The sequence below is a fragment of the Cheilinus undulatus genome, linkage group 20, assembly GCF_018320785.1.
Source record: "Cheilinus undulatus linkage group 20, ASM1832078v1, whole genome shotgun sequence".
Classification (NCBI taxonomy): Eukaryota; Metazoa; Chordata; class Actinopteri; order Labriformes; family Labridae; genus Cheilinus; species Cheilinus undulatus.
Window position 1 is genome coordinate 29,560,362 of NC_054884.1, and position 144,179 is coordinate 29,704,540.

Here is a 144,179-nt window from a genome sequence, read left to right on the forward strand (position 1 = left end):
TGTCCCCATCTTTCAATAATCTTTATTTGTCCTGTTTTATTATTTCCACTGTTCTTTTTTACTTATTTCTCTCTTTACTTTTTGGTTTTCAATTATAATTTGACAATTCATCATGCAGGTTTAAGATCACAACCTGCTACACTATGTGGACAAAAATATTCAGCCACACCTTCTAATTATTGAATTCAGGTGTTTCGATCAGACCCGTTGCCACAGGTGTATAAAATCAAGCACCTAGAGATACAGTCTCCATTTGCAAACCTTTGTGATACAAAACGTGTCGTTCTGAAGAGCTCAGTGGCTACAAGTGTGGTACTGTCATGGATGCCTCCTTTGCAATAAGATGATTCATGAGATTTCATCCCTACTAATATTCCACTGTCAACTGTAAGTGATATTATTAGAAAGTGGAGGCATTTAGGAACAACCACAACTCAGCCACAGGTGACATAAAATCACAGTGCGGGGTCAACAACTGCGAAGGCGCATGGTGTGTAAAAATTGCCAACATTGCTGATTACAAAGTTGAAGAGTTCCATACTTCCACTGGAATTAATGCAAGCACAAAAACGGTGCAGTGGGAGCTTCATGGAATGGGTTTTCATTGTCGGGCAGCTGCATGCAAGCCTCACATCACCAAGTCCAATGTCAGATGGAGTGACATAAAGCACCACGACACTGGACTGTGGAGCAGTGGGAACGTATTTTGTTGAGTGACAAATCATGCATCTCTATTTGGCAGTCTGATGGACGAGTCTGGGTTTGGCGGATGCTGGAAGAACATTACTGTGCCAACTGTGCAGTTTGGTGGAGGAGGAATAATGGTATGGGGCTGTTTTTCAGGGTTGGGCTGGGCCCCTTATCTCCAGTTAAGGGCAGTCTTAATGCTTCAGCAGACCAAGACACTTTGGACAATGCTATGCTCCCAACTGTGTGGCAACAGTTTGGGAAAAGCGATTTTCTATTCCAACATGACTGTACCTCAGTGCACATAGCAAGGACTATAAGACAGTTTGGTGAGTTTGGTGTGGAAGAACTTAACTGGCCCACAAAGAGCCCTGACCTCAACCCCACTGAGCACTTTTGAGATGAACTGGAATAGAGCTTGTGAGCTAGGCCTTCTTGTCCAGCATCAGTGCCTGACTTCATAAATGCGTTACAGATAATTGGACACAAATTTCCACAACATTTCAAAATCTTGTGGATTGAGGAGAGGCAACTCCATATTAAAGTATATGTATTTGTATGCAATGAGATTACAGTCCCTTATAGCGTAATGGTCAGGTGGCTGAATACTTTTGTCCACATGGTGTATTTCAGGCCCCCAACAAACCTTTTTTTGTTATTTTGGGAAGTTTGTGTGACTTAATATTCAGTGTTTAAAATCTTAGGAATACTTAGACATTTTGGGAAATAATGGAGGTAAATGCAAAGGTTTGGGTATGCAACAGTTGGCCTACCTCTTCTTCCAAAAGCAACCAAGGCAACCTAACATCAACTCCAAATCTAAAAAAACCCCCTAATTTTTTAAATGTGGAAAGATAAGACAAACTGAATGTGCATTTCAGAAATGTAGCCGGCTATAACTGCTCTATAAGATGCAAAATACTACAGTCAACTGGCCCATGAGCCTGGCTCTGTTACCAAATTCTACTTAATCTTAAGGGCAGCCTTTCGAAGATGAGATGTGCATATAACCTTAAACACTGCGCAACCCCTGGCTCACTAAAAAAGGTGCCAGCTTATGGGAGGATTAACCAAACATGCAAAGACTTCTATACACATTGCCCATCTTAAGTCCTTGTTGCAATGAGGAGCGCTGTCCATGGTGCTGAAACCACTGATTCAATGGTAGCAGAGGGCAGCAACAGAAGTTGATTGTCAAAGCTAGGTAATGTGTTGGTGTATGTTTGCAGAATATAAAGTTCATGATATCATCAACAACAGAATTTCCTTTGAGTTAATAAGGATTTAGCAGTGACTGTAGGCATGCATGTCACTGAGGCTTTAATGGTGACTGGTTGAGGTAACTGTGAGGTAAAATCTTTAGACTGGATCTGGAGCCTCTTAGTAGCATTTTAACAGAGAGAATATAAATCAAACCCTTATGAAATTTGAGAACTAGTCTTCTTAAGAGAATGTATTATTTCTCAGCTGTATTGATGTTTCATATTACTTGGGATGGAAGCCTGAATATGCCAAAAATAGTGGAAAAAAAAAAGTTACTTTTCATTATCCCAAAGAAAACACAGGCATGCAGTGGGTTTTTTCCAGTCGATATAATGCAATACAGAAAAAAGAAAAGATGAATAAATGGCACAAATTAAGAAGTATTGTTTCATCTTTTGGCTTGCAATGTAAAAAATGTTCTTTCTTTTAGCTACAACTGATCCATTACTAGCTGTGGCATTCTCAGATGTAAATGCAGTGTTTCTGAGCTGCAGATGTTCCTGCCAGGATCTGCACATGTATTGTGATGGATTTGTCGCCAATCTCAAAGAACCAACCCTGTATTGAAACACTGTATTGGTTTGCAACAAATCCACATCTTACAAGTCATATATTAAACATAAATCCTGCTTGACAACACTCAAAATTGTAGATTTAATTATTTGCCTGTCAGCCAGCAAGCCCTTCCCAGTGAACATAATGTTGTTTCTCACTGAATCAATCAGAGTTAATCTGTGGATGTGATCGAGCTGCTGGCCAGAGAACATATGTTCTACGCGGGCTGACCAGCTGCTGAGAGAGAGAGAACACTTAAAACATCTGTCCTCTATTGTCTGTTTCCATTCTTCAGAGGTAGCTACTATACGCACCTTGTACTGATAAAGACGCCTCAGTCACACGTCTCAAATCTCAAACGCTCTATTTTAACACCCGTCTGTATTTATAGCACTGTGTTAAAAGGCCTGTCACCTGACCGAGAAAAAGGAAGAGAACAGCTTTTATTAGGAGTGACGCTAACCTGCGAGAGACAGCTCTCTTTAAAACGATCAAACGCCTGTCCCACAATGTGAGTGAAAGCAAAATAGTTTGTTTCTTCCCTGCGAAGTAACTGTCACAAGTAAGCCAAGAAGAGATGAAAAATGTGTGAGGTAATCAGATATTTCCTCTCTCACACACTCAGCATTACTCACTATTTCTTCCTTTCTCAGATTCTTTTGAGTCAACATCATCCGAAGAATCTTGTGTTTACTTTCTGTTGACTGAAAAAATATGAAAAGTGCTACTTTCTCTCAGTCAGATTGCCTTAACAAAGAGCACTTTGATCCATGAATGAGACAGACAGCACTCAATAGCCTACTGAGAAACACATTTATCTCTGCAGCTCTTCCAGGTTCATTGTCATATTTGTTTTGTCTCTTTGGTTTTACCGGCTGGTGTGTTTACCCTGTCGATAATCCAAGGTAAATGTGCCGTTTGTAGGTTTGTATTTGTAGACAATGATCTTTTTTTCTTTAACGATTCTGTTCAGAAAAACCTGCTGCAAATGTACATAACATGGAAAGATGGACATGTTTCAAGAACACATAAAAATCAATAAACATTCTATGAAATGATTTGAAGTTAATGCTCAACTTGCAGTGTATAATTCATATATCACCATTTATATCAGGACAATACAATCAGAGTTCTAAAACTGGCACATGCTTCAACCACCCTCAGGGATGTTTGGGGCCCTGGTCTCTGGTGCTGTTATTAGGTGGGTCATGGGGTGAAAAGTTTGGGAACCAATGAACTAGGCCAGTGGTTTTCAACCTGTGTTTTTGCCAAGGGCCCACCTAAGATCAAGACAAAATCTCAAAGCACACCAAATCCACATTCATGTAAAATAGCCTCTTGAAACCTATTACAGTGACCTAAGTTTTTGTATAGTTGTAGTAAAACCGTGTAGTTGTACTGATTCCCAGGGCACACCTAGACTTGCCTCCTGGCACTTGCCACACTATTTGAGAACCACTGAATTAGGCTACAAGTGCCCCAATTTCTAATGAGCAATTTCTAATTTATCTTAGAAATTCCTTTTTGTATTAGCTGTTTATATTTGTTATGCTTTATTAACTTTACCTGGTATTTTTGCATATAGCAACCATTTTAAAGTTTTTGCTACTTTGTCAAGGATGAAATATCTTAGTCAAATCTTCATAAAAAGTCAACATGTTAAAAAGGGTAAAATTACATTTTCTTTTGTGATAAACAAATCTGCTTTTTTTTTCAAATGAATTTGCTTAATTTAAAGGAAATCAATGCCATTAGGCCTAGTACAGACCCTTAAATTTGATAATGACATAGGAAGACACTGGCAACGACTGAAGCACATTTTAGCAAATAGTTATCAAACTGTTAATTTAATGTCTTACAATTTAAAAAAGTGTGTTTTTTAATCAGTTTGGCCTGTCTTTAGAGCTCAGGTGGTTCCTACATTAAGAATACTACATTTCCCATGATGCAGTAGTCAGCAGAAAGATGTGTTCAGGCAAAATCTGAAGCGTTTTTTTTTTTTTTTTTTTAACAGGCAAAGTAAATATTAAGGCTTAAAAACGCAGGGCACATGGCATTTTTTTATTTGAGACAAAGGAATGTTTTTTTTACAGTAAAAATGAACGCCTTTGGCCGTTCTCACAGGCTCCGTAGACAGAAGAGAGGTGAGTTTTGAAACCGTTTGGCTACGTGCTACCACATAAAACAACAGGTGCAAATTTAGCTAGCTAACGGTCGCAAATGACAACTTTAATGGAAAGCTCCTTAACAGCCAAGCTCTACCTGCCTCGCTGTCTCAGCAGTAATTTTAAGTAATAGTATTTATGAAACAAGTGATAGTAGTAGCAGTTTAAGTAAAAATAAAAAATAATTTGAACTAATTTGAGAGTTTATCAGTGACTTCAGTGATAACGGCCCTTACGCTTCGACGTTATTACGCAGTTAATTAAGTTAGTCCACATGTCTGCAAATTCGATTTAAAGATAGAGAAAACAGCCTTAAAGGTTCCTGTCATGGAGCCACAACAATTGTCTAAACTTACTGTTAAAAACACTAGGTTTGTGCATTTTAAGGCTCATTTAAGATCTTTTTATGTACATTAACAGATTCCATACATCCATCCAAATCTCTAGCTGTGCCCAGGTAAGCTAATGTGTTTGTCTTTGGAGCAACTCTCACAATATTCCGCAGTATAACCTCAGAAAGTCCCTTCTTATATGACTTTCTCCAAAGTCCTGCCACTTTTCCACATAATTTTTTTTCATTGCGTTTTGCTGCTCTGACTTAATATTTTTGCTATATCCTGATACACGATATATATCACAATATTTTGAAGTGTCCTCTCAGCAGCTATATAATGTTTAATTCAGCCCCAAATGACACTAGTTTGGTGATTAAAATAGACTGTTCTATTGGATTTTTAATAAAATTGTATGCAGAAAGGGTTAAAATCAATTTTAAGTCAGATTAAGCAGTTTTATTTTGAAAAGGACTTCATTCAATCTTTTATTAATAAATTAGCTCAATGCTGTAGATCCAGCGCTGTTTCTCGTTGTCCGTCTCTGAACACAGCTAACTCTCTGCTAACTCGCCATGCTGCTCTGTTTACCTTCTTCTTCATTGCTTCTCTTGCTGCTGATAGAAAAACGGCATGTGCTTTAAGGGATGCATTCAGGGACAATAGAAAGAAGCGAAACTCCAGTGAGAAATTCACGCTGACGGCTCAAAAATTCCACATAATTTATACTTGATGTTCGTGAAATAGTCATTTTACACATAGTGCGTGACAAAAGCTGCGATACATTGAGTATACTCAATATATCACCCACTTAGAGTACTTAGAGTACTCCATCCATATCTACATGTGTTTTGAACTTAAAGCACAAGTTAGTTTAGATTGTTAACTAGCTAAAACTGTAATGCTTTACTCATGTTGTGACTCCAAGAGAAGGAAAAAATTTGTGGTGTAGTTTATAGCCATTAAGAAATATAAATGCTAGCAGCTAAATTGGCAAAGGGCAGCATAATGCCAATGAGCAAGGATAATGAAGAATTTGAAGAAAATGGTTTGCTTTTAATACTAAAAGCAAGCTAGACTTAAGCTAAAGAAGCAAAATGTTAAAGAAGAGGGAAAAGTTAAAGCTAAACTACACTTTTGTCATGTATTGTGTGCCTTCAGGTTGCAAATGCTACAGTAAATAGGCAGCTGCAAGCCAGCATGAGTTGCACGTTGCTTTTCCAGTTGTAATTTGAGGAAACGTACATTCAACTGGAAGACTGAGGAGAAATTTGTGGTGTCTGTCCGTGGCTACCCCAAGCTATATGACACAACATGCCTGTTCTAATGGTAGCTCAGCCATGTTTGTTGACAACTGACTGAAATGTTGGATATTGCAGAAGTAAGCCCCTTGTCTCGTGTCTTTTGGGCACTCACGTAAAACATTCAAACTCCCTACATAAGCATGTTTAGATATGCACGAATTTGCTATTGTTGGCGTCTGTTGTGAACACAACATCTACATGAAAAAGAGATCTGGTTAACTGTAAAGTGCATTACATATGTTTTTAAAAGCTGCCATCATTTTTTCTTTTTTTTTTTTTTGTTTAATTTGGGGCTTTTTTGACTTTATTAGAGGGAGACAGGACAGTGGATAGCGCCAGAAACAGGGATGAGAAAGTGGGGAATGACATGCGGGGGAAGGGCCACACCGCTGACTTAAACCTGGGCCACCGTACACGGGGCGCAGCCTAACCACTAGGCTAACTGTGCTGCATCATTTTCTTTAAGACAGGTAAATTTGAAGGTCATCTGCATAGCTATGGTATGATACACCATGGGTTTAAGATCAACCCAAGAGGGATAACATTGAGTAAAGAGGACAGGTCTAAGAATGGAACCTTGAGGAACTCCACAGGGTAGGGGCACAAGAGTATGCACAGTTATCAAACCTCACATGGAAACATCTGTCAGACAAGTGCAATGTAAAACACAGATGCTTTTTATGTATCCTGGGAATTTAGACTCCTTATCCAAAGCTAGTGGGGCTATTTTTTGAGTAATTGTACAATGATGACGCTTGGGTTAATGTGTGAAACTGGTGAAATTCCCCTTTAATAGACAAATTTGTTTCCACATTATTAAGTTCAATGCCATATTTGCCTTGTGTTTTGGTTATGCTGCCTTGTGTGTTTCCTGTCAACAATCCAAGATAAACGGGATGTTTGTTGAGTTATTGACTTTGCAGAAATGTATTCACACTGATAAACACTGGACAGAGCCTGAGGGACCCAGACTGGAAAAGCAATAATATTAATGGGATTCATTTCTGAACAGAGAAGAAAAAAAAAAAAGGCAGAGATAGAGAGTTAAACAGTCGAGCCGTAAAGTGAGGTGGTTTAAGGAAAAGTAGGCAGGATATGTGACAAGAAGAAGGTGAATAATAACTAGAAAACAGGAGCAAAAGTGGGCTGGGATGAGGAGGAGGAGGAGGAGGGGTCGCACTGAAGTGAGCGAGAGGGAGGAGAGGGAGAGGAGGGGAGGCAGGCTAAATCCTCACACCATTATTATCGGGACGCACATGCAGCCCCTCCTGTGATGGAGTGAGAGGAGATAGAAAGAGATAAAGAAAAGATGGAGTTAAAGAGGAAATGGAAAGCAGGATTACTGGTGTGACAGAGCGGTGAGGGAGAGAGAGAGAGCGAGAGAGAGAGAAACTGTTAGGAGAAAAAATCAGAGCAACAGGATGAGGACCTGCTAGTGCACAGTCTGCCGACCCCACAGACCTGCCATCTGTCCTGCTCTGTTTCCATACGCTCTGACCATCCACAAACATCTGGATCACTTGCATCCATTTGGAAAAAAAGGGTCAAGGGGACGAGAGAACCCAATTTTTCCCACTTATTTTATCCTTTCTCTTCACACAGGAGATCATCACCATCACCGGGGATCCCTTCCTGTGGAGTATCATCATCACTTATAACTGGACCAAAAGAAGGGGAAAACTTTTGCTCCAAACATGCAGAAGCATCCATGAGATGTTTCCAACTTCCCATGGATCTGTTGTGTCTATCACCCTCAAGCAGGAGCAGGGAAAAGGAGGCAGAGGAGGTGGAGAGGGGGAGAAAGGAGGAGACGGCGGGGAAGCGTCAGAGCCGCCGCCGTCACCACCGCTGCCTCCGCTGCTGCTGAAGTGTTACCGGCGTTAGTGCTCCTCCGCTGAAGAGGCATTTTATCACTATCCCCCCCACCCCACCCCCACCCCCCTCCTTCACTCCTCTCCTCATCTGAGCAGCGGGGAGCCAGAGAGACAGAGAGCTACACATCGCCTGGATGCTCATCTTCTGTCACCCTCCTTTTTCCCAGCACTTTCCTCTCTTCTTCACTCCCTTTTTGATGTCCCGTCTTCACCTCCAGGACCACTTGTAAATTTCTTCACCTTGGCAAATGCAGAAAAAGAGAAAGTGAGGAGCTGGATTTTTTTTGGGAGAGATCACATATGCTCGCTGTCACGTTGTGAAGTCCTTCAGGGAAGTGTGCAGACATCCAAAAGCTGCCACAGAGTCACTGATAACTCACACACAGAGACTCGGTCTAAATGCATACTCCTACAGGTGCTGCGAGGGGAAGGAAGCAGGTGAAAAGTGGTTAAAAAAGGACGAAAGAGACACATTTGGAGAAATGATGGAGCAGCAGGAGTTCAAGTTGGATGACGGCAGAAAGCACAGGTAGGTCTACAGCACTCGCACACAGACGCTCACACTGCTTTTTTGTCACTTAATCTGTCAGGAATTATGTAGAAGTGAGCGCGACAGATTTGGAGAAATGGAGACAGAATAGATACCAGGCTAAGAAGCTCAGGGGGAATGTGAGTGAAGCCACACAGTATGAGAGCAGTCATTCTTTCAGTTTTTATAAGTGAAGAGTTTCCTCGAGAGAAAGATCCCATCTGCTGCTGTCGCTGACACAAACAGAGCAGCCAGTTGTTTCTAAAACTGGAACCACTGTAACACAGCGTATTAGCATCTTCACTCTCAGGTCTGGAGTGAGTGCATGCATGTGAGCGCACCTCACACTTTTATTTATGGATGTTGAACTTGGCATGTTTTAATGTTGTATCAGTTATCTGGTGATGCTCATTGATTTGTCCCATAAACTGAATCTAGCAGAGCTCATTTTTCTCCATTAGTGACAAAAGCTTTCAGCTTCAGTTTACACAGATAAGGTTGCAGCTTCATGGACAGATTCCTTTAGTCGTGCAATTCAGTTTCATTGTCCAGAGGTTCTCAGTATCAGGTTAGTGGCCCTCTTAGGGATCCCATGATATGACAAAGCAGGTTAAAATGGGTTAGAAGAGCAAAAAGGGGAAAAACATATATTTATGTGAAATCCTGCATCTGATTTCACTTTAGACTTTTGAAAAGTCCAATTGAAGCTACAAATTACTACTTTAGACAAAAAAACAAGGTTTCTTCATCATGCCCTGTAGGTTTGTTTAGCATCACATTTTTATGTACAGAGATTAGCTACTCTTATCACGAGGTTGCTTGCCCAAAGATAAAGCAACAAAGCTTTAAAGAAGTAATTATAGAGGGAAAAAAATTTGGACACATTTATAGATAATGTTTTTTTTTTACAAACTTTAGTGAAGTCTTCTTTTTTGGGGAAAAAAATGTTCACTTCTTCTCCCTCTAATGGTTTTTGGAAATCCTCAATGAGTCTACAGATGTCTTGTATTAATATACAATGCACAGCAACATCATACGCTCGATTTTTTTTTATACAACACAGTTTCAAAATAGACCACTGGCTCTGAACCTTGTTTTTATTTAACATTCTTTACTTTATTCTTTTTTTGTGAAATTTTGACTATAATACACTAGACCCCCCCCTCCCTCCCTGCAATTCATCTGTAATCTGTGGCAGTGTCCTCATCGGACCCTCATGTTGGTTCTAATGACCTTATAAACACATTGAGATTAATGCAGCATAATGAATTATTTTTAAGGGCATTATGACTACAGAAATAACAACTATCTCAGAGAGTAGCAGAGTGCGCCTGATTATTCATATATCCATGGTCACAACACCATAACCACTTAAATTTATATAAAAATAAATTCAGATAAATGGCTTTTCTGTTCTAACTATAAACAGGACCCACTTGTTCCAGCCTGTGCTGTTAATTTATTAACATGTAGGAGCGTATATTCACAGAGATGAAATGAAATCAAGTCCGCAGGTCAGGATGTAACAAAAACTTTTTAGGGACCAGGAGACGTTGCTGGAAATTTGCATTTTCAGACAATGATAAAGGGACTAAATAAATGTATTTTCAAACTAGTGAATACAACAGGCTATGACAGAGGGTGAAGCAGTGCACTCAGTGCCACTTAAATACAACCGAAATCCTGCATCAGTTTGTCTAGGTTGGAGATGTGGTTTCTTTTTTCAAGTTCTTTAGAATGTAACTGCTGTGAAACAATTAGAATTGAATTGGATTGAAATAAAAAAAAAAATAGGAATTGAAAAATTGAAGTTGAAAATAACATTCTCCATCACTGCTGTGTTTGTGCCCCTTTCCCTACCTCTATTTCCCAGAGCTGTGTGCTGTGTCATTGCCTCTGCTGCTCCCTATGGAATGAGATTTATGTTAAAAAGATTCAAACATACTTTTTCATTATCAAACAAAAATTGGCATTTGAAAACAAAAAAATGTGATCCAAGCAAAAAAAAATGTTCACATCAAGAGAACAAATTTGAAATAGCAACCACATTATTAGTCTTTGAATTTTGAACATCTATCTTTTTGTTTACAGTCCCTGTTTTTCTCTCTCAGTGATCAGACTTTTGCTCTCGCTTCGCAGTTTAGCATTTGTGCTGCCTGTTGCTTTGTTTGCGTTTCTTGAGTTTTTGGTCTCAGTTTTGACACAAATGTCACGTGTGGGCGGGCTTTTCTGGGGCGTATCCCTATTGGCCCACGAGTTTTTGAGTGATGGCTCGGTCACTCCAGATGCTCCGGAAGTTGTTGTTAAGCTCACATCTGGGAAATTTAAGGAAACCATCGTTTCTGCATCAGTTTGACTGAATCATTGATGCTTTATTAAATCTAACTATTCATTAAACAGGTTTATTTGTCAGTGCAGTAGTAGATGTTGTATTGTTTCGTACACATACATGTGTCGCTGTCAGCTAGCAGTTTAGTGGTTACCATTTAGGATTTAGTATAATGTAAACAAACAAGTTATATGCCATGTAGTCAGCAGAAAACTTCTCACTCTCAAATATCTATTTATGAAATACATAAAGAAAAAAGCCAACTAGTTATTGCAAAAACAATGGCTCTAATTCAAAAGGAATATGAACTTCTAATTTTTAATTTTGATTTTTTTTTTTTTTTTTGAACAGAGTATTTGATCAACATGTTTGGGGTGCAGATGGTGTGGTGGTTAGTAGTGTAGTGTAGTAGTGTAGTGTAGTTAGTACATATGCACTCTGTCACTGCATGTCATTCCCCAATCTCTGTTCCTTGTTTCCAGCTCTTTCCACTCTCCTATCTTTCTATAAGGGCAAAACCCGAAAAAATAAATCTTAAAGAATTCAGAACTAGAGAATATTTAAATTTCTGTAGAAGGTTTCTGTGAATTTATACATTAAATTATCAAAAATGAATGCAAAATTATCCTGATAATTGTGAAACCAAGATTATTTCTCTGACTGTAAATGTGTTGTTAAAATCCATAATTGTTTTATCCCTAGGTAATCCCAGCAGCGACTTCATGTTCTTTAAAATAACAAAAACTTCTTGTAATTTAAGTATTGTTTTCCGCTAAAATGAGTGCAAATATCGACATACTGGACTGCTAATCTGCTAAAATCCAAAAACTAGAATGAATTTCAAATTTAATCTAGTTTTTTCTTTGAGGCAAGACACAAAACAAATGTAATCTATTTCCTGATACCTTAAAACTCACAAATTAGGATTTTTTTGAATGGAAAGAAAGAGGTTCAAATTATCTGTTCAGAGCTCATGTATACGATACAGCAAGTTCAAAATTGCAGTGATTTGTGTCAAATGTAAGTTGTACAAAGTAATAACACAATAAGGAATATGTGAAAAATTGGGTGTGCTCAAAGTGAATGTATGTGTAGTTTCACAGTTTCATGTATGACTCTGCAGGGGCCTCATATCTGTTTTAGCAGGTGTGGCAGCAGATCGGGTGTCACCGACATTTTGATTGCTTTACGTTTGATTGGCAGGGGGCCAAGCCGGTGTAAAAACGCCCCCGTCCCGTCACCGTCACTCATCTCGGCTGGTGCGTTCAGCCTGCAACGATTTCCTGTAAAGCTGTCAAATCTTTATGTGTGGGAGCAGGAGCCCACAGAGAGACTGGACGGCAACTGTTGGTGGTTAAAACCCTAATTATGATAAATTTATGAGGCAGACGTTGTGTGATATGTTTCATAATAAGCATGACACGCTCATTTATTCATATCCAGAGTTTAATTTGTATGTTTATTAGCTGCATGCTTGAGCTTGTGAGAGCTGCATGTGTAACCCTCACGTATCAACTTGTCTCACAATTCATTCAGAAGGTAGAGGGATGGAGGGATGGAGTGGACTTCACTCGTTTACGCTCTCTGGAATGTATAAGTAACTGGTGACTTCAGGAAAGTGTGTCACTAATGCTTCATTACATGGAGTGTCCTCAATCTTGAGGTCAGGAGTTTTCACATGGAATCTCATAGGTGTGGGAATCACGGGTGGCCCCATGATAGATACGATATTATCATGATACTTGGGTCACGATTTGATATTATTGTGATTTTAAAAATTTTGCAGTACAGTGAGTATTGCGATACCATATATTGCGATATATTGTGTTCTATACCATTTTTTCAACCATTTAGCTGATTTAGCATTAGGTTGCCCTCATGTTTGTCTTATTTCTGCAGTATATTATTTTCATGTAGCACTTATTGCAAACCTCATGTGTACTAATGTCCTTTCCCTGGTGCTGCCATGTTTGTTGAACTAACTTTCTCCTGCTCTATGACCATCACATCCGCCGACTTCACTGGACAAACAATTGAGTTTATTCTTCATTATCATAGACTTCACCTCATATTAGCAATTAATTTGAAGAAATCGATACTTGGTGGATGAGACAATACGATGTATCACTAGACAAAATATTGTGATACTATGCTGTATCGAATTTTTCCCCCATTTCTAGTATATCAGGATGTTTAAAGTTTCAAATGAATTGGTCAGAGTTTTGACATCATAGACAGGTTTATGTAGCTCTTATGGATGCGTGTGGTGGCACTAGAGTGCAGAAACCATCTATTTCTGATTTTTTTGATACCCAAAAAGTTTTGAGTTGAAGAAGTTTAAAACTTTATTCACCAATGGTAAGTCATTAAGGGTTGTCAAAACTTGCATAAATTCAAATCTGTTTCCATAGGTTTTTTTTTTTTTTTTCGTTTTTTTTTTCTTGAAACAGTGTGATTTTAATGTAAAATCTCCATTACATTCATGATTGGTTGTATGGAAAACTACCAAAACTTAAAGAAAGATCTTAACTTGTTTTTTAACCAAAAACTGCTGTGACCTAACTTGAACAGAGCATTTGCTGAAACATTGCTAGGGTATTTGTTCAGTTTGAGCTACTTTTTGGTATGTTTGGTGTTTGGCTACATTAACATTTAAAATCATAATTTTATGATGGACCTATAGCCTCATAATCAAGCACATTCTCTTCCATATTGTGTCATCTCTACATGCTGGCCTCTAGTAGTTGTCTTGATGTGGTACCAAAAACTAGGAGACATTTGATAAGAATCAAAGGTCTTCCGTCTAAGAGATCAGTGTTGAATTCACTGGTGAAACCAATCTTTTGATCAATCACGGTTCACTTTTTTAAAGGTCTTCTGACTTGGGTTGCACAGGATTAGCCAGCTAAATGCCCAGACCCTTGGTAGATGGCACCAGAATTACTAGGTTCTAAATATTTGTATCATTTCAGACCCACAATCTGAGTCAAATACTGTGTTTTCTACTGCCATAATTCTCTTTAACTAGGGATGCCACAACTAGATTGTGGCTAATAAGCCGATATTTACAAACATTTACAGTGTTTACATGAAAATTCAGACCTAAAACACAAAATTTAAAGTTTGAAGATGAACAAATTCACACATTACAGTCCTCAAAATAAACTTTAAAGTGTAAGGAAGGATGATAGATAAAGAAAAAGACTTCAGCTAAAGTAGGTCTGTTGGTTCATCCTAAAACTCCACTAACTTGTTTGTCTGTACGGCCAAAGTTTACAGTAGATATAGGCAGATTTTTATAGCCAAAATAACAGTTGTAAATAAAATAATAATGTAAATAAAACTGTTGTAAATTAAATTTTCTCACGCCGGTTCAGGTAATCCCCTTTTGATACCAATATCTGCTATAATCGTGCTGATAATATCATGCATCCTTTTCTTTAACCCTAAAGTAAACAACAACAAACTGATAGCACTGATAGCACGTAGTTCCAAACATTTATTTTCCTGCATTCTGATCTATTCTGTCTTCTGGAACCAATTTCTAAATTTTCTGCTGCACTTTAGAATTATTATATGTGTCTTCGTCTGTGTTTTAAAATCTACTTTACTGTTTATTAAGCCCATTTTGACTCTGATTTGCATTTTAAAGTATATGGTCCTTAAAAAGAATTCCTGCAGCTGAAGCTTTAAACAACTAGCCTGTTCATACAGTATGCAATTTAACATCACATTTACTTCAGCCTTGTTTACAGACTGCCAAATAAAGAAAATATAAATATGACACACATTTGATGAATTTTTGAGACATGTGGTTATGCAGTTAAGTAGTGACTGTGTGTTATTTTAACGCACTTTTGATTTTTATTTAAGAAAGGTTTTGTATACGTTGATTTACTGCTCTGAATAAGGCTGTGATAAGCAGTGACATAAACATGTCACACTGGCACCTGTCTGCTGCTTACAATGAAGGAGAGAAGAGGAGGAAAGGAAGGGTTAGGTGCTGCAGCAGTATAAATGCAGGCCAGAGAAATGCATGTAAATCAATGATTTTACTGTTTAAAACATTTTCTAATAATAATCCATGTCTGGATGTCGCGGACATCACTGCTTTCCTTCGTAAAAAGACGCTGATGTTATAACGTTTAACCCGTGACTGCGTTAAACTGATGTTTACTTGCCAGGTGGAAAGGCTTGTAAATAACTCTGAAAATAATAATTGAAAGCAAAACAATGTCGGCTGTAACAGTTACATAGGCTACCTGCCATAGACGCACTTTACCCCGCTGACCACAGTTTGCTTCATCTCTCTTCCCTGTTTGAACCTCGGCAGACCAGAGGACACTGTCTTCAGAGCTCATCAAAAAAACTTTGATAAGCTTTGTGCAGATTGTGCAAATAAATATTTTTTTGCACACTGATGGTTCAGAAAACCAAGACGAAGCTTCGTATAAGAGTTAGAAAGCGTCATGAGAACTAAATCTTAAGTTTCACTTTCACTCGCAGCGTGAGTCTCCGCTGCATCAGGGAGCAGAAAGGGAGCAAAGAGCGAGAAGTAGTAGGGCTGATCCTACAATAAAACAGATTAAGCAGATCGCCAGTACATTCTATTTCTTCACGATCTCAGATCGTCTTATCGCGCATCCCTAGGTTAAATTATTTTAGCTAATGTAGGTCTGTTTGGCCTTCCTAAAACCCCTCAAACTTAAACGTACATATGATAAATATTAGAAGACATTTTTTTTGTTTGCTGATGTGGAAAATAACTTTAAGGCAAATATCTACTGATATCAATATCATGCCAGTAATATTGTGCAGCTTTCCTGATTCTGAAGCCAGATAAAGCCAGACTGAGAGTTTTCAGCTTTAATCATATGATACTTGTTGTATGTACTCAAAGCTGAACATATAAAATGTTTTTTTTTTTTTCCAAGCAGCTTAATTCAAAAAATCTTTGTGATTTGTTAATGCTTTCTAGACTGCTTTAATTTCAATGTCAAGCCAGAGATTCCATGCTGATTGTTACACTATTTGCTGACAACCATATTGCATGTTATACTGATGCATGGGCAGTAGATAGACTGTCAGATCAGTCCATTAAACATGCTGCTGTATTTATACCTTTCACCTCACTTTCAACATTTAACTCATTACATTTTCTACCCTTTTTTGCATTATGCTCAGTGCTGCCACTGGTGGCTTAAGGCTGTAATACAGATCATTCCTCTTTCAGCAGTATGGCTATAGTGTAGTCTGTAGTGACTATATATATTTACTCAGGATCTGTTCTGTACTACTTTAGGCACTTGAGTTTGAGCATTTTTATTAGTTCTCTACTAAAGACGATGTTGTGCCTTTAACTTCACTTATAATTGACTTTGCTGATTCCAATGAATAATACATAGTTTAATGAACAATAATGATGATGTTTTACATTAGGTTAGGACAATTTTTAAACTCTTCCCAGGGGAAACTCGATGGCTACAAAGCCATTAAGTAATTAAAATTTGATCAGCCTTAATCAGCTGTTAAATTAACAGTATCCTACATGAATGCCCTAATAATTTCAGTGAAACAGAATTATTACATTATTATAAAATGGACCATAATTTCTCTGCCTCTATTTTTGGTACTTTCAGTTTAAAAACAGAATAGATTTAAGGATATTTTATAGCTGATAAGGTCTAGATACCTCTTACATCACTGGCTTTATCCTACAGCCATCAAAGTGTTGCATCTTGATGATGAAAGGCTTACAGTCAGGCATTTCCACTATCAGTTAGAAATAGTTAAAATACCAGTATCCTAAAATAAAGTAATTGCTGCAGAATAAATTTTCATGCTGTAATTTCTCGGACTGATCTCAAGTCTGCATAAATGAGGCTCTAGAGGATCCTGATGTTTTATACAGCTGTCAGAGCGCTGTGCCTGCAGTATGTTGATGAGAGGAAGGCCGTCTCCTACATTAATACTGGCCCACTAATTCAGGCATCCTAATTAATGCAATCAAATCAGTTTCAAAGGTGCAGCAAAAAAAAACAAGGTTCGAGGCAGACATGTTGATAAGTCTCTGGTGATGATGCTCATCCCATCAACTAGATCCTCTCTGCTCATTTCCTCTCCACCCCCTGGGGACTCAGTGTAGCAACTCCGTCATAGCCAAGCTAAGTCGATAAATGACTGAAAGTTCCCCACTGTAAATATACTCTATTTCCCAGGAGATTTGTGGATCTTTACCAAGGGACAGGTTTGAGCATCAGCTGAACATGTGGGCCAACAAGTTATCCCCTGATATACATAATTATACTGTTTATTCTGAGCTCATATGTGCAGCAGAAATAAAACATCATTGTCCTTTCAGAAATTATACTTCAAAACAAGGTTTACTGCTCAGGTATGGGTGTAAATATCATCACACACAGCATACAATTTGGCCTGAAAACATTCACTTCCATTCATTCAAAATACTACTATACTATAATAGCTGCATTGCTGTCAAAAAATGTGAGGGTAGATAGAGCTACAGACGTGGCTTGCAGTGCCCATTTTAACAACTTTTCTCCCTCATCAGGTCGCAACCCTGCATTTAAAGGAAACAGCGGTAGACTTAAATAAATGAACCCTTGGGGAGCGCTGGTATAATTGTGATTAAGGCAACAAGTGAACAGTTACAGTGTGCTGTGTGACTTGTGTGCTGTGGGTCTGTACTTCACAACTATCAATGCCACTGTAGGGTGAAGCTGAAATCCCACACAGGTAGCTAGCAGCATTACAAACTCTACATGAAGACAAAAGATGGTACTAGAAATAGAGGAACACAGAAAAAGCACACTGTAGACTTCTTTGAATGCAGAACTGAAAATGAATACACAACCCTCCAAAACAGACAGTGTTTTGTGTATCACTGTGCCTTGTATTATTATGGTAACTCAAGCTTTAACACATGAAATAGTATGTGCTTTAGTTTAAGATTTCCTATTAGAAAGCAGAGTAGCAAAGGTTTTCGGGCTGTTTTATTTGATACATTTTCAATCTAAACCTGGGCTGAAAATATTAACAGCTTCTCAGTGTCAGGTGTTCCTGGGCCAATGCAATGAATTCCTTAGAATCATGCCTGTTTTTAACGCAGTGAGGACCTGAAGATCATGAGCATCCAATATTGACCTTTGGCCTTGACCCTTTTGCACAGAGATTTCTTAAGATTCTCTAAATGTTTTGATGGTATCATGTAGACGGCAGAATTATCAAAGTCTTCACAATTTTAGGTTGAGGAACACTTTCCGGTAATTGTTCCACAATTTTTAGACTAAGTTTTCCAGATTGATGCACCTTTGCCCGTCTTTACTTCTGAATGATTTTCCTTTCTAAAATGCTCATTTATACGTAGTCATGTCACTGACTTGTCAGTTAACCTAACAAGTTGCAAAATGCACCATCGGCTGTCAGCTTTTTTTTAGTACAACTTGCCTTTCTAGCTTTTTGTTGCCCTGTCCCTACTTTTTTAGATGTAGTGCAGCCTTCGCCCCAACTTTTTTGGAATTTGGGTTTTAATTTCTGTCACTGGGCATAGTTGAAGGTTGTAGTGTTGATGCTGATGCCTCACAGTAAGGTAGTTCCTGGTACAACAAGACAGGAGCTTTTGTCATGGAGTTTGCATGTTTGTCTTTTGAATGAACAGGTTCCCGTCAGCTTTCTCACTCAGCCCAAAGCCATGTCTGCTAGGTTGATTGAAGACTCTGAAAAATGGTTTTGTCTCCATTTGTCAGCTCTGTGATTGACTGGCTACCAGTGCAGAGTGTATCCTGCCTCTCTTATGTTGACAGCTTTGGTTGCCTCTAGACCCATCTGACCCCTGTGGATAAGCAGTATAGATAATGGATGGATGGATGGATGGATGGATGGGATTAGGTGAGGTGACACAGCACACAACAAGTAGCAGCCACCTGTCACTTGAAGGGACCATTCTTCTAATTTTGCCTTTTTAAGCCCCAACATCATATAAAGGGTTTAAAGGTGAAACAACATGCATTTCCTGGAGTGTCCACTTGAGGCTTGAGTGGAAAAAAAAAAACATGTTTACAGTCTGGTTCAGAACAGGATTGTTGTATGACTAGCTCAATTCTTTGTTTGTACACTCTGTATGGAGGGCATTTTTTTCCTCCAAACTCTTCCTTTTGAATATGCATTATTTAGCATCAACAGCAGCTTTATAACAGCTATGGTAACTCTTAAGGGTCACATGACTCAAAAGGCAAATGAGCAGTTGTCCTTTCAGCACAGGTGTTTGTGATGATTCCAGAATGGAAAATAATAGCTGGTAGAGCTGGGCAATTAATCAAAAAGATAATCAAAACCGACATTTAGAGCCTATAACCAACAAAAACTTGCCATGTCAATTATTTCAAATTTTTTTCCCTTGTAATCTCTTGCTCTACAAATGAACCACCCCCTTAAAAACAAACTACTAGCTGTGTAGACACGTGATAGGCAGCCAGGTAGTTTCACATCAGCTGTGTATTTTGTTTTCAGTTGTCTCAATAAGTAATGAATTTTTAATCTCTGCATGTTCCTCTCAGTTATTTGTTTTAAAATTTATACAAATATTTACAGAACAAACAGAGCCGGAGGTCGGGGGTAGAATAATCGTTCATTAATCGTAATCGAGGTAAAAAGGCCAATTAATCGTGGTTTTGATTTTTGCCATAATCGCCCAGCCCTTATAGCTGGCATATAATGAAACTGGGGACTTGAAATATTCCCACATTCAGTTTTGTGAAAAGAGAAGGCTTTACTGAGTTCATGGTGTTTATTATGCCACAGTGAAAGCCACTAACATGACCAGTGTTGGGGTAGTTACTCAGAAAAAGTAATCCGTTACACATCATTAGTTACACTGCTAGTTACATTACTTTTGCATTTCGCCTTGTCACCTGAGATCTTCAGTAACTTAACTGCCAATTAAAAATACAATCCTAAACCTTACAAATTCCTACAGTGGTGTAATCTAATATAATAGAACTATGTCATGCAGTAAACGTGGTAAGGATGGCATGAGTAGTTAGGACATGTTAGTGATATCAACACAAGAAGTAATGTTACCAGACTGGACTTAGTGTCTATGTGCTCCATGAGAAGTTAGTCATCAGCCAAGTATGTCTGTCATGTGTCATGTTCACTCAAGTTGTGTTGATAAAGGCAACAAAAGACAGTCGCAGCCTCTTGATAATTCTACATAACACTACAATTAGCAAAAGATTCCCCTTCTTATAAGGACGACAGACATAATAACTCTCCTTTCTGGTCTTAAATTACAAAAAAACAAAAAGATGACAGCAAAGTTGTGAAGATCATACCAAAAACAGCACCTCACAAAACAATGTCAAAAACAAAGCCGCAGGAGGTTGCATCTCCTACTGCAACAAGCCTATTTATCTCAGCTTTTCTGGTTGCCTGTGGCTAATGTTGAAAGTTGAGCTCTGGCTGCATGGTAGGCATCAGCATCATGCTGTTATCTTGAGCATCACTTGGGCTGGCAGGGCCTTTACTAGCGTTGCGTTAGCATACTGCTTTTGCAGGTGCTCAAAAAGATTTGACGCAGGCTTCATGGCAGTGGAGAGGTGCTTTTGAACTGGTCACAGTTTAAACGTCATTGACACATTCTTGTATTAAGCAACAAATTCAAGGTAGCGTGCATATATCCATTGATAAGCATGCCTGTATTTGAACTGCTTCTCTATTTCTCTCTCCTTCCTCCATGCACTCGAGCTAAACGTGTTCGTCACCTGGATCAGTGAGTGCTGCACGAGCGCACATTAATGGGTAGCTTCATTTGTTTTCTCTGTGCTACCCTTAGGTGGAGGATTTACAGTAATGCAAGTAACAAGATAATTATTTTATAGTAAAGATTATGTGATAACCAAGTTAGAATCAGTAGCATGTTACACTTCTGTGTTACTGACAAATGTAAAGAGATTACAGCAACACATTACTTTGTACCTCGTTACACTCAACACTAGGGATGGGTACCTTTCACATTTAAACTGGTACGGTACCTGTGAACCGGTACTGGTACACAGCGGTACCCATTTTCAGTACTTTTGAGTATGAATATGCTATAATATGCTATAATAAATGTTCTATAACCTCAAAACTTCTGAATTTTCTATATCAAAACACTATCAAATATCAAATATATCAAAATAACATCAAACACCATTTGTAATGTAACATCACATGTTTTAAAAAAATTAATCCAACATGGAAAACCTAAACTACTATAGCTACCCAGAGTGTTTTCTTTATATTGCATGAATGAAAACCCAGCCCACTACCTCCTATTCCTCCAATTCCCCCTGTTGGAAAAATGTGCGTTGGGGTCCATGGAGGGAGAATAACTTTAAAACAAATGATCAATAGCGTATTGAATCAAATTAACTAAATTAATAAATTAAGGTATACAGTTTTACCAATTAAAGTATTACAAATGAAAGTAAACAAACTACTTCCTCTTCCATGAACTACGTGTACTGCATATCTTCTTTCCTCGTGCAGTTCTTTTTCCAACAGAACTAAGATGTCATCTTTCTCTGGTAAGGCAGAGTCTGCTCCTCACTCATCAATCAATCATGTGACCATCCACGCAGAAGCATAAACGTCGCACACAGGGTCTGTTATGTTATATTTGTATTCACTGTAAAAAGTTAACAGAAAGTGGCAAACTGTTTCATTCTGTGATGAAAATAAGCAGTGAGGATGAGCCTGTGGCTCTGTTACTCCTTCAAAATCACTCTGAATCCATCCATCCTGACAGAGAGCTTCTTACGGCACCAGCTGCGCCAAGTTGGAGAGATGGAGAGCAAATTTTAGGATGCACTCACACTGCACTCACATGATAAACAGGCAAATCATGGTGTTTAAAGTAAGGATACGGTATGAGAGCAAGAGCGAGAGATGGCTGAACGAGCAGGAGGCAGTGGGAACCGATCATCAATCTGAATCATAAACCGTCACACTGCATCCTCAGGTTAGAAGTTTTGCCGTGGTAAACCTTGAACTTCACGTCACAAATATTGCAGCGTAACCTGCATGGTATTTTGAAAAGTGGAGGGCTTCCTATCAGCCATGCTTGTTTCGTTGATTCAGTTAGCTGCTACCGACGTCATTACACATGTGCATGCAATGCTGCGTTTGTGTCTGGCATAGAAAATTGACTACTCTTCCACTCTCTTGCAGTCAGGAAGGACTGCAAGGAACCATGTTATTGTTCGCCTTTTGTCTCAGAGTACCGAGCTTTGGTCTGTGGGTGATGTCACACAGACTGTATCACTATTTATACAGTCTGTGGCTGAATTATTTTAGTGTTCTCTACCTGTGCAATTGTCCTGTTTAGAGAAATTATCTTCACTTACCAAAATAGTCACATCAGGTTGTAAACATGTTAAATAATGCTGTTAAGTTGAGCATTTTAACATGAGACCTAATAGGGGTCGACTTAATCTTGGAGCCAGCCTGAGGTGGCCACATCAAGAACTGCAAGTTTTAGCCCACACATGCTGGCATTCAGTCTTTTGAGAGAATAGGCCTTCTTTTCTCTTCTTGCTCATTTTGTATCAGTTTAGGAGGGCTTTCATGCAGTTTTTGTTGTGTTTTTCACCCTTGCCCTCTGAAATTTAACTCTGTTGGTGCACAGGTAGCTTACATAAAAGTAAGATTAATTTGAATGGATGCAGCCAGTCTGATGTATGTGCAGGTGAAGTCCTGTGTTGGTCCCAATCAGTTTATCACACACAGCAGAGCTGCACTCCACCAAGCAATCTCCATAATAATAGAAAAGCTGCTTGCATGCATAGCGTAATTTTGGGAAAATAAGTGCACAAACAAAACAGGATTTAGGGATGATAAGGACAGATGTTATCCTATTAATCTCTCTCTGTCTGCAACAATCATCTGTTTCCATTTATTTAAAGATAAGAAGACAGTCAGCTGATTGTTGCTTTGAGCTGCTCGGTGTTTGTGTGTGATTGAAATTCAGATGCCTCACATTGTTGTCAAACCCTTGTTGTTCTCATCCTTTCTCTGGCGTAATGACATGCTGTTGTATTGCTGCTAATCTGGAGCAGACACACCCACCCTCTCAACTTCCCTACCACCACCCCCACCACACACACACACATCCACACACACACACTGCTAATCTGAAACCCCATTATCCTGCCTTTACCCAGAGATTACACAGTTAAATGAACACTTGACCGGCTCTCCAGTCAGAAGCTTGAACAAGTCAGGACCCACTTACTGTTTCTGTGTTTTGCAGCCTTCATCCTGTTTCTGCGCCAGTCTGGATGTTTTAGATGATTGTTGTTGTCAAATATATATCTGTAGCATCATCTGCCAACTTTGTAAGTCACCAGTTCTTAAAACAATAATAATAAGAAGAATGTGTCACAGAAATGTTATAAAAACTGAACTTTGCGGTGGAGACCATACTGCAGTGTAGTGGTTTAGTGAACAAGCTGCTGACTAGCTTACAGGCTGTGGCTACTACGAGTTAGGGGTGGGTGATATATCCAGTATATATCGAGTACGTATTGCTGCTTCTGCCAGGTTAGATGCATAAAATGACTATATTGCCACAATCAGTATAGATTATGCTGAAGTTATAAGCAGTTCTTGCTGCAGTTTTGCTTCTCCCACTGTCTCCAAATGCCTCTCTCATGAAGCAGACAGCACGCTCCCCTGCCCATCCAACAACTTTCCTCCATGCATGTGGATTTTTGTATCTGTGTGATGTGCAGAGAGAGCAGATAAACAGCCAGAGTGAGTTAGTTACAAGAGTGTCCTTGCCAAGACAGGCAGCAGCACAATGAACTGAGTTACAGACAATGAACTGAGAAATGATTAAAAACACAAATCAAATAAGCCACAAGATGACAACGGCAGTAACACAACACATGGCCAAAGACATGGTCCCAGTGAGTGTCGTTGAAAAGTCATGATTAAAAAAATCTCAATAAAACACTCCACCTACAGTATGATTTGCCTTGGCATTGTTTGTTTGTTTGTTTTTTGCTGAAGACTCCCTGCCAGCTAACAAATGGGACCCACTTCTTTACAAGTAGGGATCTACGATCCAGCAGAACTCTACATTACACCCACAACTGGGAGTTATAAAGTTTGTGCCTCCAAACAAGTTTTATTTTCTCGATGATCACAAAGGAGAGCTCCTTGCTCAAGGTCTGCAAGACGCTCTCATGTCAGAGAACTTGTCAGAAACTCGTCCAGTGTGCATCAGCAAAGATAGCAGGACTAATGTAATCAAAGCTGTGAGCCTGAATGGGTGAACAAGACTACAGTGTTGCATCTTGTGATTGGTGAGTTTTGTGTAGGTGTCACCCTTAACGAGTAAATAATCTTTTATTTTAATCAACAACAGTGAATAACAGAGGAAATACGTAAAATTTTCATTCACAATTTAAGACTGTAGAGAAGCTCTAGATGGGTCTGCTTTAATCATCACACTGGTGTCGTTCTATGCATCATGTGGCTGAATTTAACACACAGTAGTTTAGAGGAGATATCAAAACATCGCAATGCATATCCTATAGTCTAATATCTATAGTGTTAATATCTCCATATTAATTTTTGGCCATATCGAGCCCAAAATTACTAGCTCTACTATAAGTCATTTATTTATCAGCTTGATGTGAGGATTTATCAGTCAATATGAAATGTAAGATAGTCTTGGCTTTTGGAAATATAATGATAGATTTTATTGAAAAGGTAGAAGTCATACTTAGATTGGAAACAGGTTTGTTAACATACAAACCAAAGACTGGCTAAACTAGTTAGCTTAGCTCAGCTGGTTCAAACATTCATAGAACATTCGTGCATAATTATGTGGGTTTAACCCTCCTCCAGAGTGAGTTTGGTTTTACTTTTTTTTTAGAGTCATTACTCCAAAGATATAAGGGATCTTTATAAATGTTTGCCATATTTTATTCAGAACGTCACCTTTTTTATTTGTCTTTAATTCTACATATTTTATAAATACTACTAGATGATCTTCGTCTTATGTCTTCCACTTGGAACCCTTATAAAGTTCTTCTGTGTGGGGGTTTGTTTATTTTAATCTTTGCCAAGCACAAGTGGGTGGTGGGTTAACAGCTGCTCGGTGCTTACATCCAGATTTAATGATACATTTGAGCTAAATAATATTAGTGTGTCAAAACAAGCAATAAAAGGATTAACATAAGAAAAAAATCCAAGACAGCTGGCTTCAGTGTATGAAATCTGCATATATATTCTCTGGGGGATCTGCATAAATCAGATGTTAAGATGTGCTTTTACTTTACAATAAATCATTTTTTCATATGGATTTGAATTCAAAACTAACAGGGCCAGATGTCTAAAATGTGACTATACGCTGACGACACCACTCAATGCATAAATTATTTGTAAGAAGGTTAACTGTAAAACATAATTCGGGATTAACAAATCTGAACATGGAGAAAACAATCAATACCACCTGTATGACATAAATAAATAAATAAAAAAAAAAACCAAAGAGATATCTGTGAAGTAACCCTTAATAATAACAGGCGCTCCATTTCCATCATTCTTTGACCTGCATTGACCAAGGTTGATCAACAGCATCTAATAATAAGGATTTATTGTCTTTTAAAGGTTTCAAATGTATTTTTATTGCTATAGGCATATAAAACCCAGGAGCTTTAAACCTTATGAAGACAAATGATTGACACGCCTGAAGCATGAACATTGAAAAGGGGAGGGACACAGTGAACCTCATATTTCTTTGAAAGGAGCTTTGAATCAAAGCTTGGAGGTGCTGTTAATTACCAGGGCGTCTCTGATGGCTACAGATGAAACTGACACTTCATATAAAACCTCCCATCGAATGCATGCGTGTATGTGGGGATCTTTATTCATTATAAGAAAGCTCACCTGGCTTTATTAAAGGTTCAAAGGTACTGATTAAATAAGATGACATCTTCAAACAGCCAAGGCTTGATCAAAGATGTTTGGTTCAGATGGAAATGTTGGTTTACTCACTGATTTAAGATGAATGTTGTTTGTACACCAATAGTGACCGTACTATTCAGAATATAAGTTGCACTAGTGAGTAAAACTGTCAGTTTTTGGGGGTTTGCCAGAGGGGGGAAATATTCAAATGTCTTATGCATACGATTTCCATTGCTTCAAGCAACATCCACAACATGCGGCTTCTGTGCAGCTGTGTAGCTCCTTTAGTACCATCTGTTTTCAGTATGTGGAGTTTGCTGCAAGCTACCAGTATGGTGGTTGAGATCTCAGCCTACAGTGATAGTTTCTGAAGTATGGTTGAGCAGTCCACCTCCGCTTGTCACTACTGCTCACCAGTAGCTTCTGTTCTACTTCAAGGTCTGCTACTACTCAACACTATATCGCAAGAAACATTTTGGCTGTGAGGTGGGTTACCAACCACTGCACCATCCAGCCACTGGTGATGTGACCAGGGCTGTAGTCAACCAAAGAACAACTTGGACATCTAAAATTGCACTGACCAACTGATTGCTCAGCAAACAAAGAAAATCCTTTTTATATTAAGAGCAGTTAAATCAGTCACAGTGCCTTTCTTGTGTTCTCCTAGTAGTCTAAAAAACAAAACAAGCATTTATAGAAAATATAGGCTCTATAAACTGTAGCTTTGCTAAAGGAACTGGTGATCACGGCACAATAGCTTTATAAAATTGCATAATTACTTGTAGTATCTGTTGTTATCCTACATTGATAATAAAGACTTTCAGGCTGAAATGTGTAATTTATGGACATAAATACTTTAACAGTCAGCATGCAGAGTATTTTTACTGAACAGGACTGTAAGTTTGCAGACTGGGACATAAACAAAACATTCAAGGGACACTCAAGGGTGGCAGTTGTTTTTCCAACCTATGCTTTCTATCTGTCTGTGACAAGCATTAATGTTAACGTGCTTTTTAATGAGACCGCTTAGTGACACAATAAAACGTATTTGCCAACAGTTAAGGAGGAAGAAGCTATGAAAAGGTGTGGAGCAGCTTTCCCATCGCTATGTCAGCAGCTTTATCAGACTTAATCTTGTTCCTCCCTGCACATTTTGTGAACGTGTTTTTAAGTTTGTCAGAGCGTTACCGCTGTAAAACAGTCATAATGCCTGATGTATCCGCATACACTGCTTTGTCTACCAGCTTTCATTTTTTCTTGATCCTTCACTGCTACTCACCTTTCTCTCTCTACCTCTGCTGCACCAGTGTCTGACCAATAAGATTTTGGGTAGACAATAGGGGTGGGAGAAAAAAATCGATACAGCATAGTATCGTGATATTTTGTCTGCTGATATATCATATCATCTCGTCCACCAAGTATTGATTTTTTTCAAATTTTTTGCTAATATGAATTGAAGTCTGTGGTAATGGAAAAATAAAATCATTTGCTTGGACAATTGTTTGTCCAGTTAGGCCAGCAGAGGTGACGTTATAGAGCAGGAGAAAGTTAGTAAAGAAAACATGTTAGCACCAGGGGAAAGTTTGCAATAAGTGCTACATGGAAATAAAATGCTAAAATGCTGCAGAAATACGATAATCATGAGGGCAAGACTTGTGCTAAATCAGCTAAACAGCTGAAGAAAATGGTATGGATTGCAATATATCGCAATATGTGGTATTGCAATATTTACTGTATTGCAAAATGTTTAAAATCGCATTAAAATCTAATCGTGCCCCAAGTATCATGATATATTGTATCATGGGGCCACCCCTAGTAGACAAGAGCTTATCGACCAACTACTGACCAACCTGCTAGAGGGTGTCATCTGACAAAACAAATACAAATGGAGAAACAACAAAATGTAAACTTAAGTGACAAAGCTCTCCAGCAGTGAAAGAGAATAAAGTAAGCCACAGAGTCCACATAAAGAGGAGATTATGTTGGATGGATGGGACAACAGAACATCAGACTTGAACATTGACATTGGCCACATCTGTTTGTTTATGGCTTTCAGCTGACATCCAACCTGATTTTTTTATTTATTTATTTTTTCTAACAAGGCTTCTGTAGTGACTGAACCTTAATGGAGATCACAGTTGAGTTATATGTGCTGTTCTGGAGGGCAGGGGCAAACGATGATTAAAGCTTGATTTAAGGGTCTGTTGATCACCCCTTGCAAAGTTTCACTGTCTGCACATTGATAAAGTTAGACAGAATATTAAAGTTTCACAACACAAAAACAATCAATGCATTCATTCTGATTTACTGTTTCAAATGAAGTATTGATCCCGTGTGAAGTTGAGCAAGCTACCACTCCTTAGATTAAATAGAAAAGTAAGATCCAACTTTGTAAGATCAAGATTAAATTGTTGTACACTCATATCAGCAGTCACTGTAATTCAAAACTTTAACGAGTATGGTTGTTTTTAATGGCAAAATAATTTCTCCTTTTACTTTTTGTTCTTCTTTTTTAGTGTTAATTTTGGCAGGTATTTTTATTTTAGTCTTAGTTTTAGTCTTCAAATGAAATGCATTTTAGTTTTAGTCACATTTCAGTCATTTCTGTCCTTTTCAGTTTTAGTCTAGTTTTAGTCGACGAAAACTTAAAACATTTTAGTCTAGTTTTAGTCCATAAAAGTGCTCACATTTTAGTCTTTACTTTTAATCCAAGAATTTATTCTCTGCAGGCTTTACTCTCTAATAATCCTTGTAATATCATGGTTTATGATGACCAACAAAGAAAATGTGGATGATGTTATAATTAACTGATACCATCAATAGGGCTGAACACTTTTGGAGAAAAACAGACTTTTTCATATCTTTTTAAATTTTATTGCAATGTGAAAAATTGAAATTCTAACCAGGAAAATGAAGTGCATTTGAATTCACATTTACATAGTTAAATTTTGGATTATGCAGTTATGTTTGAATGATTTAAGAATCTGAAGTTTATCTTCTAGATGCACAATTCAATTTGACATCGGTTTTCAATTAATCAGTTCCCGATTCCTGTTTTTCTGTTTGTTATGAAGGGGAGCTTATTTTATGATCTGCTACAGTCTGCTGTGAACAATAGAGCTTTATAACATTATTTGACATTTTAAAGCTTGTTAAAATGTGTTCAAGATAATGCAGCTCTTGGCCTACATTTGTTGATTTGCTGATTTAAGCAGTGTAGATACACAGAGGAAAACCACAAAACAAAGATAAGATTTATTTGTACTTAATTTGCAAAATATTTTGATATAAAAAGATGTGTGAGCTATGCCAGACAACTTAATATATATATCAGAAAATTTTGCATAAAAAAATATACTGAACAGTTGATCTTACCTCCAATTTCCACTGCTCAGCAGTGCACCACAATCTGCCCACAAAGTCCACTGCAGAGCAAATTGCTCCCCTTCTAGTCAATTGTAACTATTTCACTTCCTGCGCTTTGGTCCAGCTCTGATGTGTCCCAGAAGCTAGTTCCAGTAGATGCCACTGCCGTACTGAGTCCACCTATCCAGAGCAGATCAATCCAAACAGCAGGACAAACGTACAAAGTATCCTGTCAACTTCAAAATACAACACAATGCATGGACTCATGTTTGTAAGTCAACACTATATCAACATTACATCTCTTCTTGTGGCACAAGCAAAAGGTCATTCAGAGGTCAGAATAACTACAGTGCCATTGATAAGGGAAAGTTAACTTTAGCTGGAAAACCATAGAATTTTATATGAATCCACTGATTCTTTGTGCTAAACATAAACCTTTTAACTTCATAATGTACTTGCCCATTGTGGAAGCAATAAAATCATGGAATCATGTCAAATTGAAAGGCAAATTAACCCCATAAAGGCAAAAGAATCCACTACTGGCATAATATTCCTGTGTGAATTTGTAACTCTCCTGAGACTTTGTGCCTTCAAGCTGCTCAGGGCTGCGCTGCATTAAGCAGCGCTCTTAATCAAATCAAATCAAATCAAATCAAATCAAACTTTATTTATATAGCACTTTTCATACAATAAAATGTAGCACAAAGTGCTTTACAAACAGACAGTTGAATTAAGACACATGCTCTTGACACATGTCCAGTCTGTAAGTTGCCAGCCTTTAACAAGAGCAGAACCGCTGTGCGCTGGATTATGGTGCAGTTGGTGTATGTGGAAATTAGAGATTATTAGATGAAAATGATGATGGTTTGTGCTATTTTGTTGTTCTTGCAGTATCAGGAGATAGATCCCTAAAATGATGCTCAGCAGTTCGTGGCTGTTGTGCTTATTTTAACTCTTGGTGTTGACTTATGATGTGAGTTCAGGCTTTTGACTCTTTCCTAAAGTACTTCACTTTTATTCAGCTGTGTCCCACAGCTGCAGGCATCATTGCTAAGTCAGTATATCATGGCTATGTAAACATTAGTAACGCTGAGAGCTAGCATTGCTAAAACTAACAGCGCAGCTAACGAGCAACACTCCTCCTGCAGCAGCTATCAACATCAGTGCACAAAACTCCTGTTTCAGGTGCCACTTCATACATGACCACATACTGACCTCTTCACTTTTAATAGTTTATGCTGTGCTGTAGACCCACAGCATGATTTAAGTTGATAAAATATTTCAAAATTAGATAAAGTAATAATAATTAAACGAAAAAGCTGCATATTTTACAGAAAAATAAGCAGAGCTATCTAAAATAACATGAGTAAAAAATGCTGTAAAAAAGTTTTCCTTTAGTTGTTTTTTTGGACAGCTGCAGAGAGCCAATGGAGAGGGGAATGTGACTCAAGGTTCCCAACCCCACTCTAGGTGCCTCACCGCATGTGATTTTCGTGTCCCTACAACATGTATAAGCTGCAGGTATATTCTCTGAAAGTTACAACTTTGCAGTATGTCTGTCACATTAATAGTCTGCATGTGTGGCAGTATTGGCCTGTTAACCAGCACTCTCTTGTGCAACTCATATTCTGCCCCAGCTATATGCCAGTGTTTCTGTGACAACAGCAGCGTTGCATTGTGTTTACATTTTAGTCATATGACACACAGGCTCTGCAGCTCAGTGGTCAGTTCCCTCTGTGCTCTGATAAAAAGCTGCACTAATGTGATATCAGATGGTCTTTTTCCTGCAGATTAGTTATGGAAAAGAGCAAATGGTGAGTTCTAGTTTTGCAACAAGCAACAGAAAGATACAGCATTATGTGTTTCAGGTTTAATGTTTGGTATTTCTTATCCTTAAATGAGAAGATTGCACATGTGCCCATTACCATACAACTCCTGAGAAGTTTTGATGGGAGGGTTAAAAAATTGAGGGGAAACTTTAAATCTCTGGCTTTTCTACTGGTCAGTGACATTACTGACCATCAGTGAAAAGGCTGTCTTAAGTAATAAAGTATAATTTCTCTTTTAATAGAGTAGGATCTGTGTGAAAGTTTGGGCTTCCTTGTCTCTATTCTGTGTGCTTGTGTGTTAAACCGTAGTTGTGCAGAGATGGAGAGGTGATTACACTCATCACACTGGGGGGTTGGATTATAGAGGATTACATGCATGCACGCTTGCACACACTGACATACACACACAGTTTGCCTCATGACACAAGAGGCTAAAAGCAGGGCTAATACTCTAAACAAAAGAGCCACACAGAAAACACACTGATAAGGGATGAATTTACAAACAGATTATGATAAATTATGTCAAAAACATCATAAAGACAAGCGAACTGTATTTTTGACTTCTGCCCTCTTTCTTTCTCCCTTCATCCTCTGCCCCCTTTCCATCCATCTTTTCCAGGCCGTAGGTTGCCAACATGGCCATTCCCAGGGGACATCCTCCTCCCTCCCCTTGGCCTCCTCTCCTCTTCCTCCTCCTCTTCCTCCTCCTGCTCATCTCCTCCCCGCTGCCTCTGCAGGCCCGACCGCTCCTCCTCCACCCGTCCATCAACGTGGCGGTGGTGTTCAGCGGTTCCAGCTACCGGAATGAGGTCCGAGGTCGTCTCAGCGGGGAAAACTTTGTCGACCTGCCCATAGTGGTCAGCCCGGTGACCGTGCTAGTAAATGACACCAACCCCCGTGACCTGCTTACACACCTCTGTGATACCATGGCAACAGAGAAGCTGCATGGCGTGGTGTTTGAGGATGATGTGGGCTCCGGCGCTGGTGCACAGGTAAAAAATCAACCATGCATTGTTTTATTTCATTTATTTTTTTCTGAGACCTCCACTGAAGTGTCATGCTGCTCAATCACCTACATCTTTGTTTGCTAAAAGCAGCACATGGTTACATTTTGTGTGAAACAAGCCACCGTCAATTTGCCTTAGTCACAAAGTGGGCCTGTAAAAGGCAAGAAGAACTGATGAAGATGGAAGGCATGTCCTGTCTCTGCTCAAATTAAATTAGGATGCTTGATTATACAGGGAGCACAACACACATCAAATTATGAAAAGTAAATAAATAGCACTGGAAGCATTGCTTCTACCAGAGGAAGGAGTTCTCACATAGACTTTACTTAAAGCTACATTTAGAAGGTTTTTAGTTGTAATCAAACAGCTCCAGGTGAAACTTCAGTTTCCTTACAACCTACCAAAGCAAACCAAGCTACTACGGGGTGGATAGATGATGAAGACACCCTTTTTTACTTCAAATAAAACACAAAAACACACCCATAAACAGTATTCACTAGTGGAAAGATATCAGACACCCCATTTAGAAAGTATATTAACAGGGATTTATAAGTGTTTGGGGCATTCAGACCCTGAGTGATAATCCTAATGCTTTGTGTGGATGCCCCTACATGGTTTGATATGCAATAGCTAAGACGGCATATGAAGGTGGTCTGGGATGCCTTCATCCAAATTGGATTAATTTTGTTGATGCAACACGTACTGGCACACAGTTAAAATGATGCGTGGACTGGGACTGGGAATGGGCATTGGAATAATGGCCCCTTTTAGAGATCCAGATGTTTGCCTCTGCTCATTAATAATGTCTTTAAATCAACAACAAACAGAGAAAAAATGAATACCTCTTCTCAAATAGGGGCTGGTCCCCATCGTTCACAAAAAGAGCCAACTCTTGAAAGTGCTTTGTCAGCGAACAATGCATCATAACTTCCTTGTAACTAAGGATGCACGGTAATCTCAGTCTAGTATTGGTATCGCCAGATATTAGCTTAAAAAGGTAAATATCGGCAGATATCAAAATTTCTGCCGTTATTCACATTCAGTGTTTTCCCTGTCTATTTCAGCATATATGGACTGAAAACTTTGTCTATATACACTGATAAATTAGTTGAGTTTTAGTCTGAACCAGCAAACCTATGTCAGTTGAGGTCTTTTTCTTTATTTATTCTCATTCTTTAAACTTAAAAGTGTTTTTAAGGACAAAAGTTTGTTTCCTTGGTCATCCTCAAACCTTAAAGTGTGTCCTGAGGACTGAAATTTTTTGTCCCAAAAGCATATTTAAATATTGGTATTGATATCGGTATTGGCTAAAATGAATCTTTAAATATTGGCATATCGGATATTGGCAAAAATCCAACATTGTGCATCCCTACTCGTAACAGAGTTGTTATTTCAGTATGGTTGGTTGTTGCATCAGAGACAAACAATCAAGTAAATGTGTCAGTCAGTGTGACTGTGTCCTTGTTAGGTAGACAAACAGAGCAGAGGCATATTTCTGGACAGCAAAACAATCAAAAGCAGTCCATGTTCCGCTGTAGTAAAACAAGTCCAAATAAATCACATGCCATATTTCTGGCCTTTTATTTGGAGTGGCAGCTGGTTGTGTTGGGTGTGCTGGGATAGCAAAATAAAATACAGAAATCTGTGATGTAATGCGGCACAGCTGGTATTGGATGCGTTGGTACCAGTTCCAGATTTTGATACCCACCCCATTCCAATCTAGGTAGTACCCCACAAGATTTATTTTCCACATAGAATATAACCATGTCCTTTAAAAGAATGTTTTCTGATAAAATGAGGGAGAAAAGCTGTTAAAGAGGCACCGCTAGCTCTTAGCTTGTGGCTCATTTGCCCCCCTTCCTTTATATTGCCCACAGCATCACTGCACACAGCCTGTAGGGATACCAAGCCACAGCCAGAGAGCTACAAAAATGATGTTGGACTGTTCACTGCATAACAAGGTGGCCAAGTGAGCTTGATTGTCAGCTTGTCACTGAAGATGTTTTCTCAATGCATAGTGTGGATGCATGTACTAAAGTGCAATCACTTGGTATCCAAATGCTGAAAGCTTTTATGCAAAATGTAAATGGGGCCAGGATGAAGGGGCTGCATGCAGAAAGAGCCTTAGCTGTTGGGAGTTGAGTGCATTGCTCAACTGAACCTCAGCTGGTAGTATCCAGAAAGTGTTATGGCATGCTCCCTGCAACCAGGCCCAAATTACATACTTTGACTTCAGCCAAAGACCCTAGATTCTCAATCCAAATCCCTACAGACTTAGTAACTGCCATCCATTTTTATTCTGTTTTTTTTTAGAACACAAGAAGAAGAATCATTTCTCTTAAATTAACTTTTCATTTATCATCTATCACTTATCATTTTATTCTGCTTCTTAAATGTGTCTTTTTAAGCTATTTACAGCACCCAGGCTTAAAGTGCCCGCTATAAACTTTACCCCGGCAAAGTTTGGCATTGAGCAATTGATTTGACAAAGACAGTAATTACTTTGCAAGAAAAAACATGGCAGAGCATAAAAATAAACTGAAATAAAAATAAGCTTTAGCATCTTGTTAATGTTTGTTCATTTGACTGCAAAGAAGAGTTTTTGGTTTAAATGGTGTAAAACCTGTCTAAAATCTTCCCTGCTTCTGTTGGAGAAAGTAAGATGGTTAAATCCAATATCCAATGTCTAGTGGCTCATCTCAGTTATCAAAAACACTTTTAGAACGTTTGAGGTTGGGTCAAATACACTCACAAATGATAGACATACGAGGCAGACCAGACCCTCTTAATGAGGCACACAAATGATCAAGTATGACGGCAGAAAACATGGTAGCCTTTAAGATAAATAAAATCATCGATAATTGAAGTCAAAGCCCCATCAGTGACACCCTTTTATTAAGCTGGATCAAACCTCGGGGGCTGTAATAGCAGTGTTGGTTAAAAGGTTTTGTATTTGTGTGTGACCCTTCAATCCAAACATTTGTCATTATTCTGGCTCTTCGCACTCAGTCATGTAACTTTCTTTTGGGCTTTTTTTCACCCATACTTCCTAAACATGTCCCCTCTACCTCCAGCCAACTCAGAGGCAAATTAATACCTCAAATAATGCTCCAGATGATAAAAATAATTCTATATTTTTAATGAGATTATAGAATTAATGAAAAATCTCATCCTTGATTCTGAGGTATGAGCATGAATAATCAAGATGAACATTTTCCATTTTGATGTTTATTAGCAGAAAATGTATCACCTTGCTAAAGCCTGATTTATGCATCTGTGTTGAAGCTCATATAGCTGATTTAGTAGGTCCACATAACTCTGAATCCTATGCAGAGGTCTACACATGCAGCTGACATCCTGTGCCATCCTTGGCTGGTTGATTGAGCTGATGGCCAGTGCTAGCTTGGACAGCGTTAATTCTGGACCCAATCTGGTCCTGACCTGGCACCTTTCATTTTACGAGCCCGAAAAGGGCCACTTTACCTCCACCACATAGGCTTTCTTTGAATGCCTGGCGAATTGGGCCTTCAGTAGCTGGAACAATTAGTTCATTTTTATTAGCCAAGCTCCCATAACTGTGCCTTTCTGGCATCCAGTGACCGATAGAGCCTTGTTTTTTCTTTTATCATGGTGGAGAGGGTGAGTGTTAGGGTGGAGCTCCCCTGTGTAGCTACGTGTACTGCAGACATGTATGTCCCATTAAATGCTGTAGCAAAGAAATTCTGACAACTCATTTTGAGCCCCACAAAAAAGACACACAAATATTTGCCGATGTCTGAAAATATCAGATGTACATTTCCTCATCCATGTCTCTGAATGGCTGAACAAACATAAAAAATTCCCTTGTCATCCGCCTCAGCTGATTCAGCAGCCGCACTCTCAATCCCCTCTAGCGTCTCTTCATTCTTCTTTGATAGAACTGTAGTTTATCAACTTGTACCAACAATTAATTCGCTCCAACTCAAACATAACATACTCAGTCTCAGTTGCAGTGGTTTCCAGTACACAAACAAGCAGGAAATGTGGTGACGGGACTAGGAACTGGCATAAAAATGGCACATTTGAGTATTGCAGTGAGACGTGGATACACCAAGGCAGAAGTATGGGGTGCTCAGAATGGTGTAGACTCACAGTAGAAGCAGAAATCAGGCTTAATGTGGATTGATACAGTTGGCAAGACTTTCATGCTTTTATACTCCATATCAGCATTCATGGATCAAGAGTGTGCTAGGTTAGAGTAAATCTGACTTGTTTTGTTATTTCTTTTATGCAAGGGCTTATATTCACTTAAATTCAAGTGTAAGTGATGTTGCAACAAATATCAATTTTACTTTACTGGGGTCAAAAATTAATGTTTCTTTTCAAGGCAGTCAGTTTCATTTTTTAAGTAAGGTCAGCTAATTGGATTGTACTTTGCAGTTGCTTGGTAAGAACCAACTGCTGTACGGCAGGATTAAATCTGAGTTCAACTTTCTGGGCAGCTAAAATGTTCCTCCTGATCAAAACTGTCATATTTAACTTGTGAAAGTTCTTCCATGCGTACACTGATTCTGTCTGTTTCATCTTCTCATCTTCAGGTGGCAGAAGTGGCACAGATTCTGGACTTCCTCTCCACTCAGACAGCGCTGCCCATCGTAGGCATCAGTGGCGGCTCTGCAGTTGTCATACCATTCAAGGTACTGTCAAAATAATGAGCGCAGACCCCTCTCTATCTCTGTAACATTGACTAGGACTGGAGTTATCTGCCTTCTTGCTTTTCCATAGTCATGATGCACAAGTATGTTTCATATGTGTTGATATATTATTTCCTATGTGGGTTTTAATAAATAAAGAAGCAAAAGAAAACAGTGTAGTAATAAGATGAACTTGTAATGTAAACCCTGTCAGCAGCAGCAGCTCCTCTTCTCAGTCTCCTGTCTTAGTCAGAACTCTTCCTCACCGGCGTCATTCAGCTTAAAACAACTTAAGTAGGTCAGAGCGGTGAAACCTACTCCGGCAAGCAACTCTGCATGCAAATATTTGGAAATGAGCCATGCAGATGGGTGAATTATCAGCCATCGACCCTAATCAGCTCCCCTAATCCTGGGCTGGGAAAAGTCAGCGTTACGAGGAGGAAAACTCTGCTACAGGCGATCTGCATCTTAATCAATCATCCCCTGAGCACTTAAAGCTGCAGGTTTTTCCTGCTATGATTTAGCATGTATCTCATTGATGAATCGAGATGAAGAGCAGTGAGCTGTGTGGTTAGATTGTAAAGAGATTGATGACAGCAGTGGGATTCTTAATCTATAATTTTTCTCCACTTAGTTGCAAAATGGCTCCATCCTTTTTTCCCCTTACGCTCTGTGCTCGTCTTCTCCTTTTTCTTTTAATAGCTTATCTGCCATCATCAACACCTTATATTTATAGAAGCAACTCTCACACATAGAAACACACATGCAAATGAACACTCTCACACATTACAGAATACACATTGCTACCCATTCCCCACTACAAGAAGCATCCAAAGCATGCAGAAAAGTATGTCTGTGAGTTGCACATTTCTCCTACAAGGAATGTTTTTTAAACCATAGCATGTTGTATTTATCAGCTCCCTGCTAATCAAAAGATATCTACAGATGTCTCGTCATAGATGAGTTTTTTAACTGAAGGAGTTGTAGCTGCAGGAGGGTGATTGATTTGCTGTGTTTTGAAAAAGGCAGAGTGAGTTAGTGAGAGACAGAGAGGAGAAAAGATGCTTCCATGAGGCTCGGCTGACAGCTGCCTGAAGGCGATGTTTTACTGTTTCCTTTCCTTCCTTTAAAGCAAGATAGTTATTCTTGTTTTCTCACTTCTTTCTTTTCATTTCCATTTCAATTTTGCTTCTTTTTGACTTTCCCTCATCTTCTCATCTCGTCTTGTTTCCCCTTCCATCGTTGCCTCTTTCACCTTTATTCTTTGACACATTTGAATCCAGTTTTTTGGGCCTTGTGCTCCAGCTGAATCCATTAAAGGTTGTGGCTTGAAGCGAGAGGCCTGCACTCCTTTCTGCTCTCCCAGAGCTCCAGGACCCCATTAAACTGTTAATTAGATCCTTCAGGAGTCTGACACCCCCCACAGCTCTTATCTTTCATCCTGAAATCAAAACCTCTCACTCTTTTTCTCACTCTATTTCAGTGCCTCTACCTTTTATAACCTTCTTCTTTTCTTTACCAGTTTCTTTTTCACCTCAGATTAATAAGAAAGAGCTCCTATTTACTCCAGATGTGCTTTTTCATAATCCTTTCAGGTACTTTTCTGACTGGTGATGCAGAAGCTATTGCAGCCAGTTTACAGGAAGCTATGGCGGATATTTTGTGGGGTGTGCTCATGATTTTGAACACTACGACTATGGCAAATTTCACTTCTGAAATATAGCATTGCAGTATCCGGGATATATCTAACATGAACTGCAAGCACAAGTCATATGCTTTCTATATTCTGAAACAAAATATATACAACAAGGTTTGTCAAATTACCCCAAAATGCAGTACTTTCAACTATTGTTTCGAAGAAAAACTGTTTTTCTTCATCTTCTCAGATCAGAGCTGAAAAGTTCTCCCAAACTTCGTAGCAAGTCCCATTTGTAAAAATTAATAATCCGATGTTGAAACGCTGTGCTAAAACTAACAGGACAAAAGTCATCTAGTAGAGAGATAGTAGTGATGGTTTATTTGACTAAAATTTGACCTGGGGGTTCATAACACAGTGACCTGTCATACAACAAAACTAAATACAGATTTATTTTCATTTTACAGGGTCTTTAAGGGTAACTGATGTCCTGTGTGGATACAGAGCTGCTTTATTTTGAAATGAAATCAGAATCTTTGGGGAGATTTAACATTGTGGCATGAACTCAACCACAGAAAAAAAGGAACTTGTTATGGATTAAAAAGGACATAAGGCAGTAGTAAAAAGGTAAATATTTGATAACACAAGGTTCAGGTGAATTGACTTTTTCAGAGCTGTTTGTGATTTTTTTTTTTTTGTGAAATAAGAAATTAAGACATAGTGGTGGTCTAACTTCACATCACTAGAGCTGCAAGGAGATGCTGCAGTGGCTTGACCAATGGGCATACAATTAATTTGGTTTAGACTGGTGCACTTATTGTGGAATTTTATTGCAATTAATGCTGACAGCCCTGTTTCTCATCAGTCACTAGTTTGTGAGTTGCAGACCAGATCAGGACCTGTTTAAAGTTCTTTAACCTTTCTGCCTGACAGCAAAATGCACAGATCAGTGGTTACCTATCACAAAATGTGACTGCTTGTTTTACGAGCCCAAAGCATTGATTGACAGTTCTCTGTATTATATAAAGAGTGAAGCACTCCCCTCAGAGGTCTGCCTGTCGAAGGCCTCACTCAGCCCTCCTCTTCACACTCCCCCTTGGCCTCTTCCTCGCTCATGCCCTCTTTGTTGTCAGCCAGGAGAAAAAAAAGCTTGTCAGAGGTGCCTGGCACAATGGGACAGGTGGATTGGATGGAAAAAAAGATATATGTGTAATTCTTTTAGGGGATAAAAGAGCTCAATAGTGCTTGATTATCAATAGCCTGATGATGAGAATCTTTGATGGCGGGTTTTTAAAAAGAAGCAGCACCCGCCTGGGCCGCCTATTTCTGGTTCCTGTCTCAGTGATCTCTCAGTGGCAAACAACACGGAAGGAGGGAACGAGACAAAGATGAAAAGACCGAAGGGAGGAGAGAAAGTGTGTCTTTTGTCAGGCAGAACACACATCAAGCGAAGGCGACGAGAAGGAAATGAGAGAGAGAGAGAGAACGGTGGAGACAAAAAGGCATAAAGACTGTTCAATAGGGCCTGCGAGGGAAAAAGGAAAAATATTGCAGTGTCTCTCAGAGGAGCTGGAAATCAGAGGTTCAGTGTGTTTTGTCTTAATGTTTAAGTGTGCCGATCTGTGTGTGTGTTCTTGGCTGGCTGGTTGTGAGTCACTGCAGTGTGCTGGGTGATCATTAGAGGGTGCTGCATCCAGATGTTGAGTCATGGGAGTAGTAGAGCAGGAGGAAGAAGGCAGAGGAGGAAGAGAGGAGGCAAGGGAGGGAGGGAGCTCTCCACAGAAACAACAAGAAGCTTTACTGATAACAGAACTTTAAATTATGCTGCACAATATTTTACTATCTGATGAATGACTTTCCCTGCAGTGATAACAAGAAATGATTATGTTTGTAATTTCTTACACATGCAGAAACTTCACAAGGCCTGAAGCTGTGGTTCTCAACTAAAGGGTATGGACCCAAAAGTGGGCCAAGGAGCTGTTTTCAGTCAGTTTTGAATGTGTGACCAGAGAAAATATTGTGAGGTTATCCTGAGATATGTTTCATTCATTCTGTTTCTATTCTGTCATCTCTGTCTGAGGTCCACACTGCCCTATTTTTCATTAACTATACATGTTAAATATATCTAATTGGTTCACTTGCTGTGTTGAAGAGTCTGATTACTGCATTATAGCATGTGTTGTAGCATGAAGCATGGCTAAATGAAGCCAAATATAAAGTTAAACAAAACTCTCATGCTGCTCCTCTGCAGTACCTGGCCCCATACTCCGGCTTCTCCATGGATGCTCTGATCATCTGTGTTGATCTGCACTGGTTTATGCACTTGGATCGAAACTAAGCTGGGCTATTAATCGCAAATTAGATTAAATCCCGATATGGACTGCTGCAATTTTCAAATCGCAGAATATGCAATATTTCTTTAACTTCAAATTTGTGTCAAAATACAAGTTTAAAACTTTTTTTTGCATCCAATAAGTCAAGTGCCTTTTTTTTTTAGAATACTCTACAAAAATTGTACTTCCTAAAGCAAATGTCCGGTCGTTGTTCTAAATGGCCTTGAGGACTGCTGGTCATTTTGACTGGGGACAGAAAAAGTCTAGCGGAAAAGCTGTTCGACGATTAGTCGACTAAAGGCAAAATCTGACTAATCAGATTTGACTATGAAAATCCTTAGTCGAAGACACCTCTAGTGTTTAAATTCAAAAGCTGTTAGGGGAATTGTTTATTAAAACTCAGAGTCTTATGTCAAAGTGTTTTTTGTTTGTAATGTGTATTTAAAGCTGCTGTATAGATGAAGAGCCCAAGACTAATTTGTGGGACAATAAAGTTTGTCTTATCTTAACTGAAAGAAAGACGGACAGAGAGCCTGTGATCTGGCCCTCTGTGTTGTCACTGTTATTTTTAAATTTAACCATAAAGAATGTCTGTCCAGGTGGTAAACACTGGAATTGGATTGTCTACTTGGTAGCTGTCGGTACTAAGTACCCTGGTATTGAAATCAGTATCAGGAAGGAAAAAATGGTAACATCTCTACTAGGGGTGTAAAGGTATGGGAAAAGTTCTGTTTGATACGTACATTGGTTTTGAAGTCACGGTTCGGTAGGTTTTTGGTACAGTAATTAAAGCTAATAGATAACAGATTTTTTTTAAATTAAATGATGTTAAAATATATAGGCTGAATAAATTACATTTAAATTATTAATAATGCTGCAACCTCTTTCCAAAAGGTGTTCAATGAATAAAAATATTGATAAGTAAATACATTTTTTAATTACTAGATTACACTGTAAAAAAAGATACACCATAACTAATCAATAAAATTGAGGCAACAGATTGCACACAATATGTTTATCTAGATCTAGATATTTTTTTGTGTTGACTGAACTTAACATTTTTAAGTAAACGCAGATGAATAATACAGATAAGTGTAACTTAATAATTTTGTGTAGAAGGTGCTCATTTTTTTTTTCTGGATTACTTTTTTCACCAGTGTGACCTACTACAAAGTTTGGGAGAAATTTTCACAGCCCATCTTGGCAGATACAGAGGTTAGAGCCGTGTGAAATCTGAGGATAACTATACCTTTGACACAGCTGCAGACATGACAGAGTCCCCTCTTCCCCTCTCTTGATTCACAAAACCAGAGCACCATTGTTATAACAAAAAGATCTCAAATCATGGGAAATTCATAACCAGCTGGTGAGACTTTTTGTTGTTCCTCCTCATTACAGTGACGTTCTTGTTTGAGTGGTGCCTTTTCAAATGCTTTGATTGATCTGCTGGACCACATGCTGTCAGTGACACACCTGCTGAATAATGTCAGCGCTACTGTTGTTGTCTTTGTCCACTGTTGTATTTTACTGGGAAACAAAGTGTTCCTAAATAGGACACTTTTATCTGGGAGTATTCAGGCTGTTGCTGTCGTTTGCTGTGGTTGTGTGACAGTGTGACAGTGAGTTGTTCTCTGGTTTCCATCTGTGTGTGAGCTTCGTTCAACATGTATCTGTTCGGTACATGTCTGTACCGTACCGAGAGGCCCATACTGAATACACGTACCTTTACACCCATAATCTCTACCCAGAATGGGCATGTGCACTGAAATTAATGCTAGAATGCATGCACATCTTGCTATTATTTGATCATTAATGAATTATCTTTTCTACTGACAAGATGCACTTGCCAATAGACTAGTGGTTCCCAACCTTTTCCATCTCAGGGCCCACTTTAAGGTCCCAAAACTTTTCGCGGCCCACCTCCGACCCCATAAATATGGAGGCCATATAATGTGTTCTTAGAGCATTTTTTTTTTTTTGGAAGATTGAACATAAAAGACTGAACTGAATCCAGAAGAAACATGTTGGAAGCTCCACGGTTGCTAACACAGCATCTGTAACATGTTGCAACACCTTCAGTATTACAGTTTTCAAGGAGCTGTCCCCACAATAACCTTTAGATAACAACAAAAGTTCCTATCTCTCATTTGCTTGTCACATGTCTGTGTTTCCCACAGGACCGGAATCTATTTGTGGTGGTGGGTTGCGGGGGGTGGGGGGTTGGTATATATATTTTTGCTATATCCTGATACACGATATATATCGCGATATTTTGAAATGGCCTCTCAGCAGCTGTATTTAATTCAACCCCAAATGGCACAAGTTTGGTGATAAAAATAGACTGTTCTATTGGATTTTTAATAAAATTGTATCCAGAAATTAAAAATCAATATAAAGTCAAATTTAGCAGTTTTATTTTGAAGGGACTTCATTCAATCTTTTTCTAATAAATCAAAAATGCATAAATTATGGAACACTCGGTCTTTTACAGTGTATGGAAAGTCCTGAAATGTGTTATAAGTTATGTTTACTATTGCTGATTATAAAATGATTATTTTCATCATTAAGGGTGAAGCAAACCTAGACAAAACTCACCAATTATGCATGAAGACCAAAACCCTGCAGTCTAGTCCACTATTCAGGCTCACAGCTGTGATTATATTAGTCTGCTATTTGTGCTGATGAACGCTGGACCAGTTTCTGACAAGTTCATGAGACGAGAGCGTCTTTAGACCTTATTCAAGAAACTGTCCTGCGTGATCATGGGGGAAAAAGCTTGTCTGGAGGCAGGAACATTTTAACCTCTCGTTGTCACTGTTTTGAACTGTTAGGCTGAGATAAGTCTCCATTGTTGTGGAGATGTGGATCACATTTGTCCGCTGCTGAGCCGACTTCTCTCTGACATGTACGACTCTGGCAGGGAGTTTTCAGCAAAATGTTTGCATCCATGGCAAATCTTGTATTCTGGGTTAAGTGTCTTTATGAAGTTTTTTAAATTCTTGCTTTTCAACAACACTGGGCTCATGTCTTTAGTGACGTGTTGTGTTACTGCCGCCATGATCTCGGAGTCATCTTGCGGCGTATTTTAACGAATACCGCGTGAGTTAGACCTCTTCCTTTTCAAAGTTGAAAGACTGCTCAACGCTGCAGATCCAGCGCTGTTTCTTGCTGTCTCAAAAGCCAGCTAGCTCCCCTCTAACTAGCCACGCTGCTGTGTTTACCTTCCTCTCCCTTGCTTCTCGCCACTGATGCGTATGTGCAGAGGAGTTTTCTGGACGGACGGAGGCGCAGGAGAGAGAGTGAGTGCTCTGCTGTGAGAGATGCATTCAGGGACAATGGGAGAAGCGAAACTCCGGTGAGAAATGCACGCTGGCGGTTCAAAACTTCCACATCATTTATACTCCAAAATTCGCGATATAGTCATTATAACGACATGCTACATACAAAGAGCGAGGGCGACCAGGTAGCACCAGTATCTATTTGTGGCGGGCCTAATTTATTTGTGGTGGTCCGCCCCAAATAAATGAATGTATGGGAAACACTGCATGTCTAATACTTGAAGGAAAAACAAAACAAAATAATGAAGAGAATCTTTGAACATTTTTAATATCCTTTTAAACATAACTGAGTTTTAACATTTAAAACACTATTCTGTATATTTTTATTTTTATGTAATTACACTCCCCCCCAACACAGACAAAAATCATACTATTTTGGAAATGATTTGGCGGCCCACTTCGGCCCACGGGTTGGGAATCACTGCAGCACCCTGCTTTAAAAGCCATCGCTTATTGATGATCTCTCCCTCCCTTCACTTTGAATACAAACCAATATTGACTCATCCAGATCATCAAAAAGAGTGAATTTTCTGAAACATCGTCAAATTGATTGACACCATCGAGGTTTTTGCACAATTTTTGCACTGCCTTTCATTTGGAGTGGCAGGGGGTTGCGTTTGGGTTGACAGTTGCTCTTCACACCTCTTGGAAACCAGCCTTCTTTCTTTTTCAAAAGGCCTCTCACAGCTCTTAGTGCCCCTTCTTTTGAGCTAAAACCTGAAAATTGAACTCACTGTGTTCAGTCTGAAAGGAGTCCAGTAATAACTTTGTGTGACTCTGTCTTGAGAGAAGTGGCGAAGATCGTTGAAAGTGGCACCAGTGACTATATAGTGCTGTGAAAATTCACAGACCCCCAAGCTTTCAAAAAGCATTTCGAAACACACTTCTCTTCTTGAGTTATAATGTCACCAAGTTAGAAACATGGCTGAGTGTTTAACAGATGGCAGTTTGGAGAGGAATAAACTCAACATGACATTTTAAAGTACATAATTGTATTCTGACAACACAAAGCAAAAATAATGAAGGCTAAAAAATCCCCCCAATGATTAAGTACAGATGCAAATCTACTATTGAAACTGTCCCTTTGATGTAATATGTGTTTAATGGTCACTCATGCGCCTGTTTCAACTCATTACAGTTGCAAACACTGAATAATGAGTGGCTGTGATTGTAGATGATGGTAAAGTCTGGAATAAACAAAGCTGACAGATTTACGTGTTTACAAGAAAAAAAGGAGCAAAAGAGTAACTTTTTAAATGTGCACATGATGGATTTCTGAAGCATAGAAAATGAGAGCCTTGAATATTCAAGCACACAACATCATTTATTACAATTTTATGCTGTCAGAGGAAGATTTTGTTTCAGGAGTTACAGTCAGACTTAATGAAATTTTTGATGCAACAAGCCAGACGTGTCTTTACATAAACTCAGTGCAGGTTTCTTTTCTTGGCTTTTATTCTCCATCTGTCTGACCTGATTTCTCAGTTTGTCCTTCTGTACTTGTGTCTGTTCTCTTACGTCCCCCTTACGTCTGTCGAGTGCATGGCCTCGTGATCCAGAAACTTCATAAACAGGTCATGATCACTGGGAATGGAGGCACGTTTATGGCCTCACAGTCTCACAGCCTCACAGTATGGCCAAATAATTAAGGCAGCTGGTCAAAATACTAAACACTTTGTCATTAATGTGACAATTTATGTTAAAATAAGAAAGAGTAAATACCTGTAGCCTGAAGTTGGAGAGGCTGGAAGGTTCTCCTCCAGGGCTGAAAATTAATCAGTGTAATAGTTCTGCCAACATAATGAGGACACAAACGTTCCTGAAGGAGTCAGGTGAAAACCTCACTTTTCAAAGAGACATTTTTACTCAACATTCATCTTTACTCATCAAATACACCTGAAAGTCCCTCTTTTAAAAGAATGCGTCCTCTCTTTTTTTTTTTTTTTTTTTTTTTTATGAGTGCATTTCTATAAGTACTTGAATAGTAATTTCCCATCCTGTTATCTCCAGGGTTGTAATTTGCTTCAGTGCAGTGATTCTTACAAACTTCCTTCTCCTGACAAAATCGTCCCATTCAGGGCTGCAGCCTACACTGAGGACAGCAATGTGTATGGGTGACATAGTTGTGAATATAGTGTGTTAACTAAGAGGTCCCAAACTTTGCAATGCCAAGGATCACTGTACAGCATTAGCCACTGTTGGGAGCCCCATCTTGCAAAAATTTCTTAAATTCATTGTGGACAATGGACAGCAAGTATAATAAGGTTGGAAGGAGTAATGCAGGATATTGGATTTTTACCTACAGTGCCTATGAAAGGTGTTCACCCCCTTGGATTATTTACCCTTTTATTGTTTTTATAAATAAATCATGGTCAACAAAATGTGGCTTTTTTGACAAATATCTTTAAAGTCAAAGTGAAAACAGATTTCTTAAAAGTAATGTCAATTCGATAAAAAATATGTAATGTATAAATTTTCACCCCCTTTAAAGTGGCTGATTTAATTCAACAGAGGTCCAGCTAATTCATGCTAGTAGTCTCACAGTTACTAAAAATGGAATCCCCTGCAGTGCAGTGAATGTGTCTCAAATGACTGTAGTATAAAGTCTCCTGTGTCTGGAAGGTCTAGTAACTGGTTAATCAGTATTCCTGGCTACCATTACATCATGAGGACAAAAGAACACTCCAACTCAGAGAAAAGGTTATTGAAAAGTATAAGTCAGGGGATGGATACAAAAACAATCCAAGGCACTGAACATCACCCTGACGTCAATTCAAGAAATGGAAGGAATATAGTACATGTGTAAATCTGCCTGGATCAGGCTGTCCTCACAGAGTGCAAGAAGGAGACTAGTGAGAGAGGCCACCAAGACACCTATGACTACTACTATGATTACTACTGAAAAGTTGTAGGAATGAGGATCAGCGAAGAAAAAGTCTTCAGCTGATGTCGATCTGTTGGTTCTGTCCTAAATGACGGACTTATTTTGAATTAAAATTTCAATATTTTCAGCCAACAGAGGCTAATACACAGCAGATATAATGGATGTAAATATATGCAGGAATGTTCATATCTGCCCATGATGATAATTAACCTTTATAAGTTAATATATTCCCCACTGTGTCTTACCTGTCTGTCACATTTTAAGCTGGAGAAATGTGAGATGCGTGCTGCACGCACAGGGTGAGGGAAGGTAATTTTTTTTGTGTGTTTTTGTGTCCATCAGTGAATGGGGACTGATGCAACAACAAGCATTAGGGTGCTAACAATAACTTAGCCACAGTGAGTAACAAAGCTCTGTAAAGCGGGGTACACACATAAGGATTTTCTAAATCTTAAGAGATTTTTTTATCTGTCAGAGACCCCACACATGAAGATAAAAAATCAGGCATTGAACAGTTTTGATCGCACTGTGTGTGGTGTGCTCCAATAATGTCAACACAGCACACCACACACACCATGATTCTGTCCCACCACCGATCTAGAATCTCGTCCTCCAAGCCAGAAATCCTGCATGATCACATGTGATCTAACAAAAACGAAAAGGAAAAGGAAACAGCAACAACCGGAAAACACAACATGCGACATTGAAGAGGACATACAAGAAGAGGAAATGATGGTGTTCTTGGGACTATTTTTAACAGAAAAATCCCAAACTATTCTTCAGTAGGTCAGTCATGCTTGTTTTTATTTACGCCTGCTTCCTTGTTCCTCAGTCAGCTCGCTTCTTGATTGGCTACATTCCATTCCACGTCACAATTCACGGAGTCGTGACTCGGGAGTCGTCGGCTTTCCCACACACATTAAGATTTTTGGTAGTAAATATTGAACAGAGTTTAATATTTACGATTGTCAGCCCCGACCATTTTCGGCGCCAATTATCGGGACAAATTCACTCTTAACACACCTCAGACCACAGGATAATCTTATAGGATAATCTTATAAAACATAAGATGATCGGGCATTTGCCGTCCTTGGTCAGGAAGGTGGACCCCGCTTTAGGTATCATAACTTCAATAACCTTTGACAGCTGAGGCTTACCTTCATGACTGTGTGAAAAAAAGCTGTTTGGTTTAATCCGTTGCTTTTCTGTGATTAAATGTTTGCCAGGTGTAGCAATAAAAGCATTAATACACTTGGTTAGTATGTCATTATGAGTTAAGTCTTTTATCTAAAGCATATCAGTAGGCACCTGTATGGTTTGACATACGTAAAGTATGTGTGTGGGTAAGGAGAGGGGAGGTAAAAATGAATGTTGTTACACATTATTAAGTATAAAATTATACTTTTGTGTGTTGTTCTGTGGCCTGTTAAAACTATTTGATGTTGCAAAGCCCATCATATGAACTTTTTTCTTTTAGTTTTTGAAAAAGATGTCTGTTCTGTTTTTAATAAAGTGATCGAATTTTAAAAAATATGAGATATTTCAATGAATTAAGAAAATAATTGGCTGTTAAATTGGTTATTAAATTGTCAGTTGCAGGCCTATATTAGATATTGTTATAGGCCTGTGTCAACTTATTAATAAATATGATGTGCAGTAGCATTGTACAAGATTGCAGTAACGATATAAAGTGTATAAAAAAACCCAAAAACCATTAAATGCATTGTGGCTGAAGCCTACAGTTTGACAAAGGTGTCAAAGCAAGATCATTACATACAAACTGTTTACAGTATCCAGGCTTCAATCCAGCAGATAAATGTACTCATTCTGAAGGAGACAGTATTGGTTTTATTGCAATAAATTACAATTTTGCAGGAAATCACAATGCAATTGTGATTAATTGTGCAGCGCTAGTGTAGTGGGGTTTGTTGTTTTGTTTTGTCCAAAGTCAAACCATCACTAATGTACAACTCTCACGCAAAGACTCACACAGTCATGTCTGCATAATACAGATTAAACCCTCTTTATGTTACTGAAACCCTGAAACCTTCTATAGTGATTTAAAAACAGAAACATCTGTGTCTGTATTTTTATGTCGGCATGTTAACCCCTCGTGTTTTGCTCAGCCACTTTTCTTTTTAAAGATGCCTCTATTGCTTTGTTACAAACCTCAGCATCCAGAGACACAAGACACGCTTTAGTACCCACTGTGTCCAGAGACCCACTGGGTCAACGGTCTCCATTGTAAATCCATGCAAAGAACTATTACATGTCAGAGCATCTGCCCTTATTGACATGGTTTAAAGAGCAATAGAGTCCCTTAGGATGGCAGTCCAGTTGATTTATGGGTGAAATGGTGCAGGACTTTCACCCAGGAGACCAAGGTTGAACGCTGTGTGAAACAAAATCAAAAAGAAGTGGATCATTTATGTAGATATCTACATCTTGATGGAGATCCAGAAAGTGTTTATCACCATCAAATTTAGCAGTTGCTGAAAATGTGAAAAAATACAAAATGGAAGAAAATGAGTTAAAATACTTTTACCATTTAATTAGAGAAGAGTTAGAACTTTTATTTCACCGTACTATAGTCTGTGAAATCCTTTGAAATCCTCATTTACAGTGGTGTTTGATTACCAAAGTGAACAGTTAAAACAAACCAAGACTAACACATTTCTTCATACATTATACTCTACAAATACACCTTTTGCTTGCTGATGTGTTGCCTCCACAAGTGTAACTTGTAATTTAAAAAACAGGTTACCATTTTTGATCTGCCTGCTGTGACTCTCAAACACTACAGTAGATTGGTTTGAGCTTTTGTAGTGTGTTTACACTGAAGGTCACATTTACACATTCACACACTGGTGAAAGTTACTATGTGAAGATCAGTTTTAGCTTACTTGTTCATACGCAGCCAGACACATTTACATGCCACTCTCAATTGTATATAATAAATGGTATACAGAAGTAAATCCTTCCCAGCGAGCTTTGTTAGCAAAGAGAGCTGGATTACAGAAGCAAAAGCTGTTTTAAGGCAGCTACTGTAACGCTACTGTAACTGTAATAATAACAACAGCCATGAGTGCTGGTTGGCATGATACCAGAGTGAAGAGGATTAACCTGCTAATAACAAAACTGGTGACTGGAGATATGCCCACATCAAGTTTTGTGGAAGGAGGAGGCTTCAGCAAGTCTTTTGCATTTGTTGGGCCAAAGAAAAAGCCACTGTCATGGCTATAAACAGCTACAAAATGAAACAAATGTATGAGGAAAGAGCAGCGCATCGCTAGAGTGACAGGTACAACAGACTCATTGACAGTGTCAGATGTCACTGTTAGCTATTTTCTCTCTGAGTAGCATGTTTTGGTCTGTGAAGGAGTTGACAGCAATGGCAGGATGATGTTTGGTCCGTCTCGTTCGTACTACAGGGATGTTCTTCATATATAATTATACACTTAATGGTCCTCTGTGACATGATCATGTCTGTGCTGAGCTGTGATTTAAAGCGCTGATGGGCAGAAGTGGAGAATAATAACATAACGGGCCACCCCCTAGCCCCATGTAAGATCTTTTTAAAGGTAATTATGATTTGCAAGTACTCGTTTTTTAGGCCTTGCAATAATGAGCGTTGAAAATACTATCAAATCACATCCCTACTGACTATTGCACATGCTCACATTGCAATTACAATTATCAGTACTGTATCCTTCAGCCCTAGCATCTAGTAGAACTAACTGTTGAATAAATGAAGGCTTTTATCCAAGATTATATCTGTTTTATCTTTTAGCGATTTTGAACGCTTTTATTTCTACATGATTGGACTATTGCAATGCACATTATATTGGCTTAAACCAAGCTTCCATTGCACGTTTACAGTTGGTCCAAAATGCAGCAGCTCGTCTTTTAACACGAACACATCACCCCCATTCTCGCTTCCCTTCACTGGCTCCCTGTTAATTTTAGAATTCATTTTAAAATTTTGTTTTTAAGTCATTAAATGGATCTGCTCCCGAATACATCTCTGACCTTTTAGAGGTTTACACCCCATCTAGGTCTCTGCGATCAGCTGATGTGTCTGTCTTGTTGTTCCAAAGTCTAGATTAAAAACCCGTGGTGATCGAGCTTTCTCTGTTGTCGCACCTAAATTGTGGAATGAGCTACCTCTTGAAATCAGAACGTCCCCCACCTTACCTACTTTTAAATCACGTCTTAAAACTTATTTTTATTTCTTGGCTTTTAACTCAGCATGAGAGTTGTGTGATCTACTGTGTGTTTTTTATGTGTTTTTATTTGCCCTACTATGTGTGTTTCTTTTTAAGCTTGTTTTTAGTCCCTGGGAAGTTTTTATGTATTTTATGATGTTTTTTATGTTCACCGTGTTTTTTTGTGTGTTTTTTTTTTTTTTTTTTACTTGTTTTACTCACTGTGCAGCACTTTGGTAAACGTAATGTTTTTTAAAATGTGCTATATACATAAAGTGGATTGGATTAGATCAGAAGGCATTTTTTACTAAGCAGAAGAAATGACCTGCTTGGCCAACTTTGATTTGTTTTCTAATCAAATGAGAGAAAATACTTCTTCAATGGGAGACTTATATCAAAAGAAGATCAAAAAACATCAGTGTTTTTGTCCATAAATTGATATTTTTAACTCAGAAATCAGTATTGGCTCTAATTTTTCCCAAACAGTGCATTTCTGATTCCAATCATTCACTCCACCAGTTTGACAGGATGAAGGCACTTAACTTGCCACTCAGCATGTGAAAACAGTTTTGCTAAGAAATGTTTGTGACATCTCTTCAGTACCCACGACCTGGATTGGGAAAAGAAAAAAAAAAAAACATTTTTACTTGAACATTGGGTTGTCTGACAGGCAGAACAGATCTTTTGAGTTGCATCATTGAAGTGAAAAATGCATTGTGAACACAGTCTACTGATCTGAAATTTTATCGTTGCACTGTGGAGAAATAGTGATACACAAAACATCAACATTCTTTATTAAAAGTACCAAAGGATAGAGAAGGGTAAAATTAATCAGCTCATTGTGAAGGACGTGCTGTACATTATTTATCTTTTTCTATTATCTCTGATTAATTAACTTGCAAACAGTATTTTGATGTTGTTGTCCTTGGAGGCAAAAATAGGTGTTTATACATTGGTGAGTGGTGGCTTTGCATGCAGATCTTAATGTCACAGCAACATTAACTAAAGCCTTTAGAAATCTCTAGGTTAATTAAATGTGCAATACAGTGACTGATATGTAATGGGGTTGAAGTATTAAGTAGCAGAAAGTGGTAATAATTAAATAGAAACCCTTTAAAATGGTGCTCAAGGGTAATTTACCTTCCTCCACATGAGACCGGGCTCCTATTTGTCGACTTAAAATGACACGCTCTGTACATGAAGATAAATTTGATTCCATTTGTGAGTGAGCATCTGTGTGTGCGACCTGCTTCCTGTTTGACCCACACTTTCTCTCTGCACCGAGGGGGGGGGGGGGGGGGTGCAGTACGGTTCTCCCCCCGTGGGAGCAAAGGAGTGTGCGAGCAACCAGCGTGTCCATCGCCTCGCTGTCACATTACCATACGCTCCTGCAGCAGGACTGCTAATTACGTCTGTGTGTGACAGACGCACTGCCAAGGTGGTGCGAACTCGACAATCGGGAAGGGAAAGGACGGGGGAGGGGTTAAGTCTGTCTTCTCTTATGTAATTGTAGCGCAAGTCATGCTCGATTTGACTGTAGAAATATACATCTTTCATAATCTGTTATCCTGATTCGGTATGATTTTTCACAAGTTAAGCAGCTGCTAATTGACTTTTAAAAAATCTGGATCATGATTTCATTATTTCAGCTTCTTTTCAGGTTGTTTATTGCAATTAAATCACTGAAATGTTTATTTTGGGGTTGGGACTCTGTAGTAAACCAGATTTCAGCTTGAGCTTCAACAAAACAATATCAGACAAAGTACAACAATATACCCAGCCAGTGCTGCCAATCCAGAGCCATATTTTATTTATTCAGTGTCAGCCTGACATGCTTTTGTACTGCTATTTTTATAGCTATTCTGGTGCACAGCCCAGTCAGTGGTCTATTAGAGTTTGAGCCTGCGGAGGTGAGTCTCTCTCAAACAGGCTCCGACGAAGATAAAGCTGGTTAAAATGAGTGCAGGAGAGAACTAGCTGTGATATTCCTGTGGTACTCCGCGGGCTGATCGTCTCTCTGGGGCTTTGCAGAGAGTCTGAGCAACAGGAAGGAGGGATGACAGTCAGTCACCTCAGAGACAAGAGGATCCGAGACCTAGTCCCAAGTGGCTCCTGACAGTTTAACACTATCTCCTTTCCTCTCTCACACACTCTCATCTATCTTGCATGACTCCTCCATGTTCATACATGTGTGGTTATCAAGATTTCACACATTTTCTGACTCCACTTAGTGAAAAATGCTTTAAAAAGCTCCTCTTGCCCTGATCTTCAACCTCTTGCACCAGCTTATGTCCATTATCGATGGAATTAAAATATTTCTTCATCTGTTGGAAGCCCTCATGGTCTTGCATCAGCTTACATCACTCATCCAGGAATACAGACTCTTTACATTTCCCATCCACACATACATTATTACACAATTCCATCTTTAAAGGTCTGGGACTTGAAATCCTGATGGCAACAGTTTTTGCTGACTCTTTAAAATAGTTTTCTGGTTTTGCTGTTGGAAACATCTCAATATAGCCTATGATGTTTTTATTATCTGTAAAAAAGATGTAAAGTGCATTCAAAATGTATTCAGACCCCCTTTTAAATTGTCTTATGTTGCAGGATGATGTTAGAATCATTCTAATTCCCTTTTTTCTCGTATTAGTCTCATTAAAAACTGAAATATCAAATTGACATTAGTCTTTAGACCCTTTGCAACAACACTGGAAATGATCCTGTTGAAAACCTTAGAGCTGACAATGCATATCAGAGTAAAATCCAAGCCATGAGGTCAAAGGAACTGCCTGCAGAGCTCAAAGACAGGATTGTTGCAAGGCACAGATCTGGGGAAGGCCACAAAAATTTCTGCTGCAATGAAGGTTTCCAGGAGCACGGTGGCCTCCATATTTCTCAAATGGAAGACGTTTTTGCACAACCAGGACTCTTCCAAGAGCTGGTTGCCTGTCCAAACTGAGCAGTTGGAGAGAAAGGTCTTTGTAAGAGAGGGGACCAGGAACCCAGTTGTCACTCTAGCTGAGCTCCAGAGATCCTGTGTGGAGGTGGGACATAGTTCCAGAAGAACAACCCACACTGCAGCCCTCCACCAGTCAGGGTTTTATGTCAGAGTGGCTAGATGGAAAGCCTCTCCTCAGTATAAAAACACATGAAAGCCTGCTTGGAGTTCACAGAGAAAGCACCTGAAGGAATCTCAGACTGTGAGAAACAGAATTGTCTGGTTTGATGAAACCAAGATTGAACTGTTAGGCCTCAATTCTAAACATTATGGCTGGAGGAAACCAGGCGCTGCTCATCGCCTGCCCACTACCATCCCAACAGTGAAGCATGGTGGTGGCAACATCATGCTGTGGGGTGTTATTTCCAACAGCAGGAGCTGGGAGACAAGGTCAAGGTTGAGGGGAAGAATGGAAGGAAGTAGGAGTGCGCGATAAGACAATCTCAGATCATGAAGAAATAGAATGTACTGGCGATCTGCTTAATCTGTTTTATTGTAGGATCAGCTCTACTACTTCTCGCTCTTTGCTCCCTCTCCCCCTCCCTTTCTGCTCCCTGATGCAGCGGAGACTCACGCTGCAAGTGAAAGTGAAAGTTCTTTCTAACTGTCTTATACAAAGCTGTGTCTTGGTTTTCTGAACCATTAATGTGCAAAAAATCTTTATTTGCACAATCAGTACAAAGCTTATAATGTTTTTTGATGAGCTCTAAAGACGGCGTCCTCTGTCTGCCGGGGTTCGAACAGGGAAGAGAGATGAAGCATACCGCAGTCAGCAGAGTAAAGCATGGCAGAGGCAGATAGCCTACTGTTTTTGTAACAGTTACAGCATACGTTGTTTTGCTTTCCATTGTTTTCCCATTTTATTTACAACCCTTTCCACCTGACAGGTAACTGAATCATGAGTGAAACTTTATAATATCAACGTCAGAGAGGGAGGCGGCGATGTCCACGAGGTCCAGACATTGATCATTATTAGAAAATGTTTTAAACAGTAAAAACACTGATTTACATGCATTTCTTCAGCCTATATTTATGAAGGCTGCAGCACTTAATCTTGCCTTTTCTCCTTCTGTCTCGTTCATTGTGAGCAGCAGGCAGGTACGTGTGACACGTATACGTCACTGCTCATCACAGCCCAATTCACCGCTGTGAATTAATGTATGCGCGAGCATTTTTCAAATAAAAATCAAGATTGTGTTAAAAAAGCATACAGTCACTACTTTACAGCATAACCACGTGCCTCAGATATTGACCAAATTCTTTGTTACATTTATATTTTCTTTCTTTGGCAGTCTGAAAACAAGGCTGAAGTAAATATGATATTAAATTGCATATGAACACTCTGCTTGTTTAAAGCTTCAGCTGTAGAGATTCTATTTAAAGTCCACATGCTTTAAAATGAAAATTGAAGTGTTAACCCCTTAAAGCCTGTTGTATCATGTTTGATACATACTTCTGTGATACCTCTATCTAATCAATATGATCAATAAATTACTAAAACTAATTCTAAATACAATCTGATAAAAGATAAAAATGCCCTCAGGTGGATTATCAGTTACCAAAAACACCTAATGTATCAAATGAGATACAAAAAATATAAATGTTAAATTTTATGGAAATTTGGATTTTTTTGGATTTCAGTAGAAAGTGAAATAAACATTTCAGTTTCAAAAAATGAGAAATTTCTGGCTATAATTTGTGTATTCAGGCTTTAAAGGGTTAAAATGTGCCTAATAAACACTAAAGTGGATTTAAAAACACAGAAGAGGACACACATTATAATTCTAAAGTGGAGCAGAACATGCAGAAATTAGTTCCAGAAAATAGATCAGAAAGCAGAAAAATGAATGTTTGGAACTTAAATATATTGTGAGATAAGACCTCCATATTCAGGGGGTATATTTTAATTTTATATAAATATATTTAGAGTTAATGCATCGGCCAACAGGTTGTTGCAGAAGAGAAAGAGAAAAACCTGACTTGAGAAAAAGGTTGTTTTTCTGGTCAATTACTTACAGATTTGTCTTAAACATTTAATGAAAAAGTCATGATAAAATCGAGATCGTGATCTGGCTGTAAAAAAATAGTGATATGATTTTTTTTTTTTTTTCCATATCACCCACCCCTAGAAGAAAGTACAGATATCCTCACTGAAAATCTATTCCACAGCCCTCATAACCCCAGATTGGGCCGAATGTTCCCCTCCCAACATGACAATGACACTAAGCACACAGCCAAGACAACACAGGAGTGGCTAAGGGCCAACTCTATGAATGTCCTAGAGTGGCCCAGCCACTCATGCTCCACATGTCGATACGTGTGTGTCCCTCAGCAGCATGATGGCATCTATTTTGTCTGGGCTTTTTCACCCCTGATAATACGCCCGGAGACTACCAGTGGTTTTCAAGCCCTTGGGACATCTACATCCACCCCTTACTCTGCCTTAAAGGTGTGATGAGTTATTTCTATAACTGATTATTTTCCCATAACCCTGGTGATATACAAGGATATCCAGAGCACAGCTGGGGTTGTGTTACTTGTCCTGCACGATATTACCCTCAGGCAGCTTACATCTACACCTTAATTCAACCTCAGTTTTTGACCCAAACATGCCAGTTCTGCACAGTACTGTATTTCCCCTGGCCAAATATGTAGCCAAATGTTTGGTGCATTTAACATCTTTGCAGTAGAAAATGTTAAAAATGCTGTTTTGATGGCGTCAAGTTATTCACTTTGTCTGACAGCTACTGAGTGGCAGCAAATTCAGGCATCTAAAATGACTATATAGCAATGATTTGTCATGTCCCTGATGGTCTGTTTTGCTTTTGGAAGTTATATAAAGGCACCAGAATTAATTTTAGCTGGTTTCATAACATGCTACTCATAACAGGACCTTGTTTGCCTTGTAAATCACTCAGCCATTGCTTGGAGTACCTGTTACTCTTGATGCAAATTACTTCTAATGCCTGCTGACTTCTCAATTAAGGTTGATGGTTACGGCTAAATCACTAAAAAGATTTTTCTTTCTTTAATATTTCCTCAAAGCATCTCCTTCTGGCCCCCCTCTCTCTTTCTCAGGCAGCCCCCCTCCTTTCCTCCTTGTAGCCTACTTTTTTGAATGCTATTTGAAGGACACGGGTTCAGCAGGCTGTGATAACTTCCATCTTATCTGTCAACACAAGAACACACACAGAGACAGTATGCAAATATATTCTAACACACACACATGCAACATTGGACCTCCCCCTTTTGACAGAAAGAGAGCAGTAGGAGTGAGTGTCTGCAGTTTGAAGACACTGGTACCAGACCAAGGATGAATGTGGACAATCAGAGCCATAATGTGAGATGTGAGTGACAGTAAAGGTGATATCTGTGGTATTAATCTTCACAGGAAACGTGTGCTTTTGTGGTAAACATTGTGTCAGTTATTAACTTTCTACACTTTTAGAGACAATGCAGATATTCAGAAGGATCTTTGAAGATTTCTTATAACCAATTTAGCTGCCATTGTCCAAGCAGAGTTCACTACAGTTTCATCCTTTGCTTTTTCCCTGAGTCACTTCTCATCAATTTAATTGGCGACTGTTCCGCTGCGTTGCCTCACGACTTCTAACAGTAATGTTTTTACAAGTGAAAATATACTTACTGAACAAGAGGACAAATGACTAAAGTATGCTGTCCTAGTTGTGACAAAGTTTTTTTCATATTCAAATGTTACGTACAACAATGTTAAAGGTGCAGCATAATTTGAATCCTTTGTGTCTCTAGGCTTTGATTGTGGCAGAAAGATCTGATTTATGCATGATATTTTATGTGACTTTTCTCTGCAAAAGGGGCCTGAGTGCCGGTGAAACCTAACCAGAACCCATGATGTATTTTTAGAAATGCATATTTGAAAGTTATTTAATGAGACTAGTCATTTTCATATGTTTTAAGCAAAAATGAACAGGCAAGAAGGCAAAATCATGTAACATAAACGCTGAAATGTCAAGTATCTACTTCAAAAGTCTGTGACTACAAACATTCACCCTGTTGAATCAGTTCTGCCAATGTTTTTCATCATCCATCTTTCACCTCATTAAGTTTTTCCTCACATGAATCCCTAAATATGGCTCTCTTTCTCTTTATAGGCTGAAGGATCGTCCTTCCTACAGATGGGAGCATCTCTAGAGCAGCAGGTCATTTGCATGTTCAAGGTAAAGAAATATGCTTAGATTATCATCGAAGAGTTGCATTAAAACAGTATTTTATGGTCAGTCATGATAACAGGGACTTCACAGGCAGACTGACACCATATAGGGCAATCCAGCCCATGAATGCAATACCTGATCTGAAGATTTGGCCAAATTCACAAAAAAAACACAAAAGTTTTTTCTTATGGTACCAATACCCATGTTATTAGAGGGTTTTTCATGAGTGATGTTTTAGGAGTCTTGTCGTGCCAGTGCATCTCAGTGGTGTGATTACAAGTCCCATAAACAGAGATTATAGACAAAAAAATCATCTCAGAAAAGGGGGTTTGATATATAATACTCCAACTTTACTTCATTTTCTATTGTAAGTAAGTATGGAAACTACCAGTGTGAAATGTCATGCTTCTTTTTTAGGTGTTTTTAAAGACACATTACCAGAAAGGTTGACAAAATTCTCCATATCTCAGTACCAAAAATTATAAACTGGAAAAAGATATGCAGTGCTATTTTCAACACTTTAAAGGTGGTAGTCACTTCACTAATATGAAGTACAAACAGCAAGTAGCAGTGATGACAACAAACTATTGATAAAAGAACAAATTAGATTATCAAAGCATTTATGCTCTTAAGAACTCAAACATGTTGACACCTCTGCACAAACATGCAGAAAGTTGCAAGATTTCAAGTGAATGCCGCTGAAGTCACACTCCTTCCTGCCCATATCTTTGTGTCTCTGTTCTGCTCTCCACCACCGTCACTCTATGGCTGTTCTGATGTTTGGAAATAGAAAACTTTCTTCTTGAATACCCAGTGCAGTGTTCATAGAAATAGTTCAGGTATTCAGTATTACTCCAAGAAGATTTTAATTACTGTCATGCTATAATGCTCCAGCAGGAGGTTTACCTTTCATAAGGGATAATGTTAGTCTTATCATCTTCAATACTTTTTGACAAATTTTATTACATTATTACCTTGTATACTTATCACTTCAACTTTGTATCCTGTTTCAGCTCATGGAGGAGTACGATTGGGGCGAGTTTGCAGTGATCACCAGTTTGCTTCCAGGCTACGACACTTTTGTGGATATCGTTGAGTCCTACACAGATACCTCATATTTCATGTGGAATTTTCAGGATGTTTTGTCTCTGGAAATGTCAGTTGGGGCGAATGACGTAAAAACAAGGAGGTTGCTGCAGCAGGTACAGTGCTCTTAAGAGACAGCTTTCTCCAGTCTATTGATTAGTTTGTACACAATCACTGTGATAGCTGGTTTAAAACCAGCTCTTCATTTTAATGTGCTTGACTGTTAAAATGTTCATAATTTCATTGCTGTGATTTTTAAGCTACAGGGAAACATCTGTTGTGCTTTCAAACTTTGGAATCAGAATTGTAACACTGATAACTTTGTAACTGCTAAAGGTGAAACATACTGAATCTTAAACTCATTTTATTCTAAATCAATAGTAGCCAGATTGTTTTGTAATTTTTATAGCCATCTATTTGTGTATATGTTTGGCTTTGTAGGTAGTTATTTGACTTTTTTTTTTTTTTTTTTTTAACAAATAAGTTGAGACAAACTCACCGAGGTGAGTGAACACCACATTCCACGTCTTGCAAACTGTACTATAAAAAAGAAATAGTAGTGAAAATAGATAAATAGTACTCACCTGTCCAACAGCAACATAGCCAGGTCTACAACAGACTTCAGTCATGTGTTCAGAGTGGCTCCCACCAACTTGTTTGAGCCTTTCAAATATATATACTAGTCTGGCACAGTGTTAATTTTGGCAGTGAAGTGCCGTTGGAGATCTCAGACAGGAAGGCAGTGACTATTTAGTGAAGCTACAGCAGCTTCCAGTGACAGGAGGGTAATCACAGTCATCAAGCTTAGCACAGCTCATCAAACCTGTTTATAAAAAATGATAGGTAATTAGTTTAACCGACTCGTATATCTCCTGACGGCTAATTTGATAAACGAGTTTAACCGTTAAACCATGTGCATCCCTAATAAAACTCATTACATTTCAGTCTTTATTCATCTATATTAATGCACTATCAATGCTTTAATTGATTTAACACTGATGAAAAAACTGACACACCTTATAGGCACAGCAGAAAAGTATCTTTAATATCCAACAGTCCAGTACTAACATGAAAGTCTTGCTTTAGCCTCCTTGGTGAAATCTAAACTTAATTTTTGTCAGTTTTCATCACCAAAGATCTATTTTTAGCTAGTCTTAGTCTAGTCTCCCTTTTGAAAAAAGGGTGGTCTATGAACATTATTCATAATTTCAGTCAACAAAATTTACTGGTCTGGTTTCTTGCTCAGCCACTCTCTCTTTTTCTCTTCTAGCATCAGCATCAGTCTCTTTTCCATCTCTCAGCTTCAGTATGGTATGGTACTAAGATGAGCTAAATGGCTTGTTTTTGCTAATCGTAACATAAAGCACATGAGAGAACCATGGCTAGCTCTCAAAGTTTTATAGTGCTCAAACCAGTTGATGGGGCACTTTGTGGAAATGGGATTGACACCATCCCCCCTGCAGAAAGTTACTTTCCTGTTTGATTAACTTTGGATCTACTATTTTAAGGAGGGAAGTTAAATATTGTTGCTTTCATCAGTAACATTGACAGTTACTGGGTGATAATACTTGTGTCAAGAACATTCTTAGTTTATTTGGATAAAAGTTGTTAGATTTTGTTTTTTAATTGTTTCACTTGATTTTTGGGCATAATTCCAGCTCACTTCATAAGTATTGCTGAGTCTGAATTCAAGAACAGCTGTTGTTCCCAACTGTTATGACACTTCATGTTCATGTTTTCTGTAAATCCCTGAAAAACTTTCATGTCTGCAGGTGGACTCTCAGGTGCTTTTGGCGTATTGTTCCTACGAAGAGGCCCAGTACTTGTTCCGTCAGGCAGCCGAAGTTGGTCTGCTGGGTCCGGGCTACATCTGGATCCTCCCCAGCTTGGCCGTGGGCAACCCTGACAGCCCTCCACCTGCCAGCTTCCCTGTTGGTGTTATCGGAGTCATCACGGACCAGTGGAGGAAGAGTTTGCGGCAGAGGGTGAGGGAGGGTGTTGCCATTGTTGCTAAAGCAGCTGAGAGCTTCAAGAAGCAGTATGGATTTATTCCTGAGGGACATGGGGACTGCAACAAACCGTCTAAACACTCTGACAACATCACTCTTTTCAGGTGAGGCTGAACACTGATAGCATATAGCTCATTCTTAGTGATTCTTACTGATGCATGGACAGAGGAGCACTTCTTATGTGACTTCAACAGCACAAAGCATGCAGTTAAGTTTTCAGCATCCCAAGTGCATGTGATCTGATAAGCAAATTAACTTTGATTTATCTTATACAGTCAAATCTGTCATGAATGTATAACGCAGCAGCCAGAAAAGCACTCAGCAGGAACACCCAGAGCTCCACCAATCAGCCGCCTCTATCGTCCCCTAATGAGTTTCTTCTTGTCTCCCGCGTTAGACCCCCAGGGGAGCTTTAGGCTTAATTAGGAGGTGATCATTGTGTGTGTTTATCTGTGTAAATGAATATGCAAATTATCTTGTGGTGTAGATTCAAAGAGATGCAATGCAAGCTGTTGATTTCACTTTATGTTCCTGTGGGATGCAGGCACATGCTGAATGTGACATGGGAGAGACGAGATCTGTCATTCAACAACCAGGGCTTCCTGTCCAACCCATCCATGATCATCGTTGCTTTAGACCGGGAGAGACTCTGGGACAAGGTAATGAGCAACTGAGAATAGAATAGTAATAGTATACTGGCTCTGATGGCATAGGAACAATGCAATGTTTGATCTCTTATATCTTGGCTCGGCAGAATAGTTACATTTGTACAGAGGACTGAATTGACCTGACACAATCATGCATAGGATAATGTATTAGAAATAATCCAAAAACATTGAGTTAAATATGGAATCACTGATTACCATAGCATTTTACTCTGTTTTACAGCAGTAATATAAAAACTTTGTTTGTTGTATTCATAAGATCTAAACTTTCTTATCTCCTTGTCTTAGAATAACAATGCTGGTTTCCCTCAAGCAACTAAATTTTAGTTGTTTTGTCAAGATATCAAGAAATGAACTTCTTACAGGAAAACCAATGTTGTTATCAAAGAATAATAAGTCCAGATCTATAAAAACGAACACAGAATTACTTTTTATCTCAGAAAACAAAGCTATAAAAAAAATGAATGGTTGAACTGTATGTTTGATTAGGCCGTAGCTTCTGTAGATGTAAGCTGGATTTGTAACGACCTTTAAACATGATCACAGACTTGGTGATCTGAAAATGCAGCCTAAAATACTTCCATAAATGAAAGAGAACAGGCACTTAAACTTAACAGTAGAGCTGGGCAGTTAATCCAAAAAGAATGGAAACCAACATTTAGAGCCTCTAACTGATGTAAAGCTGCCGTGTCAATTATTTCAATTTTTTACAGCCATTGTAGTCACAACCCTTGGGTTAAAGTTCTCTTGAATCATTGTTCTGGTCATTTAAATCTTTGTTTGTTTTGTTTTTTTTCATTTTGGGAGTGGCAGAAGCAACCGTATTTGTCATGAGAGTCGCCCTGAAAAGCAAGCAATCACACTTCCCTTTGCGCTGCTCCACTAAAAAACTAAAAGACCTATAATCTGAAACTGCCACCCTAACCCTATAATGACATTGAGATGCTTTTGTCACCACAATACCATAAAATTTATAAAACCGTTACATCTCTATGTTGTTTCTCTTACTGCAGCAGACAGCGGAAATGCCACTGTTGTTATTAAGCTACTGTGCATTTAGTCAACAAATATGTTCTAGGTATATTTGGGATGCATTAACTGTGCTTTAGTGTGTGTCTTGATGTTGAGTACCCTATGTGTATATGAACGGTATGGTACGTATGAATATATATGTACATGCATATTGTGTATTTGGTGGGTGGGTGGCTAGGCTTGGGGGAGCATTAAGTGTGAGTGATTGTGAGTGTGTGTGTGTGGAGTGGGTGTCTTTATGTTTAAATGTTTCTGTATTGTGTTTTGGATTTATCTCTAATTATGATTTTGTATTACTGATGATTGTATTTATGTTTTGTAAGGACCCCCTTGAAAATGAGATGATGCATCTCAAGGGGCTATCCTTGAAATAAATAAACAAACAAACAAACAATTAAAGTTGGAGAAAGTACGAAAATTGAATTTGCCTACTTCACACAAATATCAGTGACTCTATCAAATGAAATGATTCACCTTGAGGATGCTCACAAACAAAATTTGAAGAGCAGATTAAGTGGCATTTCTCCATAAACAGGCAGTGATTTTAAAGCATAAGAAAGCTTTGATACATAGTAGCTGTCTGCATGAATTTCTCTTTTTGTGCATTTCATTAAAATTCCAAATATGCTTAAGAGACTACACAAAGAGACCTTTGCAAATAGTATCTGTTTCCAACATCTTATTAGGTTGAAAGTCACCATAATACTACAATGTGCTGGTGTTAGCATTACCCTCTTTAGTTACTTTTGTTGTACATGAGTTTGGAAATGCAGTTTCTTCTTTTTGAATGATTTGTAAGCATATGATACAGACATTCCAAGCTTTCTTAACTTCCCTTTAACAAAATGTGCAGGGTAGGGATGAGACGGGAAAAAACTGTTTTTTCCCTACCAGGCTGTGAACATGTGTTTCTGCTTAAAAAGTTTCACAGTTTAGCATCTAATTATCTCGCTTCTGGAACAACTCTCAAGTTGCCATTAGAGGAACTGCATTTTTTTGCACAAATATATCAGCTTCTTTTTCCACTCCTATGGTTGCCACTCTATATTTATGAAGTTCTTTGACACTAAAGAAGAAAACCTGATGAATTCTAGTGTTTTTCTTCAGCTGCAAAGAGCACCTTTATGGTGTTATTTCAATACAACCCTGTAGACTTTACTCCAGATAAACAGGAGGTAGCATGATCATCTGATAGTGCAAGTATCACAATATCTAACAATATGTGTAAGATCCCTACATGTTTAGATAAAACAAAGTAGTGCCTTTGAGAAGGAGTATGTTAGCTTATGGAGTTAAGTGCCTCCTTTAGCTGTGAGTCACAACATCAGCTGCAGCTCCAGCTGTGCAGTCTGTGTTGGTGAGTGGCCAAGATCAGTGTTAAAAACCACAATAACTAAGTCCCTGCTGTGTTTAGATCACAGCACATCCTTGTCTCTCTTTTACCTTACATATTACCTTTGTCTCACACCTTTACTCTGGATTCAACAAGCTTGTGTCTGTTGCATTGGACATGTCAAGATTCATTTAGGAAAAAGTGGGAAATGAAAGGCTGGTTGAAACAAAGTGAATTAAAATTGAATAACTGACCATAAGTAAACCTTACATCCTCTGAGCATCAATAATAGGGGATATTTGAAGGTACAAGTGTAGACATAATTCCAGATCAATAACACTGTGTGTCTCTGTGGGTTTCCCACTGAGGCTATAGCTTTCTCTTAGTTCCATTTCATCGTCAGGGTGCCTTGCAATTTTCTTGAGTATTTTCAGTCCCTATTTCACACACACTCACACGCATGCACTTCTCAAGCCTGAGGCTGTATTGAAAAAGTGGGCCTAAACAGAGAGACCTGAATGTAATCTCACAGCTACAGTTGAACTCATTTATTTCTACCCTGCAAAGACCAACCCACTTTATCACTGTCAGCTCCTGGCTGCTGTGTATGTATGTATGTGGGTATGAATGTGGACATGTAATTGTGCTGAAGTGGGGTTCAGTTTGGATGTGTGCATTGAGCTTATAGTCCCACTTGTGTAACCAACAGCAACTAATCCACATATTATGAATTCATGAATTTCTGACGTTGTTTGGATGTATTGCGGATGTTTACACGCTCTCAACAATAAGACACCACTTAAAGAATGAAGCTGTGCAAGAATAGCTCTTTTCCGCTCATTACAGCTTCTTCTTTCATCATTGTTCGTCTTCTCTTCCTACCATGTTTCTCATCCCTGCTAACATCAGGCAATAGTGCATCTGCTCTTTTAAAGCGTCTCTCATTCACTGTGAATCTGACAGATTAACATGAAGTAGTTCTTCATCAGTCAGGTAGTTTTTGGGTGGCATTATAGAAGTGAAGTTCACTTTCTCTGCTGGGACCCTTTGACTTTTTCTCCTTTTTTTACATCTACAGTGCTGTAAGAAAGTATTTGCTCCCTCCAGATTTCCTATATATTTACATTTTTGTCACACTGAAATATTTAGAACATAGTAAAAAATTTTTTTTTTTACTACTAGACAAAGATAACCCAGTGTCCACTCACCAACGTTTAGAACCACTGGGCCAAAAGGTCTTAAAATCAACACATCATGCTGTGTGCTAAAAAAAAATCAAGAACAAAGTCCTTGACATCTATCAGTCTGGAAAGTGTTACAAAGCCTTTTCTAAGTGTTTTTGACTCCTGTGAGAGCCATTATCCACAAATGGAGAAAAACTGGAACTGTGGTGAACCTTCCCAGGAGTTGCCAGCCTAAGAAGAAAACTCTGAGAATGCATTACTAAATGAAAATCATCATCAAAAAACGGCATCATGTATTTACTCGGGTTGTCTTCATCTAATATTAAAATGTGTTTGATGATCTGATACCTCTACTCTTCCACCTGTAGAATCAACATAAAGAATAAGAATGCTTTTGGATGAATAAAGCTTCAATTAACCACATTATTTTTTTAAAATGTCAGTAGATCAGATGGTAGTCTACAGTGTGTTCGTTGTAAAGGTGTCACAAAGATTCTGTTGCTCTGTTCGGTTCTGTTCAACTCCACAGCCCACCGATCCAGTTAAACTCTGTGGCACATTTGCCTGGAAAGTTGAATCCAAATAACTCTGCCAAAGAATCAGAGCACAAGTGTTCAAGTATTTAGTTGTTTAGCTTTTCCTACTTTACTTTTTAGATGCACTCTCAACACTCTGATTAACCTCATTTCCAGCTGGCGCTCACAGCAGCAGATAAAAACGACTCTAATAAAGTGTCTTCATGCTGACTGCCCGGCACCAAACAGCAGACAGACAGAATTAATGGCTTGCCTGTGAACATAGTGGACCATTTAGGAGCTGGAGAGCCAAATATTTGTCTCTTTTGGCGAGGACCAAAAGTAGACACAAAAGAAGAGCTTGATTTAGATTTGATTGGCCAGAAAACACTACAATACTACTTCCAATGCTCATGTTAAATCAAACTTCTTTAGAATGTTGCAAATGAATGTTTCCTAATTGAAAATGGGTATGAGACCTTGTGTCAACTTTTCAAAAGTTGGTATGATTTAACATTAGTATGAACATACATTTATAGAATATTTAACCTTTATTCAACTAGGACTTATCCCATACCAAAATCTCTTTTACAAGAGAGTCTTGCCACAAGAAGTGTGGCACAAGAAGATTCACACATGACAAACAACAGAGCACAATAATAAATAATGTATGCACTGTGGCTGGAGAAGTTAAGATTTTTGTGCAACTTTGACTATTTTCTTAATTCTTGTTATTTCTTAAGCCTAAAACCTCATGTGCGCTGTCAAGGCTGTCTTTAAAGTATAGAAAATATCATGGACTGCAGGGTTGGTATGAAGTTGCATAAGGAGATGCTTAGATGATGGAATTGAATGGAAATAAGTTGTAAATTCCAGAGTTTGGAAGTTTTTCAGGCATTGCTGTTTGATAGGGAGGATTTTGCATTTATAATCATGACAGTCATTTTGTCCATTGTGATATATTTGGTGAGGGGCATCTGTGAGGCATTCTTGGTGTTTATTACTTCAGTTTTTCTGGTTTTGTGTGATACTGCAACTGCACTCTGATTGTATGCGTGTGCTGCTAAATCAGCCATGGCCTCTCCAATGACCAAGACAAATTTCTCCCAAGGGAGGCACTTAAGGCTAATCTAATCTAATCACTGTTATCCACCAAGAAAGAGCTCTGGCTGTGCTGCACATTTTAGGGAAAATACAGAGGCAGGTTCAGCTATTCGAAGCTATTTTGGTTGTTTTTCTAGAGCTGCTTGATTTGCTATTATTGCCACCTTCAAAGAGAGGAGTGATTGAATGATGGGTTTGTGTTGATGGGCTTTCTACCCAAACTGTGACCAATTTCATTAGTGCTTCATCAGGCTTGACATTTCACTCTATATTCATTTTGCAGATACTTTATTCCAAAGATAACAGTTTCAACAGGGGCATTTAGCGCATGTAGAGTAAGACCATGACACAGTCAGAGAATGGGAAAGTTTCTATTTTTCCCTAAAAATCTCTTAAAGCAGGTCATTTTTACAACACAAGCTGGCTTGGAAAGCACGCTAGGATGTAGTCTCAACAGGTGTGTTTTTACCCTTTGGCAGTGATTTTGCTGAGAAGAGCATTGCCCTGGAGGAGCACCCACAGGGTCGTATGAGTAACTTGACAGGAAAATGTCTGAGGGCAGAAGAGCTCATTGTTTGTAGCTGGGGTGTGTGGGGTTGATCATGACTTAGAGGTTAAAGAGGGTTCATTTTCATAGCAGTGTATTTAAGCACAGGAGTGTTTATTGTGATAAAACCAGTAGCATTAACAGCAGGAATATGATGTGAAGTGCCTTGGATATAAAAACAAACAGATGCATCCTAGGCCACGTATTCATGCTTGAGTTAATGTTTCTCATGTTATTAAACATATATTTGTCACACTTCAAAGAACAGTGGCTTCATGTCTAAAGGGTCTGTCCTGCATAGTTGTAAATCGGCACTGTTTGGAGATAGTTTCTCATCAGTAATAGGATAAATTCAATAAAAGAACTGCCTTTAACATGACCAACAGAATCCAACAAAGTTCACTTTTTTCTCTTTATAATTTCTAGCATAATTTGGCTAGTGTCTGCAGTGCTTGCACTACCAGCCTTCAATCCTTTGTGTAGGTTAATGTCAACACACCTTAGCTGAGCATCATCACTTATTGCTTTGGTTATATGTGATTATAATTGGACACAGCTTACTGGCAACTTTATTCATAACAGAGCTTAACTGTGCCGTTCCTACGAGAGGCTAAAGCAGTCAGCAGATGTTTATATTGATTTGAAGAGCACTGTGACTGCAAGGTAGTTGCCATAAGAACATTTGCAGTGGCTACTAGTGGTGAGTGGCTATGTTACAGTTTAAAAGGAGTGTTTGAAGAGGATTCTGGGCCTGAACTAGTAAAAAAAAAAAAAAAAAAAAGTTGATTTATCTCACCTACATCTGAGCTGCGTATATCTAGCGCAGGCGAAAAAGATTTAACTGTTTAGCCGGCCATTCATGTGTGTGTCTATTCTCATTCGACAGCTTCCTTTTAAACTATAGTAACTGTTTGACACTGAACCACTTCTTCTGTGTGGGGCTCCAAGGAAGAAGGTAGGGAACCACTGCTTTAATCCATAACAATTTGACGCCTACTAATAATATGTGAAGGTAAAGACTGATACATAGATGACAGAGCATCTACTTAATGTGCTCTTTAAAGAAGACAATAGCTTTGGGAAGTTTCATACATGCAGTATTATTTAACCTTAACCAAATTTCCCCCGGTATATCACTTAGTGGTTAAAAATCACATTACACAACAAGGTGTTCATTTGCCGTGAAGCAGAAGAAGTGTGTACCTTTGTACATCTTTCATTCCTCCTTTAAAAAACGGCTTTAACTGAGTCCAAAAAAAAAAAAAAGGACCGTAAAGGAAGCTCAGCATTCATTACAAGAACAGTAGAACAGATTTTTAGTCGCAGTGTTGTTCACACACTTCACTTGTAAACTGAGTTACATTAGGACTGATGATCAAATCACATTTCTTGAACCACTGGTCCAATTGTTCTCTGCTTTCCTGCCATCCAGCCTCAATGGTTTATTGATAATAAATTTCAGATCTTCTCTCATTACTTTTTTTACCCACAGGAAGGAAAATTAAAGCTAGACTGTTAATTGCCACAGATCCTGCTTAACTGAGCAGAGCACTTTCTTGTTTGGCTTAAGAGAAGAGCAAAACATGGTTCCATAAGTGCGGGCAAGTTTAAACAGTTAGTACTTTTTTGACATGTTCAAGATATGACAAATTAGGTCCATATATGTTACAGGAGTTCTGTCATTACTTTTTGGCATTTTCAAACAGTCAGGCAGTGATCCTGCTGCTGAATATAATCATGCACACATTACTCAGCAGATTTCTGTCATGATGGTAATTTAAGGCACACCATGCCTGATTATGAATAACAAGGGAGAAAACATATGAGAGTCCCATAGAAGACAGATTGTAATGAATGATGATTCATATGAGGCATCTCTGTTATTCACTCAGTCACAGATGGTACAACAAAAACAAACCACCAACTGAAACTGCATACTGTACCTTCACGCAAATTTGAGAATTATCCAAGTATGACAAACTATACAGCAAGTGTGAGCGAGCAAAAGAACAAATCATGAGTTGATATAAAAAAGAGGTCTCATAAAACTGTGAGAGAGTGAGTTTCACCTGCAGTAAGTCGGCGCTGGCTGGGCTCAGTGCGCCTCATTAGGTTTGGGTGATGTGACAAACATGCTAGCTTTCACAGTGAGGGTTTCACTGAGCTTACAGTGGCAACACTGATGGGATTACTCATTGTGTTAAGAGACATTACTTAGCAATTCTTATCCGGAGTAGCTCGTTCTGACATGAATAAAGTCAATATACTAACTTTTATTCAGTAGGTATCTCCGTTTGCTCAGCTAAGAAGCTTTTTCCCTCACGTTTCTGAAATTATTGGGCAGCATATGTTTTAAATGCACACAGAAAGGGAATTAAAGAGCACTAATCACACCAGTGTTCTCATTTATGAAAAGTGACATTCCAATTTGTCTGTTCGGTTGAAAGAGAAAATGAAAAATTGAATAATCAGACTACAAAACAAACACGGATTGAAGCTTACACATGCTTGGATGTATAATTTAAGCGATGCAGTCAGTTTCCTTCTTTGTTTAGCTCCTGTCTTTTTTTGTCTTACTCAAAGACTTTAAAGTCTTCTCAGCACGCATAAATCAACTCTGCTCCTCTTTGATCTTCTAATCCTCTTCATCCAGGTCAGCACATGCTAATTTTTCCTTCGTACAATTAAAAAAGTTCTTCCTGTGAAGTAGGTACAGACAAGACAGGTGAAGAGAGGAGCGGCTGACATGCAGGGAATGTTAGAGCTGTGATTCAGATGTAATTGCCATATTTGAAGAAGTATTCAGATGTTTTACTGAGCTAAAAGTAGTATAACCACCAAGTCAAAATAGTCTGCCACAGAGAAAAGTGTTAGGATTAAAAGCCTTCACTGATAGTAGTAAAACATTACTTTAATTCACTTTTATACTTGAAGCTGCACTAAAAGAGAAGATAAACTAAGATGCTTTTCATAGCAGCAAGCATCCTAATCCATGATAACTCACCATACTTTAGACTGGTTTTTAAATTTGGTAATCATTATCTTTAAAAGAAGTTGTAAATAAGTGTATTATTTATAAAGTTGATTAAAAAGTACATTATTGACATGAAAAAAGTTTCAGGAGAGTTTAAAGTAGGGCTATCAAAAGACAGATTAATCTCAGGATTAAAACCAGGATTCTGTAGTTAATCGCGAGTAATCACACTCTTTTATAGCATTTGAAATTCCACTATCCTCCATTCAAAATTGTTCTTGTGTTATTTTGTATTTTTCTACGATCTTAAACTAAGGATAACTGGTTTCCTGTTTGGGTACAGACATGCTTTTATTGGTAGGTTTAAGATTATGACATAAACCTAACTACAGAAAAAAGAACTTAATATGGATAGAAAAGGAAATTAGTGAACAGAAAGAAAGGTAAATATTTGGTAATAAGGTTTAGATAACGTTTTGCTGTTCCACTGAGCTGTCTGTAATTAAAGTGAAATGTTAGTGGACTTATTCTATATCACTGTGGCTGCAGAGAGAAGCTGCAGTGGCTTAACAAAAGTGTGTCGAAAGGGACAGTAAAGCATGAGATTAATCGCAATTGAAAGTAATTAGTTAGCTAATTGTGGACTGTAATTTTTTCCTATCGATCTTGACTGCCCTAGTTTTAAGTGGCTTAAAACTAAAACTAAAGTAACAGTGGCAGGACAGTAATGGTACACTTCAGAGATGGGCCATATCAGATCCAATATTGGTATCGGTTTAGATTGTTTTTACATCAGAGATCAAACTGATGGTGCTGATCTACATTACTGGTCCAAATTCCAACATTTCCATCGTTGCATTGCACAATGCCGCTAAATGTAGCAGCAACTTTCTTTGTCATGTCAATTTTTAGTTTTAAAACCTTAAAACATCTGTTGCTTCCTGCTGCAAGAGTCCCTAGATATATCCTATTATCATGTTTAGTTAAATCATTGTTTTTTAAGTTATTCTAGTAGAGTTTTTTGGTTTAGTTTAGTTTTTTCATGTTATTTTTACATATTGACTTTTAATTCAGTGTTACATTGTTATTCTAGACTTTTAGTTTGTTGCAGTAGCCTTGTGGTGCTGTTGGTTGTTTATAGTTGCTACTGCTACTTTTACGGTGCACTGCAGTTTTAGATTCTTAATTTTAAAACATTACATTAATTGCTGCTACTTGTTTTTATTTGAAGCCAGCACAAAGTTTTAATAAATCAATTGGAAATATTAAGTTTTATGCATTTAAAAGCATTCCTGTTTGAATAAGATATACTGTTTCAAGTTTACTAGAGCTTTGTGTAACCTTGCAAAAAATACTCCCAAAAAACAATGGTCTATCAGGTAGCGGTACACGAGTATCAGAATCAGATTGGGACTGAAAAAAGTGGCTGGCCAGTCTCTACTTGTACTGACTTTTTATTGTGTCGCAAGACATCATAACATCCCTGAGCCATAGGTTGGTTATTTACTTTCTAAAACTATAAAAAACTTAATATGCCACGTATAACTTCACCTTTTCTCCTCAGGTTGGTACCTATGCTCGAGGGATCCTCCAGGTTCGTTACCCGGTCTGGCCCCGCTATGGCAACTTCTTAGAACAAGTATCAGATGACCGTCACCTGACCGTGGCCACGCTGGAGGAGCATCCGTTCGTCATGGTGGAGAATGTGGATCCGGGCACCGGCACGTGTGTGCGAAACACTGTGCCATGCAGACGGCAGTCCAATCAGACGGAGAGGTACAGATGGCAGGATTAATGGCTTTTTAAATCCACACCTGTTATACAAATGAAACATTAAAAAATTATATTCTATAATGCAGCCACCCACAGTTAGTAGCAACTGTAGCTGGAGTTAATTCCCAAAGCCTTGCTGACATAAGGCTTACTGACCAGAATGTAAACAATAATAAATTGATAGCACCAATAGCATTTTGTAGGAACTATTTAGCACTATTTGATCTAGAAAATGTAGATGAAGTTGTATGTACTGTAGACTTTGTCACATGTAACTTTTATACAGCCACAGCAATGAGTAACAACATTCAGCACAGAAATGTGGATGTTAACCTGGAAAGAAGATTGAAGGCTGCCGTTTGTGATGCCGTTGTAGTGCTCAATAACATTTGTCTTGTCAACTAAATGCAATAATATTTGAGTTTAACTGGTTTGGAAATTGTTTGCCTAAGATAATCACAGTTTTGTGATCTTATTTAGTTATTGACAATTGAACAAATTACAAGTCAGAAAAAATATAGCGCCTGTTCTTACACATAGTGATAGCATGCTAACAACAACAGACCCTACCAGTTCAACAACTAAGAAAGGGAAGCCTATATTTTTTGACAAACTTCTCATATCTGTGGTCATTTAATTTTTAACTATAGAATCTAAATGTACAGTCCCCTCCAAAGGATTGGAACAGTGAGGCCATTTCCTGTATTTTTGCTGTAGACTAAAAACATTTGGTTTTTACATCAAAAGATGAATATGAGATCAACATGTCAGCTTTATTTCCAAGTATTTACATCTGGGTTGATACACAACTTAGAAGAGAGCACCTTTTATTCAAACCTACCTATTTAGGTGTGTTTTGTTGCCCAGGTGTGTCCTATCACATTGATTGTTCACGTAATAGTGCTGAATGTGAACGCTCAGTTTCAGATTTGAGTTTTGCCTATGCAGACTGCATTTATATTTAGAGGTGTAACCAAGAAACCACTGGTGTACTCAGTAACGGATGTCGAACGGTTAGACCAAGGAAACATCAACCGTTGATGACAGAAACAAGGTGAGAGCTGTAAAGAAAGATCCTCAAACAACTGTTAGTGACATCAGCAACAACCTCCAGAGGGCAGGATTGAAGGTATCACCATCTACTGTTCACAGAAGAATTCATGCACTAAAGCACAGAGGCTACACCAGAAGATGCAAACCACTCATTAGCAAGAAGAACAGAAAGGCCAGGCTGGAATTTGCCAAAAAGTACAGGGACAGGCCTAAAAAATTCTGGGACAAAGATTAATGTTCTGATGAGACAAAGATGAACCTTTACCAAAGTGATGGAAAGACTTAAGTTTGGAGAAAGAAAGGATCTCCTCTCGATCCCAAACATACAAGCTTATCTGTGAAACAGTGGAGGTCATGCCATGGCTTGGGCTTGCATGGCTTCTTCTGGGACGGGCTCATTAATCTTCGTTGATGATGTAACACATGGTGGTAGCAGCAAAATGAGCTCAGAAGTCTATAGAAACATTTTGTTTACCAATTTAAGGAAAGATGCAACCAAGCTGATCAAGAGTTCATCAGAGGCAAGAAGTGGAAGATTTTAGACTAGCAAAGTCAACCTCCAGACTTAAACCCTATAGAGCATGAATTTAACCTGCTAAAGAGGAAACTGAAGGGGAAAACCCCCCAAAACAAACAATAACTGAAAGAGGCTGTGGTGAAAGCCTGGAAAGCGTCACAATGCAAAAGTTTAGTGACGTCAGTGGGTCACAGGGTTGATGCAGGTATTGCAAGCAAATGATTTGCAACAGAGTATTAAGTCTTATTCACTTTCATCTATTTTAAGTCTCTCCGTTCCAATACTTTGATCACCTAAAAATTTGGTGTTCCGTTACAAATAAAGCTATCTCCTAAGTTGTGTAAGTTGAAATGTTGATCTCTTGTCTCATATTCATCTTTTTGTGTCAAACCCAAATGTTTTCAGTCTACAAAAAAAATAAAGGAATTGGGCCCACAGTTCCAGTACTTTTGGAGGGGACTGTGTATGGTTAAACATGACAGCCAACTGATCAAACATTGCTGTTATGCCACTGTTTACTTTATTGCTTTTCTAGCCTAAAATTGCAAAGTCATCTAGCAAGCCAAAAATCAATGCTGGTTCAACTAAATCTATGGCAATTTCATGTTCCCCATGGCTCCTTAGATGGAAATCTGAAACTTTCCCAACACTGTTGTTATTTTTTTGCCACTTGTAAACCTCTTATACTACCCCATTCTACTCAGAAATTACTCAGAAAGGAGTGATATTTCAAGCTAGCACGGGTTTATCTTTAACAGCACAAATAGAAGCTAATTGAGCTAGCTTTTTAAAGTGTTCCAGTAATAATATGCTCCCCTGTTTTGTTATTTTTGTTTTGTTTTTGTTTGTTTTTTTTTCAAAATACATACACTAGCCTTTACTCTTAAGCTAATTATTGCTATCGTGCTGTTCATAAAACGGATGTAGTTTAGGTGCCTTTTGTAAATTACACTTGTGGTACCTTTATCAGCTAAACCATGATTTCAGGCAGGTCTGTCTTGTGTTACTGTTGTCAGTGGTTGTTTAATAAAGACGTTGTACATGTCTGATGAGCACCAGTTGCAGGTAGACAGAATTAATGGCTGTTTAATGGCTGTTTTCTGCCGTGCTGTGATCTGTGTTTGACACCGGAGGTGTGTTTTTAAAGTGCTTAGACACTGAGCACACACAATTACGCCGTGTTTAATGAAGTGTGGAGGTTTGCAGGGACTACTCGGATCTAAACTAGGGCAGAGAAACAGAGAAGGAGGGGTCTGTGTGCAGGACTGAAAATCATTTCACAGCTTCCCAAAAGCAAAGTTTTCATACCTATACCAAAATGTTGCCTTGTCATAATTATAAAGAATAATGATATGGTATTAACAAAGTTAAAAGAAACTTGTTGACATTTGCTTGCTTATCAACAGCAGACAAACTCTGAGAATGTCCCATAAACAGCAGGAAACCAACTTCCCTGCAACAAATTTGTCTGAAATTGGCCTATTTAAACATCTTTGGAGGAAGAAAAACACCTGAGCTTGAACACTTGATAGAAAAGGAGCACATAAATCTATATGAACTAAAGGCCAGCATCTTATTCCAGAGCTTCTCATTAAATGAACTTTGAGAGACATGGCTGTGGGTAGAATCCTAAAGTAGGGAGACAGAATGGAGAGGTATGCAGAAAAGGAGCCATGGGCCAGATCTAAACTTTAACAGTCCGCCTCAATTATAGCAGCCTCTGCACTTGGAGTTCATGGACACAACAGTCAGGCTACTGGGGCTTTAATTTTTGGCTTTTGCCTAATTTGACACAGCGGTTGATAGCTCAGAAAGTCAGGGAGAGAGCAGGGAACGACACTCCTGGAGGGGAGCCACACGTTGGGCTTGAACCCAGACTGTCATCTTAGAGGACTGTAGCCTGTCTGTTAGCCATTTACCCCCCTGTTCTGCACCTGTTTCACTAGTTTTGTCAGGAAGTCAGACATCATGTTGTGATGTTTTGGCTGACAGCACAGTCAGTCAGCGCCTGACAGCTAACCTACCACACCCACCACACCTTGCTGCGCTGACTTTGTCATTTATTTTATGGCCTAAGGCTCACATTTGTTTCGTATGCTGGGGGTTTTCATGTTGTTGCTGTTGGCAAAAGACTCTTTCACCTCAGTTTTCACCTGCAGTTGCTCCTCTCTGCACTCTGGAGGTTTGTTATTTTTTAACTGAATTCTCTCTGGAGGATTTCCTCTCTGCCTGTTATTGATTATCTGACTATGAATTCATGCTGTTATGTCAGCGACCTGCAGTGAGGAACTTGGTCAAGTGTGAAACCATATCAACTGTAAAGCCACAGAAGAACCCCCTGACTTTATTACAGACAAATTGGTGTAACACATCGATACACGGATCCCTTTACTTTGGAAAAAGTGCTCCAGTCTCACTTCATTCTAAAGGGAACAAAACATGTTTTGAAGACGTTTTGCTGTTTCCCTAAAAGGCCACACAATACCTTTTTGTTTACAGAGATATAGGTCTGAGATAATTCAAGTTTATTTCCACATATTTGGTGGAAAAATGTGACCATATGCAGCCGATCAAAGGGTGTTTTTTTTGCCAGCCAGAAGAAGAGGCATACATTTGTATATGTATCAGTCCATCCAGGCCTTTTGAATGTGATATCTCAAGAATGCTTTGTGGAATTTCCTTCAGACGTTAACAAATGTCAACTCTTACTCAAGGATAATTGGATTCAATTTTTGGAGTCATGGATCAGAGAGCAAGTTTTGGACCTCATGTTCATCCCTTGCTTGTAAATGCATTATCTTGGGAATGCTTTGAGTTTTTTTATTTAAACTTTGTACAAATTTCTATTTTAATGCAAGGAAAAACTAGGTAATTAGATTCTGTGGTTTGGAGGTCAAAGGTTTCTGTGCCTATGATCACAATGTTTCCAAATTGCTTGAAGGGATTTTTGTCAAATTTGGTACAAACCTGCACTTGGACTTGAGGGTGAACTTATTAGATTTTGGAGGTCAAAGGTCACTGGCACTTTTCGTGTGAGATCACAGTGACTCATCATAGTGTAGCTTCTTTGGACCTAGACCTTCCTGACCTCCCATAGTACTTTAACTGTTTGGCAAGGTAGCCATAGCTTGTGGAGACATATAACTACCAGGGAAGTATGGTAGGTTTTGTGGTGGTTAAGTGTTTAATTTCATTTTTTTTTAGCTAAGAGTATTCAAATATAAGTGCTATGACAGTAGAGTGAGGGAAAGAGTAGCAATGTGTGGGCAAAAAAGGTCTAAGTATTAGGGCTGGGAAATTAATCGCAAATTAGATTGAATCCCAATAAGGCATGCTGCAATTTTAAAATCGCAGACAGTGCAATATTTCTTTAACTTGAAAAGTGTAAAAAACAGTTTAATACATTTTTGCCCTTTTTCATGCTTTACACATTATTCAAACTTTCAAGTGTGTTTTATTTTTTATCTTTTTTAAAAATCCTACTTTTCTTGCTCATGTATTTATTTTTCTTCATCAAAATGAGAATAGTATGAGGAATGATCAGCCCCATCAATATAGCAATTGATGTCAAATTTGCTATACGAGCCAAAATTGCAGTAAGATATTTTTTTCTAAATTGTGTATCCCTAGTTTAACTTATCTATTTCTGTGCTTGTTATGATATAATTAGTATTATTTCTTGCTTATATATGTTGAAAAACACAGAAAATGAGCCTGACTCTATGCGAACATAAATCATCCTAACTTGTTTGATTTGTTCAACCACAAGACGTACTGGTTTGCTTCCTGTTCTTCCCTCGTTTACAATCTGAATGCTCAGCAAGGCTAACTGACTGCTTCATTGTTTGCATCTAAAATTTCAAGGCAATAAAAGCAAATAAAAAATCACTCCAGGACTGCTGGACAGCTACTTCTATCCAAGAGTGTTATATTTTGATACCAATCACAGGTGTGTTTCCACTAGTCGGTCTGACTTGGTTCAGTACAGCTTGGTATGGTTTGGTGCAATAAGCCCAGTTCAACTGAACTACACTGGACTACTTGGTGGAAATATGTTGTATGTGGCACATTTACCACTGTTCCCAGTTTTGAATTATTAGACATTAATTACAGGATAATATGCTCAAATTAATCACCCTTTCATTATGGAGAGAAGAGAAAACAAACAATAAAGCCTGTTAATACCATGCTCACACTCACTCGATTGTGTGTTTGTGTTTGTGTGAGTGAGTGTTTGTCCGTGGTATGTATCTGTTATGCAGATTGCAGAGCTGACCATGGTTGGCACGTTAATTAGGGAGATATGTAGCAGCCGTTGTTGGGTGCGATGGCACATTGATTGCCAGTAAAGAAGATTTATCTCTCGGACATGAGGACATCTGTCATAGCATGGCACAGTGTTATCCTGTCCTACCCTCCCTCTGTTCCTCTTTAACAATGTCTCTCACCGGCTGGCATGTCCCATTATTTGGACGCTGACCAACAAATGGGAAGACATAAAGAGAGAGAGAAGACCGCTGCTGTATAAATCAGTTAATCTCGTGCGGTCAGAACAGCTTCCTTGCAGAGCAGATGTTTAGTGTGATTAAAACTTCTTGCGTGGCTCATTAAAAACCCTTTCTTTAGACGGATGATGACTTACTCTAAGTGAGCCTGTCTACACCAAGAATTTACACACAGAATCCCAGTTTTATAATGTTGGTTAACCGATTTAATGGTACAAAACACATAGGCCAGATGGTGATGGTTAAACATACGATACCGTACAATCAGCATTGGGTAGTGTAACATTTAAAGTAACTTGTTAATTCACTTAGCTACATAATTGGAAACGTAATTCTTTACATTGTTATGTAACTAATGGAGCACTCGCTGCTGTACCTGCTTGTGAATGTGTGGACACATATTTCTACAGCCAGGTTTAAGACCAATAATCTATAACTCTGCAGCCTGATAAAGAATAACACATAATAACCTTTATGGCTCTTTTATAGAATAACAATCTGCCAACCAACATATATAGGTATGCAGTATTACGCACAGGCTGTAGGTAATGTGGCATACCTCGTTCAAATGAACACTACATTTCACTATGATGTTCTCGTCCCTCATGTCCAAAAATTAAACATAATGACGATTTTAATGCTGCTAACTCACTAGCTTTGCACATGCACAACAAGCTCATGTGTAAAGTAAAAACTCATGAGAAAACATTGCACATGGAGGAGAAGTTTTTATTGGCATAACATGTTCTATAAATTGTTACTATACAAATCAGGATTGACTGATTGTAAATACAGTTGCAAGAAAAAGTATGTGAACCCTTTGGGATTTCTTGGATTTATGCATAAATTGGTTATAAAATGTGTTCTGATCTTCATCTAAGTTACAACAATGGATAAACAGTCTGCTTAAACAAATACTGCACAAAAAATGATATGTTTTCATGTTTTTCTTGAACAAAACATGTAAACATTCACAGTTCAGGGTGGAAAAAGTATGTGAACCCCTAGGCTAATGATTTCTCCAAGAGCTAATTTGAGCCAGGAGTCAGCCAACATGGAGTCCAATCAATGTGATGAGATTGGATGTGTTGGTTAAAGCTGTCCTGCCCTATAAAAAAAAACACACACCAGTTTTGAGTTTGCTGTTCTAAAGAAGCATTGCCTGATGTGAACCATGCCTGGCACAAAGAGCTCTCAGAAGACCTACAATGAAGAATTGTTGAGTTGCATGAAGCTGGAAAGGGTTACAAAAGTATCTCCAAAAGCCTTGTTGTTCATGTGGCCACGGTAAGACAGACTGTCTACAAATGGAGAAGGTTCAGCACTGTTGCTGCTCTCCCTAGGCATGGTCATCCTGTAAAGATGACTGCGAGAGCACAGCGCAGAATGCTCAATGAGGTGAAGAAGAATCCTAGAGTGTGGGCTAAAGACTTACAGAAGTCTCTGGCACATGCCAACATTTGTGTTGACAAATCTACAATATGTAAAACATTAGACAAGAATGGAGTCCATGGGAGGACACCACGGAGGAAGCCACTGCTGTCAAAAAAAAAACATTGCTGCCCGTTTGAAGTTTGCAAAAGAGCTCCAGGATGTTCCACAGCACTACTGGCAAAATATTCTGTGGACAGATGAAACCAAAGTTGATTTTTTTGGAAGGAACACACAACGCTATGTGTGGAGGAAAAAAGGCACAGCACACCAACATCAAAACCTCATCCCAACTGTGAAATATGGTAAAGGGGCCGTCATGATTTGGGGCTGCTTTGCTGCCTCAGGGCCTGGACGGATTGCTGTCATTGACAGAAAACTGAATTCCTAAGTTTATCAAGACATTTTGCAGGAAAACTTAAGACTATCTGTCCTCCAACTGAAGCTCAACAGAGGATGGGTGATGCAACAGGACAACGACCCACAGCGTAGAAGTAAATCAACAACAGAATAGCTTCAACAGAAGAAAATACGCCTTCTGGAGCGGCCTAGACAGAGTCCTGACCTCAACCCGATTGAGATGCTGTGGCATGACCTCTAGAGAGCGATTCACACCAGACATCCCAAGAATATCGCTGAAATGAAACAGTTTTGTAAAGAGGAATGGTCCAAAAATCCTCCTGACCGTTGTGCAGGTCTGATCTGCAACTACAGGAATCGTTTGGTTGAGGTTACTGCTGCCAAAGGAGGGTCAACCAGTTATTAAATCCAAAGGTTCACACACTTTTTCCACCCTGCTCTGTGAATGTTTACATGTTTTGTTCAAAAAGACATGAAAACATATCATTTTTTTTTTGCAAAGCAGATGGATTTACCGTTTGTCATCAGATAGATCCATTGTGTGTGTTGTTGAGAGACCCTGAACCCTCAGTTATGGAACCAAAGCTAAGGCAGAGAGTATGTTGAAGCTTTCAGTGTCTTAAACCCATTAGCAGCATGTCGATATTTTCAGAGCCCTGTGTTTTAAAAGTGTTTTTTAGCATTCAAGGTGGTAATATTATTATTTACGATATCTGCATAGTTACTAAAGTTACAGTAATGAAAATATCTTGGTTTTGGCAATAGTCTGTAGCTGTGTCTTAATTCAGGGATAGCATTGTTGAAAGGTCCAAGGTTTCATTGCCTGTAAGATAGTCTGGTGGTCTCAGGATTCCCAGTTTGCACCATCAACTGTCCCTGCTCTTAGCTTTGGACCAGCTTGGCTCAGCTCTTGAATGGTCTTCTCTATCAGTATTCAAATGCGACTTCTAAAGATGCAGCTCCTGAATTGGGGCATAGCATGCAGTTTGGGTATAGTTTAGACGCACCTACTGTATATTTGTAAAGGAAAGTTAGCTACATGCCAATATAACTCCTTGACCTACTTTTTTTCACAAGTTCCTTCACAAATCTGTTAAGACTGTGTACTGGAGACCTGTTGAGTATTAGGATCATTCAGAGGGATACCAGGCTGAAAGTACTTTAGTATGCTCCACAGTCTGGAGCTGTTTCGAAAGGTCTGGGTCCTTTAGGACTAATTAAAGTAAAATGTTAAGTTTCAGCTCCTGAGTATTACTCGAAGCTTTAGCAGTGGTTGTGTATTTTTTCACATAGACCCTGAGATTTGAGAGTTTCCCTGAGTGGACTACACAGAGTCCTGACCTCAGCCTTTTCAGTACTTAAGATTGAACTATGAGTCAGGCCTGATCGCCCAAGATCAGTGGCAGACTGCAGTAATGCTTCTGTTGCTGAACAGGAGGAAATACCTCCCACTTGGGTCTAAAATCTGTTGGAAAGCCTGAAACCACAAGATCAGAGGCTGTAAGAAAATTGCTGAGGTTGTGACGTCATGTCTCTGCCAGCCTTAGAGCAGATAGCTCCTTTAACTCGGTACTATTTCTCTATTTCTTATCCACCATTTCACCCATTGATCTTTATTTAGGGAAAAAACAGCACATCTGTGGGTTTGCCCTGCATATTTGAAGATAAATCAGTATCATCTACAGACCATAGAATACAAAATGAAAAGCTTTTGGATTACAAAAAAGTCACACAACAATTAGAGTGCTCAGAAAAACTGCAGCTCCCCTGAGAACTGTAGAGTACGTACTTGTAATCATCTTGACTTACTGTAATCAAATTAAAAAATGCTTCCCACAAGCACAGTCTTTGTCACATGTTTTCCCCTTGCAAAGTCCTGCAAAGTTTTTAGCATTATGGGAACTGGAGTTTTAAGGCAATTAAATCACAAACTTGCCGAATGACTTAATGGTATTTTGTTTAAAAATCATAATTGTTTTTACACAAAAGAAAGTGTGTTTTACTTCCATTTTAGCCTTCCAGCAGCTTACTGTTTGCAAGGTTTTGGAATGACTTGAACTACATGTTCATAATGCTGTAATATTTGCATGGTAACATACTTGGGGCATCATGTATACAATATAGCTTAACATTTGGATTGGGAACATGATGACATTTCAATGAAATACTTACCATAGCACTGCAAAAATATGTTTTACACCTCTTCTGTTTGTGGGTTGGACTTTGAGTTAAAGGAACACTTTTTGTTTTAGTGTGTGCACTTATCCCACCTTCTAAACAAATTGATTTGTTTGCAGAGCCCAGCAACTAAGGGAATAGAAGATGCAGTATTTGCCAAACTAGCAAAAAAGGTTAATTATGTATTTTTCTTTGATACAGAATATTGTTGTTTTACCTCGGGAAGAGTTCAGAAATGTGTGCCTGCTATAATAGTCCTGAGTCTTTTTAACTCTCAGCTTTTAAGTGGCTTGGCTTGTTTTCAACCTTATTAAGTAGGGCAGTGGTTACCAACCTTGAATAAACAGTACGTAAAATTCTGACTCCAGTAGACTTTAAACCAAAACAATAAAACAATATGACGAGAACAGACTGCCCAGCTCAGTCCATCTCTGCTTTTTACTTCTCAGAATATATATGAGTGCTGGAAGTGACACGAGAGCGCATGCACATTCTTGGACTGCTTGTAGCATTAATGTAGAAGTGCCTTTTTAAGTGCATTTCCCTTTATTAGGAGAAATATATGAATGGAAACAGAATGTTGGGTTTCTCTTGAGTAAAAATGCCCTGTGAGGTGCCGATTATATTGAACAGAGCGAGTAGAATCAGAGTCACAGTCCAGTGTCAGTGTTCTTTACACTGCTTTATCCAAAGTTTGGCATTGAAATTAGTGATGTGAGGCTTGGACGCAGCGGCTCGGCTGTGGGCAACCCATTCCATGACGCTTTCACTGCACTGTTTCTGTGCTTAGATAAATGTTGATGTAAATTACTTTACACACCTCTGCGATTTTACGTAGTCTTCTGCTTCATGGCTGAGTTGCTGTTGTTCCTAAATGCTTCCACTATCTTATATAATCACATATATTTGACTATAGAATATCCACAAGGGATGAAATTTCATGAAACATCTTATTGCAAAGGTGGCATCCATAATATCATGCTTGAAGTCACTGTGCTCTTCAGAATGACCCATTTTGTATCACGTTTGCAAATGGAGATTGCATTGCTAGTTGCTTGATTTTATACACCTGTGAAAAGGTGTGGCCAAATACTTTTGTCCATAAAATGTATATTGTGCCAATCAAAAACTAATATAACACTGTTTTCATTGCATATTTTGCAGTTTACCGTGTCCTGCATCATTTCATTCTTTTGCTTGTTGTCATTCAAAATCAAATAAATAAATTCATATTTCAAGTTGTGAAGCAGGGAGACATGCTGAATACAATAAAACAGTTTAAGCACAAAGCTTTAAACAGGAGAGCAAGAGATAAACATATTTCTGCAGTCGTCTCTTGTCTATGTTTTTTTCTGTTTATAGGGACGAAATTGTTCATGACATCAAACATAGCAGACATGCTCTTAACTATTGTTTAGCGGCCATGTAAGCTTACATGTGAGCCAAACAGACTCAACCTATCAGCTCTTTAAACTTCACAGCTGCAATGTAAGGCCAGCTCTGTTCTGACTGTCTTTGCCCTTTAAATTCTCAGTTTGAACTTCTTGGCTCTGGCCGTCTCTTTGTTGCTCCTAAAGGGAACTCTTTTGTACCTGCAGCTGTATCACTTCTTAACTAGTTCAAGAGGATTCACTTTAACTGAATATGTATTCCTTGGAATAGGTGTCTTCAGAAGCACTTTATCATGACTTGGTTTTAATCATCAATGTTTGTTTTAAAAATTCTAATGTTAATTTTAATTGTATTTTATCTGAGTGTGTCCTGAATTGTGAATCAGTGTTGTGTTATTTGCTGCGCTGAAACTCCTGTTTGCACAGCAAATGTACCTTTTTAGGTTATAATGATTATACCATAACCTTGAACCTTGAACGTAGCCCAATGACTAACATTAACATCCGTGTGCGTATGATCACAGTGGTGGTAATTTCAAATTTCCTCCTCCTCTTCTCTGTCCTCCTCCTCCATCTGTTCAGCTCTGCTCCTGCCCTCCTTTCCCTCCAATCTAAAGCTGCAGCCCTGTCAGGCCTTGTCTTGTTGTTTCGCCCGTGTCTCCTGTCTGCCGTTCACCTGAGAATCCTCCTCTCTCTCTCTGTTGCTCTATCTCTCTCTCACTAACTCACTCTCTCTGGTCTAAATCCCTTATGGTGCTTCCCTCCACGCTGCACTAGTTTCTGGGCATTTTGTGAAGAACAACACACAACACAACTGCTGCTAATCCTCTAAGGATACTGTACGACGTGTGTTTGTGTGAGTGGCGGAGGGAGACGGCCCAATTTAGGTGTGTTTGAGTGTGTGTGCGTATTGTCAGCGGAGTGTGTATAATGGCGACAGGTGGCCAGCTCCTGCAGCAATTAATTAAGGCTGCATTTATCAGCGCTATTGACTCCTATGAAAGAAGTGAGGCCTTCAAAAACACTTAAAATTTGTCTAAAAAGATCTGTTGAAAACACTCAACCTGAATGTTAATTACTCCCTTGACTTCTTCTCATTCAATCCTCTGCTCATTTATTCCCTCACATGCTCTTATTTCATCACGTGGCAGCTCTTATGCTGACTCATTGACATGCTGCAGTTATCTCAATCACACATACGCAGCATGATTCAGACCCTGTAGATTTCCGGCCTCCAGCTGCATTAATAGAAAAATGAAAAAAAAAGTTTGCAACTCCATTTTCAATCTGTTTGCTTTCGCCTTCGTTGTCCTCTATTGCACCATCTTTTTTTAACGCTTCCTGTCCTCTCGCTCACTTCCTCTTCTTCACCCCATTAGTCAGCGAGGCCACGTAGAGGAAGTAAACGTCCCTCACATGCTACACACCTTAATGGCCTTTGATTAGAGGCCATCACAGTCGCTCAACCATCCACTCTCACACAGTCTCTTTGTGTGTACGGAAATTTCCAGGCGTCTCCGCCGTCTCTCTGACAGACGCCTTGTTAACACACATTGATTTTAGCTAATGAACCAGCCATAGCCTGCCCTTCACTTCTCTGCTGTAGACAATGGCCACTGAGAGCGTAAAAATGTTTATCACTCACCGTTAAAACAACAAGCACTTAAGTCCAAAAATAAAAACAAACTTAGCTGCCAGAAAAGGTTTAAACAATTCTAAATTTCCTTATGTCTCTTCTTTTCCTCTCTTTTTGACAGCATCATTGGCCACTCAGAGTCCTACACCAAACTCTGCTGCAAAGGCTTCTGCATTGACATCCTGAAGAAGCTTTCCCGCACCATCAAGTTCTCCTACGACCTCTACCTGGTCACCAACGGGAAACATGGAAAGCTGGTTGGGGGGAGGTGGAATGGCATGATCGGGGAGGTGAGACCGAGTCCCTGAATGCAGCAGCTTGTGTTTCATGTTGTCCAACTCCAGAAAATTTATTGAGCAAGTTCTCGTAAAATGTTTATCCACAGATCTACCAGGAATAAGTGTAGCTTTGGGCCCACAATTAAATTAATGGTTATTTTTGTTAAGCAGGCTGCTGTAATTTGTATTTAGTAACACTGCGTTCTTCTTTATCTTCTGCTCAGTTTGTTAAACAAAAACATGCCACAAGAGAATAAATTAAAAACGAGGAAATCAAAGAACTACTTTTAAAGAGAAACTTACTTTCATTGTGAATTACCTGCAATTTCCACAGGATCCATTTCTGATGTTCAGCACAGTGCAGTTCAAGGGCAGCTGGGTTACGAGTTTGCAAGCTCACATGGGAATAGGTTGTTTGCAGTCACATGATCCGGAATGTCTGTTTGGAGTCAGAAAGTGGGGCAGCCTGTAGAAATTAATGGGAATGGTGGAAAGCCAGTGCTTTACAGCAATAAATAGACCTGTATGCTGCAATTATCATCAGAAGATATCCACTTAAATTGAGTATGACTGTCACGCTTTACAAAAAAAAAATTTTTTTCCACAGGTTAACTGATTTACTTGGCTATTAAGCCAGGTCAAAAAGAAGTGTACTTAAGTGTGAAATCACTACTTGGCCCCCAACATGTGTTCTTGGCTGCTCTGTGACATCATCTGCAAAGAACCTGTAAAGAAAACAACATAAAAAATGCACATAACTTTGACTTTGACATTCCAAGGCTGAGTTACTGTTCATTGGCTTCCTGTTTTGGCATAATGTTGGTAAACAGGATGATCAACCAGCAGCCTGTACACTGTGTGCTCTGTGTGTTCTTGTGTCTGACTTTCTAGTTGGATTGATCAGCTCTGCACAGATTGATATGTGCTGGCAAACATAAACTTGAGTGGACCAGAGAGAGTGGAGCCTCTGGCATGTGCTGGGGACGAATCATAGCGCGTTCTGTGGAAATACAAGGATCAAAGATGTCTTAGCTATCTCTAAGGGGTGATTAGCTTCATAGCGAGCAGTACCACACAAAGAATCCCACAAATTATTGGAATAAAAAGAATTGAATGAGAAAGACATCAGAAAGAAAAACAATAGCAGTAAATTGACACAAAAAAGTCACATGGGAGGAACAAGAATTCCTTGAAATGTGGATGGCTAGGTTAATCCAGAATTGACTGAGCCTTTTAAAAGTCCTAAATTTAAACAAATCAATCAGTTAACTTTGAGCAGTGCCTGTGATTTTGTAGAGCATTTTGACCACCTCAAAGACCTGGAGTCCATGGCAGGGACTGAACGCTGTGTACACGGACTATGAGAAAAACTGCAGGTTAAGCACAAGAGAAAAAATAACAAATAAGAATTTTAAGATTTGATTCTGGAAGCTTTGTTTTCTATGTCTTATCTTTAGCTTTGTATGACTTTTATGGACAGAAAGGTGGATTTGTTCAATTTTGAAAAAGGGGAAGAAAGAGAATGCAATCAGACTGGAGCTAGGCAGTTTGCTTAAAGGATTGTAGCTTGTATGTGGAGTGCGACCTCACTGCTAGGCCACTAGCGCCAAAAAGAGAAACCATTTCTACAGATTTTTTTTTGAATTTTTGTGGACATGCTGATTCAAATTCTGGTTTAGAGTCCAACAGAAACCCCCAACAAAACAGAAACAGAAAAGCAACAAAACTGCCAACAGCAAAATCTTGGGTTTGATCTCACAATGAGAGCATCTTTCAAATTACCTTCAAATCAAGCCTCATTAAGAGGAAAAGTGTGAAAACTAGTTTGTATTTTTTTTTTCTTTTTCAGGCCAGTCAGAGGATTATGTGTTCCTCTCTCCACCTTGTTCTCAAACTCCTTAAGTAACACTTCAACTAATGGCTAAAACACGCTGTGTTATCAAGTCAAGACTCAAGTGTTTTCTCTGTTTTGCTCCTCAATAGTTGAAATAGTTGTAAAATAAGCTTTGTATCCAACTTTTTTTTTATCATACAATCTCATTTTTAAGTGTGAAATGAAAATTCATGTTCCAGTTTTCACACACAGAGATGTAACGTCTCCTGATCTTAAGGACTTTACACCAGACTCCCATCCTCTTCACTCAAATACTTTTTATGCTTATTGTCTTTAGTGAGACTAAATTGCATGGCAGATAGAGTTTCTTTGATGGGTTTTATCTAGGTCATTGGTGTGGGGCCATGCATATACATATGGCACTAATACACAATTATCTCCCTCACACAGAGCCACATCAAACACAGATGCATCTCAAAGTAAAACGCCCTGAACAGGTGTTCCTCAGGAGAGGCCTTCTAGCTTGTGTTTCTGTGCCTGTAGGCGCTTTTCTTTGCCTGTATCGGATATGTGTGTGTGTGTGTGTGTGCTCTCCATTTATTAAGAAAAAAAAAGCACATTCCTCTCTGCAAAATTCCTGCTTTTCAGAAAAGCATGCTTGGATGTGAGCACTCCTGAGATGCAGCATTCTTTCTCACCGGATGCTCTAATGATGAGGAAAATAATTTTCATATCTCTGCTGACAGCTTTTATTAGAGTCACGCCTTACTTTGGAGTGTTTGCAGCATTGTGACATCAATTTTCAAAAAGAATTGCTCATGAAATTCAGATTTTTTTTTCTCTTTAAACCAGCAGCCTGTCCTTTGGGAGGCTGGGAAGCAGATTTTGTAGTGCTAAAATCCACTAGTTCAGATCTGTTTTACAGAATTCAACAGACACCAAAAATATTTGGGTACAGATGTAGGATAAACGCATGACAGGATGATTTTACACTTCTTTACAATCGATGCGTCATTGAGCTTGTACTGTGTTTGACTCTATTATCTGTCTTTTATCCCTCAGGTTGTGTATAGACGAGCCGATATGGCCATCGGCTCTCTCACTATCAATGAGGAGCGCTCAGAAATCATCGACTTCTCTGTGCCGTTTGTAGAGACAGGCATCAGCGTCATGGTTGCCCGCAGCAATGGGACTGTTTCCCCATCTGCCTTTCTTGGTGAGAAAAAACAAACAGCTTCTTTTCCTTCCATTCTGATTCAATCTTACCTCATAATAACATCCATTATGCTTGAGTTTGATGTACAGTACATGTCGGCCATGGCACCATCTCCTGTTTCCTAGAATGGCCTACTTAAACAAGTTCCATCTCTGCAGACACTTCAGGAAACTTCCCATTAAGCTTTCATCCTGTCGATAACTGTAGCCTACAACAAAATCCCCTTACTTGCCGCACACACACCTAAATCTCCTTTCCCAAACCCCAAACAAGAAAATTCAGCACAAAATCCCAAACAGTGAATTTTCTGTCTTTGCATTTTCTCACCAGTCGCCTCTTTTTTGTCCAGTTATCCTCCTGTTACATATGGTGACTCTCATCACAGGCTGGGGTTTAGAGGCAGAAAGCATAAAAGGGACTAACTTTAATCCTTTATGTTTGTTTCCTCCTCTTCTCCTCCTCCTCCTGCAGAGCCCTACAGCCCAGCAGTGTGGGTCATGATGTTTGTGATGTGCCTGACTGTGGTGGCGGTGACAGTGTTTGTGTTTGAGTACTTCAGTCCAGTCGGCTACAACCGCAGCCTGGTCAGCGCTAAATGTGAGTTTTTAAACTCTTGATTTACTTTTACTGGGAGGGTTGAGAAAAGAAAGGGAATGTTGGCAAGAAAGTACAGATATTCCAGTAATACCCATATTTCTCAGCTCTTTCCATTGAAATGTTCATGTACAAAAACTTGCATCATGAAATTTCTCATGTAGGAAGTTGTGTTATTTTTGATGATACCAAATGATGATGATTGCCTTACTTGAAATATTATCTCCACCTTACTTTCAAACAGACAAGAACAAAGAGGTGGAAATGAGGCTGGCCTTTTGTGTCCCAACAAAGGCTGCAACACCACCTGTTGCCAGCATGATATTTATAATGGCACATGTGAGTCTAGTTTGGGTAGTTACCCAGCTGCTTGTAATGCTAAAGCAAAAGATTCTGATGACTAGGCTCACCCTTAGCTGCTGTCTGTCACATATCACTCTGCTACACTAACGGCAGCATCAGTTATGCCTCTTGCTGGCTCTACAGCTCAATGCAGAATTTACCAGAGACAGTATTGGTGCCAGTTTACCCCCCACCACTGCGCCTTTGTTTCTTATGTTTCAGTTTCTTTGCTGCTGATGTTACTCTGCCCTCTTGTGCTTTTTTCAATCTGGATGCATAGCAGTTTTATTTTGACTTTAATGCTAACATGTCAAGGCTTTCATACTGCCTGCATGACCACCTCTGCGTCTCACGTGCATAGAATCTACAGAATAGAGGGCTTAATTTTTAAGATATCTGTTTTCAAATCAGTAGACTATTTTTGCAATTTGTTCCTTTATGGCCCTAATGAAGGCCAGAGGCTTGTCTAGAATAAGCAAAATAATTATGGAGTAAATGTGATAAAATTTCTCGAACAAGTTTGTTATTATGTGCAACCTATCCACTGGCGAAAAAAGGCCAAAATTTGACCTTTAGCTGTTTGTAGTGTGTTTTCTGTAAAATTTAGAGGATGGGCTCTGGAGACTTTTTTTTTCTTGACCTGATACATATGTGTACCCATTTTCATGCATGTAGCTCCTACCTAGTCCCACATCTCACGTTTGGGGCCACCATAGGGCCCTTGGGTGATGGACTAGCCTGCAAGCACCAGAATACCAAAATTTCCACTGGGGATAAATTTTGAGGAAAGTTTGGTGAGTTTTGGGGCATGTTAAAGCCCCAAAAGAGTGTTTCTTTGGACATAATAATAATAATAATAATAATGATAATAATAATAATAAGTATAATAATAATGACTTCAGTTTCACACCCTTGGTGCTTGGGCCCTAATTAATAGATATGCAAACCTTATATTAACATACAGCCCAATCTACTGTAATAAAAACACACAACATATCAGGATAATGATATTATTTGTATTCCCAACAAAGTAAAACTTGATTGTCAGAAAACACTTTCTATATTCATCCAAATTTTCTCAAATGAATAGATTTTGTCATCCTTATAATTTTTTTTTTTACGTTTCCTGATTTATGGGGGTTACAAAACAAAATAAGTTTAAATATTTGTCTAACTTAGTAACCAGAACATTTGAACTGAAAATCCATGATATGTCCTTAATTAGCATTGTGTAAAGCGCTGCACATTAAGCCTGTGTTCAGCCTGCTAAATCCACCCCAGGCTGCACGTTCTGTAACGTTTCAAGTTCCTCAACAGGATTTTGGGGAGAGGGCTAATCAATCCCAGAATGCTGGTGCTGACAGAGCGTGCCTCGTCTCCAGGTCCGAAAGGTCATTTTCCTGTTTTAATTAGCGGTCGTCGCCACGCTAATCGAAGTGTGATTGATGATGGCGGCACCCTCCGTTGCTTCACATGAGCAATGGTGGCAGAGAGCGATGGAAACAGGGTGAAGGTGTGAAACTGTTCAGTTGTTTGGAAGTTTGCAGAATGGAAAGAAATGGCTCATGAATACACTCATGGCGAACTTATTTCACTTGATTTGGAATTTTTTAAAACAATCAGTATATATTAAACAAGAGGTATTACCTGAGGAGTAGAGCTACAATATCTTCTGAAAAAGTAGCCTCATGTAAGCATTATGTCCATATCTCCATAGTAAGGCCTATGCCCAAAGCAGACACTCTGGCTGGCGGTGCACACAACCTCAAGTGTCAGAGCACCTCTCACCAGTATTTGTTGATGCTAGGTTATCTGCTTTCCTTGATAGTATCCATGAAATATTTTTGAGTAGTGTGGTATGCCTAAGAATTTCAGTTTTATGGAAACATCAAGGAAATTAAAGAAAATGTAAAGGTATTAGCAGCAGCTGTAGACCAAGAAACTTCACAGTTGAAAAGACAAGGGAGATCAGTTCCCCTTAAACGCTTGCTTTTTGACAAATCTGGTATATTAATTGGCCATATCCTTTCTTAATTTTACCATAACTTTGTAAAGAAATATATTTAGGTTAATCTCCAGTTTCCACACACAAGCTGCACCGTGATCCATCCACAAAGTGCAATATGGAGCAAATCTCCTGTCTATTTTTAGCGTGGGCCACTGTCAAACCACATCAGTAAACAGAGCAGATCGATCCAAACAGCTGTTAAACATGCAAAGTATCTGGTCAACTTCAAAATTCAACACAATACACAAACTCCTGATCATAAATCATCACTAAATCAATATTGCTACTGATCCTGCAGGAGCAGTCACTGGTCGGTCAGTGGGTCGCAGAGCTTCTACGGCACTGTTGATGAGAAGTTAACTTTTGAGGTGGAAAACCACAGAATTTTACATGATACCACACATCAGTTGGAGCAATCTTTAACCTTTTAGCTTCATAATGTACCCACCCATGGCAGTAGAAATAAATCATGAAATCATGTTGAAATTGAACGGCAAATCAACCCCAGAAAGGTAAAATAATCCACTGTTTTCAAACAGTTTCAGCATGAACTTGTAGTTCTCCTGTTGATGTTGTGCCCTCTCGAAACAACTGCTCAAGGCTTCATGGTGTTGCACAGTGCTCTAGACACACTTCCAGTGGAGAGGCATCTGACTGCAAACCTCTATGGTGGGGCATTTTGGACTCATCAGTTAAAGACCTCTACAATGGGGTGACCTTGACCGTGGGACGGGAAGTTATGTTCTTAACCTTGTTTGGTTTTTCCTCAGTTTGTGGTGTGTGAGTTTAAATTCATCCCCCTCAGTCAACTTTTGATTTTTATTCATAAAATGTTGCTGTTGTGTAAAACAGCCACTTACTGTAACCTCTGATAGCAAGCGGAAAATATACGGTGGTGTGAAAAAGTATTTGCCCCCTTTCTGATTCCTGAGGTTTTTGCATATTTATCACACTTGAATGTTTCGGATCATCATTTTATATTTCACAAAGACAACCCAAGTAAATGGAAAATGTAGTGTTTGAAAGATTATCTAATTTTTAAGGGGGGGGGGGATCCAAACCTATCTGGCCCTGTGTGAAAAAGTAATTTCCCCCCTTGTTAAATCATGAGTTAACTGTGATTAACCACAGTTTTTGGAAAGCTGAGTTCAGTTTCACTGGCCACACCCAGGCCTGATTACTGCCAGATATGTTGAATCAAAAAATCACTTAAATAGAAACTGTCAGACAAAATGAAGTAGGCTACAAGATCTCAAAAAGAAAAAAAATCATGCCACAAGCCAAAGAAATTCAAGAACAAATAAAAATACAAAGTGAGTGGAATCTATCAGTCTGGAAAAGGTTACAAAGCCATTTCTAAGGCTATGGGACTCCAGCAAACCACAGCCAGAGCCATTATCCACAAATGGAGAAAACAAGGAACAGTGGTGAACCTTCCCAGGAGTGGTCGGCCAACAAAAATCACTCTGAGAGTGCAACCACGACTCATCCAGTAGGTCACAAAAGAACCTAGAACGACATCCGAAAACTTGCAGGCCTCAATGGCCTCAGTTAAGGTCAGTGTTCATGACTCAACCATAAGAAAGACACTGGGCAAAAATGGCACCCATGGGAGAGTACCAAGGCCAAAACCACTGGTGACCAAAAAGAGCACAAAGGCTCATCTCACATTTTCCAAGACTTTTGGAGAAATATTCTTTGGACTGACGAGACAAAAGTTGAACTTTTTGGAAGGTTTGAGTCCCGTTACATCAGGCATAAAAATAACACAGCATTTGATAAAAAGAACATCATGCCAACAGTCAAACATGGTGGTGTCAGTGTGATGGTCTGGGGCTGCTTTACTGCTTCAGGACCTGGACCGCTTGCTGTGATTGATGGAACAATGAATTCTGCTGTCTACCAGAAAATCCTGAAGGCCAATGTCTGGCCATCAATATGTGCCCTCAAGCGCTCTTGGGTTATGCAGCAGGACAATGACCCAAAATACACCTGCAGTCCACCTCTTAATGGCTCAAGAAAAACTAAATTAAGGGGTCCGGACTTAAATCCAACTAAGATGCTGTGGTGTGACCTTAAAAAGCAGTTTATGCTGGAAAACCCTCCAATATGGCTGAGTTAAAGCAATTCTGTGAAGAAGAGTGGGTCAAAATTCCTCCACAGTGATGAGAAACACTCATCACCCGTTATCACAAATGCTTGATTTCAGTTATTGCTGCCAATTTTGGCACAACTAGTTATTAGGTTCAGGGGGCAAGTACTTTCTTACACAGGGCCAGATAGGTTTGGATTTTTTTCCCCTTAAAAAATTAGATAATCATCCAAACACTGCATTTTCTATTTAGTTGGGTTGTCTTTGTGAAATATAAAAATTGGTTTGATGATCTGAAACATTTAAATATGATAAATATGCAAAAACCTCAGGAATCAGAAAGGGGGAAAATACTTTTTCACACCACTGTACATGTTGGCATGGCTGAGTTGACTGACTGCTGGCAGACACCCTGTATCTGTTTCAGGCTTAAGACCTGCCTCAACTCCAAATCTTTGCTTCTTTGCTTCTTTCTACATTGACTGAAAGTAAAGCTGACACAGAGTTTCCAGTATGGAGACCATCGTCACTTGGCTTCATAACACATCTTCAGAAACAAATACATAATGTCACTGAGATTATGTCCATACTTAATACAGTCTACAGCAGTGGTTCTAGACTGGTGGGTCGAACCCAAAAGTGGGTTGCAGAGCTGTTTCCAGTGGGTCATGAAGGTGTGCCTAGAAAAAAATGTCTGGGGAAAAGTCTGATTTTCTTATGATAACAAGCTAATTTTGGTCATTTTCTCAAGATTTTAATATATTCATCTCCTTTTCTCAGGATAACAAAGCTAGCTTTCCCAAAATAACAAGACAATTCCTCAAGATATTACCAGAATGTCGATGCTCTATTAGGAAAATGCATGTGTGTTCTTCCAGGGCTTTTGGCATGATGTATTTTTCAAACACATTTTTTGGCCTTTCTTTTTGTTTAATCATGTTTTCTCCCATTATATTTTCAAACCTCATGCCTGACCAGTTGAGAACCACTGGTCTATAGTACTAATACTAATAATACTAATGTTAACTTGTATCGACATTTCTTTCATAATTCTGTGACAGTTGTTGTGCAATGACCTCAAACAAACCATAGTTTACATCAAGTCTGGATCTTTCCTTAACCTCAGTGGTGTTACGTGGCACCTAAACCTAGCCTAACATTATCAATAGCTGTTATAAATAAGAATATAATAATTCTACATTCCTTTGCCTTAATTTTTTGCTGACATTTACAGAAGCAGAGATATTGTTTCTTGGAAACCATGTTTTTGTTAGCTTTATAAATTAAATTTGTATGCTTCAAGCACCACAAACAAATTTAATGTAAGTTTTGTTCTTGGATTGATGCTTAAATCTTTAAAGCCAGGCAAATTAAACCACAGAATCTGCGTTTGTCAATACCACTTTCTACTTTTTCTATCATCTATAAAAGCCCCATGATAATCGGTGTTTGTTTCTGGAGTTTATCTGTCCTTATTTATCCCTCCAGCACTATCTCCTCAGACATGAGGCTTGGAGTTACTTTGAACCACTCCTTTAAAGTAATTACAGACAGAGCCCCGTGATAATAGAGACATCTCCATTTTCTTCACAGAAGCAGCCTGTCTGACTGTCTCCTTTGTGTTTCTCAGCTCCTGGTGGGCCCACGTTCACCATCGGGAAGTCAGTGTGGCTGCTGTGGGGCATCGTCTTCAACAACTCAGTCCCCATTGAAAACCCAAAGGGGACGACTAGTAAGATCATGGTTCTTATCTGGGCTTTCTTCGCTGTCATCTTTCTGGCTTCTTACACTGCAAACCTGGCCGCCTTCATGATCCAGGAGCAATACATCGACACGGTGTCAGGGCTCTCTGACAAGAAGGTAAAAGACTGCAAAACACTTTGTACTGAGAAAAAATAAGGTAATTATGAGGTGACAGTTATTCAGAGACCTAAAGAAAGCAGGCTGTTGTGTGGTGTTGTGAGATATAGAGGAAAAAACATCTTTGTGTTCAAATCCAGCTCACATCATCTCCCCTTTTCCCCCTCCATCGACTAATAAACCCTGAACAGAAGAGGGACAAAAGACTTGCAGAAAGCTTTCAAAGAGAAGTCAAGTAAAAGGACTTTGCTGTGAACATCCTTGTCCTTTTCCTATCAGCGTGGAGCCTGGTTGCATGAATGACTGATCGATTCTTTCGCTCCGTCGATACAGATGGTGTCTGAGTCTTGACTTCATCTGTCAGTATTTCAGTCTGTCCATCAATATTCCCCCTGCGCCGTCTCCGTCTCTCGTCTCACTCACACTGTTAAAACAAGATCGCCAAATGTCAAACGATTAAAAACAGTCAAGCCGCAGAAGAAAACAGCACCCACGCACTTCCTCACACACACAAACACTCATGCAACCTGCAAACACGGCCTCAGAGGTGCTTTAACAGAAGCATTCATTCTTCACAGATACAACTCCCCGGCAGGGGATCAGCGGAGCCACTTCAGAGATCTATGCTTGAATTAACTGATTATATTAACTTATGCAGAAGCATTATGTCCTACCAATATAAATTAGCCTGCATAGCCTCAGCTGGGCCTTAATTCTAAGCTTTGACAGAGGATTAGGTGGGTTTAGGATGCAGGCAGGCTGAGGTCACACCTCACTGGTTTAAAGGATAAGGCCAGTGTTATTCAATATTTTCTTCTTTGTTAATAGATGCCATTAGATAACAAAAGCAAACTTTAAGTCAGTCTTTCAGTGCATCACCCAGCTTATAGCTGTCATTGTGACATAAGGTGTTAAAAACTACCAAACCTGACAAGCATAAGTAAGTTTTTTCTAATTAAAAAACAGACCCTTAATCAGCCTAAAGACAATCAGAACCTAAAAAAAACAAAGGAAAAGTAGCCCAGAGGTAGAAGCAATCGACCAACACAGATCTAAACCGAGAAAAAGGCCAATGCTGGCAGCAGCTTGACGCATGGCAGTTTAATGAGCATTCGATCCACTTCACGCCGTTTATGCTTTGTTTTATGGAGGAGCTCTTTGTCATGTTGTATTTCTTCAGGAGAAAAAGGAAATTTCTTTGCAGTACTGAAGCTCGACTTGAGGTAACAGAAGTTGTGAAAGCAACTGAAAAAGAGGTTGATGTCCCTTTCCTCCAGAACCTCGGTGCAAGGGGTTTGCAACCACATTGAACATAAACACCTGCAAAGATCCAGGCAGTTGGGGATGCCTTTGATGCTGCCATAGAATCTGTGTCTGTGAACTGTGAGAATGTGGAACTTGTCACAGTTCACCTACCTTAGCAGTGTAATCCATTGAGCTGCTGATTGCAAGGTTCAAGGTCAATTGTAGACTTGGACTCGTGCATGGGGTGATGGGTTTGCTGAGCAAGCCAGTATGGTGTTCTCAGTATCTGAGTATACAGATGAAAGTCAAAGTCTTTTGGTCCTTGGTCTTCCCAGTCTCACTATACTCTTGTGAGGCCTGGACATTGACTGATGGTCAGAGGCACTGGCTGGACTCTTTTGTGACAGCTTCTCTCTGCAAAATCCAGTACCAACACATCCGGTACCTACTGTACTGAATTATAAGACAGATTTCAGTGCTTCATTTTGGCGCCTTGTCACCCCATCACCCCAAAATTAAAAGGCACAAAATCCATTATGTGAAGTTACACCCATGTCCTTTACCTGTGTGTTCTATTGGCATCTTATTTCTGAATTATTGAAACACCTTTTATTCAGCTGCCAACTTCTAATACACTTTTTCCCTCTTTAAAGTATCGACCAGGCACCATTTAGGCACTTTTAAACAATATTGATTTAGCACTGGTTTCGGAAAAAACCTATATGATACCCAACCCTTCTCGAGAGAGCTGGAATGAAAAGCTGTATCTGTATTCAGCTGCTTGATACAGGAATAGCAGCTTCACTTCTGTGGGCACCTGGCACACTTTCCCTGATTCCCTGAGCCTGATTCAGTTTACCACACACTGGGTACCCAGGACCTGGTGGGCTCACACCCTTTCACTCCACTCACCTCATATTCACATACTGACGGCAGAGAAAGAATTGGTCATCTGTGTTACCTAATCCCATTCAAACACATCCATACCCATGTGCAATCTACCAATAAAGCAGTGGAAAATCTGGGAAAAATCAAATTAGAAATCTGGGTTTAAGTGTCTTGCCCATGACCAATGAACCCATGACCTTTCAGTTGTGAGATGTCCGACTCTACCTCCTGATCAACAGTGACCTTCTTTGAAACAGAAATAACACCTTTATGCTATAAAGGAGGAGGCTGGGGTGGAGGATGTGAAGCTTTGCCAGCAGCAGCAGCATGGTGCATCAGCATTAGTGCAAGCAGGGATTAGTAAGAAGAACATCTTATTTAAATACACCACTGTGTTGGAGAAAGAGATTGGCTGTGGGAGCTTAGGGGCAATTATTGGGATCAGCTGGCCGTCAGCTGATCACAGCTGGGCATATGACTACCATGTCCTGCATGAACTAACACTGAGCTTCATATCCCTCAATCACTGTGTTGGTGTGTAGGGTTTTGACACTTTAGCTGCAGCTTTTTTCCACAGGGTTTTGCAGATGGGGGCTCTGTCATCTTTACTTACCCGTTGTTAATTGTTGCTGCACCGTAATTCCTCCACTTTCATTTGTTTCATTAGTGGATACAAACTCTTACTTTTTAGTTTCACTGCCATAGTAAAGCTTCTGTGGTAAAGTCAGAAGCTATTCAGCTCCAGGTCGCCAGGCTGCTCATGCAAGCAACCCAACTGGCGCCACATTGTTTTGTTTCCATGCAGCTTGCATCCAAAATAAAGTTCCAAGGAGCTTTGAGGAGACTTTAAGATTGATTAATCCTGACTTTTTACACTGCAGTTAATCATGACACCAAAACTTGCCTTATCCCTAGATGGCACCATGTTAGACTATGCAACAAAATCATATCCTGTCTTTGCGATTGAAATGACTCCGATTTACCTGGATGCCAAATGTCTTTGGCTTTAGTTCTTCATCACCTCTAGAGACAGTTTTTTGAAAGGAATATATACCAGTACATAGAAAAGCAAAAACTTCAGTGACTTGCTTCTATTCCATTGCACAAACAGCCATGTTATTACTGTATTAAGACAGACTTATCAGTTTATTTTCACTCTGCTCTCAGCTGACTGATAAGAAAAGCAAACGTGTTGTATTCCAAACTGAATCCATTTTGTTTGCAGCTGAAGAGAGATTATATTTACACACTCACATGCTCCCATTTTGATTGGCCCATTCATTTGCGCCCGGCTCATAAAGGTCAATGCCATAACCAAGATGAATGGATCTTTCTTATTTACAGTCTAATTGAGCTCTAAAAGACATATTTCTGCTTCATCCTGTATTACTATGTCAGTGTGTGAAATGTGCACAGATTGGACTGGATTAGGATCATCTGTGGCTAGTGAAATATTTCATGTTTATAGACTGATTTCTGATTGAATAGATTGAGGTGAGTGGAGTGGTCGGCTTACACAGTGGGAAGTGCTGATGAAGTCATTTATGGACTGAAAATGTAATGACTGTAAAATGGATTTCATTTAATTGTCAATTTAATTGCACATCTCTTAGTCCTCTTTACTCTTTTTATCCTCAATCCTTCATTCTGGTCCCTCTGTCTCTAATTATTTCTGCTCATCTGTCTCTTTCTTCTCCTGTATTTGCACTTTCATTTCATTTTTCTTTTCTCTTTCTTTTCTGCCTTCACTCATGCCTTTTCTCCTCCCTTTCTTATTCAATTTAATATTTTTTCCCTAATTTAAAGTCACTTCTCCTCATCGCTCTGTCTTTTCTCAGCAGTTTTGTTGTCTATTTTCTTTTCCTCTCCCTTTTTATTCAATATTTTGTGGTCTCATGTTTACCTTCTCCCCTCATTTATCCTTTCCCCTCCTTTCCTTACCTTTCATTTTCTTCTTTCCTTTTCCATTCCCACTCCCATTTCCCTTTCCTTTCCTTTTGCTTAGTTTCCCTTTCTTTCCTTTCCCCCATTTCTTCTCCTTTACTTTTATCTTTACGTTCTACTTTGCTTTACTCTCTTGTTTCCTTTTTTCCTTGTCTTCCACCCTCATCCGCTCACATGTTTTTTCCTTTTATTTCTGCTTTCTGTAAACCTCCTGTCCCTTCCTCTCCTGTTTAACAAACCTTTACTTATCGGTTTGTCCTTTTCTCATCTCTTATATCTTCTCCCTCCTTTTTCTTTACTCTCTTCTGCTTTCCCTCTACAGTTCCAGAAACCCCACGAGCATTACCCCCCTTTCCGCTTTGGGACGGTCCCAAATGGGAGCACAGAGAGGAACATCCGCAGCAACTACCCGGACATGCATACACACATGATGAAATACAACCAGAAGGGGGTGGAAGAAGCGCTAGAAAGCCTCAAACTCGGGTACAGTTTTACTGACATTTAAACTTTATTGCATGATTATATAACAGTTATATTTAACAGATCCTGCTGTCAGTGGAGGCATAAAACAACACAGTAACAGTGATCATATTTTAGGTGATGAAGCAAAGATTTGATGCTCTTTGTGTTGTAGCTTCTATTTGTGAATTAGGTCAAAATGATGGGAGTATTTTTAGATGAAAACATGTCTGTAGTAGCTTCTTTTGTAAAGAAAAAGACTGTCAGACATCCCGTCTTTGAAAAGATTAAGCCCAAAATACCTGAGGTGATGTTGCACATTTTCAAACTAAACTTTGTACAAGCTATATTTCTGGGCTGACTCCCTTATGCCAGTGTGGAAGGAAAATTTGTGACCTTTGATTTAAGCTACATCAGCAACATGGCCCAAAAGGTGTTAGTTGGATCAGACTGAAAAGCATTCTGTAAAATTAGATCAGTAATTAACATATACTTTTTCAATGAATAAATAAATAAAAATCTATGTTTGACTGGTGACCAGTTAAGGGTTTACCCCGCCTCTCTTCCAGTGGCAGCTGGGATTGGCTCGAGCCCTCATGGGACACCATACGGGATAAGCAGTATAGATAATGGATGGATGGAAATCAAATTAGTTGATGATTGTCATCAGAAGATTAATTCTACAGATTTTGCTAACCAGCTGTTTGAGTTTTAACTTCCAGTCCTCCATTAAAATATCTCGTCTTTGCTATATAGATTTGTGCATTATTCAAGATTTGTGTCCATTGAGGCTTTTACTTTTTAATGGAGCAATTAAGATGCTGTACAACTTTGCAACCTACCAGCAGAGACAGCTCTGAAATCGAGGTCATGGGTGCCGCAAGCCGTTAGTGAACACATGCACAAATGGCCCCATGAGCATATTAAGCAGGTCGCATTTTTGTTCTGTTGCATAGATCTACAATCAGCTGTTCTTTTGGAAGTTTTTCAAGTGAGCTTGCATTGTAAATAATTGTCATTTTTATCATGCTGGCCTGCCAGTAGACTCAAAGAAGCTAAAATCAGGGCACAGATGGCCTAGCAGTTAGGTCATGCTCCATGCTTGCAGGCAGGGTTCAAGTCCGGTCTGTGGCTCCTTTCCCACATCATTTCCCACTCTTTCATCCCTGTTTTCAACTCTATTCACTGTGCTGTCTCTATCAAAACAGGCATGAAAGCCCAGAAATAGATCTTTTAAAAAAGCTCAAATCCCAGCTGTACTGGGAAACTTTTCATGCCTCTTTCTGTGGGATTACACATGAGTCTGCATTTACAACTTGCATTATAACATGATGTCTAATTTTGACAAGAAATTTCTCAAAATCTGAGCCAGCTCTGTGACAGATTACCATTTTCAGCCAAGTTTTGGGGTTAGCAGAAGTAAGCAGAAGGTGTATAACCCTTCAGAACAGTCTCCGGGGTCAAAAGAATCTTAAAACTGCCTGCATGATGTAGAAAGAGATAAACAACAAACTAGAGTATCCAGAGAGTCACTATGCATCAGTTTAGCATTTGCAATGACCAACATCTGCCCTGTTGACATCTGGGGCAGATGTGACTGGCAGTTAATGTGGCATGCACAGATATCACTAAACATTGTTTATCTTTTATTTTAAATCAATGCTGACATCTAAATGCTGAATCAAATGAGAGATTATTTACTAGGAAAAGGAAGTAACCTATTGGGCAAAATCTGATCTGTATTTATGATCAAACATGCAAGAAGATGTTAGCTTATTGGAATGTTACACCAAGAGAAGATATTAAACATCTCAAAGAACCAATAACAAAACAGTTCCTGATTTGGTTAAGGCACCTTGGGGACTTTTTAAACTCATATGAACGTTCTTCCTTAAAAGGAATAATATTTTCTAATATATTGCATGTAGGAAGCTGGATGCCTTCATCTATGATGCTGCCGTTTTGAACTACATGGCCGGGAAGGACGAGGGATGCAAGCTGGTGACCATCGGCAGCGGGAAAGTGTTTGCTACTACAGGATATGGCATCGCTCTGCAGAAAGACTCCCGCTGGAAACGCCTCATAGACCTCGCTCTGCTGCAATTCCTTGGAGACGGTACGCATCGACCTAAAGCCTGTTTTAAAAACATACAGTTCATACCTGAACACATGCTGTTCAACTTTCTACATTTTTATCTGTGTTGATGGCACATGGCATGTGGAAGATGAAACTGGCCTCAGTCCAGTTCAGTGTGTGCTGTATCAACAGGGAAGTGGGCTTACAGGGAAGAGTTAATATCCTGCAGAACAGCAGGGAGTGTTAAGGATATGATTATCTCCATCACACACAAACACACACATATCCAGGCCACCTATATATACACACTAACACACTCACCATGACGCCCAACGGTGTGGAGTTAATATCCTCCCTCCGCTGAGGGCTTAAGAGCATGCCCCACACCGACATACGCTCATACACACTGAGCTCTCCATGATGATGTAATAAATAGTGTGTTTGTGGGCAACATACGGTAACTGAGTGATAAAATGGGCCGAGCTCCCTGGAGGCCACTGGGGATAACGCAGCTCAAGAGGTGGCCACCTGTTCAGAGGCCTGCAGGCAGAGCTTATGTGGTAATGATGGCAGAGGGAGGTCTTTAAGACCTGTAAATTATTCTCGGTCAAATGATGCTCTCTTGGCATAATGCTAAATATAACATCAACTATAGATGCATGTATGTAACGCAATTAGACACAGTAGAAACAGCAAAATTAAGTCTTAAGGGGGAAATAGTTCATTGTGTTTTCAGGATTTGACCAGCAAACTGAAAATGAGGTCTGTAATGACCTTTTCGGTTTAAATAAAGGTATCACCTAAAAGCAGAGGAGTTTTTGCCCTCAATCCAGCCCTCTGAAGGTTTTTTTCTCAACTTACTCTCTGTTTGAAATGGAATATTGTAGCATGCAAAATTTATTTATTTATATTTAACTTTTATTTAACCAGGAAGACCTCATTGAAATTAGAAAACTTTCAAGAGATTCCCGAGCAGTATCCCAATTGACAAGGTTTGTCACAATGAGCAGACATATGCAAACAATGATACATTGTGCAGTGAATTTCAAAAGCATTTTTTATCTTAAAATCACCCACAATCATTCAGGTAAAGCATCTACTGTCAGATGTGTCCACTTCCAAACCATTAAACATCTCCTTAAAATCCTCTGAAAAAAGGCACTCTTTTGTTAAGATTATTTTGTTGGCTTTTTGCCTTCATTTAGATAGGACAGCTGAAGAGAGACAAGAAACATGGGGAGAGAAAGTGGTGGGAAGACATGTGCCAAGACCAGGATTCCATCCAGTGTGTCAAGACCAGTGTGTCAAGAACTATAGCCTCTTTCTGTGGTGCTACTATACACACTGAGCTAAAGCAGCACCATAAAAGCAGGTTTTTTAGTTTTAGGTCACTTTGTAATTTGTACCAAGTAAAGGAAGTAATGAACTTAAGCATCTTTTCCCCAGTTTAGTTGTGACCTTTGAAACAGACACACTTTTAAAACAGATTCTGGGACAGAAGATGGTGAATTCCTGTACTTTTCTGTCTGACTGATGTAGGACAGAAGCTGTAAAGGAAATAAACTTTAAACAGAACAAAAGTGGACTTTGTGTAAATCAGTCTGTTACAGAAGTTATATTTCTGTCTCTGATATTTCTGTCTCCACAAATACTTTGAGAGCGCACATTTCTGCCTCTCCTGTGGCTACAAGGAGAGAAAAGCCAGAGAGAAGCAGCAAAAAACAGAGCAGAGCAGGCATCAATGATAACAGCATGCCACTGATTAAGTCAGAAGCAGCATAAAGGAGGAGCTGGGGTGGAGGAGGGTTGTAGAGGGAGCAGCTAAGCTTAGCCAAGCTAGAGCAGTTTAAAGACCCTGTAAAGTGAAAATAGATTTGTATTTTGGTTTGTTGTATGACAGGTCACTGTGTTGTGACCCTCCAGGTCAAATTTCAGTCAAATAAAACTTCTCTATGTTTATAAAATTAAGCTTTGAAATCATGAAAAATGAGGCAGTAAAATCTGCTCCATGATAATGTGGGCGTGTCTGTTGAATGAGATTAAGCCACACCCACTCAGGAGAAATACGATCCTCTCAATCAAACAAATGCTACAATCTGAATTGGGTTAAGATCTAATGCCATTATCCTGCCTCTGGACCTTTTGTTGACCTTAGAATAAGAGACAAAGTCCGTTCTCTGGCTCACATCTCTGTTATGATGCTTGAAATGATCAATAGGCCAATTGGCTGATAGATTTGAGAAATTTACCTCACAATGAACAGAAAAACAGCATTTAACTGACTGTTAACTTTCAATGAAGGCAGTGACATCAGCTAACAACAGACTGGACTGAGATGAACTGCTCTGTGATTTTATATTGTAGTGTTAGAGGGGCGGGGTCATTTCCCATTGTGGGCTCATGATGTCATGAGCCCACATATTCTCCCCGCCCACATTTAACCAAGCCAGGAAAGAGGTGAAAAACAGTCTAAATCAAAAATTCAGTCACATGTAGAGCTCAGTGTTTACAGCAACCATATTCCAACATATCTAGAGTGTTAAGACAAAAACTTTGAATTTCACTTTACAGGGTCTTTAAATATGGTAGCATAAGTGTGATTAACCAATGGCACGCTTAGGTTGAATCAGCTGGGCATCAGCTGACAAGGGCTTGCATGAGATCAGCTGATCTCAATTATATGGCAGCACTTGATTCCGTGGCCAGACTGAACTACCACTGTTCGCCAGATTGGTCAATTTCTGCTTGATTTTGAGAAATGTGCCACTTTTTTCATACTTATTCCCCAATTTTTATGGGAAATATGTTAGCAAAAAGAGATAAGAAACATACAAGCTGCCACTTTTAGCCAGCCCTTTACCTGACCTGGATCTTCCTTGTCATGTGTCTGAAAGATGAAGCAAACTAAATGAGATAACCAAAAACGAGCTCTATCGGGCTTTGAAATGTGGATTTTGCTTCTTAAAGCAGCTCACAAAAGAGAACAATTAGACATGGCAAAAAACTGTAAAATGTTTTATAAAATACAGAGGCTAAGAGACCAAAAAGAAATGACAATAAAGACCATGCGCCCTATGTACACCAAAAAATGTTGCTTAGATGTTAATGCACAGATAGTAGTAGATGGAAGGTTTGACTAAACTACATGAATTTAATATATACTGAAGATGGGTTCATTATAATGTGCTCAGTCAGCATAGCAGCCTATCCATTAGATTAAAATGCCTTGAACACAAAATTATGACTTGCAGGTTGCCATAAGAGGTACAAGTGGTAAATATCCTGAATCAAGCATCAAATCATTTCTTGTTCCTTCACACCATTCGTGCAGGGGACACCCAGCGGTTGGAGACAGTGTGGCTGTCGGGGATCTGCCAGAATGAGAAAAACGAAGTGATGAGCAGTAAGCTGGATATTGACAACATGGCGGGTGTCTTCTACATGCTGCTGGTGGCGATGGGCCTCAGCCTGCTGGTCTTTGCCTGGGAGCATCTGCTGTACTGGAAGCTACGCCACTACGCCCACAAGTCCCACAAACTCGACTTCATGTTGGCCATCAGCAGGGTGAGATTCACTAATGAATTTACATGATTGAATTGTTTCTTATTTTGTAAAGCCCATTAGATCATTTATTTGATAACTGATTGGGCTTTGGTTCACTGATTTTTACATTGATTACATCGATTTTTAAGCTACATGACTAATTGGCTGGCTGTAATTGGATTAGTTAAGATACAGCTTGGTTAAATGATAACAGCACTGGCTGATTATTTTGACTCTAAGTGTTTGGTTGGTTCATTTTCAGTTTAATGTGCAGTTTTACATGAAGATGCTTAATGTGATGAGAAATTAGTGCAAATTGGTGTGTATTTGCATGTCATTAAATGGCATCATTAAAGGGCCTTGTTAAAATATTGCCCTTAATGGCTCTGCATTCTTATTAAGAGTGAAAAGAGAGGAGAAAGGCGAGATTAAAGAGGAAGAAAAGCAGCACTAATTCTTGTGTTTACTCTGCATTTAACTCTGATTGCTTAATGTTCATTTGCAATTAGCCTAAATCAGTACCCGCCTTGTTGATGCTGTTGTTTAGAATTGTGATTATTGAGGCAAGAAACTGGCTGAAGTTAAACAGCCAGAGAAATGTCCATGGACTGCAGCATCAGTGCACTTCTGCTGGGTAATTACACCACTGTGCCTGGATGTGGGTTTTATCAGATTAAGGGCTAAATGACTATCTAATCATTAATCCGTGTGGGACGGCCCCAAGGGCCAAATTAAATTTGGCTCTTTCAGGATCTCTCAGCCAACTGTAAGGAGAGAACAGTCTTGGGATTTGGCTCTGTGTTTGTCCAAGCAGTTAGAGACGGTTTCTCATCTGCAGGGAACTTGAGGCATCTGTGTGTCCGTTTATTGGGGCAATCCTCTCAGCTTAAACAGTTTTTCTTTGAGTCCCGGGAGAATGCATAATGAATTTGTGACTAAGTCTTGCCTCAGTGATAAAATGAGATATTAATGAAATCAGTTTCTTACTTAACTGCCAGTAGGGTTTTTTATTAGTGTGGAGGTAGATCGTCTCTTTGAGATTCACAAATAGGTTGCAGTCTCGTCTGTGAAATTGTCCCTTAAGGACCATGCAAGGTTGATTCCAGGTTAAACAGTTTGTGGAAAAACAAGTGACTTGATTACAAAAGCTTTATACTCTTCTCTTCTATCATTTCTATTCATCCTTTCTTTATCTTTCCCTTCCTTTGTCTTTCCCTTCCACCTTTCAGGGTATTTACAGTTGCTTTAACGGAGTAGAAGACACTGGACATAAAACTAATTTAGCAAAACCTGATCTGACCTCAAACTACGCTCAAGCCAACATGCTTAAGATGCTTCGCACTGCCAAGGACTTAGTCTCCACCGCCAATGTCGAAAGCTCTCTGGACAATGCTACCAAGACCATAGAGCAGCTGAGTCGACACGGTGGCAGTTTACCTGTTCGGGTTCCGCAAGTAGAAACTGTTCCTGGAGGATTCGCATACATCACAGAGAATCACTGCACCCTCCCCCAGCGCTCCCTCACCCCTCCTCTGACTGCTGTTAATTCTTTGAAACTGCAGCGAGGGATGACCAGGCCAACACCACTGCGCTACACGCTACCAACTCACTCCTCCTCATGTCTGTATGATCGGCAGCTTCCCGTGTCCAGTCTGAGCAGTCCTCACCTCGCTGTAAGTGAACCGCTTCCACATCAGCACCCACATAACTACCAGACCACCGGGAGGCTCTATGTGGACACTCACTCGCCCTTCATCCCTTACACTGACCTACAACTCCCTGACATCTACCCATCTCACCAAGTCTCCTCACCTCAGAACCCAAACGTCCAGGCAGGATTCTCCAGGCGGAAAAGGAGGTCCAAGAGTTTCCAGTATGATGAGGGGGATCCAGAGAGGAGGTCACAAAGAGAGCAGGACAAGAGTGACAGAAGCCCAGTCTTTCTGAGTGAGCTCAAAGCCAATAATCTCCAAGAAAACCACATCTCCGCTCCAAGCGTTGAGAGCATTTACCCTGGAGATGGGGTGAGTCCTCGGGTAGAGAACTACGGTTCGTGGCCTCCTGAGGATCTTGTGCTGCGAGGGAGACGCAGGCACCGCCGCCCCTCTTTTCTTAAAGCTACCTGGGGCAGCGAGCAGATGCGCCAGCTCGATGAATCCCAGTCATCCTTGTCTAGCCAGTCACCATCCACCCTGCCAGACCTGTTCCCATGCATAGTTACACCAACCACAGCTACAAAGCCCTACAACCCAGCCCACCTCCGAAACAACCTGTGCCTCCCACGGAACCAGGCCTACCTCCACATACGGGAGGACCAGAGGAGGCCCAATGGGCGTAAGGGCCAGAGGCTGCGCTACTCCCACTCCACTCACCTCCCCACATATGGAGAAGCAGTGCGACAGGGGACTGGGTTGGGACGGGGGATGGTACGTAGAGCCACAAGCTTGCTCAGCAGACAGTATGCCCACTACCTGAACTCATACCCTGGACTACCCTTCTACCACGGTCCCTTGGACCTGCAGCACCACAGTCAGGCCTCCAACAACCCAGTGTGCCAGCTGCTGGCCTGTGGTGGAGGGGGATGTGGAAGTCAGCGGGCTTTGTTGTACCAGGACAGTGTTTATGGGGCCTATGGGGTCTATCAGGGATCCCAGACTGGATCAGAGGCCCAGGCAGGTCAGGGAGCAGGGGTACAGCCAACAGGGAGCCCTTGTGTACTCCGTCCCTGGCGACGGGTGTCCAGCCTTGAGTCTGAGGTCTGACAGAAGCCAAAAGGACCTTGTAGGACAAATACTGTGGTGTAAACAGAAAGAAGACTGACAGGGATTCGTGGTTAAGTTAAGGATAAGTTATGACTTGAAGTGTTTGTGGATTTTCTATGTGACTTTGTGCGGTAAAGATAAGAGGTTTTGGTCCGCCAACTTAGGACTTATTTGATGTACACTACAGCAAGAAATTGAGACTGCACTGTTATCCTCTGTTAAGCTGTGGAAAGCTGGAGTTGGCAGGTTTTACTCACTTGCTACTTTCCTACGACAACGCTTGTCTGTTTTCTGTGCTATAATTCTGCACAACGGTTTACAGCAGTCCACGGTGTTGCCACATGGTTAAACTATAACCAGGGTTTTCATGCTGTGTTTGTCGTGTATATTTAATTGTGGATGGTCGGGATTCAGTCTTGAGTGTCGTTGAAAATGTTTACAGCTTGGGAGAAACAGTGAAGGAATATGGGATTGTTTCCTTAAATACAGCCACCAAAAATAAGTAGCAACTGTAGCAAGATTTGTAAAGACAGCTGTGACGTACACGTGAAGAGTTTAATTCCAAAATAAGGTATTTAATATTGAAACACTTTGTCCCCAGACACAGAAGAGCAGCAGTTTTTTAGGATGAAATAATCATCTTGCGACATCTGTTAATGATTTTCAGGTATTTGCTTTAAAGATTTACAATGTTTTGGAGCTAAACCCTTCCAGTCTTGGTGATTTAGTGATGAGGAAGTAGAGACTTTCTGAAAGGAGTCCATATGAACACAATCTGCAAAATGATGAAAGTATTTGAACAGCACTGTCCAGCACAAGGTGTCTTAATTCATGGATTCCTCCCCTGGTCTCAGTATGAGGCCACAGTACAGCACAAACATCACGCAGGGCCTCTCATTAAATCAATTCTGCATCTTAATACTATATCAATATAAAGAAAATGTGTTATTTCAGGCTGGTTAGTGTCATATTCATGTATTCTGCATATGATAGGAATTTATAGTCACTCTTAAAATTTTCTAATCACACTTCTGGCACAATTTTTTTTTCTGTTAAGCTGTTGCGGATTTATTGAAATATGTGTTATTACTCTATAAACTCAGAAAGATTGGCCTATATTCAGTTGGCCTATTTAAAATTTTCATCACTTTCTCTTTTCCACTCTTTTATATTCCCTCCCCATTCCTTCTAACTGTTAAATGATCAAAACTAAATGAGGTAATTGAAAGCTATTCTAGTATCTATATGACCTGACTCCCTCACCCTGTAATGAATCACTTAGATCAATTAAAGAGCCTTTTTGGATGAACATGGATATGTGCCTTTTTTCCCATAAGGTCTCTGTATTTCATGTCATAATATTCTTTGTAGCAATTAAACTTTTGTGTATTTATTCAGGTCCAAAATGAAAAGTTTAGCATTGTGAGAAATGTGCTGTTGTCATTTGACCAACAAGTTGATTCTGCTGTCATGACTAAACTAAATATGGAGCAACGACTACCTGATTAGCCAGTTAGCATGGCATTAAAATAGAGGAAAGCTAGCTTTGGCCAGAGTTAACAAAATTTCCAAAACAAGCCTCTCTCAGCTCTTTATACGAAACATTCAGTCAATATACTGTGTAAAATAATGAATGTTGCCGCTTTGTCATCATTAACAAGTTCACCAACTGCAGTTTTGAAGCTTTATGGCCACTCCTTTGGCTTTTTTCAGTTAGAAGAGTGGCAAACACTAAGTTACAGCTCAGAAAGTAGCTGGGTCATAACTGAGGCAGTCCATTAGTTTAGAAAACTCACCAGGCCTTGGCTATATTATTTCTCTGCTAAAAGTTGGGTATTTTAATATGGGCTTCAATGGAGATTGACTCGCTTTTGGTCTGTCCCAAGTGGCCACCCAAGGAACTGCAGTTTGTGCACATTCATATTGATTTTGTTTTTTGTTCAAAAGTTTCAGCTCTACTTGATTGCATTGTTTAAAATTTTACAAAGTCCCAAATTGAGAAAAAAAAAGTATTGTGCTTGTGTTAATTAAAAAATGAATAATCAGCCAGAAACACTTGCGTCCAAAAATTGCTCAGCAATGAAAGCATTGCTCAAAACATACTCCCTAAGTTAGCCAAGCAGCATGGAGCAAGGAGCACAGTGCAAGAACCCCCCAAAGAGATAAATAGATGGCTATTTTGTCATCTCAAATTATATTATATCTGTTTTAGCAACATTACTCTCCTAAGCGGCATAAAGGTGAATGGAAGATACAACTAAAGCTTTGGGCTACAAAGGAGGAGGCTTGGGTGGAGGAAAAACTTGGCCAGCAGTAGTTTTGTTTTGGCAGCAGTGAAAGGAACATCATATTTAAATGGACTGGCTTATTGAGAGAATTTCCTGTGATTGGTTGTAAGTTACCTTGCAAAGCTGATCGATTAGCCAGATTCCATGTCTGTCATAAGGAAAATCCATCTTGCAAAGCTCCAATCTGAAACAATTGTGCCAGGTCTGAAAATTGACCTAACCAACCAGTGTCATTTAAGGAGAATGAGGCGGTAGCTATGGGTGGAATTTAGTTGGACTGGGTTAGGGTGCCACCAGTGTAGCATTTAGCTCAGATGTAGAATTTTTATCAGAATTTTCTCTAAAGAGCATAACATCACTGAAAGCTTTTCATAATGGAAAGGATGTTTTCACTCTACTCCCAAACTGCTTCGGCATGAGTTTGCAAGAGTTACAAGTGGAGTTTAGTTGCACTGTAAGCCAGTGTATACAATGGCTACTGCTGGTAAAGCTATTGCTGTTATAGCTCTGATGTAGCTGTAGTATAGCAGCAGTTTTATCTGAACTGGGACACAGTTTTTTTTACCAAAACAAGAGGGAAGCACAACTCTGAAAGCTTCTCTTGGCAGAGATGTTTTTGCACTTCTTGCTACCAGCCTCGGCATGAGTTTTATCCCCCAACAAGCTCCACCATTTATAAACTACTGCAGCACGTGTCTGTTGAGCTCAGGTTACAACCAGAGCTGTATGCTTACGACTTCATTTTGTCTTGTCACTCTGATTGGCCCTTTATGCATGCAATGGGGAGAACATTCATCCAGTCACCAAGTCCTGGCCCTTTCCAAACCCTTTGAATGGGAGGTTTTCCTGGTGAATTTGACATACATCTTCTGCAATGCTAAGTTTGGTTACTTATCCAACTAAATGTACCCCTGCTAGTTTGCACTTAGTTGTTTAACAAATAATTAACAATTAAACATATTTGCCTACAATGCCAGTCATATTATGTGCTCAAAATGTAATGCAGCCAGAAGCTGAGGCTGCAAACCAAGAGGGGCTGTCGCTCAGCTGATGGGTCTTGTCTTCTCACTCCATTCCACAGATGTAAACAAGCACAGTGGATGGATAACAGTCTATAGGAGCAGCATGTCTGGCAGTATTTTAATCTAGAAAACTAAGTTAAAAATCTGCGTAGGCTCCAAGGGGTTAAACTAACATATCAGCCAGAGCAAAGCTTAACTACATTTGGAATGGACATGTAGTGCAAACACTGCTAATGCTAGCCACACTTGGCAAAACAAGTTACATTGAATACCAACAGACAATTTTAGATAGATTTTGCTCAGTTTGATTGTTTTCTGTTATGTGTTTTACTATCAAGGAACCTTGAAAATCTCTAGAATACCTCTTTATGAGCGTGGTGTCTTTCAGTTTGGATGAAAATCTACTAGTAGTTTGTTAATCCATAGTCACTTGTTGTCTGTAGTTTTACACGAGAGAGTGGTATTAATCTCCTAACAAGACAAAGACAGCATATTTCAGCCTATTAAGCTTTACTTTTCTTACATGGAATGAAAAAGGGGATGGAAAAGAGAGGATGGGGCAGCACAGGAGATGAAGATGACAATTTGGTTCCTGATCAAAACCTCCCTCTCTGATCTTGTCATATGGAGGCCAGTCATCTGCTACAGAATCCTGCAGGAATATCTTTCTGGTGGCTGGGTCACATGTCAGCTGGTGACTGACACAAATACGCTGCAGACGAGAGACTGTGTCAAGTGGAAATCATTTAATTCTCCTTATTTCAAATGTGCTGTCACACCCTTAAAGTTTTGATAAGAGCTTCAGTCATGACAAGTCTTTAAATTTCCAGCAATGTTCGCCTGAAACAACTTTAGGTGGTGATAAACTACTCTCACTGAAGGTGACCTGTTGCCATGGCAATTACTCTCTCTCTCTCTATGCTGTTGTCATGACCAGATAAGGCTCCATTCAGGAGGCCAGATGAGTAATGTTGGTGAGTCCAAACATTGAGAGCTTTGATTTTTCCATTACTCTCAGCTTTGTAAGTAGAGCGTCGCCTCTGATTGGACCTTAATATTGATTGAATCCTCAGCGCCGCTACAGATCACATACTTTCTCAGTTCAAGGTAATTTGACTTCATTTCAACCCTGAAGAACAAAAAAGAGGCTGAGCATGCTTCTCTAGTTATGTAATGAAGACACACTTGTTGGCCTAGCATATTGCCTGGTTTTGTGCAGGTAAAGGCGGACTATTTCCAGGTTTTTTGGTACAAATATCTGTGAGAATGGACAGAAGGCCAGCGAGACGTAGCTGTCTCCATCTACATCACAAAGCTGTTTTTCAAGGAAGATAACTGGGTCATTGTTATTGACGTCCCCTTTTTTAAGAGTTAAGAAACAAAGCAATTCAGCTGAAAATGTTTTAAAACCTGCTATTTTTAGAGCGCTACAAATAAATATGACAAACTTAATGCTACAAGACTGATGATGGACTTAATGTTGTATTTTTAGAACTATTTATTTTCTAAAATAACCACGCTTTCATGCTCAAATGTCAAATTCAATTTTACAACCTCATAATTCATGAGTAAGGCTATTTTAACAAAACAAGTTCACATTTATTTAAAACTGTGACATTTATTAATACAATGTTTTCGTTTAATAGCATCTTATTTATTTATAGGTGACATAATAACATGTGTTACTGTTATCCAACCATTACTAGAAGCTGTCAGTGTAGCTTGATCTTCTTAAATGTTTGATCTAAATGTCCCTTGTTATGAGAAAATCTAAAAGAAATTCAGGTTGCACTTTGGCAGGATGCTGTTCAAAGTGGCATTCATGATTGCACTCCATTATGTACTAATCACCCAGAGATTCTCCTGCTTAGACAGGAAGTCATTCATTTCAGCAGCTATCAGTTTATCAGCATCACTCAGGGGCCAGCTGGGGCCCATTTTCTCAAGAGTCACATATTTTCACCTTGTCATACATCTGTAAACCAGTTCAATCCCTTCACATTTCTTATATTTCATGCTTTGTTTTGACTGTCTAACCTTGTTCTTAATGTTTAGCCCTCTGAAGTGGCATGGTTTCAGACATGGCGCTGTTAATAAGATTACTGTGATCATCCGTCCAACAACTGTTGGATGACATTGAACAGTTGAACATTGTCCAAAGAGTTCGAATACTATTATCCTCTGACTTCTCCAGCAGTGCCATTATAAGACAGACTTTACTTGTTCACTGTCATGCCCAAGCCACAGGAGTAACTAGATCAATTGCCATGATACTGTTTTAAAGCCATATCTCCCTTATGATGAGCTCTAATCACCTTTACCATCCCCCACTGTTCAAATAGCATTGTAAAATCAAAACTGCAGTTTGCCCAACAGCTTTGACAATACTCTAACAAATAAGGGTATCTAAATTAAAGTAATTCCTAAATTTAAGTTCCTTTTTTGTGCTTATTAGCAAATGTTGGTGTGATTCTCTTATAACCAAGAGGATGACTGTGGCAGAGCTTCTGTAATCCAACAGATCAGCCTGTTCATGGTAAGTTTTTGGCACTGAGACATTAGCATTCAGCTCAAGAACTATTACCTGTGACAGTAATGTTTTACAGTTTAAACTACACTGATATGTTACAAAACCCAACATCAAGCTGAAAATGAAAATGTCATGTGGATGCATAAACCCAGATTCATAGCTGAACATCAAAACCCGATATGTGGGGCACAGATGACGTAGTGGTTTGGACATGCCCCATTTACTCGGGCGACCCAAAAGCTCCTTTCCCGCCTGTCTCTCCCTGAGTCTCACATCCCTTTTTCCAACCCTATCCCCTGTCTTCCACTTTTAATAAAGGCATAAAAAGCCTAAAACTATATATCTAAAATAAACCTGGCATGTATTTTACTTCTAAACACCCTCAACTTTTGACTGGCATCAAACCTCAACATCTTGCAGGTAACAAGAGCTAATGTCTTGTAATGATCTAATGTTTGTTTATCACTTCATAACCATTCGTTAGGCGCTAAAGATTTACATGAAAGAAGAACTTCTACAGTCTGTCAAAAAAGGCCTAGTCAACGTCAAAAAATATCATCTGATTGACCTAAAAAAAAGTCTAGTTGGTTGCTAAACAGTGGTGGGTAGAGTACACAGTTACACTACTCAAGTAAAAGTACTGTTATTTAACAATAATAATTACTCAAGTAGAAGTAAAAGTATTTATAAAAATAAGTACTTGAGTAAGAGTAAATAAGTACCTTGTTAAAAAACTACTCAAGTATTGAGTAACTTCATTTTGTGCAATTTATTAAAATGTATTGCATTACAACATATTATTCAGGGGTAGTAATGTAAACCATACATTGTCATAACAAAGTGACATAACTAACAAGAAGCAGTCAAGTTATGTTTGTTAATCAAAATTATGAGATGAAAAATTCAATATAATGAGAAAAAACAGACTCTTTCTCTCATTATAGTTACGTTTATTTCTGCAAGATGATTTTAATCTCTCATACATAAATTTGTACCTTGCATATCTTAGTTTTTAATTACACATTTATTTTATCATGTGTTAATAATTTTTGGCTCATATTTATAAAAATCAATCTTATGACCTCATTTCTGACTTTTGGCCCTTTTTTTTTCATTTTTACTTTTAAGCTCCAATTTATGATTTTTTATCCTGATTATCACTCAACAAGTTTGGCGAGCCAAACTGAAACTTATTAAAACCAAAGACAACTTTGACCTACTAGCCCTTATGTTATAACCATGTTAGGTATAATCACTAGGGGTGTAACGGTATTTGTATGCGTCCCGTGCCGTCACAGTACGGCTGTCATGGTTCGGTGCATGCAGTAATATGACAAATACGTCTGAGTATTAAAAAAAAAAAAGTTGAGTTCTCACTTCAATCCAGGTGACAGCAATAAAAGCTGCCGGCAACCATCATTACAGAAGAAGGAGCAGTTAAATAAACAAACGAAGAAGAGTGATGGCGCGTGTAGAGTTAAGAAGAAGAAGGTTGATTTAAATCACCTGTATAGCAATGGTGCTCTGGCTCTATGAATCATACTGACTTTACCTTCAGCCTCGGAGGAGTGAGAGAGGGACTCTGCAGCTGTGTCATAGGTAAAGTTATCCTCAGATTTCACACGTCTTTAACCTCTTTATCCACCAAGATGGGTTGTGAAAAGTTCTTCCAAACTTTGTAGTAGGTCCCATTGGTTAAAAAAGTAGTCACGTGCTGAAGTCCGTGTTGAAATTGGCAAAAAAACTTTTAGCTAACTAGCAGTGTAGTCATTAGCTTGTTTAGCTTACTCACCATAACATGCTTTCTTAGATTTGACGTGCTAATTTTGAAGCTTAACATTTTCACCGCTTTAGGTAAACACAGTAGGCAGAGCATTATGTGGCTGTTGTTCCTCATCATTTGAAAGTTAAAGAGTCTTGATGTTGGGCCAGGGATGAACATGCTCCTCTGAAGGAGACGCAGGCAGACCCGGCAGCATGGGCGAGCACTGGGGGGCCGTGCCTGCCCGCAGAGTCAGCGGTGCCTGCCCTGGGACTTGAGGCTGTACATATTCGGGCTTTGTCTTTTTTGTTGGAGTAGCCATCTTCTATTATTTCTATCTTGATTTGTTGATCCTACAATTCAACCAATCCAACCAACGAACGACAGCAACGTGCTAGCCAATTACAAATAAAGGGGGGCAGGTCACTGAGTCGTACCAAGTCATACGTTTATGGCGTTCACTGTTGCTAGTGCGCAGCACTAAACATGGATATCCGGAATTATTTCAAAAAAATACAAAAGTACTGAGGACAAGTGACGACGCGGACAAAGCAAGCAGGAAGCAGCGCCAAACAACTTCACTTCTATTGGAAACATAAGCACCGAAGTCAACAGCCACACTGGAGTAAACATTCATGCTAGGAGAGTTAGCTATGGCTGCTAGGGAGCAAAAGGAGCAGTGCCAAGCAGCGTAACCCCCCCGCCAAAAAAAATGTAATGCCCCCCCTCTAATTTGTTTCTGCAGCCGGGTCTGGATGCAGGTATTACATTTCAGCCATCATCTCCAACTGTTGATAGTTAAGGGGGAGGGGTCACTCCTCCGTTTACTCTGTGGTGCTGAGGATTTTACCTTACGCTTCTGTGAGAGCTCAGCTAAGTGTAAAAAAAAAAACTTAATGAAAATAAATTATAGACAAGTAAAAGTAGCGACCAGTGTATTTCTCAATGTAACGGAGTAAAAGTATAGTTTTTTCATCACAAATGTAAGAGAGTAAGAGTAAAAAGTACTCCCTAAACACCATTTAGTATCAAAACAGTATAAATTTGATGTCCAACCTCGTGTCTAGATGACCTCTAGACACTCTAGAAAACTCAACATCAAGACATCAAATCACAACGTCTACTCTATAAGGCAACATTCTGTCTTGTCAGTGTTGAAACCTAACTTTTTATTCTTGTCATCCTGACATAAAGTGCATGCTCACAACTAACTGTCACAACCCTGCGGTTGTTCCACTTGGTCAAGCATAGATTATGTAAAACAAACCATCCTGTTGATGTCTAAATCCAAGTTTACAACCCAAGTTATGTCAAAACCTGGCATCTAGCTGTCATGAAAACCAAGCGTCTAGTCGTAATGATAACAAGGTGACAAGTTAAAGGGATATTTCAGTGTTTTTGTTATGGGGTTGTTAAAGGTATTTGGCAATAGTAGTAGCATTAGCCTGTAGAGATTTCAGTGTGTGTCACCCCTTTATGCAGATTACACTTAGGCTACCAGCAAGAAAGCTAGGCTATACAGCACTAAAGATAGGTACAGTTAGTCCAAGAAACAGTGCTGGTTTAAATGTATGCTGTGCCAAAAACTTCTGAAGCGTTTTCATTTTCCTTCAGTAAGCCACTATGTTTTGGACTACTTCTGGTTACATGTTCTTCTGCCTCAGCATATCCAACAACAAACTAAAGTTAAACTAGTTATGTACCCATTTTCCTCCTCTACCGCTGACATATGATTTCATAAAGTAAACATATCGTGCCCCCTGCAGCTTGTCTAGAAGAATACTGTGACAGTCATAAACTTACTTGTATGACAAATTTTCATTAAGCTCTTCTAATCGAGGTCAGTGTTTTCCAATCTTTCACCAGAGAGTTGAAGAAGGCCTGTAAAACACCAGTTTTCAGTAAGGCAGGGAACTCTGGACAGGCAGTGATGCAGGCTACAGATGTCAATGAGCCAGTATCCTCTGATCAGCATTGCCTGAAGTTGTGTCGTTACTAAATCCCTCTCATGACAGCAGCAGCTCTCCGTGTTCCTGGACATGGACTTAGAGTTTACGCATCTGGGATCTCTCCTGCTAACCAGTCTAAGCTTCCCGCTCAGTCTCCAGCTACAGAAGCTGTTCCTCTGTGTACTCCAGGTCATAAAAGTATCAGTAAACAGCACATTATCGTGGTTGGAGGTGAAACCGCTCATTTTTTGTTTTGTTTTTGTGTAGTTTGCTGTCCCTGTTGAAGCCACAGACCCAGACGGGAGAGAGTAATATGCTGAGATTGAAGAACACATCGAAAAACTGAATCATAAAATAGTGCCATAAAAGGAGCTTTCTGGGTAAAAAAGAAAACACTTCAATATTTTAGATACATTTTTACCTTAATTGCACTGAGGAAACTCAGCTTCCTCACCGGGGCCCCCAGTGGGTTCTCCTTAAAGGGACAATGCACACTAAAATATCTGCAGGCAAATGCCATCACTTTTGCCAAGTTTCTTGTATAGCCAAACTTCAAAAATACTGAAATATTTATATATAACATGGTATGTGCAAAAAATCCTATAAGCATTGCAGGAAACTAACCCTCAGTGTTACACCTGCCACAGGTTGTAAACTTTACAAACAGAAAATCAATGTTGACATAAAAACGTTTATTCCCTAACTTTTAAAACACACTTGAAACAAACTGAAACTCAGACAAAGACAAAGGAGGTGGAAGCAAATGAGATGAAGAACAATTAGACCCCTTTAGCAATGTGGGGATTTAATATTCATGTCAGGAGGACACAAGAGTCTATGAGGACCACCCTCCAAGCTGAAACATTATTCATTTATTCACTCAGACACACGTCCCTCTATAATTTCCCACCAGGGGTATTCAACTCTTTCATCCAAGGTGTGCATCTGCCCATTTGTGAACTTTTAATAAGATTAATGCTGAAGAATTATCCAAACTAGTGCTCCAGTTGGTTGCAGATGCTGTTGGTACGGGTGTAAACAACAACCTTCACAGGGTCGACGATCGACAACAATGTCTGGAGTCACCAGAGGGCCAGAGTCCAGTCTCCTCACACCTCCCGCCTGCGAATAAATTGGTTCACATATCGTGGCAACAGCTCCAGATGCTCTGAGTCACCTTGAGACAAAAGGCCGGCCCGCCTGCCCTCCCCGATAGGTGAGAGAGCGATGAAAGAGGAGGAGGAGATAAGAAGAGAGAAAATGTGTGGAGAAATCAAGAGAGGGAGGGAAATATTTGGGATAATGGTGGAGGAGGAGATAGTGAAGGCTGTGTATTGTTAGAGGAGGAGAGGAGGAGGAATGCAGATGAGGAGAGATAGAATAAGAGGAGAGTGGAAATAGCAGCTGATACAAGAGCAGGTTTCATGTGTACAAAAGCAGGAAAATATCAGGGAAAAATAGGTGCCCGTAAAGCCCGATGACTCATTTCCTGATTGAAAGCCTTATTAAAGGGAGAAACACAAACCAAAAGACAACATCATTACTATTTCACCGACATACATGCAGAAACGTGACGTAAATGACAGCCGCTCTACTTGTTTTGACTTCTATTATCACATTAACAAAATCATCAAAGCAGCGCAGCATCCTGAGCGTGACAGCTGTCTGTGCATACGAGGACACATTTCATTGTACGCAATTAAACTTTGAATTTGAGAATCTGTCGTGTGTGTTGCCAAGTTTGTGGCGGAGCGCGCGCTGTGTGCATGCAACTTCCTTTCCTATCCGAGAGCAGACGATTGGATCTGCCAGCCAGCAGGAACGTTAATTACTTCGCCAATCTTCAGGCTCACTTCCCACAATCACTTCCATCTCTGGGAAGGGAATGAGCTCGGCCATTCAGGAAGCCCAGATCCAGACCGAGGCGCCGATTCAAATCAGTTTCAGGGGAAAGAAAGGAAATCAAATAAATAGAACAATACGGATGGAGTCTAGAGCCGGTCCGCTTTGGAAGAGTTCTTCTCTTAAAAAATGAAATTTTCTCATCTTTCTCAAACAGCTGGGACAATGGTGGATAATAAAGGCTTTCATGTGAATCATCAGTGCTTGGTGCAAAGTGAATAATTTGGCTGTCAGCATTTTTAACCACAATCTAAGTGACTTAATGAGACAGATTGTATCTTAATTAACAAATCAATGCTTTTTCATTTAGAAAAATTAAACATTTCATTCCTTGTTTATGCAGTTCATTTAGAATCAAGCTGCCATTGCATTGCTTTGACAATGTTTTCCATTTAAAATAGTAAATGTAATTTTTTTTAAGGCGTCACAGTAGCCTCCTTGGAAGATTTTTATCCAAGGTGCTGGACTGGAGGCCTCTGATACAGGAGGAACAATGTGTTTATTTACTTTATTTACCGTAGAGTTTACTCATCCTATCCCAAATTCTTTAGCAAAACCTTTCCCACACTTACGTGTGAAACCTGAACTTCTCCAGGGGCCCACCAAAACCCTCATACAACCATAACATGATACTTGAACCATTTACCTCTATAATTTTACTTCATAAACGGAGAATTTCAATGTGAACCTTTCGTTTCGCCCATCAGAATAACTTCAAACATGTCTTTTTGCTGCTTGATTACCATTCAAAATATTTTGTAGTAGTTTCAGGGAAATTACTATTATTAGTGGAGGGGCTGCACAGTCAGAAAGTACATACCACCATTATTTATAAATTTTACCAGGTATCTGCATGGTCACCTTTATTTTCTTTTGTAGTATTCAGTTCTTTAAATATACTTTGCAACAGCAGACTCTTAGTTATGTTACTGTCTTCAAAGGCACTAATAAATTCTTATAAATGGGAAGTGAGTTGCATCGTAAAGTGTTTTAGTGTCACCAGTTCTTCAAGCACCAGTTAAACCATGACAGTGCTTCTGTACATCAGATAATATATATGATAGAAAGGTAGCATAGACATTTAATCATCTGGAATTTTTCTGGGAATTTTTGAAAATCTAATTTCTATTTTCAAAATTATGTCACAATTTTTTTTTATTCTAAATGACCTCTCACAGCCCACTGCAGGGCCTCCAGGGCACACCAGGAGCTGTGACCTACACTTTGAGACACTCTGCTTTAGCAAATCAAGCCTCTGGGACCGACGTTATGGAATACGAAAGAAAGATACACAGATTTTAAGTTAGTTCAGTAACTTTGACCTGTAAAATAAGCCACCTTTCTTGTAAGCCTGGAACTTGGGTGACTTTCCAGTTTAATAATAATAATAATAATACATTTTATTTAAGGGCGCCTTTCATGACACTCAAGGTCACCTTACAAAAAGTACAAAAAAGTGCATTAAATATTTATTTCTATCTATTTATTTTTAAATTAAAGTTTATTTCAGATTAAATTCACACCAGTGACAACTTGTATGTCTTTTCATATCCATTTCTGCCACTAGCATAGCATTAGCCACCATATTGTTTCGCCACATTGGCTGTTCCAATGTCACGTCATACTTTCTGAAGCTGCACATGTCTAACTGGGCATTTTATGCAGGAGAGAGCAAGAATGGCTCATGAAGGAGAGAAAGAGAGACAGAGCGCCTGTGATGTGACCCTCTGTGCTTTTGCAGACAGGAACTAGTTTGAATAACGGCACAAATATAGCTAAAACAAAGAAGTGCAAAGACTTTTTGTCACAGAGTGATCTGTGTTCACTTTTTGGTCCCCGGGAGATGGGAGAACAGGTCTTTGCAAAAACAAAACAAAAAAAAAGTTTTATGCTGGGCTTACACCAAAAGATTTTCACAGTCACAGACTAAAAACTGAAAGTCCTTAGTAAATTTTAGGAGTCTTACTGGAGTCACGGCGTGCTCCCGTCATCTCTATCGTTAAGTTTAAGGTGGTAATCTGCACTATTTTATATCAGTCTTTTCCTAGTCTTGGACTTGCGATCATATCAAGCGTGTTTGATAATATTATTCTGGAATTTCCCCTTGTGGGACTAATAAAGGAATATCTTATCTTATCTTATCTTATCTTATCTTATCATCGCAAGTTGCAGTGACGTAACACTATCAACAACCAATAGATGAGCTCTGACAAAACCGGAAACGGGAAACCTGCCGGTCAAAACAATAACAAAAATGCGGCATGGACGAACAAGAAACACCAGCAGTGAAACGTCAAAGGTCCCAACCAATATGGTTTCTACTAAGAGCATGATGGGAAAAAATTGCTAAAAGAATCTAGTAGTAGTCTTGTAAATAGTGACCCTGCAAGATTCACAGTCTTTGTAAAATCTCAGTCTGAGACTAGACTGTGACTAAAACCTCTAAAAACTTGTCTTTAGATGTGAGCGGGTGTGAGCTGATAGTTTTCCAAGAGTCTTTTCCAAATCTTTTCCAAGTCTTCTGATGTAGGGGTAGCATTAGGCATTATTGTTATGTTGTTGTGTTACACATAATGTAGTTTTTACTATTGTCTTTATAATCCCATAACTTTTATAAAATTCAGATGACATTCCCAGGTCGTCCCGAAAAAAAAAGGACATTTAGAGCTTGACATCACACCACATGGCTTTACATGAACTATGTTTTTGCCCCCCCATGTGGCTTGGCCCCAAAATCTTTCCCCTTTTTCTCCCCTTATGGGCGACCTGGAGAGAAGGCCTACAACCTCCTCCACAGATTTGTGTTGCAGGTACGGCAGGGATTTGGGGGTAAATGGGCCATTACTGTAAGCCATCTGGTCCTTGTATATCTAAATGAGAGCTGTGGCTGCACTCCCAGTGGGAGTTGGCTTCTGCCATGGTGGTCCATTATCACCAATTCTGTTTGTGATTTTCACAGACACGATCCCTAATACAAATACACTTGCTGGTTCAGCTTGCTTTCATTTATGGCATTTAAGTGCAAATATACTTGCTTGTACACAACACTTAAGTCCAAGAGAGCTCAGGCCATATACAACTGCCGGATCTGTGGGATGTAAACAACTTTAGGACACTCGAGGAGGTTACCATAATGTGGACCAAAGCTCACTGCACAGTAACATCAATAATCAATAGTAACATCAGATCAGCTCAGACTGATGTCTGATGGTCAGGACACAACATCTTCACTTCGTTTCTACCACAGTTTTCTCTGTGCACAGACAGTCCTGGTGTATCGGTTAAATTAGTGGCGGTGTGAAACAATGTCTTTCAGCCGACTGTTTAACATGGTGTCGTAATAGCAGCTGATGAAAACAAAAGAAGACTTTGTGAAGGTCTCTTTGTTTAGTTTTTCATTATTAAGTTAATTTAATCATCTAATTTCATCATCAGATATGTAGTCAAAGAGAAACTAAACTTAAACAAACTGTCACTGACACATTTGGCTAAAAGTTATAAGTTCACACAGTCGCTTTGTGAACTAAATCACCAATCTGATTTGCATTATTTTAACAGGTTTAAACACAGACTTTGCAATGATTATAAAAAATTGTTCATGTTGAGAATTGTGGACTTGGTTCATCAGGTTGTCTTAAAAACTTTTAGCCATTATTGTTTCCGATGCTGTCAGCTATCAAACCTCCTCCGCCTGCCACCCTGCCTCCACCACATATTTGGTTACCACACCTCATGTCGGTGTCACATAAATTTTTGGGGATGTGTACAGCCAACCCGTCAGATCAATGCAGTGGACATATGGCAGCCATCATAGTTAACAGCATGTTTGGAAGGATGGTACCCAGATTCTGGCCTAGAAACCACAGAATTGCATCATCTCTTTATGCAGATGATGTGATTCTGTGACATCCAGTGGACTCTGGGGTTGTTTGCAGTAAAGTGTAATGTGATTGGGGTGAGCATCAGCTCCTCGAGGTCCAAAACCATGGTTCTTAACTATTGTCTGACAGCATAAGAATATGTTAAGGAGCTTTCCTTTAAATACAACTGTTATTAATGCCATAAACTGTATTAATTAGGGGTGTGAGGCGCTGGTGTAGCTCAGTTGGTAGAGCAGAGGCTTTAGTCATCAACACACTAGTCACAGGATCTATTCCCAGTCTTGGCATTGTTTCATGCATGTTTACCCCGCTCTCTCTCTCTCTCTATTTTTCCTGTCACTCTTCAGCTGTCCAATCAGAATAAAGGCAAAACCCCTAAAACATAATTTAAAAGTGTTAGCAATACCACCAACCTGTTTCAGGACTGTGGTTTTGAAGTCCATCAATGGTGTGTACCATTTTGGAAAAGCTGTCGCTCACTACTTTTTAGTTAACTGGGAAAGAGGCCTTCTGCTTTAGCATGCCACCACCGCCCCTATCAGCTGCACCCCAAAATATGAATAATTCTTGGCCTTTATATCATCAAAAATGATGAGTAATAAAAACGTTCACTCTTTGTACAGTGTGTAATGATCAAGGAAAGAAGATATTAAAAAAAAAAAGTTTTTGAAAAGGCTGTGAACATGTTTATTTCTGCTGTCAAATTTGGAATTTTAGAATGGGTGTCAATGGGACTGATAGGCTTTTTCAGTCAGCCTCAAGTGGACACTGAAGGAACTGCAGTTTTTTTTGCACTTCACTTCCAACACCAGAGGTTAACACTTGAAAAAATGCTAAATCTTAAATTAGGAGACAATGTTTTTGGTAATGGAAGCCTTTCAACTGGTAAAAAGTTCAAGTAATCAACCAATGATATTTCAGCAGGCTGTGGTAGACCATCATGTGGTGAGACTCAACAGTGTTTAAAGCCGTAAATGGCAATGCTTAAATATGATTAGGTAGTCTGGCAAAAATTATTTTAAGCCTTTTTGTCCTAAAAGAGTGTGCTGTCTTGCCTTTTTTAGAAAGATGTTGGGCATTAAAGTACTTTCTGGCAGAGAAGGAGGTGAAAAAAATGTGGTTTGGTTTTACGTCATTCCCCCCATGTGACATTTCCCTCAGCTTCATGTTGAGAGGCCTGATTTTTCTTTCCTTCCAGACCACCACAGATCTTTATTAAACCACAGCCTCCAATCCTGAGGCACACCAGTCTCTTAGTGAGTTTTATAGGGTGCAATTTCAGTGTGGCACAGTGGGGTCTTAGTTGTGCGTGCACAGCTTTTATATCATCAGTTTAAGAAGGCAGTGGCAACCAGAAACACAGAGAGGAACAACAAGTCATCTGACTCTTTGCCATGTTTTAAAGGGTCTTGATTTCTGTGTTAGCCGATGCTGTAGGTCATTAGATGAAAGCCACAGCTGTGATTAGCATGTGTCTTCCCGCTGACGTCCTGCGAATGACACCATAAAGCTCATCCTGTCGCCTCTCGTCTTGTCCTTCCAAGGTGATGGCTCCTGGAGAGTTTTGGCAGCGATTACCTTGACAAATTAACAGAACCACACGATGAGCCACTGAGGGCCAAGCCAAGGAACCAGGCCACAAACACACACACTTGGAGCCATATCACCCCAGAGTGTGAGCAGACATCCTCAAGCCTGCCAAAAAGACACATAGACACATGCATGCAAGCACACTGCAGGCTACAGACACCAAACCATAGCTCTCTAATAAACCAGACCCACCCTCCTGACCCAGTAGCCAAGAGCAGCCTTATTATTAGCCAGAGCTTTACCTCTTCCTGAGTCTTTTCCTGCTGAGCAAAAATGAGATTTGCTTCTCTGATATCCTAATGGAGGAATGCCAAATGGGCAGAAAAACAACAACAAAAGAAAGATATTTAGGGTGTTTTGAAGCCAGACCTGTGGTTTCCAGTGTTGTTGGCCCATTTTAGCTCATCAGTGTTTAATGGATGCTTCAGTCAGACATGGGGCAGCGTCAGGGTGTGAGGCTTTTTAAGTGGAGTTGTATGAGCCATTCATCAATAGTAGGTGTATCAGCTACAGGAGATACGTCAGGGTTAACGATTAAAAAGTAATTCATAACCTCAGAAGTCCACATACTCCACATGCACTGCAACTTGCTTGCAAACACTTTACACCGCACACACACTTGAGGTCTGTTTTCAGCACCAGCTGCTGCCTAAACGCATCAATCCATGAACATCAATTCAAACAGCCAAATAAATGCTCAAGCATCCAGTCAACTTCAAAACCTTGCAAAGCAGATGGATTTGCCAGACCCCATCTCTATCATCTGGCAAATCGATCTTGCAAAGCTCTAATTTACAATGCATGTTAGACCTGAAACAGTTTGGACCAATCAGCATCATTTAAGGAGAACAAGGTGATAGCTACAGGTGAGGTTCAGTTGTAATGGGAGCCAATAGCAATGAATGCCACTGCTGTAACTCAGATGTAGCTGTAGAAAAGTGGCAGTTTAATCAGACCTTGACCACATTTCTTTTTTTTTTTGTTATGACAAAAGCAAAGCATCACACTGAAAGCTTCTTTTGGCAGAGAAGATGATTTTGCACTTTTCCTGATAGATTTAAGTATGAATTTTTACCACCGAAAATCTCAGTCATTCATAAACTCCAGCAGTGCTAGCCTGTTGAGCTCAGATTAGCACTGGAACTGCACATGTCTACTACCTCATTCTGTCTTGTCGTTCTGATTGGCCCATCATTAGACAGACAGAATGTTTGTCCACTTGCTTTCAGAGATTTTTTGTGTCCTGCCCTTCCCAAATGTATGTACAGGAGGATTCCTGGATGAATGGGAGATATATCCATGCAAAGGACATATGAAGCAGTCTATGTTAATACTGGATGCCCCTATTCTGTGTGTTATCAGACTGTAAGAAAATTAAGGAGTTGTTAAGTTGTTAACCTCTGTTTGTGATGTTATCAGGGTGCATAGTGACAGATTAGACACGTCAGCACATTTAGAGGTAGATGTACTATGGCTGTAGGCCATCTTACTAACTGATGAGTGAAACGAGTGGTTAAAGGGTCTGCATTCTCAGACCAGGCACAAATATTTCAGATTGGAGCATTACAAGATTGATCTGTCTGATTAAATTCAAAGAATCTGGCTGGTCCATCACCATATAACACCACTCTTAGTTAGGAGGCTCAAACTGAAAGTAAAGAGGATGAGAATTGTTTGACTGGATACTCCTTGCCTTCTTACTTGCCCCTCCAGTAGATGGTTAAGACGGATTCATTTTCCCTCTATTTTTGCCTGCTTTTGATGCAATTCTTAGAGAGTTTGTTCCTGTAAGGTTTTGCAGATCGTTCTGTTTTTATTCACATTCTGCTCCCAACTTTCAGGGAACAGGAGTTTTGAAATATATATAAACCAGTGTTGGAAAAAACACATTGACCCTGTTAAATAACATTGTTGGTGTGCAGTCAACAAGCAGATGATAAATTGTGTTTGCAGACAAACCATATGAGTCTGGTGAGGCGGCACTTAAAGAGCACCGATAGATCAGAGAGGAAAATAAGGAAAAAAGACATATGATACATCCTGACTTGAGCAAAGTCCATTTCAGTTTGTACCCCTGAGGAAATCAGCGAGGAGGCAGCGACTATTAGAAATTTGGAACGATGATTCCAACCCAGTGGGTACAGGGACACATCGACCTTCATCACACGTTGGCACACACTCTCCTTACTCATCCTCATTCTTGAGTGGAAGTGTTTTTTTTTTTAGGTATCAATCAATAAAAAGCAGGGGGAATTTATTAGTTTGTTTTGCAGCTGAAACAGACACAGCAGCTAAAAATACAAACTCCTCCATCCCAGCGAGTCTGAAATCAACCTAGATCACTTTTTACCTCCAGGTTTGACACTGATCTTCAGTTACACAACAGTTGACATGTTTCCTCAGGATACCAGGGTACAAATTCTCAAAAATGCACCCCAAACAGTGATTAAGAAATTCTACCCTCATGTAGCAATGCTAAGAGTACACAGTTCACCTCAAGGAACGAACAGTAGAGCACAAGGACAAATTCTCAGCAGCAGAAACTCGTGAACTTCCACAACATTCTCACCCTGTACCCCCTCTAATGTTTGACGTAGATACTGTAAATGTGTGAAACTATCCTGTGAAAATAAAAACCTCCCACTCCCCTCATTTACAGCTTCCTGGTTATGACGTCCAAAGCCCAGTTCAGATGAAGGATTCCTGACACAACATTGTTTTAGAATATTGAAAGGAGCTGTTGAAACTTGAATCAGGCCAGGTGATTAAGTTGCCTGCATAAGTTTGTCAAGTCACCATAGTTTCAGAACATAAGGCACGTCATGTGTTTTAGCAATGGAACAAAGAGAGGAAGTGAGCTGGTCACACCAGTTATAAAGTTACCTTCAATACAGTTTGTATTGTAAGGATTCCCTCTGCTTATCAGAGGTGACACCCCTTCCTCCAAATGATCAAACTGCATTGAGAATAACTGGGAGAATTTGACAAAAGGTGGGATATTTCAAGCCTCAAGATTACAGCACGGATTGGTGTAACCCCCCTGGATATTCTGTTGAAGTGATCGCAGACATGTCTGGATCCCTTTTTAATTTTTATTTGTTTGATTTTGTTTTCCAACAAAGCAGCTTCCTATTGCCACAGCCCCCCCCCCCCCCGATAAATCTTCAGTACGGGTTATGGTAAAGGTTAGGCTGCCAAAAGTAAAAGAAACTCTGACCTGTACAACCAAATTACTGCATCTAATAAAGCCGAATAAACAGTCTGCTTACAGGAAAAAACCTTGTCCTCCATGGAAACACTTAAACACAGCTAACGTAGCTAAGGCTAAAGGTTATGATGCTATCTTAGCTACGTAGACTACACCTCTACATAGTTAAATCTAAAGCTAGCCAAGCTATGTGGGCTACATAGGTTACATAGCCACATAGCTTAATCTAAAACTAACAAAGCTAGATAAGCTTTGTAAGTTACATAGCTATGGAGCTAAATTTAAAGCTAATGAAGCTGAGTTAGCTAGGTAAACTACATCGGTAATGTAGCTCTATAACTAACATAGCTAAATCTAAAGCAAGCAAAGCTACATTAACTACTTAAGATTGTGCTACGTTTGTTAAAGCTAACCTGATTTAGGAGTAGGTATGCAAGCAGTGACTCACTTTAGCTTGGTTATAGTTTTAGCTATAGCTAACACAGGTATATTGGCTACTCTAATGAAGTTGACTACAAAGCTAGTGGAGCTATGTTAGCTATGTTAGCTTTAGTGTTTTCATGGAGGACAAAGGGTGCAACAGGCTTTGTGCTATAAAGGAGGAGGCTGGGGTGGAGGAGGTTAAGCTTTGCCAGCTGCAGAAGCAGCGGCATGGTGCATCAACATCAATGTAAGCAAGGATTAGTGAGAGGTACGTCATATTTAGATACACTGCTGTGATTAGGGGCATATGACTACTGTGTCCTGCATGAAGTAATGCCAGGAATCATTATGTCATTTAAATGTGCCATATGCATTCAAAAATCGACTGACATCATTTCAGGACATCTGTGGACAGAATGGAAATGGAAATCCACACATAAAAATGTGTCAAATGAACAGTATAGAGTGGGTCCAGAATCCTGGTGGCGTTGGCTTTAGTAACACTACAGAGTGGGCTCATTTAAATGAAGAAAAGACGGCTTTAAAGGTAGTACTTATCCTGGAATTTTTCTGACTTATTTTCCCCTTTTTTATCAAGCAAAACAATATTTTCATCCTATGTGTTGATCAGTGGATCTCAAGGTCAAAATCTACCCTCTGATGTTGAATGACACTGCACATGACAGCTATCTGTGCACAAAGGTGAGAAGTAAAGGGCAAGGCTTACACAAGTGTTTGCCGAATATGTGTGTGCTTGACTGTGCGAGAGAGAGATATCAGAGCAGACCCGATGAATGGGGACAAGTTTGCACTTAAAGGGAGACGATAAGATGGTTGTACCTTATCTGAGTCAGCACAAACCACCTCTGACAGCACTGATAGAGGTTCCAGCCCGTGTGAAGATAGGTGAGATAGTATCCCTGCTTTTACAGACAAGACCTATTTCTCCAGTGAGTTTCAGGCGTGGGGTGCAGAACTCGATGAACATCATCTCTCTCTCTCTCTATTTTTCTCTCTACCTCACACAAACACACTCCTGCAACTTCATCTTAAATCAGGTCAGCCTGACTGCGTCCACACTGAGCCGGCTGAATCTGAAAACAAATAAAAGCAGTTGGCATCTACTCAGTGATATTTAGGTTAGTGTAGTCAAGAAAAATGGTTTGATTTTGGTTCTAGTTAAAAGGTGGCCTGTTTACCCAAAAACAGGCCTGTATTTGCAATGTGAGGTCACTTTTAGCACATTTAAAACATGCAGTCCATGCAGTATGAAGAAATTATAGTTGATACAAACTCCTGCATATATAATATGGATTTAAGGAACACTAGGACATAGTTAATTGTAACTGATCTAAAGTTGTTATTATAGAGCGTATAGTTGATCTCAGACATTTAAAACTCTGAGATGCTAGTCAGACAAGTCATCCTGGATACTCCCTGAAGTCAAACCTGACTTAGAGGACCACTGGACCCTTCGTTACAAACTCATTGTAGCTGGAATGTGGTGAAGTCAGGTGTGATGCCATTGCCAGCTGACTTCTGAGGTAAATAGGACACATGACATGGGGACTGGCCTCAAAAACAAAATTTCACAATATACAGATGAGGATAAGATTGTTAGCCAAAACCCAAAACTACCATGTACAAAAAATGTTAGCCCCCTTTAGAACTTTATTTTTTTAACCATAGCACCAACCTATGTTGTTCAATTACATGCATTAACTTTGTAATGCTCAAAGGTTGTAATATCGCATAGCTACAAACCCCAATATAGATAGATACATTTATGAAAATGCGCATTGAATACCATAAAATTAGCTGAGAAGTAATTAATGCATAGTAGCATGAATCTGAATATGAGGGTGCAACAAGCTTTGTGTTATAAAGGAGGAGGCTGGGGTGGAGGAGGTCAAGCTTTGCCAGCAGCAGCGTGGTGTATCAGCATTAATGCAAGCAGGGATTAGTGAGAGGTACGTCATATTTAAATACACCGCTGTGTTGAGAGAAAGAGGTGTGATTAGCTGTGGGAGCTGGGAGGTGCTGGCTGTCAGCTGATCACAGCTGGGCGTATGACTACCATGTCCGGCATGAACTAACGCTAAGCTTCATTTGTGGGTCCATGTTCTTGCACATACATCCATCTTGTCAAGACAAGAATAGCTACACTCATCTTCAACACGTGTAATTTAATTTTTAACAGCAACTTTCAAAACCAGAAAAATAAAGATATATTAATTATGTTTATCAAGTAATTAAAGTGTGTTAGAACATTTTGATAATAACAATAAAACATTCATAGAACTGCTCTCTAGTAGACAGAGACCACAGGTTACAGTGGTAGAAGAATGGGTCATTGCGTAAATGGAAAATGAACAGCCTCAAACTTGCACGTATTTGATTGGTCAGCATGGCATCTCTCTGAAGGATGTTGCATTTCTGTGTTGTGAGTTATTATTTTGTCCTGGGAGCTTGTGTATCAGTGTCCCTGCTGTGCAAATACAGAGGCCGCATACAAATAAATGAGGAAACTGTGGGTTCTCATACAGTGATATTGACAGGCTTACTGTGAAACAACAACCAAAACACAGCCAGATTTTTAGATTTAACCAGCACAGAGAGAGCAGATTCAACAGGTTACTGCATAAATGCAAAGTTTCTGTTGTGAGATAAAGATTCAGACTGATGTGTGAAAACAGACTGGAACTCATTATGGCCTGACTCACCGAGAGAGACGTGGACTGAAGTAATTTTGTCTTTGTCTCGGCTGGTTAGGCTTTAATCTCTCTTTCTAACACATACAGGCATGCAAAAGTGTTTTTTTACTCCCCTTTCACTCATTCCCTCCTGTTTTCACACAGTCATTTGCTTATTTAGTTTTCTCTCTTAATATATCTGAGCATGTTCATTTACAGAAGAGACTGCACTTTCTGATCACTTTTCCTGAGTCATCAAGTGGAGGATGTGAGGCCCGAAGTACCTGTCAGGGCCCGGGAAGGGAGATCACCATCAGGAGAAGACTTAGTGGTTTAGATGTAATCAGAGGAGAGGAAACAAGGACAGAAAGGGGGGGAAAGCTCAGGCAGGAAGAGACATTTGGAGAGAAAACATGGGAAAGGGAGATATGGAGTAATGGAGAAGTGGAGTAAATTCTATTCTACAAACAATACTTTTGTCCTCAGCATTTAGGATTTTGGACAACTGACCGGAGACATTTAGGACATTAAAATGCATTTAAAAAAATATGGGGATCCAAGAATTTAGCCTTGTGGTAAGATAAAATCCTCTAAAACATTCTTTGAGATGCTGCAGTCACAAGCAAGGAATGGAAATGAGGTCCAATAACCTTGAACATCACCTATGACCATGGAAATTAAATCAGTTTATCCCTAAGTCAGAGTGGACATTTATGCAAAGTTAGAAGAAAATTCCTGTAAATCTTCTTAAGACTTTATGTTGAATAGCAAATTATGACCTTAAAGTCCAGCAATATTGACCTCTTACTGATAACCCCCAAGATCTAGTAAAACCATCCTGTCAGAGTGAGTATTTTGTTCAAAATTTCTAGAAAATTCCTAAAAGCATTCTAATGACATTGTGTTAATAAGCAAAGAATGAACATGAGGCAGAGTAGCACCTATGACCCTCCAAATCTAGCTAACAATCCTTGAGAAAGAGCGAACAATTTTGCTGTGTTTCAAGAAGCTTGTTTAAAGCATTCTAGACATATTTTGTTCCCAAGCAAAGGAAGAAAATAAGGCCTTGAAGACCTTGTAAAGTGACAATAAATCTGTATTTAGATTTTTTTGTATGACAGGTCACTGTGTTATGAACCCCCTAGTTCAAAATTCAGTCAAATGAGCCATGTCTAAGTTTATAAAATGAAGCTTCAACATCATGAAAAATGAGGCAGTAAAATCTGCTCCACGATGGCGTGGGCATGTCTGTTAATTGAGCTGAAGCCACGCCCACTCAGGAGGAATATGATCCTCTTAAATGAAAAAAAATGTTACAAACTGGATGGAGAAGGGCTCTCACGACATTATCCTGCCCCTTGACCTTATGATCAGAGTGCAGCTACCTGGCTCTGAGCCAGACAACTCTATTTTCTGGCTCAAATCTCTGTTATGATACTTTAAATGATCCATAGGCCACTGTAGCTCATAGATTTGGAAAATTTACCTCACAATGAACAAAAAAACAGCATTTAACTGACTGTTAACTTTCAATGAAGGCAGTGACATCAGCTAACAACAGACTGGACTGAGATGAACTGCTCTGTGATTTTATATTGTAGTGATAGAGGGGCGTGGTCATTCCCCACTGTGGGCTCGTGACATCATGAGCCCGCATATTTGCCCCGCCCACATTAAACCAAGCCAGGAAAGAGGAGAAAAACTTTCTAATGGACTAAAACCAGTATTCAGTCACATGTAGATCTCAGTGTTTTCACATGTTTACAGCAACCATATTCCAACATATCTAGTGTGTTAAGACAAAAACTTTGGATTTCACTTTACAGGGTCTTTAAAAATTCAACTTTCGACCTATGATCCCTTAAATCCAGTCAGGTCATCCTCAAGTCAGAGTGGACATTTGCTCTAAGTTTGAAGAAACTACTTCAAAGCTTTTTTTGAGACTTTGTGTTCACAAGCAAGGGATGAATATGAGGCCCATAAGCTTGACCTTCGACCTATGAGCCTCAAAATCCTATTAGATTATCCTTTAGTTAGAGTGGATATTTGTGCAAAGTTTGAGGAAAGCACCTCAAAGCATTCGTCAAAGATTGTGATAGCAAAGGTTAAACATGAGGCCCACTTACATTGAACTTCATCATCCTTGAGTCAGAGTGGATGTTTGTATAAAGTTTGAAGAAAGATTATTTGGATTTACTGCTTGCAAGCAAAGGATGAACATGAGGGCCAATATTCTCAGTTTTTCACCTATTACTCTTGACACATATTCAGTTTGTCCTTAGGTCAGAGTGGACATTTTTGCCAAATTTTAACAATATTCCTCAAGATATTATTGAGACTTTGTGTGCACAAGCAAAGGTTGATTATGAGACCCAATAACCTCAACTATTGATCTGTGATGCCAAAACTTAATCAAAGTGTCCTTGAGACAGAGTGGGCGTTTGTTCGTATTTAAAATAAGCGTGTTTTATATTGTTTGCAAGCAAGGGATGAACATGAGGCCTGACAACTTTATCTTTTGAGCTATGATCCCCAAAGTCCACCAAATCATCTTTGAGTCAAAAGTAGACGTATGTTCAAAGTTTCAAAGAAAATTCCTCGAAGCCCTCTACATAGATTGTGTTGCAAGGTTGAACATGAGGCCCAGTTACACTGAGCTTTGATTGATTACCCCAAAAATCTAATCAGATCATTCTTGAGTCAGAGTGGACATCTGAGACATATATAAGAGAAAATATGTCACAGTAGTCTTTAGACATTGTGTTCAGAAGCAGTGTATGAACATGAGTCCCACTTACATTGAACTTTGACTATGACCCCTAAATCTAGTTAAACCATCCTTGAGTCAGAGTGGACATTTTTGCAGAATTTGAAAAAAATAAACTCCAAAGCATTCTTGAGACAGTTGTGGTGAGGGATGACCTTAACGTTTTACCTATGATCCCCAAATACCCAACCAATCATCCTCGAGTCAGAGTGGACATTTGTTGAAACTTTAAAGACAGTCCCTCCATTCCTGAGACATGGTGTTTACAAGAAAGGGATGAACATGAGGCCCAAAAAACATAATACCTCTGACCCTCTCTATTGCTGGTGTTCAGGAATAAACACGCTAACACACTGTTTTGGCTGATCTACACACTTTATGCTGCATTCTGCATGCATGTCCCTCTTTCTAGAGTCACTACCATGTGGGTGTTTGTGTTGGAATGTGTCTGCACTGTCCAATCAGCCTCGCTTCATTAGTCTCTTTGTGTGCTGTTTGAATCTGTTTATGCCTGAATTAGCAGTGCCAGTGATCCGTACGCGAATCACCGCCTCCGCCAGGACTCCATTTATCCCTACCTGTCTGCTGTCACCTCACGCCATTGACTGCTAACCTGATACAACACCACACTGATAACAGGGAGAGAAAGAAAGAGAGAGGGGAGACAGAGGGGGACTTTAAATGGGTCAAACTAGGTAAAGAAAGTAAGGAGAAGAAAAAATGAATGAATAATGGCAGGGAGCAACTGAGAGTGAGCAAGACTTAAAATCCAACCAGACAAAAGCGCAAAATCGCTCATCGCCTGCTGCTCATCTCTCGTTTAACAACAGTGGATCGAAAAATGGAAGCAGCTTCAATCGATTAACACCCAATGAGCAGTCTTTTCTCGCTGCAACGCAGCCAAGCTCTTCGTCTTTGTCACCTTATTTATTCATGCTGATTTTATTTCTGATGAGGGAGCCATTTGCTTCACTGCCGTTTAAATAAATCCTGATATATTCATCTATTACAAAAGCTCACACAGTAAGGGAGTAATTGCAGCACAGTGTTTAATACTCTAATTCACTGTAATCCCATTATTCACTGAAGCTATGTCTGGCTCTGTTCTGGAGGCCCTCTTCTTGTTTATTTCATGGCTTTCTTAGTTTATTTTAGAAGAACTGGGCAAAGGAACGACTACACTCTACACATAAAGGCGTCAAAGGTGAGTGTAAAAGCCCCTTTTTAATAGCGTTTCTGTAACAACCAAGCTCCACTATCATTACATCTTACAAGACATTACCTGATCCCTATTCTATGTACTATCGTAGTCCCCGTCTGTTGATTTAGTATGTTATGGTGTTGCACAAGCATGAGAGAGCATGGCACATGCACTAACAGTGCTGAGCTCTGCTGGCTCCACTGATCCTGTCTCATCCTTGTAATGCCTCTTACTACCTTCACTATGACATTCATAGTGAAGGCTAAACTTCAGAGGGGTAGTCTTCAGAGGTCTCAAAAGAGTGCTGAGAATATGCCTAAAATCTGTCCCATGTATACCAAAAGTGATCAAATGTTTTGCAAATGGTCCAATAATACTAAACTTTCAGATTTAAAGCTCCTGTAAGGAACTTTCAGTTGAGTCATTACGCATGTAAAATACTTTTTTGATCCCAGTTCATCACTTACCTACTCATAAAGTGTCATATTCATATCAGTGATGGATATCCAAAAAAGATGTGTCTGGGGTGCAGATGACCTAGCGGCTAGGTCACAACCATGTATGTTGGTGGCACAGGTTCAAATCCTGCCATAGAATATTTTAACCCGTCTTACAGGTCTGTCTTGTTCGTTTGTTTTTGGTATATAATGTCTTGTAACTATTGAAGAGTGTCTTTGAGTTTTTGAAAAGCGCTTTATAAATAAAATGTATTATTATTCCCATTAGCAACGTAGATAATGTAGTTTAAGAGTGTACATACTTTGACACTTGTAAATCTCATGAACCCATATTTTATTCACATAAAAAAGCTACGTAGGTAAATCTAAATCTAACAAAGCCCTGTTAGCTATGTCGTCTACATTGGCTTATCTAGTAATAAATTACATCGCTAGCAAAGCTAGATTTTGCTAAAGCTAACAAAGTTAAAGCTATTGTAGCTACATTGGCTTATGTAGTAGCATAAATTACGTAGCTAGCAAAGCTATGTAAGTTTTCGCGAGAGCTAACAATGCTAAAGCAAGCCATTGTTTGCGTAACTACTTCTAAACATGGGTCCATACATAATCCCAGATTAGACCTCTTTTCTTTTTTGAAATGTTGCTTAGTCTGTAGAGTTAGACTGCAGACTCCGCTCTAAACAACAGCACTGTTGGTCCAAACACATTGTTAGTACATAAAATTGTCCGTACATGTGTAGACTTTCATCTTGGCGGTTGTGTAAGAGGAAGGATTCTCCACAGTGGCTGATAACCTGATGTAAACATCCCCGAAGCTAAGTCCTGGTTGGAGTTTTTCTGATTTTGGCTATGAAAACTGTGCTGTGTAAGTGTCCAAGTGACAAAAGCCTACACTTAAATTAATGTCTCAGTTTTTCTTCAGTTGACAGGTGATGTAACATGCATCGTTGTGAAGATCGAGAATTAAAATTCCCAGTGTCAAAGCTTCACATAGAGGTCAGAATAATTCATATTCTAGACAACACTACTTTAAAGTCTTGGTGTTGTCATAACTTGATAATGGTATTTGTTCTGTATATTTTAAAATATCCACCAAAAGCACAAAAGAAAACCAAATCATGTCAGACCAATAAAATCTATAACCATTTAAAAGACAGTCATACCTATAAAAAACTTGATCCACCTCAACAACCCCAGATTAAAGTGCCAGAAAGATAAGTAGAAAGGCAAAAGGCTGAAGCAGAGTTCAAAGTAATCTTGTGACTAATTCCTCATCATCAATCATGAAAAAAGTTATAAAGGTCACAGAAAACTTGTATTAATGACTCAGGCCCGTCCTGGCTTAATTGATTTAAAACACATGCATCATGTTTCAAAGCTTTTTAAAACGAAATACTCAAACCCAGACGGATGGTACTGTGTTAAATGTTTTCAGCATGTCCTGCACAAACAGCAGGGACTCAGGATGTTTCAGTGAGAGTGTCGATGGTCAAAGAAAAGGTAATGAATATCTTTGTGAGCTTTGTAGACTGTCAGTGAGACTCCCAAACCCACTTTAATGGCTTCACGCTCTACATCCCTCCCCATCTCATGTGCCCTCCAACCTCAGGAACAAAAAGAGAAAAAAAAATAGGTCTGTGCAATAGCTAGAAAATGAAAGTCAAACTAAACCCTGCCCAGGAGGTTTCTCATGATACACCTGGACATTTCTGTATGAGTGTGTGTAGATGTATGAGTGTGTAGTTTTTAGGGTGCTCTTAACCAGTTAACTGGGGACAGCATGTCTAATTGGGGACAAAATCTGTGTCCCCATTTGAATTTTACTGCAGCTGCATTCAGCACAATGTAAAGTGGTCTCTGTCTTAATTGCCAGGTTAAGGTTAGTAATTGGGGTTGAGTCCCGGTTAACCGTCCAGGGAAAAGATTTACGTCAGTGCCTTAAAAGTATGCTGAGACCAAAGTGTTCCTGTTTGTAATGGTTTTTAGACATTTAAAAACCAAAGAGGAAAAGCAGTAGGAGCTTTGCTGTGATTTTTTTTTAAGTCATTCCTAAAATCTGATGATGAATGAAGTCCAATGTGGCACTTTAAAACAAAACCCTACATTCGGCAAGAAGGTTTTAGAGACAAATGTTGAATTTATTCACATATTAGTCCAATATTAGCATAAGAAAGCACTGGGAAGTAACAGAGAGGGCATTTATATCGTATTGCACTTTGTTACACTGCAGACAATCATAAATGTTTTAGTTTTTGTCCAGCTTCTAGAGTCAAATGAGATGTAATGTTTGTTGGGGGGGGGGGGGGGGGTTCCCTTCGAAAGACATATTTCTCTCTGCACTGAAATAATTTTTTTGTACAAATAATAAGCAATTCAGGCCAATTCACATCCAGTTGGTGACACAACCCAGTCTCATTGGCTGGTGTGGGTATTCCACCGGAGACAGTAAGACCTGGAATCATGAATATCAGCCAAGTTTGATTTGTATGATTCTAGGTCAGAGGCATTGACACAATAGGAGGCATCACAATAATTGTGTGGACACCACAACTTGAAGATTATTTGAACAAATAATTGTATGCAACTAACCTCATCCTGGGACACACCACCACTAGTTGAGGGAGGGGAGCACACTGGCCTAAAGTCAGGTTTAACACCATGTTGTGTGTGGCCTCCCTAAGATTTAGATCAAGGGTTCCAATCTAGATACTTTGTTTAAACTTTGTGCCTTTATAAACTTTATGCAGACAATAAAGTGCACAAATAAGAGAAACTAGGGTCATATTTGACTGCTGTGGGAAAAGAGAACTTTGACAAAAGGTAAATACTGGTACTAGCAGATGTGACCATTTCTGCAGATACTGACAACCAGCCATCAGCTTTAAATATCAGACCCTATGTGGTATAAATACTAACCATTGGCCCTAATCAGTGGTTAATATCAGCCCATATCTGCTATGAATACAGGCCTTTATTTTCTTTAAATATTTGCCTTAATCGGCTGAAAATGTTGGTCTATGTTGGCTGTCAATATAGGCTTATGTTACCTGTAAAAATTGGCCTGAATTTGTTGTGAATATTAGCCTTTATTTACTGTAACTTTAAGCCCATATTCTCTGTAAATATTGGGCTTAATCAGTGGTAAATATTAGCCAGAATCTGCTGTGAATATTGGCCAGTATCTGCTGTAAATCTCCCTTAATCTACTGAAAATGTTTTCCATAGTGGCTGTAGATATTGACTTGTATTGACTGTAAATACCAGCGTATAGAGGCTTTTCATATCTGACAGTATTTCCTGTAAATATTGGCCTTAATTGGCTGCAATAACTGACTCTGATCTACTGAGACCTACTGAAAATATCAGTCTACATCTTCTGTAAATATTGGCCTTTCTCACCAATAAATATCAGCCTATTGTTATGTGGTGGTGTGGTGGACCCAGAAGGCAGACCAGAGTTTGCAACGGTTTAACAGATTTATTGGTTAATGTGCAGTTTAGAGGGGGGAATCCACAGGTCCAGGGGAGTGAGGAGATCCGCAGGAGGAGTGAGAGTGAGAGTGAGAGTGAGGCTTCAGGAGAGAGTGCTGGGTTTGGGCTGGCGTGAGGCGTGGAGCGAGGCACTGGAAAAAAGAGACAAAGGAAATGGTCAAAAATGAGTTCACAAAAAGCACAAGAAAATCTTTCAATAATGAAAAGAGTGTCACTGATAGTAGCAGGTGAGCCTTTGTACCACTGTGCGTGACAAACAATACTCTGGCGCTGAGGCATCAGTCTGCTGCAGTGAAATAGTGGGCTTGATTGCAGATCAGCAGTAGGTACGGTCGCTCAGCCTCAGCGCCAAGGGATAGGAGAAGCCTCAGGGAAAAGCAAAGATAGCACCAAGCAGCCAACACAGGAAACCAGTCTTTCAAAATAAGATAAGTGTAAAGCAAAATCATCTCACCTATATCTGCTGTAAATATTGGCTTTTCTCACCAATAAATATCAGCCTGTATCTGCTGTAAGTTCTGGCCTAAATCAGCTGTAAATATTGGTCTTTATTGGTAAGAGTTCTGGCCTTTAAGGGCTTTAAATATCATACTTTATCTGCTGTAACTTGCAGCCTATATTACCGGTAAATATTGGTTTTAATCTGCTGTAAATATTGGCTTTAGTTGACTGAATATATTGGCTGTAAATATTGGCCAATATCTGCTGTGAAGGTTTGCCTTAATCTACTGAAAATATTGGTCGTATTAGCTGTAGATATTGGCTCGCATGACTGTAAATACCAACATATATTGTCTGTTAATATCTGCCAATATTTCCTGTCAATATTGGTCTAAATCAACTGCAAATAACAGCCTATATATGCTGTACTTATCAGTTCACTTACTCAAAATCATAGTAAATTTTGGTCTATATCAGATTAAAATATCTTTCTTTATTGGCTCTTAATGTCAGCCTATATTTGCCATAAATGTCAGCATAAAAAATATTAAAATAATAATATAATAGTTTAAATGTCTGCTGTAAATATTGGCCTTCATTGCCTGATACTATTAGCCTATATCTGCTGTAAACATTGGTCAAAAGCTGCCATAAATGTTGGCCTTAATTAGTGAAATATTGGCGATATTGACTGCAAATATTGGCTTATATCTGCTGTGAACATTGGCCAGTATCTGCTGTAAAGATCTGCTTTAATTGACTACAAGTGTTGGCTATATTGGCTGTGGATATTGACCTATATTAACAGTAAATTGCAGTGTATATTGCCTGTAAATATTTGACAATATTTCCCATGAATACTGGCTTTTATCAACTGCAAACAATAACCTATATCTGCTGTATATTTCAGCCTAGAATTACCCAAAATATTGGAATATAGCTGTTGTAAAAATGGTCATAGTCACCTGTAAATATCAGCCTATATCAGCTGTAAAAATGGCCTGTATCTACTTTAAATATCAGTCTGTATGAGCTGTAAATATTGGCCTTCTTGTCTGTAAATATCCCCTATAACTAGAAAGTTGTGGTCAAATCATCTATACTGGTCTTTTTGTTAAATACATGTATCATTTAAAAATACTGGCCTAGTGTATGGACTGTAAATATTCGCCTATATCAGCTGTAAGTTTTGGACTATATCAGCTGAAAATGCTGGTCTTCATTGACTGTAAATTTCACAGTGGAAAAGTTACTAACTGTTGCTCTTATATGGGATCTGATGGGGATCCCTTGGCATCTGCAGCCTGCTTAAAGTGGACACTTGATGAACTGCAGGCTTTTTTGCACATTTTCTGCATTGGCTCTATTTTTTAACACAGGAGGTTGCTGCGTATACTATGCATTACATTTCCTTCTGAGTGTAAACCTACGTATTTATAAACCTGATGTGTTCTTGACCCATACTCATCTGTGATTTAATGATAAGACAGTTTATTTGCCCCACATTGTTTTCAGTGTAAATTTTGTGATAGCTTATCACACATGCTGAACTATTTCTGATGATCTCCCTTTGGTTTCATCTGAACAAGCCTTTATGTCTACATTGTTTTAAATTTCTGCTTTGACAAGGCCATAAAAGCCAGCCATTCAACAGATCTACACACTACAAATGGAGATAAACATTTCTGCATAATTGCCTCTAAAAATAATCAGCTGTTTGAAGCTGTTTGACCTTGACAACACCCACTTTAAAAGTGCTGTCTTCACACTGACTGACTGACATGAAATACGTTTTTTTTTTTTTCATGAAAGCGATCCACTCTCAGGTGTACATGGCCTCTGAAGAGCCACGTGTCAAGTCAATCAGAAAGGTTTGACAGTATTTCTTGAATCGTCGTCCTTCAAGTCGCCTTTCATCTGTCTTCCAGTCGTGTCTTGTCTCTGAACATGATATCAGAGATGTGAGAAAAAGGCAATTAATTTCTCACCCGCAGGAGATGTGGATCACGTTTTTCTAGCAGACTCATAACATAAGAAAACTATAAATTCCTACCCCTGCTTTAAGACATGAAGCGTACTGTACATGAAGTGTTGCTCCTATTTTCAAACGTTTCCTCCTCTGGGCAGACCCAGACTAATAGTAGGCTCTCGTCTGCCCACAAACATACAGTGGTCTATTACAGCTTGGTCTCCTATGTTATGCTCCTCCCGGGCTCAAATGAACAGAGCAGTAATGGGAACATCAGTCCTACATCCTTCTTCTCCTCCTCTTCTGTTCTTCATTGTTCTCTCTAACTTTGCAGAAGATGAAGGAAGAACAAAATCCTAAAAGAGGAAGACAAAAAGTTTAAGCTCCTATAGAAGAACACCAAATGGTCACTCAGACGTTGGTATTTTGGTTTTGCTGATTGTCCCATTCTTAAGTTCACACTTAAACATGTTGCCTATCAAAAGTATTCACCTCTGTGGATGTTTTACCCTTTTAATGATTTTAGAAATCAGTAATGATCGTTATAATGTGGGTTTTCTTGACAAAAAAAAAAAACAAAAAACCTGTGAGAATATAAAAAAAAAAAAAATGTAAGGGGATCAGGCGTGAACAGCCCTTTCAAGTCAAGCCACAAAGTCTCTTGGATTGAGGTCTGGACTTTGACTCTGCCATTCCAGAACATTCACCTTGTTGTCTTTAAACCATTTCTGTGCGGCTTTCACTGTATTTTTCCGCCATTGCTTGCTGGAAAGTAAATCTTCTCTGAAGCCATAATCCTCTTGCAGACTGAATAAGATTGTCTTCTAGGATTTTTTTTTTCTTTCTTTACCTTCTACCTTTACAAGCCTTCCAGGGCCAGCTACTGAGAAGTATCCCCACAGCATGATGGTGCCACCACTGTGCTTAGATGGTGTGTTTGTGGTGATATGCAGTCATTGATGTCTGCTAACCATAGCGTTTTGTCTGATGGCTAAAAAGCACCAATTTGGTCACATCAGACCAAAGAACTTTCTTTCTCTTGACCATGGAGTCTCCCACATGCCTTTTGGCGAACTCCAGTACTCATTGGTGACGAATCCAGGCAGCAGTTGTTGTAATTAGAGTCTCTCCCATCTTAGCTAAAGCTTTTAACTTCTTCAGAGTAGTCATAGGTGTCTTGGTGGACTCTCTCAGTCTGCTTCTTGCATGGTCACTCAGTATGTGACGGCCTGATCTAGGTAGATTTACACACGTGCCATATTCTTTCCATTTCTTGATGTTGGATTTAAGTGAACACTGGCGGATGTTCAGTGCCTTGGAATTTTTTGTATCAGTCTCCTGACTTCTACTTTTCAATAGCCTTTTCCTCTGAGTGGCTTGGAGTGTTCTTTTGTCTTCATGGTGTAATGGTCGCCAGGATTATTGGTTAACCACTGACTTGACCTTCCAGACACAGGTGTCTATTCTACAATCTCTCACATTCACTGCTCTCAGGTGATCCCCAGTACATTAACTGTGTGACTACTAGCACCATGGCTGGACCTGTGTTGAATTAGGTCAGTCACCTTATAGGGGGTGAATATTCATGCAGTCACTTATTTTACATTACATTTTCTTAAATTGACATTACTTTGTAGGAATCTGTTTTCACCTTGACATTAAAGAGGGTTTTTTTTTTCAAGATGCTAA

The 144,179-nt window shown here is 39.3% G+C and overlaps 1 protein-coding gene across 1 annotated transcript; it reads left to right on the plus strand.

Annotated features, from left to right (window-relative positions):
- Nucleotides 1-8,253: 8,253 nt before the first annotated feature.
- Nucleotides 8,254-110,197, plus strand: LOC121528890 (glutamate receptor ionotropic, NMDA 2C-like). The gene is made up of 16 exons (XM_041816534.1): nt 8,254-8,709; nt 31,832-32,204; nt 36,797-36,895; nt 58,420-58,485; nt 59,493-59,681; nt 61,338-61,678; nt 62,119-62,233; nt 72,493-72,704; nt 85,894-86,062; nt 88,947-89,100; nt 89,572-89,697; nt 95,767-95,996; nt 100,396-100,556; nt 102,461-102,648; nt 105,941-106,173; nt 107,382-110,197. The coding sequence occupies exons 2-16, from the start codon at nt 31,848-31,850 to the stop codon at nt 108,912-108,914; spliced, it is 4,173 nt and encodes a 1,390-aa protein (XP_041672468.1). The 5' UTR covers nt 8,254-8,709; nt 31,832-31,847; the 3' UTR covers nt 108,915-110,197.
- Nucleotides 110,198-144,179: the final 33,982 nt, after the last annotated feature.

Bases quoted from the DNA above. Each gene is read 5' to 3' on its own strand.
- LOC121528890 (XM_041816534.1), top strand. From the start codon at position 31,848: ATGGCCATTCCCAGGGGACATCCTCCTCCCTCCCCTTGGCCTCCTCTC. The intron at 58,486-59,492 runs GTAAAGAAATAT...ATCCTGTTTCAG, and splicing joins AGGTCATTTGCATGTTCAAG to CTCATGGAGGAGTACGATTG. The intron at 106,174-107,381 runs GTGAGATTCACT...TCCACCTTTCAG, and splicing joins TCATGTTGGCCATCAGCAGG to GGTATTTACAGTTGCTTTAA.